At 43.6% G+C, this 122,873-nt stretch overlaps 1 protein-coding gene across 6 annotated transcripts; it reads left to right on the top strand.

Moving 5' to 3' along the window:
* The first annotated feature begins 21,465 nt into the window (after window positions 1-21,465).
* SEC16B (SEC16 homolog B, endoplasmic reticulum export factor) lies at window positions 21,466-84,507 on the top strand. 6 transcript variants are annotated; one of them, XM_061160784.1, is made up of 26 exons: window positions 21,466-21,552; window positions 41,151-41,504; window positions 43,980-44,092; window positions 45,350-45,479; window positions 46,231-46,339; window positions 47,781-47,925; window positions 51,069-51,220; window positions 51,598-51,659; window positions 53,383-53,518; window positions 54,002-54,232; window positions 59,545-59,642; window positions 62,005-62,086; window positions 66,050-66,167; window positions 67,389-67,500; window positions 69,339-69,444; window positions 71,101-71,241; window positions 72,629-72,748; window positions 73,605-73,677; window positions 74,990-75,268; window positions 76,106-76,173; window positions 79,641-79,793; window positions 79,943-80,041; window positions 80,449-80,557; window positions 80,692-80,771; window positions 82,417-82,515; window positions 83,360-84,507. In XM_061160784.1, exons 2-26 carry the CDS (start codon window positions 41,209-41,211, stop codon window positions 83,426-83,428), a joined length of 3,180 nt encoding a protein of 1,059 aa, XP_061016767.1. In that variant the 5' UTR covers window positions 21,466-21,552; window positions 41,151-41,208; the 3' UTR covers window positions 83,429-84,507. The 6 variants fall into 6 exon arrangements, with proteins under 6 accessions (XP_061016767.1, XP_061016766.1, XP_061016768.1 ...); XM_061160783.1 differs by lacking the exon at window positions 21,466-21,552 and adding an exon at window positions 37,969-38,173; XM_061160785.1 differs by lacking the exon at window positions 21,466-21,552 and adding an exon at window positions 38,117-38,273 and having other exon boundaries at window positions 45,359-45,479.
* Window positions 84,508-122,873: the final 38,366 nt, after the last annotated feature.

The following is a 122,873-nucleotide window of genomic DNA, read 5'->3' as shown; positions in this document are numbered from 1 at the left end:
GGATCGCGAGGATGAGAGGGAGGAGACTGTGGTGGGAAATGCCTGTGGAAGAAAGCCAGGCAGCCATGGAAGCAAGGTGATACTGCTGAGTCACATGCAGGGGGTGGAGCCATCACCACAGCCTCTCTCTCCCCACACACCAGCTTCCGGCAGCTGAACAATAGAGAGGCTGGCCCATCCAAGGCCTGACACGCTGAACTACAGAGTAGGGCCCCAGCCAGGGGGCCCCTCTATGTGCCTGAAGCACCGACAGACAGAGAAGGACCCCAGGCAAGGGAGCCCTCTAAGTGCCCGAACGGGTGGAGCTACAGAGAAAGACTGGCCAAAGAGGCCTTCTGATCGCCGGCTACAAGAGGCTCAAAAAGAGACTCTGACAGGGCCATAACTCCTGCGGTGGAGGGAGTCCGTGTCCCTTCACGCTTGGCACTGCCAGGGCCCCGCAAGCCAAGCAGCTGCGCCACCTTCATGCTCAGCTCTCACTGGGGCAGAGCTGCCACAGGCAAAATAATGGTGTCTGTGTGTACAGGGTCGCTTCCGTCATGTCCGGACTTTTTGTGACCCGGTAGACTGTGGTCTGCCAGACTTCTCTGTCAGGGAGTTGGGTTGGGGGGGGGGGGGGCTTTCTCCAGGCAAGAGCACTGGAGCGTATTGGCCAACACTGGTTGCCATTCCCTTCTAGAGCACCATATTTCCTGCTGCCCTAGCCGCCAACTCCCCTGAGTACCTGGTGCAGCCAGAACCCCTGCCACTCAAGCAGATGCACCACCTCCACACTGGCCCTCACAGGGGCAAACCCAAGTCCTCCAGGGCAGCCTCAAGAGCAAACCTCAGTGGATGACCCACATGCAGAGGTGGAAATAAAACCACAAGTGAAACCCAGGGGCAGTGTGGCTAAGGAAGAAGACCCAAAGCCTTCCCACCGCTGTACAAGCTGCCGATTAAATCCACACAATCAACTAGGCAGACTCTGTGTCTATGGAATATATAAAAGGTCATTGAGAGCTCCCACAAAAGAAAACACAGTAGGTCTGATAGCTGTGGACTGTGGAGGCAAGAACACACAGGAGTAGGACCAGATTAGAAGCTGAGCTGCCCCCACAGCAGGTCCAGAGATCAAAACAGTGTTGGAGGGCATCCTAGGGAGGCCAGGTGGACTGTGACTCCCAGGGGGGGAAAGGACTCTGACAGCAGTGACCCAAGAAAAACATTTATTATTCTTATGTTTTCACTTCTTCTGTGGATTCTTTTGGATCCCCCCCCCCCCATTGTAGTTGTCAATTTTATTGGCACTATGAAATCTAATTAAGATTTTGAGCTTTTTTTTCTCAGTTACATTTTTTTATTGTTGTTACAAACCTCTGCCTCTATGCTGGGCTTTTGCAGTTCTCTGGAGTTTTCCTTTTCTTCCCCTTTTTTCTTTCTTCTTCCTTTTTTTTTCTTTTTTATAATTTTAATTTTTTAAAACCTATTACTTTTTTTCTACATTTATTCCTTTTTTTGCCTTTCAGACTGTTCTTTTTCCCTTGTGGTTAATCTTTAATGTATATGAATCTTCTTCATCTCCCTCTATTTCATTTTGCATATCTATTCTTTCTTTCTTTTCTTTTTTTTTCTTTCCTCTCAACATATTTGTTAGTTTTGTTTTCATTGCTCTATTCCCCACTTGGCACCTTGCTTTAATTTTGTTTTCGAGTTTGTGCTTTAGTTTTGTTCCTAACTGGTAAGTATAAGTTTTGATTTCCTTTGTTCCCTGGGTCAATCTATTGTACTTTATTTTTGTTGGACTGTTTTGACTTTGCTCATAGGTATATATGTATATGTATATATTCCATTATTTTAATTGTTATTTGCCTGATTTTGTAACTGTCATTTGTCTGGGGTTCATCTTTGGTTTCTTGTTTTGGGGTATTTGTTTTAATCTCACTTAATGCCATAACAAACCACTTACGGAATCTTCATTCCTGACCAGAGATCAAGCCCTGAGCCTTTGGAGTGGGAACACTGACTCCAAGACCCTAGACTGCCAGAAAACTAACCCTAGGGAGTATCAACTAGTGAGAACTCACACAAAGGAAACCACTTGAATACAAGACCTGGCATCACCCAACCACCAGTAGCACCCTGTGCAGGACGCCTCAACTAAATTACAAAGAAAACAAAAATACAAACCCAGTCATCAGCAGACAGGATTACCACCTCACTCAGCCTTGACCATCAGAGGAAAAACAAATTAAAAAGTTCAGCACAAGTCTCACCCTATACCAAGCTTACACAAACCACTGGACCAAACTTAGGAGGGCAGAAACCAAAAGGAATAAAGAATTCAACCTTGAAGCCTGGGAAAAGGATACCTCAAACACAATAAATTAAAAAAAAAAAAAAAAATATATATATATATATAATGAAAAGGCAGAGAAATACAACACAAATGAAGGAACAAACTAGAAACACGGAAGTCCAAATCAATGAAGAGGAAATAGGCAAACTACCTGAAAAAGAATTCAGATAATGATAGTAAAGATAATCAAAAACCTTGAAAACAAAATGGAGAAAATGCAAGAATCAGTTAACAAAGACCTAGAAGAATTAAAGAATAAACTTACAGGGACAAACAGCATAGTTACTAAAATTAAAAATACTCCAGAAGGAATCAATAGCAGAATATCTGAAACAGAATGAATTAGTGAGCTGGAAGGTAAAATGGTAGAAATAACTTCTGAAGAGCAGAATAAAGTAAAAAGAATGAAAAGAACTGAGGATAGTCTTAGAGACCTCTGGGACAGTATCCGACACACCAACATTTAAATGATAGGGGTCCCAGAAGAAGAAGAAAAGGGGATGAGAAAATTTTTGAAGAGATTGTAGTTGAAAATGTCCCCAACATGGAAAAGGAAATAGTCAATCAAGTCCAAGAGGCACAGAGTCCCATAGTCCCATACAGAATAAACCCAAGGAGAAACATGCCAAGACATATACTAATTAAACTAACAAAGACTAAGCAGAAAGAATATTAAAAGCAGCAAGGAAGAAGCAACAAGTAACATACAAGGGAAAGCCCATATGCTTAACGGCTGGTCTTTCAGCAGAAACTCTGCAGGCCAGAAAGGAATGGCAGGATATATTTAAAGTACTGAAAGTGAAAAACTTACAACCAAGATTTCTGTACCCAGCAAGGATCTCACTCAAAATTGATGCAAGAATAAAAAGCTTTTCAGACAAGCAAAAGTTAAGAGAATTCAGTAGCATCAAACCAGCTTTACAACAAACAAAGGAACATATATAGTCAAGAGAAGAAAAAGATCTACAAATTCAACCCCAAACAATTAAGAAAATGGCAATAGGAACATATATATCAATAATTACTTTAAATGTAAATGGATTAAATGCTTCAACCAAAAGACACAGACTTGTTGAATGGATACAAAAACAAGACCCATACATATGCTCTCTACAAGAAACCCACTTCAGACCTAAAGACACATATAGAATGAAAGTGAGAGGATGGAAAAATAAATTCCATGCAAATGGGAAGCAAAAGAAAGCTGCAGTAGCAATCCTCATATCAGACAAAATAGACCTTAAAATAAAGAAGATTACAAGAAGTAAGGAAGGATACTACATAATGATCAAGGAATCAATCCAAGAGGAAAACATAACAATTGTAAATATCTGTGCACACAACATAGGAGCACCTCAATAAATAAGACAAACACTAACAGACTTAAGAGGAGAAATTGACACAATAATAGTAGGAGATTTTAACACCCCACTCACACTAATGGACAGATCACCAAAACAGAAAATAAGGAAACACAAGTCTTAAATGATACATTAGATGAGATGGATATCATTGATAGGTTTAGGACATTCCATCCAAATGCAGAAGAATACACCTTCTTCTCAGGTGCATGTGGAGCATTCTCCAGGATAGACCACATCTTGGGTCACAAATCAAACCTCAGTAAATTTAAGAAAGTTGAAATCATATCAAGCATCTTCTCTGACCACAACACCATGAGACTAGATATCAATTACAAGAAAAAAACTGTAAGAAACACAAACACATGGAGATTAAACAACACATTTCTAAATAACAAACAGGTTACTGAAGAAATCAAAAGGGAAATAAAAAAATTTCTAGAAACAAATGACTATGAAAACATGACAACTCAAAACCTATGGGATGCAGCAAAAGCAGTTCTAAGAGGGAAGTTTATAGCAATACAGTCTACCTCAAGAAACAAGAAAAACATCGAATAGACAACCTAACTTTACACCTTTTAAAACAACTGGAAAAAGAACAAACCCCGCCCCCCCCCCCCAAATTAGTAGGAGGAACGAAATCTTAAAGATCCAAGCAGAAATAAACAAAAAGAAATGAAAGAAACAATAAAAGATTAATAAAACTAAAAACTCATTCTTTGAGAAGATAAACAAAATTGACAAACCTTTAGCCAGACTTATCAAGAAAAAAGAGAGACGAATCAAATCAACAAAATTAGAAACTAAAAAGGAGAGGTTACAACAGACAATGAAGAAATACAAAGGATTATAAGAGACTATTGTGAACAACTATTTGACAATAAAATGGATAACCTGGAAGAAACAGACAGATTCGTAGAAAAGTTCAATCTTCCAAGACTGAACCAGGAAGAAATAAAAATTATGAACAACCCAATTATAAGCACTGAGATTGAAGCTGTGATCAAAAACCTCCCAAAAAACAAAAGCCTAGGGTCAGATGGCTTCACAGGAGAATTCTATCAAACATTTAGAGAAGAGCTGATGCCTATCCTTCTAAAACTCTTCCAAAAAATTGCAGAGGAAGGAACACTTCCAAACCCATTCTACAAGGCCACCCTCACCCTGATACCAAAACCAGACAAAGACAACACACAGAAAAGAAAACTACAGGCCAATATCACTGATGAACATAGATACAAAAATCCTCAACAAAATTTTGGCAAACAGAATTCAGCAACACATCAAAAAGCTCATACTCTGTGACCAAGTTGGGTTTATTCCAGGGATGCAAGGATTCTTCAATATACACAAATCAATCAATGTGATACACCATATTAACAAATTGAAAGATAAAAACTATGTGATAATCTCAATAGATACAGAAAAGCCTTTGACAAAATTCAGCACCCATTTATGATTAAAATTGTTCAAAAAATGGGTATAGAAGGAACCTACCTCCACATAGTAAAGGCCATATATGATAAGCCTACAGCAAATATTATTCTCAATGGTGAAAAAGTGAAAGCATTTCCCCTAAGATCAGGAACAAGACAAGGGTGTCAACTTTCACCACTATTATTCAACATAGTTCTGTAAGTCCTAGCTACAGCAATCAGAGAAGAAAAAGAAATAAAAGGAACCCAGATTAGAAAAGAAGTAAAGCTCTCACTGTTTGCAGATGATGTGATACTGTACATAAAAAACCCTAAAGATAGTATCAGAAAATTACTAGAGCTAATCAGTGAATTTAGCAAAGTTGCAGGATACAAAATAAATACACAGAAATCACTTGCACTTCTATATACTAACAATGAAAAATCAGAAAGAGAAATTAAGGAATCAATCCCATTTACCATTGCAACAAAAATAATTAAATATTAAGGAATAAACTTACTTAAGAAGACAAAAGAACTGTACACAGAAAATTATAAGACACTAATGAAAGAAATCAAAGATGACATAAACAGATGGGGAGATATTCCATGCTCTTGGGTAGGAAGAATCAATATTGTGAAAATGACTATAGTACCAAACGCAACTTACAAATTCAATGCAATCCCTATCAAATTACCAATAGCATTTTTTACAGAACTAGAACAAAAAATTTCACAATTCATATGGAAATACAAAAGACCCTGAATAGCCAAAGCAGTCTTGAGAAAGAAGAATGGAGGAATCAACCTTTCTGACTTCAGATTATACAAAGCTACAGTCATCAAGACAGTATGGTACTGGCACAAAAACAGAAATGTAGACCAATGGAACAAGATAGAAAGCCCATAAATAAACTTATGGGTACCTTATTTTTGACACAGGAGGCAAGAATATACAATGGGGCAAAGACAGCCTCTTCAATAAATGGTGCTGGGAAAACTGGACAACTACATGTAAAAGAATGAAATTAGAACACTTCCTAACACCATACACAAAGATAAACTCAAAATGGATTAAAGACCTAAATGTAAGACCAGAAACTATAAAACTCTTAGAGGAAAACATAGGCAGAACACCCTATGACATAAATCAAAGCAAGATCCTCTATGACCCACCTCCTACAGTAATGGAAATAAAAACAAAAGTAAACAAGTGGGACATGCTTAAACCTAAAAGCTTTTTCACAGCAAGGGAAACTACAAGCAAGGTGAGAAGACAACCTTCAGAATGGTAGAAAATAATAGCAAATGAAACAACTGACAGAGGATTAATTTCCAAAATATATAAGCAGCTCATACAACTCAATACCAGAAAAACAAACAACCCAATCAAAAGGTGGGAAAAAGACCTAAACAGACATTTCTCCTAGGAAGACATACAGATGGCTAACAAACACATGAAAAGATGCTCAACATCACTCATTATTAGAGAAATGCAAATCAGAACTACAAAGAGAGTTCACCTCATGCCGGTCAGAATGGCCATCGTCAAAAAGTCTACAAACAATAAATGCTGGAGAGGGTGCAGAGAAGAGGGAATGCTCTTGCACTGTTTGTGGGAATGTAAATTGATACAGCCACTATGGAAGACGGTTTGGAGATTCCTTAAAAACCTAGGAATAAAACCACCATATGACCCAGCAATCCCACTCCTAGGCATATACCCTGAGGAAACCAAAATTGAAAAAGGCACATGTATCCCATTGTTCATTGTAGCACTATTTACAATAGCTAGAACATGGAGGCAGCCTAGGTGTCTGTTGACAGATAAATGGATAAAGAAGTTGTGGTACATATACACAATAGAATATTACTTAGCCATGAAAAGGAATGCATTTGAATCAGTTCTAATGAGGTGGGTGAATCTAGAACCTATTATACAGAGTGAATTGAGTCAGAAAAAGAAAGATAAATATCATATTCTAATGCATATATGCAGATTCTAGAAAAATGGTACTGAAGAATTAATTTATAGAGCAGCAGTGGAGAAACAGACAGAGAATAGACTTATGGACATGGGGAAACGGGAGCAGAGGGTGAGATGTATGGAAAGCGTAACATGGAAACTTGCATTACCATATGTAAAATAGATAGCCAGAGAGAATTTGCTGTATGGCTCAGGAAACTCAAACAGGGGCTCTGGATCAACCCAGAGGGGTGGGATGGGGAGTGAGATAGGAGGGAGGTTCCAAAGAGAGGGTATATATGTATACCTATGGTTGATTCATGTTGAGGTTTGACAGAAAGCAACAAAATTCTGTAAAACAATTATCCTTCAATAAAAAAAAAAAAAAAGAGAACTGGGTTTTGGCAGTGCAGGGGAATGTGACTGGGACAGAAGATAAAGTTTTCTGCATATTGAGACAACCAAAAGATGTCAAGTATGCAGTTTTATACTTTTATAAAACTTGAAGGGTGTTCAGAGGGGAAGTGTGGCCTAGAGATAGAGATTTGGAAGTCATTTGCATGGAGGTGACCATGATGCCTGACGTGTGGCTGAGACTGTGCCTGTAGAGCATTAGAGAAAGAAGGGAAGAGTTTGTGAAAGTCGCTCAGTTGTATCTGACTCTTTGCAACTTCATGGACTATACAGTCCATGGAATTCTCCAGGGCACAATACTGGAGTGGGTAGCCTTTCCCTTCTCCAGGGGATCTTCCCAACCCAGGGATTGAACTCAGTTTTCCTGCATTGAAGGTGGATTCTTTACCAGCTGAGCCACCAGAGAAGCCCAAGAATACTGGAGTGGGTAGCCCATCCCTTCTCCAGCAGGTCTTCCCGACCCAGGAATTGAATTGGGATCTGCTGCATTGCTGGCGGATTCTTTACCAACTGAGCTACCAGGGAAGTTACCAGGGAAGAGTGACCTTAAAAATTGACCTTAGATTGACCTTAAAAATCCTTCCTTTCAATAGAATTATAGACTATTTTATGACTATGCTGTGACCACTAACATGGACTTAGAGGTAGTTTGGTGCTTTAATGTAAATCACAAGTGTTTATAAGGAAGGCTGTATTGCACAGTGGATAAAACACCATTCTCTTGATGGAGGGCTCATGTCTAGGACTCCAGTTCCAGCTGTTTGACTAGAGGCTAGACTAATCTTTTTCCTTTTCTCATGTAAAAAAATGAGGATAATGTTTGTTTGTTTTTCCTACTGTGCATGGTGCATAGTTCACGTGAGGGTCAAGTGAAATAATGTATATGAAAGTGCTTTGCAAACTGTCATTTCCATAATAGATTACAAGGTTGCCTGGTAGCAATGTGTTCAAATTCATTTCAGCCTTGAAGCAAAATTTGTATTTTTTCAGCCTGTACTGGGCTGGGGCTTCCCAGGTGGCACTAGTGGTAAAGAACCTGCCTGCCAATGCAGAAGTAAGAGACTTGGGTTTGATCCCTGGGTCGGGAAGAACCCCCGGAGGAGGGCATGGCAACCCACCCCAGTATTCTTGCCTGGAAAATCCCATGTATAGAGGAGCCTGGCAGGCCATAGTCCATAGGATTGCACAGAGTCAGACATGACTGAAGTGACTTAACACACATCTTGGACTGGCTTGAAGCAAAAGAATTGCTTGATTTTTTAAAAATTTATTTTTTATTGAGATATTTTTGAATTATAATGTGTTAATTACTGCTGTATAGCAAAGTGACTCAGTTATATATATATATATATGTGTGTGTGTGTGTGTGTGTGTATATATATATATACACATACACATATACACACATTCTTTTTCATATTCTTTTCCATTATGATTTCTCACAGGGTATTGAATATAGTTCCCCATGCTATACAGTTGGAAGAATTGCTTGATTTTAAAGAGTATCTCTCAAATATTTCAACATTTGATTTTATCTGAAGCCATTGTGCTTTTTTATACAGAACAATGGACAAAGTGATGAGGGCCCGATGATCTGATATACCTCAAAGACATACAGAGCCAGACAGGATCCAGAGGACGCCTAAATTGATCCAGAGGGTCAAGAGAGTCCTTTGTGAGGGATGATAAAAGAATTAGGGCTTTTCATTCTGGGAAGGCCCAGGCTGAGAGGGGAATATAATTGAAATTTATAAAATAATGAAAATCATAGGATAAAAATATGATCTTACAAAATCCCAGAGCACAAGAACTAGGGACAACCTTATCATTTTAAAGAAATAGTTTTAGGGCGAAGTAAAAATAGCACTTCCTTCCACAGAAATAGTGAATATATGGAACTTCATACTCTAAAGGTTGGCCAGGACCAAACCAACTAGTATAAGAGAAAGACATACTGTTGGAGGGTAGAGTCATAGGAGATTATAAAATGAAATTAAAACCATTTGTGTAAATCTTTCTAATCTTGGAGGATGATAACATGGAGTCTGACCATTAAGCTTTCCTGTCCGTATCTGGCATCTTGTCCAAATCAGGGTATCTGAGTGAATATGCCAGAGAGGACAGAGCACAGACTGAGTTCAGAAGGCATGGCTACATGTTTTACCCCCTTGACCTTAGGGACTTACTTCTTTATAATGTACCCCAGTTTCCTCAAGTGGGAAAAAAAAGGTAATGTCAGCATTAAAACCTGCCTAACTACTGTGAGAGATGCAAATGAAGGCCTGTTTCTGAAAGTGTTTGTTTGTTTGTTTATTTTAAAATATCTATCTACTTGACTATTTCAGGTCTTAGCCACAGTGTGCAGAAGCTTCATTGTGGTCCATGGACTCTCTAGTTTCGACATGTGGTCTCTCTAGTTGTGGCGTGATGGTTCTGGGACACCTTGGTTTGAGAGTGTGCAGGTTCAATGGTTGTGGTGTGTGAGTTGCTCTGCAGCATGTGGGATCTTAGTTCCTTGACCCAGGATCAAACCTGCATCTCCTGCATTGTAAGGTGGATTCTTAACCACTGGACCGCTAGGGAGGTCCCTGGAAGTGGTTATGGTGGTTATCTATATGAACTTAAGAACTTCTGTTTTTATTGTAGCATTTCTAGCTTTCTGTCCACTGGATGGGTTGACCTTCATCTTGCCTTGCCTGATCCTGGTTAGCCTCCTTGGGGAGCAGTATTTCCCAGTTCAGAGCTAAGGAAAGGACTGAGGGCTGGGAACAATCCTGCATCTTCTCGGGAGGTGGAGAGAATGCAGATATATATCTTCTCTCATCCCCCTTTCCTCCCTGGGAAGATGAAGAAGTAAAAGCTAAGGAGAAATTTGCAAGCATCTCTCTTCTCCTTTATATGTTTTGAGTGCTAAATGCCACTTAAAAAGCCAGTCTCTGGATAGCTTTGAGGGTTCTTTTGAATCTTGGGAAAACTACAAAAGACCAATATAAGGTCCAGATGAGAAAAAACATGGGAACTGGTTTCTCATGGTTTCTCGTGGGTTTAAGATTTAAGGGAGAGAGAAAAAATAGGACTCAAATTTCTTTTAAACATGGTCATTGCAGTTCACTATGGCTGGAAAACTGATGGACATCTGGAGGGAGAGAGCATGTCTTGTCTGGAGGGTGGTCTTAATTTTGGGTGTGTCCCTTGGGAATCTGACTTAGAGCAGGTAAGGCAACAGCAGAAAGACACACTGATAGCAGATAACTTATCTCCTTCATGGCAAATATGGATTGCTTCACTGGGCTTCCAAGCGCTCCACCATCCACCCTCCCCTGACCTCATTTCCCATGAGGTATAGCGGGAAGGGAATGGCCCGTGAGTCAGGCAGCCCTAGATTTGAATTTTGGCTTCACCACGAATTATCTGAGTGTGTTCAGTCTCCAATTCATAAAAAGGTGATAATAGAAACTTCTCTTATCTCTGAGCTGCAGTGAGCAGCAAGTGATACTATATTTGTGGAGCGCTTAGCATAGTGCCTGGCGCATCATAGTCCTTAAATCAATGTCAACTTTTGTCACGATCCACCAGTACCCTGGACTCTAAGGAAACTGATCGCTGGAGACTGCAGCTGTGTGAAAGCAGGGGCCAGGATGCACTTTGCTCACTGTTGTGTCTCTGGTGCACACACAGTGCCCAAAGAAACACATCTTTTCACTCCAAGAACCTGTCATTTCCTTCAGTGCAAGTTGTGCCCATTCTGAACTCAGCTGAAGTCTTGTTTGCTCAGTGAAACTAGCTTACATTGACCTTGCCTCCCATGGCACACAATTCAGCTCTCAGGTAGCCAAGGATTTGCAGTTGTCTTGTTGCCAGATGGCTCAGGGGTAAAGAATCCCCCTGCTAATGCCAGAGACACAAGAGTTGTGGATTTGATCCCTAGGTTGGGAAGATACCCTAGAGGAGGGCATGGCAACCCACTCTGGTATTCTTGCCTGGGAAATCCTATAAACAGAGGAGCCTGGTGGGCTACAGTACAAGGGATCGCAAAGAGTTGGACACAATTGGGCATGCATGCACTTGTTGTATTGTATGTGGTAGTGTTATCCTTCAGCGATGTTCAACATTTAGGGAACATTTGCTATGACTGGGGCCCTGGGTTAGAGACCCAGCCTGGGAGTAAATTCCTTAGACTCAGGACATGCTTCCGATACTCTTTCCCTTGCATGAGACCTAGGGGTGGAAAGTGACCATCGTATAGCAGACCCGAGGGAAACTGTCTGTTCTTAGGTGCTACTTTTGGCACAGGACACAGTGGGATGCTTTGCAGAAACCTCTCACTCTGAGGTCCTGGGAAACAGAGTCTGTGGCACTTACAGCTTCCTCATTCCTGGTTTCTTTGAGTTGAAGGGACAGCTGTGCAAAGGGTGTTATATTTTTGCTGATTTGTCTCAAAAAACACAAAGCAGCATTCAGAATATCTTTCTCATAAGACCAGCATTCACATATCAATTGGAGCCACTTTTGTAACATAAAGTGATATCTTAAAACATTCCTCTTCTTTTCCTTTTGTTCTGAAACTGCAAAAGCCAGTGGTAGAAACTGGGAACGAGGTCCACTGAGTTTCTCTCTCCCTTTCTTCTCTGAAGAAAGGATCAAGGGTAGTGTCTTTTTGAAGGGAGGGTAGGCATGGGGAAGTGGCACCCACACCTGGATGTCTCCTGCTGTTAGTTTCTGCTCCAGTCTCAAGCCCACTTTCTGATATAGATTCCAGGGCACCCTTCTCAGTTCTCATGGAGCCAGGAACCAGTGTGACCTGCCAGGGCCCCCTCCCTGCAAGTCAACCTCAATAACCTATTGAATAACTACTCAATAACCTGTTGAATAGTTAGTTCCCTTTTGACTTGAGCTTGTAACATTTCTGATTATTTTTTTTTCATTTTTATCCTGTCCTTTTCTTTAAAGGTTATATTTTTAAGTTAAAAATAAGCACAAGGAGACCTTGTGATCCTCTTCTCGCTGACCCAGATATTTTAAGTGCTGGAGGACTGACTGCAGCATCTCATCTGGGAATACGGGCTGGCTCTCAGGAGCCAATTAGCTAAATGTAATAATAAAATATTAATCCTATTTCCCACACATACAACCCTCTCTTTTTTCCCCTGTATCCAACCCTATTCATTCTTCAATGTGTTGTAGAAAAAGCCATGGACTTGAGGATAAAAGATTCGGATCAACTCCTGACTTGAAAGTTACAAACTGTCTGATCTTGGGTGAGTCATGATGTTGTATTGGAACCTTGGTTTTCTTGCCTGTAAAAGAGAGACATTGATCATCTCATGAAGTGAGAATCGGGGGCTTAGGGTCCAGCCTGGTGACTGGGGTACACAGAACAGCCTCCAATGAGATACTTACCAAACTCCAGAAAGCCCCATTTGAGTAATCCCCAAATCATTAATCCCTCCTGTTTTTGGGTTTCTGTGTTATTGAATCTATCTGTACCATACAAGTTAACAGTTAACTGACATTGACTTTAAAACGTGGCTCTAGTTTCTTCACATCCCTAGTTGGTGGATGGATAGGTTCTTTGCAGAGCTGTGCTGTGCATTTTTTTCCCCCTTGTGTCATTGTTACAATAATAGGCACTTAATCCTTGATCATTGACTGATGGAGTACATTACTTTTTCAACTAAATTTGCGTTCTTAGCATAACACAGGTTATTTTCCTTATCTTTATTGCTCCTTCACTGCTTGATGCTAATGGTGAGGTAGCAGGAAGTCTTTGAGGCTTTTATTATTTTGTCACTTTGTAGCTTCTCATCAAATATATGCTCTGTGTATATTCAAAGATACTGCTGACCTGCCATGAACACAAATTGAATTGTTTATCCACTAGGAGGATGGGTTTTCCCAGAATCAGCTTTGTTTTCACACTCAAGCAGGGTTAAGGAGGGTACATCGAGCTGAATGTGTACCTGGTGAGGCTGCCCATCCCCCTGTTCTGACCCCGAGGTCTATAAAGAAGGCTTGCAGCTGACCCTCTTAGGCCATGACAGGCAAGCAGTGAATTTAATAGAAGCCCCAAGAGCCTGTGCTCTTTGGATGAGAACACTATTCCGGCTGTAACATCACCTCCATGGATTGCCTCTTATGGGTTGAACTATGTTCCTCTTCTCCCCACAAAAGGCATGTTGAAACCCTAGACCTTATTTGGAGATAGAGTCTTCATCAGTTCAGTTCAGTTCAGTTCAGTTGCTCAGTTGTGCCTGACTCTTTGCGACCCCATGGACTGCAGCATGCTGGGCTTCCCTGTCCAACACCTACTCCTGGAGCCTTCTCAAACTCATGTCCATCGAGTCAGTGATGCCATTCAACCATCTCATCTTCTGTCATCCCCTTCTCCTCCCACCTTCAATCTTTCCCAGCATCAGGGTCTTTTCCAATGAGTCAGTTTTTTTGCATAAAGTGGCCAAAGTACTGGAGCTTCAGCTTTAGCATTAGTCCTTCCAATGAATATTCAGGACTGATTTCCTTTAGGACTGACTGGTTTGATCCTCTTGCAGTCCAAGGGACTCTCAAGTGTCTTCTCCAGCACCACAGTTCAAAGACATCAATTCTTTGGTGCTCAGCTTTCTTTATAGTCCAGCTCTCACATCCATGTGACAACTGGAAAAACCATAGCTTTGACTAGAGGGACCTTTGCTGGCAAAGTAATGTCTCTGCTTTTTAATATGCTGTCTAGATTTGTCAAGGCTTTTCTTCCAAGGAGCAAGCATCTTTTAATTTCATGGCTGTAGTCATCATATGCAGTGATTTGGAGTCCAAGAAAATAAAGCCTGTCATAGATATAATCTTCTAGATACAGATATAGTCTTCATAGATATAATCAAGATGAGGTCATATTGGATTAGTGCATGTGTGCTAAGTCACTTCAGTCCTGTCTGACTCTTTGTGACTCCGTGGACTATAGCCCACAAGTCTCCTATGTCCATGGAATTCTCCAGGCAAGAATACTGGAGTGGGTTGCTGTGCCCTTCTCCAGGGGATCTTCCTGACCCAGGGATCAAACCCTCATCTCTTATGTATCCTGCACTGGCAGGTGGGTTCTTTACTACTAGTGCCACCTGGGAAGCCCATACTGATTACAGTGGGCTCTAATCCAATGACTGGTTATCTTTTTATTTATTTATTTAGAAATAATTTTTTTTTTTTTTGCCCTGCTGTGCAGCTTGTGCACAGCAAGACTGGGGATTGAACCCGGGCCCTTGGCAGTGAAAACACCGAGTCCTAACCACTGAACCATCAGGGAATTCCCCAATGACTGATGTCCTTTTAAGGAAAGAGGGATTTGGACACACACAGAGGGAAAACAGCCATGTAAAGATTGAGTCAGACATTGGGGTGATGCAGCTGTAAGCCAAGGGATGCCAAGGATTGGAGTCATCAGAAGCAAGGATGAGGCAGGAAGGATTCCCCCCATGGGGCCTCCAGAGGGAACATGGCTCTGCTAACACCCTGGTTTTTGACTTCCAGCTCCCTATGGGAGAATAAGGTTCTGTTGTTTGTGGTAATTTGTTATGGCAGCCCTTGGAATTGAATCCACTGCCTGAGAGTCTAAAGAAAATGTGAAAGAGAGGTTCTAATTAGAATCGATTACCCATCTTCCTGAAAGCCGTTGGTACTAATCCATCATGCCTTCCTTTGTCATTACTTCAATGCAAGACTCCCAGGCCCCCTTCCTTACACATCTTTGTACATTTCCTTATTTGACTCCTATTGCCTGACTCCCATACCCTCTCCTATGTCCTCAGCTTCTTCTCTGAATGTCCTCCTCACCTTTTTGCTTGGATACCTGACTTACTCTCGGGGACGTGGGGACACCCCTCAGGTGTCCCAGGACCTGATGATGGGATTGGCATCTGCTTTGCCCCTCATGGCCACTCCCAGACCTGTTTGAAAGCTGCTGCTGCTAAGTCGCTTCAGTCGTGTCTGACTCTGTGTGACCCCATAGATGGCAGCCTTCCAGGCTCTGCCGTCCCTGGGATTCTCCAGGCAAGAACACTGGAGTGGGTTGCCATATTTGGAATACAGGCCCTTGAATCTCCATAAACCTCCACATTGTAGTCCTCCACCAACCTGCCGTCACCCCCTCATCCAGTGATGCTTCAACCCATGCCCCTCACTTCCACCCTCATCTGGCCATTGGTGAATGGCCCGCTTAGATCAGCCAGCCCCAGTGTCGGCTGCACTCTAAAATTATTCAATAAACTTAAAAAAAAAAAAAAAAGCATAGGCACCACTCCCCCTACTCCCAGTCAATTGAGCTGGAATCTTTGGGGGTTGGAGGTCTGTGTAGTTTTTAAGAGGTCCCAGTCATTCTAGTATGTGAAGGTTTGTAGAGGTGATCCAAGTAATATTCTGGCTTCTCGGATCCTTAAACTTCCTTACTTTCAACAGTCCTTTTTACCCTTCAGGACATCCACTCAGTAACACTGGTGTTTGTCATTACTAGAACCTCTCCCCTCTCAAAAATATTGATTTCTGGCATTTCACTGTGACTACCACTTCCTCACTTCCAGCTCACTCCCTTTAGAACCCCAATTCCAACCATCCTTTGACCTTGCCAGGTCCACCAGGCCATCATCTCTACCTCTTTCCACTGTCTGTCATGCCCCCTGGCCTTGCCTTCCACCTCACCCGTGTGAGTCCATGACCCAGCTCAACTCCTCTGCCTCTCTACCCTTCTGCTGCCTAAACCTGGCCAACCCCAGGATCTGATAACCTCTACTCACCTGTTCATGTCTGCGTCTGAACACCGGATCTCAGAATGTGACTGGATGAAAACACACAGCAGCTGACTGGTCTTAATTTTATGAACACAGGACTCAAGTGGATTTGTCAGTGGTGCCTCATTTCCTTAGTTCATTCATTTCCCTTTTCTTTGAAGGACTCTTTTACACCTTCCCTCTCCAGACCAGCTCATAGCAAGAGCCTTTTCACACCTCCAATAGGTCAATCTTGCTCCTGCCTCATGACATGTAATTACAGTTCACTCTGTTTCCAGTCTTTCTCCAGATCTTGCCTGGAGCACCCCTCACTGAATTCGTCTCTCCTCCGGGAAGTATTCTCTGACTCTTCTACCTAAAGAAGCCCATCTCAACCCTGACACTTTCTATTCTCCCTCACTTTCTTATTTTCTTTAGGGTGCTGACTGCTGTCTGTTTTATTACATGATGGATTGGTTTTTGTTTGCTTGTCTGCCTCCCTCATCAGCATATAGACTTCATGAAGACATTTTGCTTCTGGTCTGCCTAGGTCATGGCTAGATCCCCATCGCCAGGTACAGAGCCTGGCACACACCAAGCTCTCCAGTGAATGAATACATGAATGAATGAATGAACAATAACAACAAAAGAATCTATGTTGTCTGTTTTTTTATTTTGAAAATTTTTTATTGGCATGTATTTGGCTTACAATGTTGTGTTAGTTTCATGTGTACGGCAAAGTGAATCAGTTATACATATCACATGTCACTCTTTTTCTCTATTCTTTTCCCATATAGGTCATTACGGAATATTGAATAGAGTTCCCTGTGTTATACAATAGGTTCTTATTAGTTATCTATTTTATACATAGTAGTGTATACATGTCAATCCCAATCTCCCAGTTTACACCACCCCCCTCCCCGCCCCCATTGACTGGTAACCATGTTTGTTTTCTCCATCTCTGTGTTGTGTGTTTTTGAACTGCTGACTTGGGAGGCAGTATAAACAATGATGAAACATTTGTAGGCCTGGATTCAAAGTCTGGGTTATCCTTGCTGGCTGTGGGACTTTTGAGCAAACTGCTCATTCTCCGTGAGTTTTAGTTTTCTCATTTGTAAAGAAAGGAGCAGAACTTCTGCGTCAGTGACACATGGAGACATGGGTATACGGGGAGGGTGGCACGCGGGGAGAAGGCATGGGAACTCCCTGGGCCTTCCTCCACACCTCGTTCTCTGCGTCTCTCCTATCTGGCTATTACCAAGTTCACCCCCTTCCCCCCCAAAATCAAGGTGGATCATGGACCTAACTGTGAAAGCTGAAACTGTGAAGCGTCTAGAAGAAAACATTGGAGAATATATTCATAACTTTGGGGCAGGCAAAGATTTCTTTCATGAGATCCCCAAGGCACTAACTTCAAAAGAAAGAAAAATTGATAAATTGGACTTTATCAAAAGTGAAAGTTTCTGCTTATTAAAAGACAGTTAAGAGGGAGGAGGGATAAATTAGGAGCTTGGAATTATATTTGTATACATATGAATCACTTAGCTGTACACCAGAAACTAACACAACATAGTAAATCAACATAGTAAATACATAGTAAATATACAACATAGTAAATCTCAACTAACTTAACATGGTAAATCAACTATACTTTGATAAAGAAAGACCTTAAAAAAAGACAGTTAAATGAAAAGGCAAGCCATAGACTGGGAGAAAATATTCCTAATAAATCTAACAAAGGACTCAGATCCAAAATTAGAACTCCTTTGAATCAATAATAAAAAGAAAAAAATAAAGCTTAAAATGGGCCAAAAAAAAAAAGAAAGAATGAAGAGCAATAATAGGAACTACTCCTTAAGACAGCTGCATGGATTGTGTAAAATTAATCTAAATGCTTTTAGCTGTAATAATTTAATATCTATTCACAACAACCCCTGAGGGAGTTACTATTAACCCCATTTTACAGATAAGAAAACTGAGGCCCAGAGCTATTCAATGACTTACCTGATATCAATAGGGTTAGAGAGTGGCATAGCCAGGACCTTAGCTTGGTAGTGTGGCTTTAGAGCCCACACACATAACCATTGTAGTATACTGCCTCTGCTCCAAAACCCTTTGCTTGATCTATCCTGGGGAGTTGAAGATGTTTTCCCTTCTCATAACTTAGCCTTGGACATGAGTTTGAGCAAACTCCAGGAGACCGTGAAGGACAGGGAAGCCTGGCGTGCTGTAGTTCATGGCGTTCCGAAGACTCGGACATGACTTAGGACTGAACAACAGCAACTTGGCCTTATGGTGGGTAAACACTGAGCCCGGACTGTCGTTAGAAGTAATTTAATTTAAGGGATGGAGCTTAGAATTCTTTCAAGAGGAAACATTTGTGCATATTGTGTTCTGCTGTCTGTTTTGGTTCACCAACATCTGAGTTAATTTCTTGAATCTGCTAGTGAAACTGAAGTAGGTGCCTATGAGAAAGTATGTATTTGGGAACATAGCAATCATTGCATTTTCTCCTTTTTATTCAGTTGTTTAGTTACATACGCACAGGTCTATACCTTTTCAATTTACGGGAGATGTCTGAGCCAAGGAAAATGCTAGTTTGTGAAAACATGTATGTATACTTTTTGCATATTTTCCTAATGTATCTCTTTTTAAGTGAGGGAAGTGTGTGGAAAATGAGACTGCTAGATTGTCTTTAGATCAGAGTCACAAGTCCCATGTAAACTAAGGCCAGTATCGTCCATAATAGCCTGAGCAGTAGATGTGTTCTCAAACAAGAAACCTTGTATTTTGAATATTCTTTCCTATCTCTTTTTGCATTGATTCCTTTTCTTCTCATCCTTGAAATTACCTTAGGTTTATTTTCCTCTCCTGATCTCTTGTAGCTGACATCACACATTTGGCATTTATTTACATTTGTTTTTTACAGATTTCTGTTTGTAGCCTTCATTTGTCTAGGTGAGTGATTAGTAACAAGATAACGGAGCCTAAACTAATCACAAGACAAGATGGCAAATGCAGGTCGTATTTAAGTATTCTTTGCATAGATCTAAGGAGGTGTTCTTTGCATATAAAGCAAGAATATGGTAATTATGGGTGTCTTCTCTAGTTATGACAAATCAGGTTATGTATGATCTATTGTTAATATTTGCAGCATGGTGTTGTGAGATGATCTCTGAGAGCCAGAGTCCTAAGTTCTACCGTGTGACCTTGGGCAAGTTATTTAACCTCTCTCATCTCTAATTATTTCTATCTAAAATGATGAGGTTAATTCAAGATCATTTTAGGTTAAAGTTTTTTGGCCTCTACTTTGGATTATTTTTGTAATTGAAAGTAAGGAACAATATTTATTTTTAAAAAGTTATTTTCGAAATATTTCTATAATTAAAATATTTTATCTAAATCAGGTCTTTTTCTCATTTAAGTTTAAAACTGGGAGCTTCCCCCATTCCAGAGTAGTGAATATATACACACAGTATATACTTTCTGATTCATACACATACCTACTTAATACAGAGTCTTTATTGTGATGGGACATCTTGAATTTTCTATGATTGTACCAAATAAAAAAAAAAACTCTGTGGTGTTTCCATATAAATAATTTTACATCCAAGTGCATTCATATACCTCATTTCATTTTAATTCAGAAAATGTGGCCAGTGAATACTTACTGATCTTGCCTGTAGTTTAATTATATAAGATATGTTGGTTGTTTGGTCACTGATCAATAAGAGCTTATTTCTCAATTTCTGGCTTTGTTGCTGAAAGCAGGGATTGACTGGTCAATTCCAACTCCCTTTTCCTCAGTTGGCATTTTCCCAGATGATTCCTGAGTCACCCCTAGAGGAATGATCTGAGGCAGTATGGGTTATAGCTCTGTCACACCTGTGTGTGTGCACATGCCACAGAGCCCCCCTCACTCTGCACCACACATCACGGGAAGGTGTGAAGATATGAGCCCCCTCTGCTATCCATCTCAAAGGAGAGGAGGGCCAGTGAGGTCTGGGCTACAATAGTGTTTTACATTTCTCTTTGGCATGGCCTGTCTGTTCCAGATAAGCACAAGAACATCTTCAGAATTCTTGAGTGTATTTGGAACATGAAGGAAAAAACCCAAATCTATTTAAGATTCAGCAGAGGGCTTCAGAAACAGAAGAGCTCAGGCAAGTTACCACTTGTCAATAATTTCTACATAACAGAAGCAGTTTTATTGTTTGTTCTGATTATATAAAGAAAATTTTTCTTTGAAAAAGATAGATACATGTAAAATTATAGAGAATAAAATAAAAATCATCTAGAAGCCCACCACCCTAAGATATCTAATTAACACTTTTGTAAACTTCCACACACTTCTCAATACATGCCATTTATGTACAGATACTTTTATATACATGGGATGTAATAAATGCTGTTTATTGTGAAGCCTTTAAAAAAAACCACATCCATCTCTGGTCGTTGTCCATGTATCACTTCCCCCTCAAACAAAGCAAGTATTGTTAACTGCTGAGTATATATCTTTTGTATACTTTTATCTATATAGATATATAGTTATATATAACCACATATCATCATATATATGCATATATAATAGCATAGGGGATAGTATTATACTTTTCACTCATTATATGTCATAGAAACCCCAAACAAAATAACATTATACCTTTTTTATTTTGGCTCATTAATGTTTCATAGAAACCCCTTCAAATCAACTGGTATATCTCTAATTCATTATTTGTCATTAGATATCTGAATATTCCACAACTTAAATGTCTCATAATCCATTAAAAAATCTATTTGTGATCATTTACTTTTTCAGTTTTCTGCCCTTCCAAGCTCATAATTTTTTTCAGCTCAGGCTCATAATTTTTTAACTTTCTAAAATCTATGATGCTGTCAAGTCTAAATTTTATTTTTTTCACTTGAATTTTTTTGGTCAGTTATTAACTTGCTGTCATGATTGTTTAGAAAGTCATCATAATATTTAGCTTTCTTTTGGAATTCTCATTTTGGAATTCTCATTTAGATACATGAAAGGGTCCTCAATTTCTTTCTGTAATTCTGTTATAAAAGAGGTAGTGACCTCTTTTACCCAGACCTTCTCAATATGGTGGTCAGATCATGTTTCCAGCCTCAGGATCTACATGCAAATCATTCCGTCAGGAAACTGTTGCTGAAGCAGAAAGGTTCTGGGCAGCTGACGTGGCATCACAGCTTACAGTGTCTGCCAGTTGTGAGGAACTGCAGGCTGTCATGTTGGAATATAGCAGAAGCAGCAGCAGCAACTCCTGATTTAGGGGCAAAAGATGTAAGTACTTACTTTCACCATTAACCAATTAACACAAAGCAAACTCAAACTGAAGAATGCTAAGAGGGAATACAGTTCCCACTAGAGACCCCGTTAGAAGATTCATTTGAGAAACAGTTGGACTTAACCAGAGTAGAAAGTTTTCAAGCCGGCACATGGTTTTCAGCAGAAGGCGAAACTCACAGGGTCTTGTTTGAAAAAACAAGCTTTAACTGTGGCTAACGCCCCTTTCAAGTCCTAACTCCTCCAAGGACATGCATACTCTGGCAGGGGCTGTCCCCTGTGGGATAGAGTGCATTGCTAATGTGCAAAAAGGACATGTGATTTCAGCAAAGATAAAAATTTTAGGCAGGTTTGGTTATGGGAAGATCAAAGGAGGCTTAGCACTTACAGTGTTTGAGGGAGGGAGAGAGCCTGTTAAATATTTAAGGTGGATTCAAACTGGTGAAAGCTGACTTAGAGACAGCGGTGGAAACTTCTTATTCTTGAGCTATATAGTTGACCAGGGGTGTGGGGCCTGCCAACCTGATGACAAATGAAGCCCTGGCGTGGATCCTTACCTTGAGCTGCTGTTCCCGAGACTGCCACCCTGAAAATCATGTCTGGAGTTTCTGGTATTTTCAGAGTTTCTAAACCATATGTTTATGTGTTGGTGATTTTTTTTTTCCCCTGTTGAGATCTTTTACTCTGATGTTCAGTTCTTTATAAAACCTCACAAAGGATCAGCAGCGGTCCACCCTAAGTGTGGTTAACTTACTAACAAGTATTTCTGATGGGTACCTCTATGCTGGGGGGCGCCTAAGTGAACAAGATGAAAGAGGTCTCTGGTCCAATGATGTTTGCTACCCAGCAGGAAAAACAGATGTGATGAGAAGAGGGATGAACCGTGGGTGGGGAGTCAGGAGACCTGAATTCTGGGCAAACCATATGGCACTCTGGGCTGCAGTTTCTGTGCTATAAAATGAATGGGTGGGAGGGATAATTCTGTCAGTAATTGATTCCTTATCTACTGGGAGTTTTCCCCTTGCTGAACAGCTTTTTACCCGACGTTGAATTTGCTCCATGTCTTACTTGGGAATGAGTACTTTATTTATGAAATAGATTTCACATGTCATCAAATAGGCTTTATCAAATTGTGATTTTATTTTTTTAAATAATTTTATTTATTTATTTATTTATGTTTTGGCTGTACTGGGTCTTCTTTGCTGCGTGGGCTTTTCTCCAGCTGCAGCAAGCCTGGGCTCCTCTCTAGTTTGGATGTATCGGCTTCTCATGGTGCTGGCTTCTCTTGTTTCGGAGCAAGGGCTCTAGGGTGTGCCGGCTCAGTAGTTGTGGCTCCTGGGCTCTAGAGCAGAGACTCAACAGCTGAGGCACACAGGCTTAGTTGTTCTGCAGCATGTGACCTCTTCCTGGATCAGGGATCAAACCTGTGTTTCCTGCATTGGCAGGCAAATTCTTTACCACTGAACCACTAGGGAAACCCAAATTGTGATTTTCTGTGACCTAAACTTGAAGGATCCTTTTTGGATGGGTGCACATATATTATAATATTGGTAGGAGGAAAGATTGTTTCTGAGAAAGATGTCTTAAAGGTAGCGATTCCACACAGACTCATCTTAAATATCTATTTCCAAAAGGTTATCGATTGGAACTTTTCTAACTGCTGCTGACTTGAGGAGCAAAGACACAAGAGCCTGGCACTAAGGAAAATGAAATTTCTTAAAATAGGTGTGACCCACAGGCTACAGCTTGACAGAAATTAAATTGAATCAAGAACAAGTCAGGCTGTGTTTCCAATAGAATAGGGAAAAAAAAAACCTACCACGAGTGACTGTGTGTTACATCCTCAGCTTCCTGAAACCCAGCACCATCAGCTCAGTCATTTTTAGCTTTGGAAATTGCGGGCATCTCATTAACATGTTTTAATAGAATCTGAAGGATAAGATCAATTTCTTTAACATAATTAGTATGCATATGTCCCCCATCAGCCGTGTCTAGCACCCACCTGGGCATTTATACATCCCTTGCTGCCTCCTGCCCTTCTCAGTGGCAGAAGTGTACTTCCTGACCCAAGTAATCCCTTCTCCTGGGCTATGAGCTCCATCCCTCTATGGCCTCCTAAGGGACCACATCCATCGCTCATTTCCCTTGTTCCCCCATCTCTTTAGCTTCTCTTTTACACTGGCTTTCCAGTCCACCCTAGGGAAAAACATGTTCAAGTGTCCCCCACTTTATACCAACCAAGCAGCCAGCCAATAAACAACCCTCTTTAATGTTCTACCCCTTTTCTCACCATTCCACGAACCCTATGGAATCCCATGGATACTTTCAAGTTTCTATGAAACTTGATCTCTTACTGATTTTATTCTCTTTACCTCTTCCTATGTCTTGATGCCTTGGTTTCCTTGATGCTGTTCCAACTCCGCCTTCTTAGTCTTCATGAACTTCTCTTTCTTTGCCTTTTACCCTTAATTCTTCATCTTATTTTTTATTTTAAAGTCTGCGCTGTTCCTTGATAATGTTATCATGTCCATGATTTTCATTATGACTTGTGTGCTGATAACACATAAATCAAAACATATACAAATCTTCAGGAAAGAAGCAACATATAAACAAATAATACCACCCACCACACATTGAGTCCCTGCAGACTTTTCTCAGGAGCTTGTGACTCATATTCACTGTCCGAGACAAGTATATTGGTATATATACTCCCTTGAAAGGGCATTATCTTCCTGTCTAATTGAATATGGTGTGTCACCAGAGCTTGTCCAGCTGGGCCTCCCCTTCATGCCTTTGAACTTACTGATTCCTCTTCTGGAACCACCCCCATGCCTCAATTCGCCTGATTAAGTCCTAATTATCCAATAAAGTTTAATGAGTTTTTTTCTTCCTCCTAAGAAGATTTGCTTGAGTTGGTTGCCCTTCAGTGATCATATAAGAAGCTATGTGATATTTATCACTTTTATCTAAGGCGATTATTTTGTCTGCCTTTCCAGTTGATACTGAAAACCTAAAAAGCAGAATTATATCCTTATTCCTGTGTCCCTAATGTCTACAACAACATGCGGCACATACTAGTTATCCAAGAAACTGTTATAGATTGAATGAATGGTCAACCGATGGCTGCCTGCAGCTCCAGGTTGCTATTCTATCATCTCAGTCAATCCAGTGGGAAGACTTATTTCCCAGCAGTTCAAGCATAAGCTCTGGGAGCATGCTTTGTGGACATGTCCCTGGACATGTGCTAACTGCCAAATTAATCTTTTCAGGCAGGGAGCTGCAGGACTCTGTCAGGTATGAATTTTGTGTCCATTCTCAGAACAGGGATGGGATCAGTCCTATACATGCTATATAAGCTGAGAGGGGGCAGGGAAGCTTATCATAGAAAAACTAATGATTTATTAGCAGAAGCTGGAGGAAAGGAGGCAGGCAGGCAGTGGTAGCACATGTCTGCCACATTGTGTGCAAACAATCTGGATGCTAGGGACAGCTGGGGCTACGCTCTGCTCTGCATGCTGGCGGAGACAGCTAGGAGAGTCTCTTCAGTCTCAGCCCTCATCACTGCTGTCTTTATCCACTCAAGCTGCTATGATGTGATACCATAGACTGGCTAGCTTATAAACAACAGCAATTTATTTCTCATAGTTTTGGAGGCTGTCAAGCCGAAGGCTGAGGTGCTGGCAGGTTCAGGGTATGGGGAGGGCCTGCTTCCTGGTTCATAGATAGCTATCTTCTCACATCTTCTCACCTGTGTCTTCACAAAGGGCGTGGGATCTCTCTAGGGTCTTTTTTATACAGACACTAATTTCATTTATGAGGACTCTGCTCTCTTGACCTAATCACCCCTCCTCCAAAGTCTCCACAAATATTCAGTCTGGGAATTAGGTTTCAACATACGAATTTTGGAGGGATACAAAAATTCAGTCTTAGCAACTCCTTTTGTGCATTCTAGGCTCCAACCACACTGAACGTAAAACCTACTGATTATGTACTAAATGTGCAGATCCTCCTCAACTCTGAGCCCTTATCATATCCATCCTTTTGCTGGGAACACCTACTCTCCTGCTCTTCCTTCCCTTCTTCCAGGCTAACTGACTCACATCCTTCCTGAATGTGAGTCTTCCTTCATGTGGTCTTCACTGAGACTTCTTTCTTTGCTGGGAAGACTTCCCTGACTAGGTTGGGCACCTCTGCTGTGTGCTTCATCTGTTTCTTACTGCCGTCCTCTCCTAGCGCTGATCGTTGGAGTTGCCTGTTACCTTGTCTGTAGTAAACTCCAAGAGGATAAAGACCAAACTCACTTGGTCACTTCCTGTGGCCTGCACTTAACACCTAAGACAGTGTGTGGCACATAGTAAAGACAGGATAAATGAAGTACTCAGCTTCTCACCCATTTCTTGGTTATTAAATAGGAACTGGGGTTTTCTTGGGGTTTTTTCCTTCCACATAGTCCTGGGACTTAGCAGCTTTATTAGAGAAACTGTGGAAAGCCAGCTCATACAGGAGAAAATATTCTTATTACAGTGAATAATGAATCATATGTATCTAAAATATCATTTACTGAATGAAGGAAATAATTTTTAAAAATCCTCCCGGGGTGAGGCTATATACCCCAGTCAGGTTCATTCAGTGACATCGTCCATCTAGTGAATAACATTTGGATCAGCACTAGGACATGGTGTTGCAGTGTCATGATGTCATGGATCACAGAGTATTGCATCCTTAGTGAAAAAGGAAGCATTCTTAGGAGGTTTGTACGGAAGTTATGTCACAGAAGCAATGTTGAACAAGGCAGTAAGTATTTTCTCAGCATGCAGAGAATCTATAACATTCACATATGGACGGCTCCCAGAAAATAATGAACTTTGGCCATCTCCCTTTCGATGACTACAGACATTTATTCTTAGAAAAGAAACTTCTCCATCAGCTCATCGTGTCCTTCAGTGTCCTCCAGAAACTGAAGTCTGAGCTTTGTTTTTTGGCATCAAAAGCGGCTCCTATGGAAATTGTCCTGATGTGCTAAATTCAGCATTAGAACAGCACTCCTGGGGATCTTGGCTATATCTGCAGTCACTTATTCCAGGCCGAGAGAACAAGAATGTGAGAACCATGAAAATACGTGTATGCACTCATGCTGTGCACACATGGGCTATTTCTATATGTGGAACAGTGGGCAGAGGAGTAGAACCAGCAAAATGGTATGCACCTTTACTGACTGACAAATGAGACAAGGAGGAAATACAGAAGTTACTTTGAGTTTCTATTTTTATGAATATGTATTCCTATATATATGTCAAGTTCAATGAGCCTATTTACAGTGACTGATAACTTTGAAGTTTATGGAATGGGTATTTAAATAATTGCAATTTTGTATTAAATATGCTTGCATGCGTGCTAAATTGCTTCAGTCGCGTCTGACTCTTTGCCACCCCATGGACTGTAGCCCGCCAGACTCCTCTGTCCATGGGATTCTCCAGGCAAGAATACTAGAGTGGAATGCCATGTCCTCCTCCAGAGCATCTTCCCGACCCAGGAATCACACCTGTGTCTCATATCTCCTGCATTGGCAGGTGGATTCCTTACCACTAACACTGCCTGGGAAGCCCTGTATTAAATATATCACATGGTTTTTATGAACCAGTATGCTTTTCTTAACAAAGCCTTGACTAGAAGTCCTGTAATTGATTTTTCGCTACTTGATGACTGATACTGACAACTGCGTGAGTTTGGTGAAATCTCTTACCTTTCCTGGACTCACTTTCATTGCCCCTAAATGGACAAACTCTGCCAATACCACTGGGTGATATAAATAAAGAACCAAGGATGCCTGTCTTGGGGGAAGACAAGCTATGGGGATTATGATGATGAGAGAGAGATCAGGAGAAAAATTAAAAGCAATAACCCAAGATTAGATTTGAAGCCAATAATAAAGATCAGCTAAGATAAAAGCTATGAACTACTATGATAAGAGAACCTAAGAATTTACACCTGAGCAGCCCAGAAGGGAACTCTCCTGCTATGACCTTTTACACGAGAACACTGTCAACAAGAACTGGTGGACACTTCCTATGTGCAGGCACTGTGCCAAGTGCTTTTCCTAGCTCGTGCATTCATCTGGTATCAAATATTCATTGAGCACCTCCTACATGCCATGAACAGTATATTGTCTTACTCATTCTACAACAACCTTGTGAAGATATTCATTATTATACAATCACTTAACAAATAAGAACACTCAGCCTGAGTGGTTAAGTATCCTACTTGAAGTCTCACAGTTATTCAGGGGAGGCTCTGGGACTTGAATCCAATTCACACTGCAAAGCCTGAGCCCTTAACCATCATATTGTATCGTACTCATGAGCTTTGCCTACCGTTTAGATTGTTACACCTTTAACAGCAGGTAAGGAACCTGGAATACAGAGAGGCAGAGACTTATGGCAAACCTCTATTTAACAGGCACTGTTGTGTTTTGCCATATATGATTTCAGTCTATCTGCATCACAGCCCTGAGAGGTACTTTTTCAGTGCAGTTCAGTTCAGTCTCTCAGTCGTGTCTGACTCTTTGCGACCCCATTTCCTGCTGCACTCCAGGCTTCCCTGTCCATCACCAACTTCCAGAGTTTACTCAAACTCATGTCCATTGAGTCGGTGATGCCATCTAACCATCTCATCCTCTGTAGTCCCTTTCTCCTCTCGCCTTCAATCTTTCCCAGCATCAGGGTCTTTTCAAATGAGTCAGTTCTTTGCATCAGGTTGCCAAAGTATCAGAGTTTCAGCTTCAACATCAGACCTTCCAATGATTATTCAGGACTGTTGGACAGGGAGGCCTTGCATGCTGCGGTTCATGGGGTCGCTAAGAGTCAGACATGACCGAGCAACTGAACTGAACTGAACTGAACTGATTTCCTTTAGGATGGACTGGTTGTATCTCCTTGCAGTCCAAAGGACTCTCAAGAGTCTTTTCCAACACCACAGTTCAAAAGCATCAATTCTTCAGTGCTCAGCTTTCTTTATAGTCCAACTCTCACATCCAGACATGACTACTGGAAAAACCATAGCCTTGACTAGACGGACATTTGTTGGCAAAGTAATGTCTCTGCTTTTTATTATGCTGTCTAGATTGGTCATAACTTTTCTTCCAAGGAACAAGCGTCTTTTAATTTCATGGCTGTAGTCACCATCTGCAGTGATTTCGGAGCCCCCAAAAATAAAGTCTGTCACTGTTTCCACTGTTTCCCCATCCATTTACCATGAAGTGATGGGACCAGACGCCATGATCTTAGTTTTCTGAATGTTGAGTTTTAAGCCAACTTTTTCACTCTCCTGTTTCAAGAGGCTCTTTAGTTCTTTGCTTTCTGCCATAAGGGTGGTATTTATCTGCATATCTGAGGTGATTGATATATCTACTGGCAATTCCAGCTTGATTGATTCCAGCTTGTGCTTCATCCAGCCCACCGTTTCTCATGATGTACTCTGCATATAAGTTAAATAAGCAGGGTGACAATATACAGCTTTGACGTACTCCTTTCCCTATTTGGAACCAGTCTATTTTTCCATGTCCAGTTCTAACTGTTGCTTCCTGACCTGCATACAGGTTTCTCAAGAGGCAAGTCAGGTGGTCTGGTACTCCCATCTCTTTCAGAATTTTCCACAGTTTATTGTGATCCACATAGTCAAGGGCTTTGGCATAGTCAATAAAGCAGAAATAGATGTTTTTCTGGAACTCTCTTGCTTTTTTTGATGATCCAGCGGATGTTGGCAATTTGATCTCTGGTTCCTCTGCCTTTTCTAAAACCAGCTTGAACATCTGGAAGTTCACGGTTCACATACTGCTGAAGCCTGGCTTGGAGAATTTTGAACATTACTTTACTAGCATGTGAGATGAGTGCAATTGTGCGGTAGTTTGAGCATTCTTTGACATTGCCTTTCTTTGGTACTTTTTAGACTTTATTTTAAAAATGAGGAGACTGGGGCTGATAAAGTTGGAATGATGGTTTTCCAAAGGCACATGGCTGAGAAGTGGCGATGTTAAAACTAAATCCAGATTTCAACTCCTATTCCTTTCCCCTGTGCCCTTACTACTTCCCAAAGTGATTGAGGGAAGGAAATTGCACAAGGAAACATAAATGAGATTGGGGCTATGAAGCCTGGAGAGAAGAAGAAGGCTAAGTGGCATGACACTTCCCCCTATTTGAAGAGTTTAAGTGAGTTTGAGTCATGTATGTGTGTTACCATCAAGGAAGAGTATCTTTATTTTTGAAAATATTTATTTATTTGGCCGCATCAGCTCTTAGTCACACAGGCTCGGTAGTTGCAGACTGCGGCCTTAGTTGCCCTGTGGCATGTGGGATCTTAGTTCTCCACCCAGAGACTGAACCCGCGTGCCCTGCTTCTGAAGGCAGATTTTTAACCACTGAACTACCAGGGAAGCCCAAAAGGAGAATATCTTAACTCTAAAATATTGAGGTGTGTTTCTATAAGGAGTCTGAGGACTTACCAACTGGAGAACAAACACTTCCTGCCCCAGGTAGAGCAAGAGAGTCACTGGCCACCTAGGTACTCTATAGAGTCTTATGTAAGAGAGGATTTTTTATCCAGCAGTGGAAAACTTGGAGTGCTACAGGTCTGGAAATCAAAGAGCTGTATGCCTTGGCCTGAGTCTCTCTGGCTTAGACACTGCATCACCTGCACAGATGGATCCCTTCCAGAGATTCTTCCCAGCTCATCAGTTATGTGTCCAAATGTCTGCTCTTGTTCAAATGTGTCTCTCAAACATTTCCATCAAATGGCAGGCAGTGACTCCTGGGGATGCAAGGTATGTGTATGTGAACATGTGTCTCTGTGGGATGTGAGTGTACCTGTCTCGGTGCAAGTGTGAAATTTTTTTGAAGTTTTTCATGTTTTGTTGTGAAAAGTAATGCAGATTTTTGTTCCATTATATTCCATATTATAATATTTTTGTTTGTTAAAAATTAAGGTAATATTTTAATTTGCTTATAAAATAAAATTAGTGCTGATCCTGAGGCATCCTGACAGTGGCTACAAGTTGTCCAGTGTGAGAAGCATAGGACTGCATCGTCATGAAGTTTCTAATTCTGATGTTCTTACCTTAACCCATTGTTTTATGTCATATGTAGTTGTGTAACATAGTCTCTCAATTTTTCCCTATTCTCATGGTTCATTGGGGACACTGGGTTAAACGTTGGGGAGAAGCTGTGGATTTCAGAGCAGTAATGGATAACCAATTAATTCCTGACTGATGACTTGTACGGAACGCTTCCTGAGCAATTTATAGTATTTTCAGGGAAATGGTAACAGTTAACATTTATTGAGCATTTAGTATATGTCACGTTTGTAGTTTTTTAATCTAAAAATGTACCCTTAAATTATAGCTCTCTGAGAAAGGTTCTGTTATTATTGCTCCCATCTTATGGAGCAAGAAAAGGAGATATAGAATTACTTGCCTAAGTTCACACAACTAGGAGATAGTGGAGCTGAAATTCATACTCAGCTTTATCCTGCCTATTTCCAGTTGGCTTAGGGGGCTTGAAGGACTCTCCCAGCATTTATAGCCTTTGATTTCATTTAGCAGGTGCGTGAGTCATCTTTGCCTGATGGAAGCTTGATGTGGGGTTAAAAGTCAGAGCAGTGTCCTTCTGCCACCCCACTCATCCAGGTTCAGGGGGCATCGATAAAAAGGGAAGGGTGAGGAGAGGAGAGAGTGAGGCCCCTCTCCTTCACTTCTAGGGTAAGAGCAACAGTCCCAGGATTGGCATGGGTAGCTCATGGTGTCTGTGCCAGGTTAATTGTCTCTGGCCCTTATACTGGGTTTTCTTGGCACCCGTCCTTGCTGATAATGGGACTGCTGACAGGCATGTGCTGCTATGCCTCTCACCTGCCACCCAACCCTCCTGAAGAAGGAGGTTAAACCCTTGGTTGCCAGGCCCTGGCTGAGGCCATGAACTCCATATCTCCAAGGCAGGCTCCAGGGGCTGGCTTTGCTGGAGTTCAGAGGCTGCTCTGTGCTAAACCTTCCCCTCCTCGCCTTGCCCCCGACTCCTTCCTGGAGCCAGAGCGATGAGATGCTAGCTGACTAAAAAGCACTTCATTGTATCAGATGTTTTTGGAAAGTCTGGGGTAGGCATTATCCAGTCATTCCCCTTTAACTGAAGTTTTACATTTTGAATCATGATTGAATGTTTTTCTTTTGCTGTCTTATTGGAGAAGCCTCTTATGTATTTCTAGGCACCTCACTTTAACAAGGTATGCAGAGAATTTGTGTTTCTGTCTCATTTATGCCCTATATGGCACCCCTTCAACCACTCTTCAGTCAGTCCCCTTAACTCACTGCCTTAACATTCCCTTTTACTTTCCCTAGGAACTCTCTATCAGAGTTTAATTCTATACTTAGGCTGGGAAAACTACTGGATACAATCTGCAGCCAAGACTGTTGCTGCTATACATTTCAGAGGTCCGTTCATTTATAAATAAAGTCTTTATTGAGCTTTTGTCACACACCAGATGCTGTGCTAGGCCCAGTGGTCATAGCATGGACAAAACCACAGACGCTCAATATCCTCATGGAGCTTCAGATCCATCTAAGGGTCCAATAACAGCTGCATTTCCTGCCTACTGGTTCCTCTGAGGACATGTTCCTGGGTAAAGCCCACTCTTGTTTTCCACATTGGACAATCCAAACCATCACCACATTTCTCAAGTTTATCACTAAAAGCTCACTTTGATCTCTAGCAGTCTACTCTGCAGAGAAGTCTTAGTACCCAGTCCCTTTTTGAACAGACTTGCCTCCATCCAAGCCTATCTTCACCGACTTTATCTCTTTCTTGGAGGAAGAAATGCCCTTTCTCTTAGCTAGGCTTAACGTTATTTCTATACTTCAATGCAATCAGCCTCTTTTGAGATTTATTCCTTCAGTAATTGTATTTCATTTCCGTATCTCCAATCTCCATACGAATCAGCATATAACCTTTTTAATCTTGTCTATGCTAAGCCAGTTCTTCAATCCTGAGTGCTCCATAGTAGTCCTGGCTATTGTCCCCTTTTCTTCATACCCAGGCTTCTCAAAAGAGTAATTCTTACTGTCTCCTTTTCTTACTTTCCATTTGCAGCACAAGTGATTTCTGTATCTAATTCCTCGCACTGTTGACTATAGTTCCAAGGAAATTGTTTAGGTCATGATCATCAAACCTCCTTATTGGTAAAACCAGTGTAGGGAGAATACTTTCACTGTTGCCTCTTTCAACGTCTCTCCTACATTTGGCATTGTTGATGACTGTCCCATTTCTGAAGCCATCACCTCCCCTGGCTTCTGAGACACCATTCTCTCCTAGTTTTCAGCCCACCTTCATTAATGTCTTTCACAGGCTCCTCTTTCTGTGTCCAGCTTTTCAATATCTACTGCTTCAATGGACTGAAAACTTCTTTAGGGAAAGGATTATGTTATTAATTTCAGTGTCCCCCGTGCAAGTGACAATGCTGGGCATAGAGTGGGTGTTCAATAAAGATCTGTTTAGTGAATGTATGACTTCCAGAATCATCTTTTCAGAAGAGCAGACAGCACAGCCAACCAATCTTGGAAGCTTCGGGGACTTACTGCTGCATTTTAGCAACTTGGGTAAATAATTAATTACTGCTATGAGAGTACCACACTTGGATATAGAACTGATTAAAAATCATGTTAGTTGATTTTGTCTTTGAAAATAAGTTTATTGTAGAAAAGTTAGAAAATACGAATAGCTAGGAGAAAAAAATGAAATCATCCATAGACCCATTACCCAGACAAATAATTACCAGTCATCTGTTGACATAAGGCCTCTCAGTTCGTTTCCTAAATTTTTACTTTCAGTAAAGAAATGGGGTCAAGCCTGGAGAATATCTCAGCTACTGAGCTGGCCTTTGCAAAGCTCACCAGTCATTAAATCCTAGTGTTCAGGTATTCATGGCAAACCTGACCTGGATCTAGGTGGGTGTTCACGTCTAGCAGCACTATTCCGGTGGGAAGAGATTAACTGCATTATTAGCAGTGATGATGCTTTTGTTAGATAGATGTCACACTAGGGTATTTGCACCTGATTGAAGCAAGATCCTCTTAGTGATCTGGTATCTGGAGAGGAAGGCAGAGAAAGGAAATTCATAACAATTGGTAATTGACCAGGGCTCCATTTCCAGGGCTTGACTTTCCTGGTGGCTCAGACAGTAAATCGTCTGCCTACAATGCAGGAGACCCGGGTTCAATCCCTGGGTTGGGAAGATCCTCTGGAGAAGGAAATGGCAACCCACTCCAGTACTCTTGCCTGGAAAATCCCATGGACGGAGGAGCCTGGTAGGCTACAGTCCATGTGGTTGCAAAGAGTTGGACACGACTGAGTGAATTCACTTTCACTCTTCTTTCCAGTTCCAGTGGACAGTTGGCATGCAGAGTAGGAATTGGGCAAAAGGACAGGACACTTGGGGAAGGGAAAAATGTTAAGACTATAACTGTTTCAGCATATGAGAGCCTATGGGATCATGTGAGGGCACTGTGATCAGGACTTGAGGTGACAAGACCAATTTTAGCCCAACTCCTGTTGGGGATGAGCTGCTAATGTACTGTCAAACTGAGTGAATTTTGTTAGAAACCAGGAAGACTTGAGCTGCCAGGTTGAAAGACTTAGTAACTGTTGATTTACGGGGCTAGGAAAGGCAGGGACTGATAAATCCCAAACCTTTTGGAGTGCTGAAACCCCATACAATCTGTCTCATTTCATGACCCATATAACTGTGGTATGCCATATGTCGATATAAAATAATTAAAGCTAATTAAAATTAATTTTGGTTGGTGAGTATTTGAAGAGTTTCATAATAGCTCTTGAGATGACTGGAGATGCTTTGGGATGTCACAAAAGGAGCATTTGCAATAACGGGGCTAGATGTTTAACCCAGATGTGTGAGATGAAAGCTGGAAACAATGACAATTCTGTGGTTGAAAGAACACTGGAATAGGAGTTAGGAGTTGTAATCATTGTGCTGGGAAAGTGATTATCTGAAAACAACAACAACCTGGTTTTGCAGCACTTGCCAGTTTCTGTGCTGTAAATACTCCCACTGTGGTGGATTTCAAATTATCGACAGTTTTACTGTTGGCTCACATAATTCTTGAATAATTAATAATCACACTTTGGTAAGCCCAATGCAAGACAAGTCCAGTACATCTAGATCATCTTAACTGGGCTTCTAGCTAGCTTTGTGATGTTGACTAAATCACTTTATCTCTCTGGATCTGGTTTTATCACCAACCAAATGAAGTTGCTAAAATAACCTGTAAGGTCTTCCAAAGTCAACATTTTCAGTGACAGAGCTGTGTTATAGGGCAGGGCTGTGCTGTGCTGTGCTTAGCCGCTCGGTCATGTCCAATTCTTTGCGACCCCATGGACTTAGCCCTCTAGGCACCTCTGTCCTTGGGGATTCTCCAGACAAGAATACTGGAGTGGGTTGCCATGCCCTCCTCCAGGGGATCTTCCCAACCCAGGGATCTAAGCCAAGTCTCCCGCGTTGCAGGAGTATTCTTTACTGTCTGGGCCACCAGGGAAGCCCAAGAATACTGGAGTGGGTAGCCTAGACCTTCTCCAGGGGGTCTTCTTGACCCAGGAATTGAACTGGGGTCTCCTGCATTGCAGGCAGATGCTTTACCAGCTGAGCTACCAGGGAAGCCCTTGGGGGCAGAGCTAACATCATGTTATAAGCCAAAAGAGATGTTATTGTGAGATATTGGGACACATAATTTGACATCTGAGCCTGTGTTGTAATCAACCATATTCTGATTCCTGTGGTCATTGTGTGTGTCCTTTTCCAGTACCTCTTCCCTGGAGGATTAAAAATGACAGTGCGGTTATTAGTGAGCCAAGCCTCAAAGCCCACCAGTGGGGTAAGAAACCACGACCCAGAGTCAGAGAATTCTACATTCAGCTGTCATGTCCTCGGAGTCAGTTGAAGGGCTGTGGCCAAAGCTTTTTCTTAAAAAATTAATTAATGAATTAGGCTCTGTCAGGTCTTGGTTTCAGCATGTAGGATCTTCCTTGTGGTGCACGGACTCCCTAGTTGTGGCATTCGGGTCCAGAATGTGTGGGCTCAGTTGCTCCGTGACCTGTGGGATCTCACTTCCCTAACCAGCAATTGAACCCTTGTTTCCTGCCTTGCAAGATGACTTCTCAACCACTGGACCACCATGGAAATCCTCTGTGTCATAATCTTATAGCTTAGGTACCTTAGCCTATCTGATCGTGTGATCAACCATGGACCATTAGTCCAGGCCTTCCCTGGACTAATAAACAGAATGACAGGTTAATTTGCTCATAGATTTTTGAGCAAGGACAAGGACTCGTGTCCTTCATATTTATGTGTGTCAAATCCTGGCACACAATAAGCACTCAATAAGTGTTTGTTGAAAGAAAGGATAAACATCTGAGCCTTTTTAGAGCAAATTCTGAGTTTGATTTGTATTTTCTCCCAGCTCTTTTGAGATATAATTGATGTATAACATTGTACAAATTTAAGGTAGACAGCATGATGATTTGCTAAATTTTAAAATATTAGTTCAAAAGTAGACATGAGCTTCTTTGTGTTCACCTGAAGAAATTTATTTTTCAAACAAGAGAAATTATGTTCTTGTTGTAATAGAAACTTCTCAGTGCCTTCAATTCAGTATTGAGCATTTAAATTTGCCTTCCATCTAGATAACACAATTGATGCACAATCAGAATCCAATGGAGAGAAATTTGAATGAGAAAAACCTAAACCAGGCATTTACTACCCACCAGTGAATACTCTGGGGGTGCTCCAGTGGCTCAGATGGTAAAGAATTTGCCTGCAATGCAGGAGACCTGGGTTCGGTCTCTGGGTTGGGAAAATCCCATGGAGAAGGAAATGGCAACCCACTCCAGTATTCTTGCCTGGGAAATCCCATGGACAGAGGGGCTGGGTGGGCTACAGTCCATGGGGTCACAAAGAGTCGGACACGAGTGAGCAACTAACACACACAGGGTGTACTCTGCCTACCTCAGCCAGTAGACTTAGCTCATTTCCTTTGAAACGAAAAGATAATACTTATTTATAAAGCATACATAATTATATATCATTACCAACATTTAAAGGCATACCTCATTTTATATCGCTCCACTTTATTGTGTTGTTTTACAACCTGAAGTCTTGGGGCAAAACTGCATTGAGCAAGTCTCACGGCACCACCTTCCCAATAGCACTTGCTCACTTTGTGTCTCCACGCCACATTTTGGTAATTCTGGCAATATTTCTTTAGTTTTCTTTTTCATTTTGTACGCTGGCAGTAGTTCAGATTTTCCCATTGTGATCATATTTATTATGGTGATCTGTGATCAGTGATGTTTGACATTACTATTGTAATTGTTTTGGCAATATTTAGCAATAGAGTATTTTATATTCATTTATTTGTTTGTGGTTGGCTGTGTCAGCACCTAGTTGTGGCTCGAGGGCTCAGTAGTTGTGGGTTTAATTGCCCTGTGGCATGTGGGATCTTAGTTCCCCAACCAGGGATCAAATGCGTGTCCGCTGCCTTGGAAGGCAGATTCTTCACCACTGGGCCACAAGAGAAGTCCCCAAGGATTTTAAAATTAAGGTATATACATTAAAAAAAATTATTTGTTTATGTTTGGCTGCACTGGGTCTTTTTTTGTGTTTTGCTCTTTTTATGTTTTGCTGCACATGGGCTTTCTCTAGTTGCAGCGAGCAGGCTTCTCATTGCAGTGGCTTCTCTTGTTGCAGAGCATGGGATCTAGGGTGCAGGGTCAGGGGTTGTGGCACATGGGCTTAGTCATCCCATGGCCTGTAGACTCTTCCAGACCAGGGATCAAACCTGTGTTCCCTGCATTGGCAGGTGGATTACCAACCACTGGATCACCAGGGAAGTCCTACTTTTTTTTTTTTTTTTTTAGACATACAGCTATTGCACACAGTTGGCTATAGCATCATGTACAACAGAACTTTTATATGCATTGGGAAACCAACAGATTCATATGACTCATTATATTTCAGTGGTCTGGAATTGAACTCACAATATCTCTGAAGTCAGCCTGTGGTCCTCATGATGACCCTCCTGAGTTAAGTATTGTTATTCCTCTTTCAAGGGATCTACCCGACCCAGGGTTCAAGCCCACGTCTCCTGAGTCTCCTGCATTGGCAGGCGAATTCCTTACCACTAAGCCACTTGGGAAAACCCACCTTGTTATTCTTCTTTCAGAGAAGAAACAGAGGTTGAGCAATAGAGCCGCCCGTGGCCCAGAGAGGAGTTAACAAGCCATAGGTGGCGCTCTTCCCCCCAGGCCAGGCTGCCTCTGGGCTTTCTGCACTTCCTCTCCTCGGGGTCTCTGTTCTTTGCTGTGCAGGTTTGGATTCTTTCCCATGTGCAGGAACCTGGCTCAGCCCACTACCAGGCAAACGGAAGCAGCAGCCTCTGACTGGGTTCTGGGCAAACACGCCGAGCCGGGTCTGGACGAAGGAGGGAGCTGGGCTGTACTTTGCCCTCGTGAATCAGCGCATGGAGGCTGGGCAGCTGCAAAGGTAGCTGACAGGCTGTAGATCTGAGAGCCAGGTAGGTCTTGGTAGATGTGGCACCTGGACTTTGACAGTGTCTAGGAGGGGAGAAGACACTCCGGGAGCGTGCGAAGGGAAGGTGGCGGCTGTCAGAGCAGGTGTGTGGGGACGCTAGCGCCCTTGTGGGCTTTGTCTGGGCTGTGCTTGCTGTGCTGGTCAAATTAGGAAAGGCAATATTGATCTTAGTGGGGCCAGGGAAGGTCATTTATGTGGATGCGTGAGTATGACTTGTCCCTGTGCATGTAATGCCTTCATTTGAAGTATCTTAAGTGCTTTTCACTTGGGGTCCTTAATTGTAACCTGAGCCCTAGCTTGCTGGAATTGATATATTGGCAACAGTAATCAACTGTAGCTGACTTTGGCAAAGGGAGTGGGTAATGTGTCTTTGCAGTCAGAGAAGGGCTGTCTAGTGAAAATATCTGGGGATGAGGTGGAAGAGGCTTTCATCTTCTTTTTATTTAATAGATAACTTTTTTTGATGTGGACCATTTTAAAAGTTTTTATCTATAAATTTGTTTCAGTGTTGTTCCTGTTTTATGTTTTGGTTTTCTGGCCATAAGGCATGTGGGCTCTTAGCTACCTGACCAGGGATTGAACCCACACCCCCTGCATTGGAAGGCGAAGTCTTAACCACTGGACCACCAGGGAAATCCTGAGGCTTTCTTCTTGTTGAGTTTCCTTGTGTCCAAATGCTTTCAAATTCCATAGGCCTTCAGGAAAGACACAGGTAGCCTTTCACTGTGTCTGGGGCATTTGGCCTTAGCTGGGTTTTCTGGAAAAGGCTCTCGTTACATCTGACTTTTTCAAGGAAGTAAGCTGACATGGTAAGGAAGGTGCAAGTTTTCCTGAGCTGTGATTGTTCTGGAGGTAGAAGGCACTTCTACGCCTTGTTCTTCTGGTGCATTCTGCTTACAGCTCTCTGCTCATAGCTGTGGACCCTGGCTCCGCAGCATTGGAGCAGAGTGACATCTTGATTTCAACACACACACACTTTGACCTTTGCTTCTGATATTCATTCTTATATTGGGCTGGGAGTTTCAGGAGTAGGAGCAAGTTGTGGATCCGATCAGAACTTTTCAACCTAACGTAGTTCCCAAGGGAGAAGGAGCATGGGGTCTGATGGAGCCGTGTATACTCCTGACAACAGGAGACTCCTGAGCAGCTCTAAGGGGTGATGGGTACTTTTCTCTGGAGGCAGCTGGGTGCCGGTGCTGCTCTGTGATACAAGCAGAGAAGCTTGGAGGGTAACTCGTCCTTGGGAGCTATGTCCCATTTCGAAGAATAAATGGGGAAAACCAGTTTGATCCTGGGGTGACTTCCAGGTTTTAAAATCTCCAGGCAGGAAGATTACTGAGACATGGCTCTCTAGTTTGTCACTGAAGCAATCCCAAACCCTGCGTCTCCTCACCTCCCTTGGAGGAGGGGCAGGCATGGGCAAGTTATAGAGCACAGTTCTCTAAGACTTTAAGGATTTAGAAAAGATGTCTCTTGAAGTCACTTTAAGCTTCTTCTTCTTCTTTTTAAACATCTATTTATTTGGCCATGTTGGGTCGTAGCTGTGGCATGTGGGATCTTTGTTGTAGGCGCGGGTTCCAGAACAAGCAGGCTTCAGTAGTTGTGGCACATGGGCTTAGTTGCCCTGAGGCATGTGGGTTCTTTCTGGACCAGCAATCAAACCTGTGTCCCTGGCATTGGCAGAAGAATTCTTCACCACTGGACCACCAGGAAAGTCCCTAAGCTTCTTTTTATTTAGGAAATCTTTTCAGCTACTCACAATATGCTAATCTCTATCTCTGATAACACTGTTATTTATTGAACCACTAATGTATACCAGGCATAGTGTTCAGCACTTTACATAAGTATCTCTAACTCTGACAGTGACCCAGTCAGCTAATTATTATAGTCCTCATTTTATGGGTATGGACATTAAGGCTGGAAAAATTTAACTCGCTAATAAGGGGCAAAGTCAGGATTTTTTTTTAAATTAAAAAATAATGTATTTATTTATTTTTTTTGGTCGTGCTGGGTCTTTGTGGCTGCATGCCGGCTTCCTCTAGTTTTGGAGAGTGGGGACTACTCTCTAGTTACCATCCATGGGCTTCTCATTGCGGTGGCTTCCCTTGTGGAGCACAGGCTATAGGTGGACAGGCTTCAGTAGTTCCAACATGTGGGCTCTAGGGTACATGGGTTTCAGTAGTTGTGCCACAGGGGCTCATTAGTCGTGGCTCTCGGGCCCTAGAGTATAAGGGCTCCAGTGGTTGTGGTGTGCGGGCTCAGTAGTTGTGGCTCACAGGCTTTAACTACTCCTTGGCATGTGAGATCGTCCTGGTGTGCTAAGTAACTTCAGTTGTGTCCGACTCTTTGTGATCCAATGGGCTGTGGCCCGCCAGGCTCCTCTGTCCACAGGACTTCCCGGGCGAGAATACTGGCATGGGTTGCCATGCCCTTCTCCAGGGGATCTTCCCCACCCAGGGGTTGAACCCGTGTCTCTTTTGTTTCCAGCACTGGCAGGCAGATTCTTATCCACTTTACCTCCAGGGAAGTTCAGCGTTAGGATCTGAACTGTGTCTAGCTCTGTCTAAAGCCCACTTTATTTCTATGACAACATTGCGCCTCCTGAATGACTATTTGTTGGTGGAATAGGTGAGCACACATGTCTTTAATTGGAATACTTTGATTGTGTTTTGGAGTTTCATCTATTATTGTTCTCTCTCCCCGGCCTCCCACATCTATTGTTGCTCCAAATATACTTCTAAATTTTTATAACAAGCTCAGTTTAATTGTCTAGCCTGTTATTTATTTCAAGTATCTGCTTGCGATTTTTTCAGACATCTCTGTCTCAATGCCTGTGTGGTTTGTTTTAGATAGAAGATTTCTGAGGACCATCGGTGCTTCTTTCACAAAACCTAATTAAGCATCATGCTTGGATATAGGCCTAAAATGATAATTTGTTTTGTTTTTGTTTTGTCTGGCAGGAGGATAAAATAACTACACAGCTGACTCAAAACACTAGAGAAATTCAGAAGATCTAGGATGGAACCTTGGATTCCCCAGTGGCTGCCTCAGCCATCAGGGAGGCCCCCAGCACCATCAAAGGATCCAGACCGAGGGCTTCGGAGAGATAGATACTATCGGCCTATTCCTCACTCTTGGCACGATGGAGAGAGGGTCCATCAAAGGCAAGACTTGGGCAGGAGCCCCCAGCCACAGCAGGACCCCAGGGCAGACCACCAGGAGCCTCACTATGCAGTCAGTCCTGGGGAATGGCATCCACCTGTGTCTGGGGTTGACTACTATGAAGGCAGTTATCCCAGTCAATTGTATTCAAGGTATGAGTTTAGAGCTTGGACTTGACCCAGCTCTCCCAAATGCTTATGAACAGATTGTTCTTTTCCGTCTTCCTTTTCCTTTTATTTTTCTTCTTCCTTTTCCTCCTCCTCCTACACTGACTTAGCTAAACCCTTTCCTCTCCCAGGCTGGATTTTGGTGACTGAAAATATAGTTTATTTCCCTTTATTAGTCCCTAGGGGAGCTTCTTAAGAAGCCATCACAATGCGATTGGGTGTTGGGGGCAGAGGAGAGAGTAGAAAGAACGGTGAAATTCAAGATGGCAGATGAGACCCTCTTACTCTGGGATCACAAAAGGCAGGATTTGTAGACTATGGAAAAGCTTTTCCTATGGATGTCTATAAAAAGTTCCTTATCCTCTTTGATGACTCTAACCCAGGGTTAGCACCGAACCCATCAGCTACATGAGAGTCCTAGTGCCTAGAACAGCACCTACAGTGTGATGCCTACACAGAAAATATATACATTGAGTGAATGAATGGAAACTTAAAAAAATCAGAAAGTGGATAGAAGCTTGTAGTCTCCAAGTTCAGAATGAAAAGGTCTCTGTGAGGTGATTCTGGGAGAATCTGGAGTTTTTACTCCTGGCCTTCATATTTTATGGAATGTTGCAAGCCATCTATTTTTTACTTTAGCTTTTTCAGGTGAGATGATATTTTCCTGCCTCTAGGTTTAAGGTTGAAATTATGACAGTTATTATAAAGAATTCTGTCCCTATGAAATAGTAAAGAATTATTAATTGATAAAAATAGTGTTGAATTCTTGAAGGAAAGTCTGTTAAGGGTAGAGGCAATAACAGCAAGCAGATTTAAGATGGTCCAATTTGACTTTTCCATCTCATTTCCATCTATAATATGCATGGGAATTACAGTGGTGGGAATACCAGACCACCTGACCTGCCTCTTGAGAAACCTGTATGCAGGTCAGGAAGCAACAGTTAGAACTGGACATGGAACAACAGACTGGTTCCATATAGGAAAAGGCTGTATATTGTCACCCTGCTTATTTAACTTATATGCAGAGTACATCATGAGAAACACTGGGCTGGAAGAAGGACAAGCTGGAATCAAGATTGCCGGGAGAAATATCAATAACCTCAGATATGCAGATGACACCACCCTTATGGCAGAAAGTAAAGAGGAACTAAAAAGCCTCTTGATGAAAGTGAAAGAGGAGAGTGAAAAAGTTGGCTTAAAGCTCAACATTCAGAAAACTAAGATCATGGCATCTGGTCCCATCACTTCATGGGAAATAGATGGGGAGACAGTGGAAACAGTGGCTGACTTTATTTTGGGGGGCTCCAAAATCACTGCAGATGGTGATTGCAGCCATGAAATTAAAAGATGCTTACTCCTTGTAAGGAAAGTTATGACCAACCTAGATAGCATATTAAAAAGCAGAGACATTACTTTGCCAACAAAGGTCCATTTAGTCAAGGCTATGGTTTTTCTAGTGGTCATGTATGGATGTGAGAGTTGGACTGTGAGGAAAGCTGAGCGCCGAAAAATTGATGCTTTTGAACTATGGTGTTGGAGAAGACTCTTAAGCGTCCCTTGGACTGCAAGGAGATCCAACCAGTCCATCCTAAAGGAGATCAGTCCTGGGTGTTCATTGTAAGGACTGATGCTGAAGCTGAAACTCCAGTACTTTGGCCACCTGATGGGAAGAGTTGACTCATTGGAAAAGACCCTGATGCTTGGAGGGATTGGGGGCAGGAGGAGAAGGGGACGACAGAGGATGAGATGGCTGGATGGCATCAGCGACTCAATGGGCATGGGTTTGAGTAAACTCTGGGAGTTTGTGATGGACAGGGAGGCCTGGCGTGCTGCGATTCATGGGGTCGCAAAGAGTCGGACACGACTGAGCGACTGAAATGACTGACTGACTGGGTACTTTACACAGTTATCTTGGGAAGGGGTTTCCTAAGGTGATATCAGGTCAGGGTTTTCTTAGATAATATTTCGTTTTGTTGAATGTGTGTATTTGAGGAGTAAGAGGGATCATGAGGAAGGAGAAGAGACACTTGGCTGTGGTTTTACTGTAAAAATTGCAGCCTTGTTCTGACACAATGATCCTATTCCTGCTCCAATTCTAGATTTTTGGTTGTAGGATGAACCATAGCTTTAGAGCAGATTCTAGATGGGTATCACAGTTTTGTCCTCTGAAATTGTTTTGTTTGTCAAGTCCCTCCTTGTTTTTCTTAAAAAAAAATCATTTATTTATTTGGCTGTTCCGGCTCTTAGTTGTGGCACTTAGGATATTTGATCTTTGTTGCAGTATGTGTAATCTTTAGCCGGAGCATGTGGGGTCTAGTTCACTGACCCGGATCATCCCAGGTTCCCTGCATTGGGATCATGGAGTCTTAGCCACTGGACCACTGGGAAAGTTGCTCTCCATTGGTTTTTCTCTTTGCTACGCTCATCCTTCAGTGAGTGGCTTTCTTTGTTATTCTTTAGGTGGGGCATTGAGGATCTCTATCAGAACTATTACTTTCCAGCCCTAAGGGAAGAATATGCTTATGGAAGTTATTACTACCATGGACACCCACAGCAGCTTCAGGAAGAAAGAGGTATGGAATAATCTCCAAGAAGCCTTTGGGATGGTACCACTGGTATGACAAGGCAGAGGCCAAAAGGGCCATGCTCGGGGCCTCATCCTAGGCCTCCACCCCGACTCCGTCTCAGCCCCACCTGCTTCTTTCTTGGTCAGATGAGGCCACAGCAAACACACTGCTGCTAGATGTCTTGAGAAGAGATAGAAAAGAGTCATTTTTCTTGGTACATGTAGGTGTAGTTGATGGTACTGAAACTGTTATGTTATTGGTGTTATGGATAGTTTGTACTTCATCCATTTTTTTTTTCCTACTCCTCATTATAATCAAGATTATAGTCTCTCCCTGACCAAGTAACAGTGAAGTCAGTTCTTGACAGTGAAGTCATCAAGTGTGTGGCTGGGCTGTAGTGAGTCTGACCATCACAGAGTGGCAGATTTGTGAAAAAAGGAATTTATACCCTATACCAATAGTAAGGATTTAGATATGTGTTAATGGCAGCTTCTGACCTGCTAGCAAAGAGAAAAATCTGTTTCAGTAATGAAAACACAAACATACACACACACACACACACACACACACACACACACACACACACACACAGGATCCCCACGATTGCACCATCCTATACAGTCATGCTGATTGGTTCAGAGAAGACTGAGGTTCATCTTACAGACTTACACTCTTGGCTTTCACGTACCAACTTTATTCAATTTGGCAAATATAGTCAGCCCTCTGAATCTGCAGGTCTGCCTCCAACTGATGATCGAAAATATTTGAAAAAAAGAAAATTCCAAAACTTGAAACTTGAATTTGTTGTTTGTTGGCAACTATTTACATAGCACCTATGTTGTATTTACAACTATTTGCATAGCGTTTATATGGCAACCCACTCCAGTATTCTGGCCTGGAGAATCCGCTGGATGGAGGAGCCTGGTGGGCTGCTATCCATGGGGTCGCACAGAGTCGGACACAACTGAAGCGACTTAGCATGCATGCATGCATGCATATGGTATTATTAGTATTAGAAGTCATATAGAGATGATTTGAAGTTTATGGAGGACATGCATAGATTATATGCAAATATTACACCATTTTATTAACATATAAGGGAATTTAACTTTCCCAGGTCCTGAAACCAATCTCCTAAAGCATACAGAAGGATGACTGTATGTCTTTATACCTGCCATGCTCCAATAACCCAGCTTTACAACTTGCTAGTATCTCCAAACTTTTAGGAATAGGAAGTGACCTGTCTTTGTTTTGTTTTCTCTGAGGGTGCAGTGCCAAGGCAAGGGAGTCCTTATATCTGGCAGGAAGATCATCGAGATCAAAAGTACCTCAATGATCATCAACATGAAAACCACAATAGTCCCTTTGGAACAAATAGGGAGACCCAGTTCCAGTAAGTGTGAAAGGAGAGGCTGGCAACTCAGACTATATTTGGCAAACCTGATGTCATCTGGTACTGGTCCCTCATCTTCAGAAGCCTGTTTGCTTTTGTTCTGGCCGCAGGGATGGAGCTCAGGCTGGCCCGAGCCAGCTGTTCTCATGGACCCTGGAAGGAGGGATTCTTAATTCTGAGCAGCAGTTCCCCAAACCTGCCTAAGTCCCCAAACCTGTGAGGTTACTTGAGGTCCATCTTGAAGGAGGGCCTTAATTCTATGTTGGCCTTGGGACAGATGTGGCCTTGCAGAAGTTCTCATGATTGTATCCTGCCTGAGGATGGGGTGCTTCTCCTCTGCCCAGTCCTGTGCCCTAAGAATGGTCTCTCCCCCGGGATGAGAAGATCAGGGAAGAGCATTTTGTACATGTACCTGTCTGGTACCCTGAGGCCTTTCCCCTGCCTGAAACTCACCAACCCACCTGCTCTGATTTAAGTCATTCTGGGATGCCAGGCCACAGAGACCCAGCCTTCTCTGCAGAGTTTGGGGCCACTTCTAGTAACTAACTGTACTATGAACCCCGGGAGTTCCTGTTTTTCTGGTTTAATAGACTGTGGCAGCACAAGGGAGGACAAGGCTTTTCCCTGCGGCACATGGGCCAATCCGACACCTGCCCACACTTTGCGGCAGAGCAGCCTCCAGTACAGAGCAGCTCAGCCTTGCTGGCCTGCCCTGGACCCCCTCTCACATGCTCCTGTCATTTTGCTGCAGATCTAAGAGTCGGAATCCTTATAAAGACAGTCCTGCTTCTAACTCTGGACAGGAGAGGCCCGGGGACCTGTTCACGGAGAGTCCGCTGACTGGGGCCGAGAAAAACAAGGTAACCTGAAGTGACACAGGGCTGGTGGTCTGTGACAGGGCATCTCCGCTGACATCATCAGCAGTGGCAGGGCAGGGCCCTGGGGGTGGGGGTCCCTGGTGCCAGCAGTCTAAGGGGTACCATTCCTCCCCTCTTGGCAGAGCCTCCATGCCCACGTCCTCCTTTCCCTGTATCCTGTTCCAATCTTCTGGGTCTGGGGACCTTATCGAGCTCTTTTGCATTTTTCTTTTTTCTTTTGCCAAGTTAGCTGTCAGAAAATATCACCCAAGTCACTCCAAGGTGGGGAAGAAAAGAAATGTTACTGGTACCCCAGTGGACTAGCAATTTGGTTTACTCAGGAAGTGGGAAGTTGCTAGCATCTTTTAATTTGGGTATGAAAAGCAGAATGTGAAACCTTTCTTGACTCTTCCATTTCTCTCTTCTGAAATCTTACTGTGTGTACCAGTTGGGCTATGAAATGGAACTCCTGAAGTTTTTAAACTTTCAATTTTGGAATAACTTTAGACTTATGGAAAAGTTACAAGAGACAAGGTCTTAATTTTTGACAGTCTTGTATTAATCTTCTATCCCTGATTAGATTTGTATGATTTGGGGGAACAGTTTCTTCTGTATACCTAATACTTAACAGGGCTGGGCACCTATTAGGACTAACAGTAACAACAACACAATAACAGCAGTCATATATGAGTACAGTACTTTACAATGTGGACAAAGAGCTTTGTATCCATTGTTTGCATCTGTTTTACAATCCTCCCAGAGTATAAGTTCTGTGAATTTCTTTTTTAAAAAATATTTATTTATTTGGCTCTACTGGGTCTTAGTTGCGGCATGCATCTTCATTGCAACATGCAGGATTTTTTTTTAGTTGCAGCATGTGGAATTTTTTAGTTGTGGTGTGCAAATTTTTAGCTGCATCATGGGGGATCTAGTTCCCTGACCAGGGATTGAACCTGGGCCCCTTGTATTGGGAGCACAGAATCTTAGCCCCTGAACCACCAGGGAAGTTCTTTTATACCTGTATCCTAAGGGAAAGCATTGCACCTGGAGCATAGTAAGCGCTCATTAAACAGTTGGTGAATGAATGCAAGCGGTAAGTACTTGAACTATATAAGATAGGTATGATTATCTACATTACAAATGAAGGTACTGAACTTAGAGAGTCTGCGTCACTTGTTCAAGGTCACAGAGCCTGGTATTAACAAAGCTGGGATTTGAATTAAAACCCCCTGACCTCAGGACATGCACTCTACCCATGGGGCCAAAATGAATCCCTTGTTAGAACTGTCAGTTGAATGATCCCTTCTTTTCCTTTCAATATGTCCACATTCATTAGATTTATTTGAAAGTTTGAATTTTGTTGCTTTGAAGAAACACTGGAGGACTGTCTCTCTGAAAGTGCCTCTGATTCTTCCCATGTGTTCTTGTTGTTTTTAACTTCCAGCCATCACTGATGGAGGAGTCCAACCTTCTCTGGCAGCATGAGTCTGGTCTCACCTCCAGCAGCTACGAGCTCAGTCAGTACATGGCAGATGCTTCTGAGCTCCATGACCCCATGACTTCAGCAGTCTGGAGCCCAGTTCAGGCTGGTGGGTACTGACGTGATTAAAGGAGTTGGCTGAGTCTGATGAGAAGAGGGCTGAGTGGCACATCTCTTGGAAGGTCAACTTTACCTGGTATTTCCAAGAGTAGAGCCTTTGTCTGCCTCATTTGCATATGTAGGTCCCCTGGGCAGAGTGGCCAGCTTTGGCTCCATTCCCCATCTTTTCTTTTGTCCTGAAGAATGCATCATAGCTGATTCTTGGAAAGGAACACTGCCCATGGCCATCGTCAGGTTGGGAGAGGAGGCCCTCAGAGGTATTGTAGGTAACAAGGGCAGAAAGTAAAGACCAGAGTCAGTTTGGGAAAGTGAAGGCAGGTCACAAAGGTCTGGATGTAGGAGATTTGCCCTGAGTATCGGGGCTCTGAGAGCCAGTCCCCAACCTGTCACCCTCTTGAGAGTGTAGGCTTGGTACATTATCATTTGGACCAAACCATCAATTCCTTGCATTATATTCTTCTTTTTTAAAATTAATTTTTTATTGGAGTATAGTTGATTTACAATGTTGCTATTTTCTGCTGTACAGAAAAGTGAATCAGCCATATATACACACATATCCCCTCTTTTTTGGATTTCCTTCCCATTTAGGTCACCATAGAGCATTGAGTTGAGTTTCCTGTGCTATACAGTAGGTTCTCTTAGTTTTCTATTTTATACCTGATAGTGTATATATGTAAATCCCAACCCATCAATTTATCCCATGCTCCCTTCCCCCCTTGATGTCCCTACTATGTCTGTGTCTCTCTTTCTTCTTTGCAAATAGGTTCATCTGTACCATTTTTCTAGATTCTACATATATGCCTTAATATATGATGTTTGTTTTTCTCTTTCTGACTTGCTTCACTCAGCAAGAAAGTCTCTAGGTCCATCCACATCTCTGCAAATAGCACAATTTTGTTCCTCTTTATGGCTGAGTAATATTCCATTGTGTATATGTGCCATGTCTTCTTTATCCATTTCTCTGTCAATGAACATTTAGGTTGCTTCCATGTCTGGGCTATTATAAATAGTGCTGCAATAAACATCAGGGTGTATGTATCTTTTGGAATTATGGTTTTCTCTGGGTATATGCCCATGAGTGGGCTTGCTCGGTCATATGGTAGTTCTGTTTTTAGTTTTTTAAGGAACCTCCACACTGTTCTCCATAGTGACTGAACCAATCCACTTTCCTACAAACATTATAAGAGGGTTCCCATTTCTCCACACTGTCCCCAGCATTTTTTGTTTGTAGCTTTTCTGATGATGGGCATTCAGACCAGTGTGAGGTGATATCTCACTATAATTTTGATTTGCATTTCTCTAGTAATTAGTGATGTTGAACATCTTTTCATGTGTCTCTTGGCCATCTGTTTGTTTTCTTTGGAGAAATGTCTATTTAGGTCTTTTGTTCATTTTTTGATTGGATTGTTTGTTATTTTGATATTGAGCTACATGAGCTGTTTATATATTTTGGAGATTAGTCCCTTGTGTGTTGCTTCATTAGCAAATATTTTCTCCCATTCTAAGTGTTATTTTTTTTTGGCCTTGTTTATGGTTTCCTTTGCTGTGCAAAAACTTTTAAGTTTAATTAGGTCCCACTTGTTTACTTTTGTTTTTATTTTCATTACTCTAGGAGATGGGTCAAAAGAAGCTCTTGCTGTGATTTATGTCAGAGTGTTCTGCCTGTTTTCATCTAAGAGTTTTATAGTGTTGGCCTTACATTTAGGTCTTTAACCAATTTTCTGTTTATTTTTGTGTATATAGTGTTATGGAGTGTTTTAATTTCATTCTTTTACATGGGTTGTTCAGTTTTCCCAGCATCACTATTGAAGAGATTATCTTTTCCCCATTATCAAATATTAGGTAACCGTAGGTGTGTGGGTTTATTGCTGGGCTTTCTAGCCTGTTCCATTGATCTATATTTCTATTTTTGTGCCAGTACCATACTGTCTTATTACTATAGCTTTGTAGTATAGTCTAAAGTTAGGAAGCCTGATTCTTCCAGCTCTGCTTTTCTTTCTCAAGACTGTTTTGGCTATTCCGGGTCTTTTGTGCTTCCACACAAATTATAAAATCTTCTGTTCTAATTTTGTGAAAAAATTCCATTGGTTATTTGATAGGGATTGCATTGAATCTGTAGATTGCTTTGGGTAGTACAGTCATTTTTACAGTATTGATTCTTCTAGCCCAAGAACATGGTATATCTCTCCGTCTCTTTGTGTTGTCTTTGATATCTTTCATCAGTATCTTATAGTTTTCTGAGTACAGGTTTTTTACCTCTTTAGGAAGGTTTATTCCTAGGTATTTATTCTTTTTGTTGCAATGGTAAATAGAATTGCTTCCTTAATTTCTCTTTCTGATCTTCCATTGTTATTGTACAGGAATGCAAGAGATTTCTGTGCATTAATTTTGTATACTGAAACTTTACCAAATTCATTGATTAGCACCAGTAGTTTTCTGGTGGCCTCTTTAAGATTGTCTATGTTTAGTATCATGTCATTTGCAAACAGTGATATTTTTACTTTTTTTCCAATTTGGATTCCTTTTATTTCTTTTTCTTTTCTTATTGCCATGACTAGGATTTCTAAAACTATGTGGAATGATAATGATGAGCACAGGCATCCTAGTCTTGTCCCTGATCTTAGAGGAAATGCTTTCAGTTTTTCATCATTGAGAATGATGTTTGCTGTGGGTTTGTCATGTATGGCCTTTATTATGTTGAAGTAGGTTCCCTCTATGCCCACTTTCTGGAGAATTTTTTTTTATCATAAATGGGTGTTGAATTTTGTCAAAAGTTTTTCCTGCATCTATTGAGATGATTATATGGTTTTTATTCTTTAATTTGTTAATATGATATATCACATTGATTGATTTGCATATACTGAAGAATCCTTGCATCCCTGGGATAAATCCCACTTGATCATGGTGTATAATCCTTGTAATATGTTGTTGGATTTGGCATTATAGTCTGACATATTATTAAAGGCCTGAATCTGACTTAGAGCATGTATTTCTTCTAATTATGTAACCCACCCAGAATCTTATCTTGGTCCCAGGTGAAATTTGGAAAGAAATATGTCTGTGGAATATTTCTTACATAAAGCAAAGCAGTGGTAGTAACGCTAACCCTGTCTGCCTGTATTGGTTGGTCAGAGGACATCTCAGCAGCTGGTCCCAAGGAACCCATGAAGTTCTATGTCCCTCACATGCCTGTGAGTTTTGGGCCAGGAGGTCAGCTGGTGTGTGTGAGTCCCAGCTCTCCCAGTGATGGACAGACAGCCCTTGTTGAACTGCACAGCATGGAGGTAAACAAAATTCTGTGTCCCCTGAATGTCAGCACGTTACTCCCGGCTCCCCTTTGCCCGAGCCCTTGCATCTCCATGAATCTCTTGGAGGGGCCTGAGCCATGTACTCTGTGGATTGGTGTGTGTGCATGTGTGTGTGTGTGAAGGAATGTGTGGGCTCTCCTCTGAAAGAAGTAATGCTAGACTGATGTTTTACCTGTGATGCTGTTGGCTCATATCCAGCAACTAGAGAGCTCATTTTGTCTTTCTGCTTTCTCCATGACGCATTGAGCCTCATCCTAGGACCACAGCTGTGGGTTCTGATATTGGACTCAACCGAGGAATGGGGCACTAGGGGGACATAGTCTTGAAGACCAAACCTGAGTTTTTTGTTCCAGGTTATTCTTAATGATTCTGAGGAACAAGAAGAGATGAGGACTTTCTCAGGACCGCTGATCAGGTAAATCACCATAAAAGTTGCCAAATAAGGGCTTTTGAAACCTATAAAATCTTCCTACCCAAATCAGCATTTTGGGGATTTGGGCTTGGCTTCCTTTGAAAGGAAATATCTGTCCCCATTGGAATGGAATCTTTGTGCTACAAGTTGGAGACAGATGTGGCCTGAGCCATTTTGACAAGCAGTTTGAGTGTTGAAAGACAGAAAAAGGTTTAAAAATCTGAAATCAGTTCTATTTTACAAAGGCTATGAGATAGGAGGTTTTAATGTTCTGGGTACCTAATAATAATACGATTTCCTATGGGAAATCACAGGCAAGTTGCTCACATGGAAAACATTTTTCTGGAGAGATGTATAACCCAGTCAGCATGAGTTACTAGACAGTGTGCAAGTCTGCCCTCTGCAGGATTGAGCTAGAACTGCTTTTAAGTTCCTAGTCATGTTTCTGATAAATATTGAGGATGTTCTTTGTTGTGGAGAGGAGTTCACGCTGGTATCAGAGGTGAGATAATGCATTCTGAAGCATTTATATTTATATCATCACAACTATACAGATGTGTCCTTATCCTGAAGCTTCCCCCTCCAAGAAAATCCCCAGGGTATTTTGACAATTCCTTCAAGTAAAAATGAATTGCTGTCTCCATTTTTTACACACAGGTGTAGTGATGTGGCCCAGAGTACTGAGTTGGGTGTTTGGACACCTAGGGTACTGATCCCCATTTGATTGACTTCATTAAATAATCTCAAGTAAATAATAATTCCTGTTTATTGAGCACTTTATATGTACTACACAGTTGGCTAATTCCTTTTTGTATGAGGTAGGCTTTAAAACAGTGTTTTAATAGAAGTATAGTTGATTTCCAATGCTGTGTTAGTTTCACATATGCAGCAAAGTGATTCAGTTATATATAAATCTGTTCCTTTTCAGATTATTTTCTACTGTAGGTTATTATAAGACATTGAGTTGGAGGTAGACTTTTAAAGACATTTTACTTTGTTTATTAGCTTTAGCTGCACTAGGTCCTCGTTGCTCCGCACGGGCTTTCTCTCGTGGTGGGGAGCGGGGGTACTTTTGTTGCAGTGGACTGGCTTCTCCCTGTGGTGGCTTCTCTTCTTGTGGAGCACAGGCTCTAGGCGTGTAGGCTTCAGTAGTTGTGGCACACAGGCTCAATAGTTGCAGCGCCAAGGCCAGTAGTTAGGGCACATGGGGTAGTTGCTCCACAGCATGTGGAATCTTACCAGACCAGGGATTGAACCTGTGTCCCTTGTATGGGCAGGTAGATTCTTATCCATTGTACCCCCAGGGAAGCCTTGGAGGTAGACATTTTCATCACCCCTGTTTTATCAGAAAGAGCAGAGGCTCAGAGGAGATCAGCAACTTGTGTAGGCTGAGAAGTTTAGGCTAGATTTAAATCCAGGGTTGTCTGATCTCAAAGTCTGTATTCTAACCTGCCACCCAAATAGTCATTTCAGGTCTCTGGGCCTCAGTTTCTTCCTCTGTAAAATGGAGACAGTGGATGAGAGAATCTCTGCGGTCCCTTCCTGTTCTATACGGGAACAACTGCCCTGTAACTTCAGACTCACTGTTCCCATCCTAGGAGGTCCTGTTTCTGTTACTATCTCGGTCCCAGCCCAGGCAGCGCCCTCGCGCTGTAGGAGGGGCTGGTGGTCCTGCCCGGGGTTGGAGTCTGTCCATCACTCTTTGCTCCTTGAAATCTCTCCCTAGGGAAGATGTGCACAAGGTGGACATCATGACGTTTTGCCAGCAGAAGGCAGCACAGAGCCGCAAATCTGAGACACCGGGGGGCAGAGACTCGGCCCTACTCTGGCAGCTGTTGGTTCTCCTTTGTCGGCAGAATGGGGTCAGTATCACCGCGGCCGGAGGATGGGCAGGTGCAGGCTGGACTGAAATTTAAATTTTCCTGGGAGACAGAAGATTCGTCTTGGGGCATAATTATAAAAGGTAACATTAAAGAAGCAACAAATGGCCTCAAGAAAAGAAACTGCTGAGGTCAATGTCACAGTGCAAACGCTAACTTTTCCCTGCCTTTCTCCACTAGCCTCTGGTTATTGCTCAGTTCTTGGGTTACTGCAAGCAGATAATACACCTATGAGAGTGTGCATATTGCTGGTCGTCTTTGTGGCTCCTGACAGGCAGAATATAGCCATGAGAATGAAGGTGGAGTTTCAACTACCACAATGCAAAAAGGACTGTCTTGTGTTTACATGTGGGTCTCCTCCTGAAGAAGGCGGGTGCTCCGGTGCCCCCCTTCTGCAGCCTGGGGTACCAGCATGGCGACAAATGGGATTCTAGCTCAGGGAATGGGATTCTCTTTGCCTTGCAGTCCATGGTGGGGTCTGACATCGCCGAGCTGCTGATGCAGGACTGTAAGAAGCTGGAGAAGTACAAGAGGCAGCCGCCTGTGGCCAACCTCATCAGCCTGACGGACGAGGACTGGCCAGTGCTGAGCTCCGGGACCCGGGACCTGCTCACCGGGGAGATTCCTCCCAGCGTGGAGACGCCTGCGCAGATCGTGGAGAAATTCACTAAGCTGCTCTACTATGGAAGGAAGAAGGCAAGTGCCGCGCCCGCTCCTGCTTAAAATAGTCCCGGCAGCCCTATAGCTCACCCCTTCCCCAATGATATGAGTGACATATACTCATTTCATAACAGTTACGTTCAGAAAGGTACAAAGGAGAAAAAAAAACCAAAGTCCTACCATTAAAAGATAATACCTGTTAACATTTTGATATATTCACTTCTAGTATTTTCTATGCATATGTATCAATATTAAAAGTTAAATTAAATTACATAAACAATTTTTTTCTTTTTTTTCCCCTTAAGACCATATGGTGAAACCCTGTCATAGCATTAAACTATGCCACTAAAAACTAGATATATTCCATTATATGAATGAATCATATTTTATGCACAATTCACTGTTGTTGACTCTATAGGCCATGTACAATTTTGCCAGTCTCTGGTAACTCAGTGGGTAAAGAATCCACCTGCAATGCAGGAGACCAGGGTTCCACCCCTGGGTGGGGAAGATCCTCTGAAGAAGGAAACAGCAACCCACCCTAGTATTCTTGCCTGGAAAATCCCATGGACAGAGGAGCCTGGTGGGCTACAGTCCATGGGGCTGCAAGAGCCAGACACGACTTATCCACTAAACCACCACCACCATAATTACACAATTCGAAAATCTTGTTATATAAATCTTTGGATGATCTTTTTATTATTTTTTAAGATAGATTCCTAGAAGTGGAACTACTGGGTTAAAGAGTATGTACTTTTAAAGGGCTCTTCACATATACACTTAATTAGTTTCCAGGAAGTTTGTTTACAAATGATACCTCCATCAACTCTATCTAAAATATACATGTCAATACTGAATAATTCCATTGATGAAGTGATGTCTTCTGTATTTTTTGATGTGTAAGTTAGACTTTGACATTTTTATATTATTTATTAAATTTTAAATAGAAGTATATTTGACAAATAAAATGGTAAGATAAAGTGTACAATGTGATTTGATATATGTTGTGAAAGAATTCCCCTCACTGAGTTATTAACATATACATCACCTCACATATGTCCCTATTATTTCATACCCTAATTTTGAAGTTGAGCTCACAGTTTACAGAAGTCTTAAGTGAAGTGAAGTGAAAGTCACTCAGTTGTGTCTGACTCTTTGCAACCCTCCATGGGCTGTAGCCCACCAGGTTCCTCTATCCATGGGATTTCCCAGGCAAGAATACTGGATTGAGTTGCATTTCAGTAACCTTAAATATTTGCATAAATGGTTGAAATAAATTCAAATCAATTAAAAACCAAAAGATAAAAGGGATATAACGGGAGAAATGATGCTGTTCCCTGCTCCTTCCCAGCCATAAGATTCTTCCTCTCTGAAATATATGGAGGTATTTCTTCCATATATAATTATTTCCTCCCTCCTTGCCCTTATAGCATATTACATATCATGTCTTCACCTTCCTTTTGTCATTTAACAAAATCTTATAGGAAACACTCTATATTGGCACTGGTAAATTTTTTTTGTAAAGGAACAGATAGTAAATATTTTAGGCTTTGCTCTACTTAGTTCTGCTGTTATTGTCTGAAGACAGCCATGGATAATCTGTAAATAAATGGGTGTGGCTGTGTTTCAATAAAACTTTATTTATGGACATAGAAATTTGAATATATCACTTTCACGTGTAAGGAAGCATTATTCTTTTTTTGATCTTTTCCCCAATCATTTAAAAGTGTAAAATCTTTTCGTAGCTTGTAGGCTGTACCAAAACAGGCAGTGGGCTGAACTGGGTCTTCGGGCCGCATTTTGGTGACTCTTGTTTCTTATTATATACAAATACCTTCCTCATTATTAGTTACAGCTACATAGGTTTCTCTAGGTGAATTATAATCAATTCAATTGAACTTCTGTAGATTGACACTTAGATCATTTCTAGTCTTTTGCAATTACAAATAATGCTGCAGTGAATAACACTGTCATTTTGCCCTGTGGAGAGAATATACGTAAGGAAAGTTTGTAGAAGTGGAAGCTTTGGATCAAAGGGTATATGGTTTGTAATTTTGATAGATATTTACAAACTGACTTTTTAGAGGTTGTACTGATTACTCTACCAATATACAAGAGTGCCTGCTTCCCCCAACTTTCACCAACCCAGGGTGTTTGTTTTTGATATGTGCCAGTGTGAGAGGTGAAAAAAATGTATAGCAGTTATTTGCATTTTTCTTATTATAAATGAAGCTGAATATCCTTTAATCTGTGAATATTTTTGTCACTGATTTCCCACATTTTTCTGTGGATTTTTGATACCCATATATTGATTTGTAGGAGCTCTTTACTTTTTTAGGATTTTCTGTCTGAAATCACTTTTTTGGGATGATATATAGAAAGGCTTTTCCTGCTTCAAAATTAATTTATGAAAATAAAGTTGAAATACTTTTGTGACTTCACCTTTACCTTTAAATGTTTAATTGTGTGTGTGTCTTTGTATGTGACGTTATCTTTTAAATGAGAGATAGACATGATACTCAGTGAAAATGGGATCAACATGTAGCATATATGTGTGTGTATATAGTCATTATATATTTAATATATATATTCACTATATAGTAGGGACTACTATTTCACCAGTGATTCACTTACTCAATAAACATCTATGTAGCAGCCACTTCTTCTAAGGCATCAAACCCAGTAGGGGGATAGAGATAAATCGGTGATAATCTCTTTCTTAAGAATAAGTAATGATCATAACAACAACAATAATAAAAGAAAATGTTTGAAAAATACTTTCTATGTGTCAGATACTCACCTATCACCTTTTATGCATTATCTCATTTATCTTCATAGAAACCCTCTAGTTTAGGTTCTATTCTTATTCTATGTATTTTTAAATGAGGAAAGTTAGTAATAAAGCCCAGGTTTAGATTTAGGCAGCCTGGTACCTGAGCTTGGGCTTGTAACCACCCACCACATCATCTGTCATACTATGACCCAAAGGTAGCAAGGGTAGATAGAGCACTGTGGGAGTTCAGGGTGATCTGTGAGGAGCTGGACTCCACAATATTTTTAAAATCTTATATTAACACTTGACTAGGGTCTTAATTTAGGAGAAAGCAATGGCAACCGACTCCAGTACTCTTGCCTGAAAAATCCCATCGATGGAGGAGCCTGGTAGGCTGCAGTCCATGGGGTCACTAAGAGTCAGACACGACTGAGCGACTTCACTCTCACTTTTCACTTTCGTGCATTGGAGAAGGAAATGGCAACCAGTGTTTTTGCCTGGAGAATCCCAGGGATGGGGGAGCCTGGTGGGCTGCCGTCTATGGGTTTGCACAGAGTCGGACTTAGCAGCGACTTAGCAACTTAGCAGCAGCAGCAGGATCTTAATTCTGGCATTGGGCAAGATTGATATCCTCCATAAAAGTTCTCAATTCATCAATTATTCTTAATTATATTTTTGGGGATGCAGATTTTTGACTAATGTAGTAAATCCCCACCAATCAAAATGGTTGTCTGAGGAGGCCTTACAAAGAGCTTAGAAAAGAAGAGAAGCAAAAGGCAAAGGAGAAAGGGAAAGATACACCCAACTGAATACAGACTTCCAAACAATAGCAAGGAGAGATAAGAAAGCTTACCAGTCTTTAGTAAATCCTTCTAAAAAATACTACTATGAAATAGTTTAACGTACAAAAATATCAATCTTCTTTTCCCCAAAAAGAACATTTTCTTTTTTTTTAAGATTTCACCTGGGTTTCTTGTTTTTTGTAAATTGAAGTATAGTTGATATATAATGTTGTGTTAATTTCTGTTATACAGCAGAGTGATTCAGTTATACATATAGATACACTTTTTCTAAATATTGTTTTATATTATGTTTTATTACAGGATTTTGAATATAGTTGCTGGTGCTATACAGTAGGAACTTGTTTCAAAAAGAGCAATCTTAATGTCATTTTTACTTCTACTGACTATGAGGCTGAATTTCCTAACTGTAATTGTTTAAATTTATTGTCTCTTCAAATACAGTAACGTGGGAGATGTTGGGATAATCAAATGCATTTTCATTTGGAGGTGAAAATACCTCATTAGTAACCTCCTGTCCAAAAATCAAATTATTTTGGGGACAGTAAGAAAATTGCGTGGTCAGTTACAAAGTTGTGTCTGACTCTTTTGTGACCTCATGGACTACAGTAGCCCACCAGGCTCCCCTGTCCATTGGATTTTTCCAGGCAAGAATATTAGAGTGGGTTGCCATTTCATCCTCCAGGGGATCTTTCTGACTCAGGGATCAAACCTGCATCTCCTGTGTCTCCTACATTGGCAAGTGGCTTCTTTACCACTCAACCTCACATATAAATTAAACTCTTACTAGATAGTTTTGAAAATTAAATGAAAAGATAAATATATGTATGTGTATGTTTTTAAGTTTGCAGCTTTTGACCCATGTCACCAAATTAATGGTGTGATTACTTTGACATATGAAGTTGACTAGTTAACTAATAAGCACTTGATAGTAAGCAGTTAGTTATAGTATTAGGTGGGGTAGGATAATGGCTATGTATACTGGCTTAAACATAATAGCAGCCTTTTTCTCTTCATGTGAGAGTACTGAGCAGGTGAACAGAAGATGGGGCAGCCCTCCTCCATAAGTAACCCAAGGACTCAGCTGTATGAGGCTCTACCATCTTCAACATAGAGTCTCTAAGGCTCCTGGGTGTCATCTGCATTCCAACCAGATGGGAAAAAGGCCATGGAGGATTGAGCATGGGGAGTTCTATGGGCCAGACCCAGAGGCTGCATGCATTGCTTCCATTCCCATCTGATAACCTAGAACTCAGCCACACCTCAGGGCCAGGGAGGTGGGAAATACAGTCCAGCTCTTGGCCCAGGAAGGAGAGCATGGATTTGGGTGAGGAACTAGGTGTCTCTGCCACAGTTGTTAATAAACAGTTCCTCTATATGGCCTGTGAACACCATCTTACAACTCATCTTTAGAGACTCCGTCTTGGTGTGAAATGCCTCTCTCATTCTTGGTGCTTAGGCTCATGAAAGTATCATGTGACATTTTCTCAAGAGATAAAGGTAACTAGTAACCATGTTTGTGGAGAGCTAATGAAATCATGTAATAGGTTCTGATAACATGAAGGTTGGAGAAAGGGACAGTGGAGAGAGAAATACCCGCCAGCTGAAGCTGGTTCCCTACTCTTTCTTTCTCAGATTCACATGGGAGGCTCTGCGAGTCTTCCTGGAAGCCTGGCCTCTAGTTGCTCAGGGGGCAGCGGTACCCAAGCGCAATTGTTGGTTGTGTTAGAGGAAGGTGAGCACGGAGGTCCTGAAGGCGATGTCTGTGTTTTCAGGAAGCCTTGGAGTGGGCCATGAAGAACCACTTGTGGGGCCACGCTCTGTTCCTCTCCAGCAAGATGGACCCGAGGACCTACAGCTGGGTCATGAGTGGGTGAGTTGGGGACTTGCACAGGGAGAGACCAGTGGAGTGGAGAGACCTCCCCTCCAAACGTGGGGATGAGGGTAGGGAGACGTACAAGATGCACTGAGGAGCCCCACCCTCCAAGCGTCTTTCCAATTCTAAGTCAGGCGTAGTGTTTCTCTTCTCCAGATCCTTATAACCTAGGCATGGATACATTCTTTTTAGCTGCTAAGTTGAACAAAACATTTTACTAACATTTTCTCAGGGTCAGAGCTTCCAAAGATTAAACAGGATTCTGCATTGCAGTAGCCTTCTCTCATTGGAAGAGAGAAGTTCCTAGAACTCTAGAGAGTTGAATCAGTGAGGGGGTGGATCCCTTAAGGGTGAATGACAGAACCTTAGGACTGAGAGTGAGTAACTCACTGCCAAGTCCTGCAGTGGGGGTGTGGGTGCTGAGAGGTAGGGAGGGGTACACAGTAGCAGGACTGTGAGCTGTGGGAGAAAGGGGTTTATAGGGCTGGAGATGAGATACGGAAGACTTCATCTAAAGGGAGATGTCAAGACTGAAGGGATGCCCTCGGTCACAGGTTGCCCTGGTTTATCAGGACCTGGGTGCCAGGGGGCACTGGGAAGAAGGCTCAAACCAGAATGGGATAGGAATGCAGGTGTGACTACCTAGCCAGGAATTTAGAACAGGGGCGATGAAACAGTTAAGGAGACTCAGGATCAGACGGAGGTGGTGGGTGTAGCGGGTGCTGGGGTCAGCCCTTCAGGCTGCAGTTAGCATCTGTGGGTGGCTGGGGACAGATGTGTGACAGGGATGGGGTGGGGTGGGGGACCCTCCCATAAGAAGCAGGCTTGGGTCAGACAGTGAGAAGGATGCTAACTCAACATTTATCTTCTCGTGTTGCTTAAAGCCTTGAAGCAACCTTCTCAGCTTGTTGTTGTTTAGTTGCTCAGTCATGTCTGACTCTTTGCAACCCCGTGGACTGTGGCCCACCAGGCTCCTCTGTCCCTGGTATTTCTCCAGCAAGAATACTGGAGTGGGTTGCCATTTCCTTCTCCAGGGGATCTTTTGACACAGGGATTGAACCCGAGTCCCTTGCATTTGGCAGGCAGATTCTTTACTGCTGAGCCACCAGGGAAGCCTTATCTTATATTTAAGTGAAGTGAAGTTGCTCAGTTGTGTCCGACTCTTTATGACCCCATGGACTGTAACCTACCAGGCTCCTTCATCCATGGGACTTTTCAGGCAAGAATACTGGAGTGGGTTGCCATTTCCTTCTCCAGGGGATCTTCCCAACCCAGGGATTGAACCTGGGTCTCCCGCGCTGCAGGCAGACTCTTTCCCATCTGAGCCACCAGGGAAGCCATCTTATATTTAAATTGGCTGTAAATCCTGCTGGGCAGAGTTGGATAAGGAGATGGACACCCCAACTTTAAGTTTGGTCTGTGGGGCTCACATCTATCCCACTGCCGGGGAGTCTGTTCTTCACCATGGTCCCTGCTGAGTCTCTTTATTACTCTGACCCTCAGTCTTGCCAGTAAATAGTGACCACCATGTACTTCATTATGTTCAGAGGCCAGAACAGTGAGGAGCACTGAACTTCTATGAGGAGAAGCACTCCCAGCTCTGGAGGAAGGATGCTGTTAGAGACAGCATTATGAGGGATAAATTTCCTTTAGGTTTTGGAAGCGAGCATCCGACAACCCTCTGCTGTAGCATACATCTCTGCTACGGATCTCCGCCTTGGGCCATTGATGTTTGATGGGGCCCAGTGAATCGTGAAATATCTCTCTTACTGAGTATGCTTAAATCTCAAATCAGCCATAGAGCTTATTATATACTTGTTAAGCAGATCCCACGGTTTGTCATCAGCAGGATCATTTCTGGTCCCTGCTCTACGCCTCTTCAGTTACTGAAAATGACTATTTAGTACTTGTGAGCAAAGGCATGAGAGACCCGGGTTCGCGATAAGCCCAAAAAACCCAGCACTGAGAACTGTAGGCTTGGCCTGGAAGGGGACTGCCTTGGGGCAGTGGGTCTCGAGGGTGGCTGGGGAGGAGGGGTCTGGAAAGAAGAGGTTCAGGTTTACTGTTGGGCTCTCAGCGTTCATTGACTTATGTGTGGTTCATCTCTGTGATGGACGAAGGTCTATAAAAATGGTTTGCTCAAGAGTTAGGGTGTCAGTGCTGAAGTGCAGAAGGTCTCCCTGGGTGGTAAGGTCTGCTTGGGGTGTGTGGTGGGATGGGTGTCCAAAAGTGGGATGGAGCTGAGCCATAACCGAAAAGCAGAGAGAAACTCAAGTTTCAACAGAAGCAACTGCAAGGCAATGGGTTAGAGATGCTCTGGATTGGGTCCCCACTGATGGTTGGTCCCCTCTCTCTGCAGCTTCACCAGCACGCTGGCGTTCAACGATCCACTGCAGACTCTCTTCCAGCTCATGTCGGGGAGGATCCCACAGGCAGCCACGGTACCCTTCGTAACAGGAGCCCAGCATCCTAAGGGTTTAGTGGGTGGGGACTGCTCAGAAACGAAGTGATGGCTTTAGAGATGACAAATAAAACAACAACTGTCCCTTAATCACCTGCCATGTGCCTGGTCCTGTGCTAAGTATTGTGATGCATATTATTTCATTTAATGCGTGGAGGTAGGAATTATTATCCCTGTCTTGCAATCATGAAAACTGAGATGCAAAAGTGTAAAATGACCCAAGATCACAGAGCTAGGGGCAGAGGAGTCAAGGTTGGCCCACATCTATCTGATTCCGGAGATCTTGCTCTTTCCACAAATCCACAGCTACCTGCTGAGTGAAGAATAGCGAGTGAAGCTGAGGCTGCTCTCCCCGCTTCCCACAACCAGGCTTCCTTCCTTCCCCACCACTGCACGGGACCCTTCAAAGAGGGACACTTTAGATTCTACAGGTCGTCAGTGTGAGATGTGGTTCAAGAGAACCCTGAGGCCACCTTGATAGTTTTCCCATGATAAGAGACTTGATCTTTTTGTCCCAAGGCATTCCTTCCTTGTCCTCGAAGTCCAGTAATTTTAGTAAGATATATCTTGTTGTTGACTGTTTATGTCGATTTTTGGGGGATAGAGCACGCTGTTTTAATATGTGCATCCATCTCTTAACAGTTCAGGAAAAATTTCTTGAATTATGTCCTTCAGTATTTGTTTTGTTCTCTTATTTTGGTTTTCTTTTCAGGAACTCCCTCTATATACAAAATATAATAGTATATACATATGATTAATTCTTTCTTTTCTTCTTTTTTGCTGTGTCCCTCCTGTGTGTCCCTTACTATCTTTTCATCAGTGTCTCTTGCTTGCTGTGCTCTTTGAAATTTTGTCATTAAAAAAAATATATGTATTTATTTATTCGACTATTTCTGGTCTTAGTTGTGGTGCCCGGGTTCTTTGCTGTGGGAGCGTGGCTTCTCCCTGGTTATGGTGTGTGGGCTCCAGAGCACGGAGTCTCAGTCGTTGTGTTGTGTGGGCTTATTTGCCCCATGGCATGTGGGATCTTGGTCCCCTGGCCAGGTATAGAACCCACATTCCCTGCACTGGAAGGCAGATTCTTAACCACTGGACCACCAGGGAAGTCCCCTCCATTTTTGTCTTTATTTCTTTGACTTTCCTCCCACTTCCCTCCTGAGCTTTGCAGGTCACATCTACCTCCTCCTGTTCTCCACCATCTCTTTCCTCTGCTTCTATAACTTAGCTTTAGGCTCTTGCTTCATAAAAGAAATTGTTTCATTATTTTACTTACATTCATGATGAAATATTTGATGACCATTCTTTGTTTGGTGGTATCATTTTTTTTTTCTGGTGAATGTTCTCTCTACCTTCTTCCCTACTTTTATCTTGATGGTATATTTGTACAAATTCTGTATTTGTTCCTTCACAGGCTTCAACCCTTCCTTGGACCAGTTATTTCTGGGAGGTTTGAGCTGGGGAGATGCCAGGGCCATGTTCCAGGCCAGCTGGCATTTCCACATAACCTGGTGTTTTCTGTGAGCGTCTTTGCTTCTCCACAGCCAATGGAGATGGCTGTGGGATCCCCTGTCTCTGGTGTTCTCTCTCTCTGCCTCCCGAACCCACCTCTGCTCAATCTCTTTTGGAAGCCTTTTCTTGTATTTAGAGGCTTGGGTTTTTGCTGACTTTTAGTTTTAGTGAAAACACACTCACACTTTTGCTTTTTTGTCCTTCTTATTGCTTGTGGACAATTTCAAGAAAAGAAAAGACTTTCATGCCCCTTTGTCAAATGAACTGGCTATATCAGAACGTGGGATGCACCTCACAGTTCTGCCGAGTGCATGTGCTCTGCAATGAAATCCTACCATGTCACAAAATGCTAAATGCAGGGAGTGATGTAATCATACAGGGAGTGATGTAATCAACAAACAACATTGGGTCTCAGTGCACTGGTAGAGTTTGCTAACTGATCCCTGCTTTTGGGTGAGAAAACCAAGGAGCCAGAGGTGATATGCCAGTGTGGTATTTGACACCCGTGTTGGAGTCTCCTAGCATCATAGCAGCCAGTAAAGGCTAGACTCTGGTACTTACAATAAGAGGTGTAGTGGACGAAGCATGGCGACTGGAAAACAGATGTGGGCTTCTGTCACAGGCTTAACCTAGACTCTGCTCCTCACTGTTGTGTGAACTGGGTCTTGTTACTTAGTCTAGGGTCTCGGCTTTTCATCTTTGTGGGCATTTTGATGCCTAACAGAGTTATTGTAAAAATTGAAAGGAGAGAGAATACCTGAATGTATTAATGGCCATGCTTGGCCCATTGAAGTTAGGTGATAAGTGTTCTCTGTCTCTCCCCACCTCTATAAACCTCCCTTACAGTGATCCCCACCCCCCCAATCACCTGGGGAGGAGACAGGAGAATTGCTTCTAAGTTTTTGTCTTTTAGCAAGAGCTTTTCTGTTGCTGGCTCCCTTAGTTCCAGCCAGAAAGAGCCTGGCTCACACGTTAAAATGGGGATAATAATGGTACTTAATGCATGTGATTGTTCATAGGAGAAATGCTTAGCACAGGCTGTGGCCCAGGGTCAGAGTGCAGTAAGTGAGAACTGCTGTTATTTTTGTGATTTATTATTATCATTCCTCTCATTCACACTGCTTTGCCCAGATAAACAAAGAGTATCTATAAAATGGAGCTGGATAGAGCATCTTTTGTTCTGTGGGATAATTACAAATACAATACCAAATAATTGTGAATTGTTTTGACCTCCAGATCTTAGCTATTACTGTCAATCTCCTGTTCTGTCCATTCTGTGTAACAAATTCGAGGACAGACTGGCCTGCAAATCACCTCTTTTCCTCTGCTGTGCTTCTGTGTGTGTGTATTTACACCTACGTGTAATTTATAAAGTGCAAACCAAGTGCAAGGCACTATGCTATGGGCTTTACCGATCTCATTTCACTACCAACAGTAATCCAGTCAGGTAGACATTATGATCTCGATTTAGGAGATGAAGAAACAAAGCTTCAAAGGCATTAAGAAACTTGCTCAAGAGGCAGGACTCCTGTTGAATCCAGAGCCTGTGACATTGCTTTCTTTATTGCTATTTCCTCTGCCCCGAAATTCCCCGGCATTCAGGAGGACGGCCCATCCGTTCCTATGGGGCTTCCACCCGCGTCCACTTCTCTGACTACCCTCTACCGCCCCCTCGTGGAGCTCTGCTGCCCCTGCACCGTCACTAGCGACTAACGCTGGCTGGGCCCCTTGGCCTGTTTTCTCTCCAGAGGCGATAGGAATTAGATTTCACAGAGTTGTTAGAAGATTAAAGAAGGTGATGTTTAGAAGAGGACTCTGTAAAAACAGAGAACATTAGCCATTTGGTAAAATATTAAGGATCCCAGTGTTCCCTGTTTTCTTACAGGTTAATATGAACTCTTCTCATGAACCAAGGGTTTGCGATCCTCCAAGAAGGAAATGTATCAATATCAATATCAATGTGTGTTTTTTTAAAATTTTGTCCCCAGCTATTGAGATTAGGGGCACCAGGATGAAATTTGAAAATTAGTGACTAGTAGTGTGATTTTATTTATTTATCTACCTCCCAATATTGGAGAAGGAAATGGCAACCCACTCCAGTATTCTTGCCAGGAAAATCCCATGGACAGAGGAGCCTGGCAGGCTACAGTCCATGGGGTCACAAGACTCGGACACAACTTAGTAACTAAACCACCACCCACCACCTCCCAATACTCCTGTGTGTGTATGTACATATATGTGTCTGCCTACCCATCCTTCTAAGAGTTTTGCTTTTTTTTAAAAAAGAAAACTCAGAATCAATGAGTGGCCGCACTGCAGGCAGCCTAATAGGCATTCCTGGCAAATCAGAAAATAGACAACAGCCTTCCTTAACCTATGTTCTGGCCGGGGCTGTATTACTCAGCCAGTGTTCAATTTTTCTGCTGCTTTTCAGTGTTGTGGGGACAAGCAGTGGGGAGACTGGAGGCCACACTTGGCAGTGATTCTGTCGAACCAGGGTGGAGACCCGGAGCTGTACCAGCGCACGATTGTCACCATGGGGGACACCCTGGGTAAGCAGACACCAGCTCCGTCCCCTCCTCGCCTCTGTCTCCAGGCCAGCTTTAAACACCCTGTGCTTACACTTCGGTTCTGTGTTGGGCCCAAGTCTGCGCCTCAGCCATTCCTTTGACCCAGGAGCCTCAGTGTTTTGGGGACAGAAAATCCAGGGAAAGGAGTGTCCTTCTTGCCTTTCCGTTTCCCGGATTTCTGCTGTGAGTGAGTGCAGGCCAGGCCCCTGAGACTCCGGTGTCCTGCCGCTGCAGGAGGCTGCCCTGAGTGGTTGATTCTTGTGCCGGGGTCAGAGTCCCCAGCAGATGGAGTTAACACCTGGAGCATCTCCCCTACTGTTGTTGTTAGTCCCCCAGTGACCCAGCTCAACCAGAGAGGAAATTCTATTTTTGCCTGAGCTACCCTGGGTAACTGTGTAGTCTTTATTTCTATCATCTCTTTGTGAATGTGGCCTTTTAAACACTTAGGGGCTGTTGGATGTTGCAGATCAGTGGTTCTCAGATTGGGTCAAGGGACAGAATATTTAGAAAATCATTGCTTTGTGGCACTTCGTGAAGTACTGCTCTGCTAAACTTAAAATAGCTACGGGTAAAGTTGTGCCCAGTCAAATGACAGGTTATTCAGCACCTGGGTAGAAAGAACTTAACTTTTGTTGAACCTTCTTGGGTGCCAGGCTAATTACTTTGCCTACTTGAATTAACTCAATGTGGAAGTAATGAAAAAGGTATGGGAGAACATTTAAAAACCGGGAACAATTTGGTACTGAATGTGATTTTTATGAGTACTGGGAAAAAGTCTTCTATTGTTTGATTTTTAGCGGGGGAGGCATCAATGTCCCAAGAAGCCTAGTTTAAAAACTGCTGCTTCCAAGGGTCTGCTTCTCTGCTCAGGTGTAGGCATTTCTTACCTATTTGTTCACTTCCAGAAGGACTAAAATGCTTAGAAACGTCCTCATTAAAAGTCCATTAGGGGGAATGTGAAATAGTTCCTTTTTCTGGCTGAAGAGAAGTGAAATATAATGTCCGGAGGGCAAGAATGGGGTGGGAGAGGGAGTGGGGTTTGGGGTCTGTGACTCGTGTCATGGAGAGCTTGTTCTTTTATTCCCCTGAAGCTCCCTGCTCTGACCGCAGAGCCGCTCTCTAACCCTCTCCCCTGCCACCCGGATGGTGGGTCCCTCCCTTTGCGGGTGTGTTCCCTGACCCGGGCTTGTTCTCCGCCTACAGCTGGGAAGGGGCTCGTGGAGGCTGCTCACTTCTGCTACCTCATGGCTCACGTGCCCTTCGGCTACTACACCGTGAAGACGGACTACTTGGCCTTGCTGGGCAGTAGCCACAGGTATGCCCATCTTCTGGGGGACAGAGAGTGGGGAGGACGTCTTCCAGGGGATTGGTTTCGCCCTAGCTGGGTTTCATGGCTCCATTTTACCATTGTCATTTGTGAATTTTCAGCTACTGCTGATGGCTTTTCAGCACAGGTAGGCTCTGGGCTGAGAGGTGCCGGGAAGAGTGCAACATCACACCGCCAGGGGTCCTCAGGCCCGGGCCTTGCTCCCGGAAGCTGCGAGCTGGTGCCCGTGGGTTGGATTATGCCCCTCTGGCCACTCGGTGGCGCCCTGGCTCCATGACCGGAGACCGACTCTTGGAGCATGCTAATACGAGCGCGGTGGCTTGAGGCTCTGCGTCCGGCCGCCCTGGACCTGTTCTCAGAACCGGCCTTGGGCAAAACCTGCAAGTGGAAGAAGTTCGTGTTTCGCCCCCACACCTTACACTGACTTGACACACGAGCTACTCAAAGTCAGGCCTGTCACTCATTCCCTGCTGGCCATAATATTAGACTTCTCACATAGAAGGACCTTGATAAGCCTCTAGACAGTGAATAAATGGATGAAAAGACCGGATTGCTCTCTAGCCACCCTCCACATTCTGGATCTTTCTTTCTCTCTCTCTCTCTCTGTGATAGTGAAGATTTCCCAAGCTCTTACCTTGTACCAGCTGTTTTATTTTGCACCGTTTCCTTTAATCATTACACATTTACCCTGTGAAGAAAGCCTATTTTTAAGCTTCACTTTATAGAGGAGGGAAACTGAGGCACAGAGAGGTGGAGTAACGGGTCTAAGATTGTACAGCTAAAGTGGAGTCAGGTTGGACTTGGAATCCAGACTGTTAGGGCTTTTCTTCGTAGAAATGCATCGTCTCATAACCTGTCTGTCAAGGTCACGGTCTTTGATAGCACATAGTTACCTTGTCAAAGAAGCCTGTCTGGGCCAGATGTGACAAATAAGTGAAGTGGGTTATGCAGCATCCCCAACCCTTTTGGCACCAGGGACTGGTTTTGTGGAAGACAATTTTTCCACGGATTGGAGTTGGTGGGGGCGGGGGGTGGGGAACCCTGTATGGTTTTGGTATGATTCAAGTGCATTACATTTAGTGTGCACTTTATTTCTGTTATTACATCAGCTCCACCTCATATCACCAGGCGTTGGATTCCGGAGGTTGGAGACTCCTGGGTTAAGGTGTCTCCCTCCTGTGTATTGTATGAGGTTGTTTCTGGAGATCCAGCCCTGACCCCAGGGGAAGCCCCAGTGATTATGGTTTCAGCCCCCACAGCAGCTGTTCTGGGGCCCGTGGGGACTCTGAGGGCCCCCTGATCACGTTCACTCAGTCTGCTTTCTCACTGGAATGAGCGTCCAATGTACGGACCGTCATTTGATTTTTGGCTCTGCGGTGCTACCCTCTCTCTGCCGGGCCTTCTTTCTTCAGTGCTCCCGGAACATCACATGGCTCCCTCTTTCCTGCTCTTCTGCTCAGGCTGGGGTGACCTCTCCCAGACACCCACTCTGGGCTCTCCGGGCACTAAGGCTGGCGCTCAGCATGCTTACAGGGGGGACGCAGTGCCCCTCTGAGCTGGGCATGAGAGCATCTTGCCTTAAGTGACCCTCCAGGAAAGATGGCAGGAACCGCCCCCACTCCCTGAAGTTCCCCTGCTTGGCCCCGCCTTCCCCCAGAGCCTTTGGGGGCACAGATTCTCCTTCTTCTCTTGGAGCTGCCCCAGGGATCAGCCCAGGACAGAAACTCTGCCGTGAATGGATGCAGCTGGTGTTTGGCTATCTATGAGTGAAATACGTCTCCTACCCGCCTCGACCTCAAACTCTTATTGTTATTCCCTGGTTTTAGTCAAGAGTTTTTGAAATTTGCAACAACTGAGGCTATCCAGAGGACGGAAATCTTCGAGTACTGTCAGATGCTGGGCCGTCCCCGATCCTTCATCCCTTCTTTCCAGGTAACTGAACGCTCTCGAGGCCTTATCTGCATCTGACGGCTGTGGGCGCCTCAGCCTTGCTCTCTGGCATGTAGCGGCTGGGCTAAGTCATCCACTGAACTTTTCCTCATGAGCTTGAGTGTGGGAAGGGTTAGGATTTCTTTCGAGGTCCCCTGAAGGTCTGCATTTTAAGATAGGAAAGCAAAACATGGCAGCAGCCTCTGTGCTGCGGGCTCCCGCCTCCCTCCTGACAAAGGAGAAGCAGGCAGACTCCCTGGGGCCCCGCCCCAGCTCCTTCCGCTCTTCTGTCTCCACAAACGGCTCCATCTTCTTGGCTCCACGGTCATCCTGCCAGGGGCGGCCCCTGGCTGCTCACCGTTCCTACTCTCCTCTGACCTGCTGCTCCCATCTCTCTCGGCTGCCTCCCTCTTTAACTCTGGAATTCCTCCCTGCTCTGACTTTGGCCCCTGTCCTTCCTCTTCCTCTCATGGCTGCAGGTGTGTAGGCAGCATCCTTGTCCAGGTTCTAACCTGTCAACCTCTACTGGATGCCCTGGTGTCCCCTTTGATCCCCAAAGACTTCGTCAGTGATTGTAGTGAGAGTGTCTCTGGTGGCAACAACACACACACACACACACACACACACACACACACACACACCATCACCACCAAACACAAAACAAAGCCTTGGAAACGGATGGATTACTGTCTGTAGGGCAGTGACCCAGTTAGTATCTTCTGTAAGGGTTTTACCAAAGACCCATCTTCTCCAGCGCAGCCCTGCCCAGTGAGCTGCTTTGGGTCCATGCAGGTCTTCAGTCTCTGTCTTTGTCTTCTGTAGTCATCCCACCTCTCAGCTGGCTTTGGACTGATAGCAGTGAGATTAACTGTTTTTAGGGAATGAGTTTTACACACCAGGCACTGTGCTGTGATCCTCTGACTGTGTGATTTCTAATTCTGTGAGGCAGGCATGATTACCCTCTTTTCGCAAAAGAGGTTCCATGGAGTTACATGCTATTGGCTAACATCTCTTGGGTACCATTCGCTCTAGGGACTTTATATGGATTATCTCATTGAATCTTTACAACAACCAAGGGGTAGATTGTAGTATCATCCCCATATTAGAGTGAGGAAACCAAGGTGCAGAGAGGAGGTGGGTGAACTAGCTTCATGTTCCATATCCAGCATAGATTTGGGGTTTGAACTTGGGTCTGTCTGATTCCCAGCCCCTTTGTGCTCCATCTGGCCCTGTCCCTCATGCTTCTCTGAACCCTTACCTGTATCTTTCTTCCTCTTCCTCTTAGGCTTGAAGCCCCTTCCACTGGAGGCATTTTTTCTTCTTTTACCTCTGTCCCTGCTGCCTGGTCCTCTGCCCACCCCCCACCCCCACTAGGCTTCCCAGAGATACAGGCTGCCTGATAAGAAGTGGAGAGGCTGGTGCATTTCCATGGTGACCAGCGCCTAGGGAGACTCAGCTGATGTGCCTTCCACCCCGTTCTCTGCAATGACAGAACTGCGGGCTGGGTTTGGAACTGTGCCTATACACAGATAGAATGCCCTAAATGTTGCAAGGCCCTCTTTAATATTTGGACCCAGAGTTAGAGGAAGTTGGCCGTCCATGGACTTCCAAGAAGACTTATCTCCACGTCTCTCTTTCTGGCCCCGCTCCTCTTCGCAGATGTATAAGCTCCTTTATGCTTCCCGTCTGGCAGATTACGGCCTCACGTCCCAGGCCTTGCATTACTGCGAAGCCATTGGCACAGCCCTCCTGAGCCACGGAGAGAGCAGTCACCCTGTGCTATTAGTGGAGCTCATCAAGGTGAGCGTCTCAAAGGGTCCTCTGCAGGTGTGTTATCTTCAGTGTTCAGAGAAAGCTATTGTAAAGCGGCTCAGAGCCCCGTTTCATCTTCTTTGAACATGCTATAAAATTGGAGCCCCTGGCTGTCTTTGACCACATATGCATGCCCAGATGTGATAAGCAGAGGCCTGACACTGCATAAAGAAGGATGCTATGGGTGGGAGGGGCGGGGGGCGGGAGTGGGTTTGAAATAGGGGGACTGGAAACCAGGCGTGTGCTGTGCAAGGAAGTCATTCTTGCATCTGCCTTTTTGGTACAGTAAAAATGCATGTATGGCAAACCATTCTAATTATAAGAGCTGGGCTTGGAAAATATATTTTAGTGATTAAAATGGGAAATGATCCTTATTAAAATGCTTTTAAATGCATGGAATATTTTATCACATGTGAGATACATTAAAAAAAAAGAAAACAAAAACATCAACTTTTAGTTCCTGGGAAAGAAAACAATCAGGCAAATAGTTGTTCCAATTAATTGAAGAAAAATCCATTAGCTGAGAGTAAAAAGGCAGCTTACCGTCAATTTTTGCTTTGCTTTAAATGAGGCCCAAGTGTTGGATTCTGTAGCCAGTAAGATCTGTGCTAGTGAGATTTGCCCTAATGGCAAATTTCTGCCAATAGGATGATGGTTGTAGGCTGCTCAGGAGCCAGAAGGGAGGAGTAGGAAAGTTTGGGGCCTTAATGATGGGATGTTGTTGTTGTTGTTTAGTCATTAAGTTGTGTCCTACTCTGCGAGCCCATGGACTGTAGCCCATCAGGCTCCTCTGTCCATGCAATTTCCCAGGCAAGAATACTGCAGTGGGTTGCCATTCTCTCCTCCAGGGGATCTTCCTGACCCAGGGATCAAACCTGCGTCTCCTGCATTGGCAGGCAGATTCTTTACCGCTGAGCCACCAAAAAAGCAACGATTGAATAGTCTTGCAACATAAGCAGTCCTTCGACCGGCAACATGGGCATCACCTCATGGGGGGCTTGTTAGCAATGCCGGATCTCAGGCCCAAAGACTTCTGGGATCGGAATTAGCATTTTAACAAAATCCCAGGTGGTTCCTACCAGCTCTGAAGTTTGAGAAGCACTGCTCCTGAGAACAGCTTTGCAGAGACATAGAGCAGAGTAGCAGTTTCTCCTCATATTTTATTTAGTATCTAACACCAGGATGGTTTAACTGTTTATGTTGCGATTTGAGGAAGGTATCTGCTGATGTTGCTATTCGGCAGTTCTTTGTAATCTGATTTACAAGTGAGCAAAGGCTTCCTTTCTTCTTTTCTCTTACTGCTTCTCCCCATGGTCCATTTCTCCTACTTCTCTCCCTCCTTTGCCCTCTCTTACCATCTGGAAACCGGGCGCAGTTGGCAGAGAGACTGAAGCTGTCAGACCCTCTGGTTTTAGAACGCCGCCGCCGCCGAGGAGACAGGGACCTGGAGCCGGACTGGCTGGTGCACCTCCGGGGGCATCATAGGGAGCTGCAGGTGAGGGGGCACGGTCAGCGGGGTGGGCCTCTGCGCCCCTCTCGGCTCCTCTGGACCCAGGGTAGGCAGGCGCTGACCTCGGCAAGTCCCCAACACTGTGGAGGGCCTCGGGGTCCTCTGTCCCCAAGGAAGCACAGCCTAATGGGGGAAGGGGTAGCACTCAGCTACCCACCCCACCACACCCCCGCCTCCGCTAACGCGCTCCCCTCCCGGGTGGAGACATTTTCCTGTGTTCCCCTGGGAGACAGTGGGACCCTCTCCTGAGTCACCCAGCCACCCTTCTCTGCGGTCCTAGAAAATACATTGTTTGACCATCAGAGCTTCCGTCTCTCTCTGTGAGGAACAGTCGCTCACAGCGGCCCGGTGTCACTTTCATGTAATGTAGGGCAATTGCTTAAAAGACTTCCGGACCTTTCCTTCTTTTTTTTTTTTTTTTTGTTCTGACAATTGCAAAAGCGGCTGGTAGTAATTGTCACAGTAATTGGAACAAGGCCTCCTCCATTTCCTTTCTTCCTCTGTCTCTGAGAAAGGGGCAGGTGGATTTTTTTTTTTTAGACACACGTGGCCATTGCTTCCCCCGTGTGCTGTGGGCTCTGGGGCCCGTGGTTTAGTCCCTTCTTCTTGTCCCTTCCTCTGGGAGAGGAGGCGGCCCTGGCCTCTGCCTGCTGTCTCCGAGCAGAGTTGCGAGGTAGGAAGAGCCGCGGGCCCCCCACCCCCAACCCCTCACAGCCCCCACACTCAGCTGAGGATCCCTTACCTCATCACTGCTGAAGTTGCTTGACTTCATTTCAAATCATGCTTCCTTGTTTTTGTTTTCCTTTGTGTCACCTAAGAGGATTTTACTTTATCTTAATAGCAAAAGGAAGCGGGAGACGTTGGGGGTCCTCACTCTGCTCAAGCGGTTATTTCAGAAGCCAGAAAAACTCCAGGTACCTAAACTAATGAACTGAGAGTGTAAATAGCCGACTCTTGGGATCTGATTATAGGAGATAACCTAACAAAAAACTCTCCCCCTTCCTTGCCTGGAGTGTCTTCCTCACACATATTGGTCTGACCCGTGGTGCAGGCTTCTCTCTACACAGCCCCGCCGGCCACAGCCTTCCCTGACACTCCTGTTTCCGCACCGTTAGAGTTTTTGTTTCACGTTCAGGCTTTAATCTTGTTGCTGTGTTGTTATATAGTTGCTTCACTAGTGTCAGTACCATCTCCCCATGTGGATGCATTTCTTGATGCCCAAGGTGGTGGATCGTCTGTATTTCATGTTAGTGGTGGGTACATTGGAAGTGCCTATGGTGTTTGAGCATCAGTTGCCACACACGTGAAATAGGCTTCAAAGTGTTTTCAACAGATCCCTCCTTTTCCCTTAGGATGCTTCAAGTGCTGGGCTGGGCAGACATTATTATCCCAGTTAACTCCATGCTGTTTCCCCAAATAGCACTCACTGGTGGGGGGAGGATGGGGTCTCACGGCTTTGCTTCTGGCTGATGCCCAGCCTTTTGTACCTCCTTTAGGGATGATTAAGGAGATAGCAAGGATGGGCAGGCCTTGGTCTCTGTTTCCCAGCTTTGCTGCTGTGCCCCAGAATTGGTGAGGGGAGAGGGATGCGGGAGAGCAGGCCGGGTGCTCCTGAGTGGTCACTTCCCCTGGGAAACAGCTGTGTCTCCTGTCACCCTATCAAGCGGGTAGGTCAGCCAACCTCACTAGTCCCATTATTTGGGCCAACAGTTGTCCATGTCCACAGTCCACACCTTGGTCTGTCTCGTCAGCGACACAGTGAAGCCAGAAAGAATGTCACCAAGTCCCTTTCCTGGGCCAAAGCTCTTATCTTTCAAAACAAAGCCATCATTTCTGTAGTCTGATTTGGGTTTTAAGTTGAAACTTTCCAAGTTCCAAGTACCCCAGTCCATTAGGAAATCCATTAAAAAAAAAAAAAAACAGTTTATGCAAAAGCTAAAAGGTGTAGAGTTAAACGAGATGGTCATTTCTGCCATCCCAACCCCCTGGTTTAAAAGGCTGAGAGATCATACAGGCTGTGAGGGATACAGTTTTGAAAACTCTAAGTCCTAAGTGGTGGGAGGTGTTACAATTGCTGCTGTGTTATACTTGTCACATTGATGGTGGCCACGTCAACTGGCCTGTCCTCGTCACTGCTTTCCAAAGAGCAGGCTTGTTCCTGGTGTTTAGTCCACACAAAGGCCACATTACAGGTCTCACCTCTTCTTCTTTTTCCTGTGTCCTTAGAAAACACTTTCTATCAGGATCTTTCTGGACCTCAAGGCAACTCAGGAGCCTATGGCGACGGCTCAGCTCTGCGGCCAGCTCCGGAGCAGTCGGGCCCCGCCCAGCCCAGCCCACAGCAGCCCGGCTCCTACCCAACAGGCGGAGGTTCCGGGCAGATGGGGGTCCCGGTGCCTCTCTACTCCGTTCCCGAGACCCATCTGCTGGGGACTGGTGGCAGCGTGGCGGTGACAGGGGCTCCCGGAGCCTGGGAGGGAGCCCAGCAGATACACCTGCCCCCTGGTAAGAGCTGCCAGCAAGACAGCGAGCCTCGGGTGGGGAGGTGTGGAGGGGAGCGAGCAGAGGAGGGCGGTGCGGGGGCCAGTGTGGGATACGGGGTGGGAGCGAGTGAAGCCCTGGGTGGTGGGTGTGCACGTGATTGAGGGCCTCCGGGTGTCAGACCTGGGCTGGTGGCTTCGCGTTCATCCGAGGGAGACGGCTGTCTCCCATTCCAGCCCCGCTCTCTGCTGGGACAAACACACCGCAGCCTCCAGCAGCTGCTCCGGCCCCCGTTTGGATTCCGTAGTTTCCAGGAGAGAGGCAGTGGAAGGCAAGACCATCCACTTGTGCCTGCGGCTGCAGTTTAGGCCAAGTCCTCTTTCTGAAGTCATCCGTGTCGGGGGCTGCGGGCAGAGGCTTGTGCTTCTGTCCTGTCCCATCAGGTCTTGGACAACAGGGGCCGAGTGTGGGTGAGCACTGCTGAGTGAGGCCAGGGAAGTGCTAGAAGCCAAAGAGAAGAGTCAGATCTTAGGCCTTCTAACACAAGGTCCCATCCAAGATGGGAGGCTCACACGGAGGGGAAGCCTGGGAGGATCCCTGTGATCCAGCCTGACGTGGCTCTCATTTCCAGGGTTCCCGTGGAATGATCTTGGTTTGGGGTGGAGGTTGGGTGAGTTGCATGTTCTGGGGTGGTCTGAATTGAGAGGCTTGTGCAAATGGACCTCATATTTATTCTGAGGCACTTGGGGCTACGTGCTCAGAGCTCCAGCCACTTGGCAATTAGGAAAGCTTACTGTGTTCCCTTCTTCAGGAGAGAAGGGAAAGACGCAACATGCTAATTTCTGTTGTTTTGTGCCATAGGAGAGAACACAGTGTCTTCAGAAACCCTCCAGCATCCTGATGGGCAGAAGACTGTTTCCAGACCCCAGGTGAGAGGACAGAGTCCCCAGATGACAGCACCCACTCTGAGCTGTGGATTTCCTCCAATTGCCCCAGTTTCTCAGCCACATGCAGGCACCTTCCTGTGCCTTGCATCAGCCCTTTCTTCCACATTGCTCCTTGTTTCTGTCTACATCGGATCCTGAGAGGTGGAGAGGAGGCTCGTTCTTGTTCATGTGCAATCCTGCCAACCTGTGTCTGTGGGGGCAGGACTGGGTTTCCCTCTGGTCTCATACATCAGCCCCGTCCGATGCCCTCTTCTTACTGATGCACTGAACACTTGCTGTGTTCTGTGCCATCATGGAAGACTCTTGATATTCCTATCTTTAACATTTTTACCTTGCTTTATTTCTGAGAAGGACCTATGGCAGCTGTGTCTCTTCTCTTCAGGTCTTGGAGGTAACCATGTCTAGTTAATCATCTATTCAGCTGTTGAATGAATGAATCCCTCCACTAGTAACAGGCATTGCTGGTCCAAATTTAAGATACTCTCTAGCTTTGCCTGCTTGGACGTGATGTCATAGAACTATCTTGAGTAGTAACCAAGCTACAGACCTTAAAACATGTTTTTCCCCCTAAATTAGTGCTTTATTGTTATACATAATCTGAGAAACAGAGAGAAAATGTCATATAAAGTGTCAAACAGCCATCACTCAGAATCTCATAGCCAAATAGTTTATTTTCTTCCAATATTTTTTCTATGTACACATTTCTCATGCTATCTGAAAGCAGAGCCTTCCTATGAAACCTTCTGTAAGTCTAAATGATGTGAAGGGAAGAAGCAATTACCTCAGTACACATCTTGCTAACAATGCACAAAATGAATTGAGATGAAGCCCAGATGCTCACAGATACGGTTCAAAGCCACGTGAGACGCTGAGTGTAGTTTCCAGCAAAGGAGCTTAGTGGGGCCAGTCTCACTGCTTGGGATACGAGCTGCCTCTGTAATGGCTCCTACAAAACAAACGCTGAATGCTTTTTTTGCTTTCTGACTTTTTTGGTAAAAGTGAAAGTCCTCTTTGGATTTTTCTTTTTTTTTGTTAGTGAAAATAGGTACTAATGTCAGCCTTTGGTAAAAGCAAAGTTGTATGATACAAACTTTCAGAAAGTGAAGGAGACCCGTCTATATGGGTGTATATATAGATGTATATATGGGCTTCCCAGGTGGTGCTAGTGCTAAAGAACGTGCTTGCCAATGCAGGAGACATAAGAAATGCGTGTTTGATCACTGGGTTGGGAAGATCCCCTGGAGGAGGGCATAGCAACCCACTCCAGTATTCTTGCCTGGAAAATTCAATGGACAGAGGAGCTTGGCAGGCTACAGTCCATAGGGTCGCAAAAAGTCGGACATGACTGAAGCGACTTAGCACACATGCATAAATGTGTATATATATACATATAGATGTGTTTTTAAATGGTTGAGAACATATGTAGATGAAGCTTTATTTTCTATTTCTAACACTATAAAATGAGATTTTCCATGTCATTCTTAAATATGATTTTTAGTATTGGTGTAATAAATTCACTGTATGGAAACATCATTGCTCATGTGTTTATTCATTCTCAAATACTGAGGTCCTGCAGTGTATCTGGTCCTGTTATTGAGGCTGGGGATACATAGGGAACTAGACAAAGCCTATCTTCATGGGGCTTCTGTTCAGTAGAGGTGACTGCAAATAAACCACTGTATGCTTGAGGGATGCTCCTTTAGATGGTGTGGGAGGGAGTGCGTCTCTGAGCTCAGCATGGAGGGTGGACATGAGCCAGGTGAGTGTTCAGGGAACAAGTGTTCAAGGCAGAGGGCATAGCAAGAGCAAAGGCCCTGTAATAAGATGACCTGGTACAACTGAGGGAGGGTATGGGCTGTATCTAGAGAGAGGGACGAGGGAACTCCGTGGTGGGCCAGTGGTTAGGACTTTGCGCTTTCATTACTGAGGGCTTGGGGTCAGTCCTGGTTGGGGAACTAAGATCCTGCAAGCTGTTCAGTGTGGTCAAAAAAAAAAAAGGGGAAGAGAGGGCTAAGAAGCAAGACCAGAGAGAAAGAGAAAGGCAGGATCATAGAGGGCCTGGTAGGCCCTGGAAGGAGCTTGGATTTTAATTCGTCTTTACTACTTTGTTAAACACGCCAAGTGTCTCTCTTTTCCTTTTCTTTTCTACTCTTTCTCCTTACTCCTCCCTTCCCTTCCCCTCGTAGGTAAACCACAGTGATGGACATTCTAATATATAAGCCCTTGTGTATTTCTTGAATCACTCAATTAGGAGAAATTCCTAGAAGGAAAGCCAGACTGCTTGGGTTTGAATCCTTGCTCTGCCCTTAACTAGCTGTGTGACCTTACCCAGGTTGCTTAACTTTTCTGTATCTTAGTTTTCTCATATGTTAAATGGGACGACAATAACAGTACCTACCTAACAGGATAGTTGTAAGGATTAAATGACTCACCGTATATAAAATGCTCAGAGTACTACTTGGTACACAGTAAGTTCTATACTCATTAGAATAAAAAATGAAACTTTTTCTATATTTGCCAAAGTGTTTTTTCTAAAGGTTATACCAATTATCTTTTTCTGAGAGTGAAAATTGTAAATACAACACAAAAGGACAAATACTGTATGATTCCACTTACACAAGGCATCTAGAATAGGCAAACTCATAGAGACAGAAAGCGTAGAGGTTCTCAGGGGCCAGAGGGAAAGAAAAATGGGGAGTTAGTTTTAATGGGAACAGAGTTTCTGTTGAGGTTAATGAAAATTTCTGAAAATGGAAAGTGGTGATGGTTATGCAACATCATGAATATTCTAATACACTGAACTGTATGCTTTAAGTGGTTAAATGGGTAAACTTTATGCAATGTATTGGGTTGGCCAAAAAATTCATTTGGATTTTTCCCTAAGATGTTACAGACAAACCTGAGCAAACCTTTTGGGCAACTAGATACATTCTACCACACACACAAAATTAATACTAAGGGATGTGGGTGTATTTTACTCCCCCCCTGGTACAGTTGCTCACGGTTCATCTTGAGCAAGTCAGCTAGGAAGTGAGGTCTGGGATGAGTTAGATTCAGTGGCTGTCACTTTCCCTGATCTTTGCGTTTAGGGGTTCCCTGAAGGGTGTTTCCTGGCTTTCTTCATCTCCAGTGGAAGCATTCCATACCACTGCTCCAGGCCTTGGAATAGTTCAGGAAACCTGGTGCTCCTGGGAACTAGTAGCACAATGGCCAAAACCCTGTAGGATCAAGGATAATCTGAAGATTGAGACTGGGCTCTGGCCTTGTCCTGAGACCTTCAGCAAGTTATTCCTCGTGGCTGAATCGTGGTTCCCCATCAGTGATATTAAATCCTGTAAAGCTATCCCCGCTGATTTATCGAGCAGGTCAGGTGAGGGAGTACATGTAAATGTGCCTTTGTAACCTGTCAAATGCTATAAAGATGTTACTTCTCTTTTCTCTAATTCCAGGTGCCACTGATTCCCAGAGCTCGAAGTATTTCCGAGAGTTCCACCATATCAGTCAAGGAGGACAAGGAGGAGTCCTCTGATGAGGCAGATAAAAAATCTTCACAAAATACCATCCAGAGAGAAAAGCTTGGAAACGTGAAGGAGAATGCAAAGGTGGAGGGATCTTTTTCTTCCCAGATGGTGGTGCAGAGCTGAGGATCTGGGCTCTTGTGGGGTCCCCTCCTTTCCTGTCTCACCACCGTCACAGTGAGGGGGGTTAATCTCCACACTACAGACCACAGAACTCCCCCCCTCTCTTCCAGAGCTCAGGGTTTGGCTGGTTCAGCTGGTTCCGCTCAAAGCCCACCCACAACGCGTCCCCCTCTGGAGATGAAGACTCGTCTGACAGCCCGGACTCTGAGGTAACCTTGGGCAGAAGGTTGTGGGGGTCTGGGCAGGGAAACTCCCTCTTGTGTGGTGCCTTCTGAGGAAGTTTCCTCAACTCCAGGAGGGCTCGGAGCTGGCATCTCCACCCTGGTCTGGATGAAACTGGTTTTGTGATGGGAGGTTGTGGGAGACAGATTGGTTCAGTGAGGGGAGAGGCAGATGACGAAAGGCCTTAAAAGTTAGGATGTAGAATTTTAACTTTCTAGAGCCGGCAGTGATTTGGATTATTGAGCGGAGGAGTGGTATGAAGAGAATGGAGTTTGGTGGAGAGGAGGCCAGCCCGGGTTGAGGGCGGAGGCCGCCATGTGGGTCCTGCAGGAATACAAGCAGGTGGCATGGATGTGTTGACCATCAGTTCCACCCTTCTTTCTCCACTAAGCAGGAGATGCCCAGGGCAGCATCTCCACCTCAGCCCAGCCCAGGCCTCTCACTGACACCTTCCCCAGATCCCCAGTCTCTGCTGGGTGCCAGTGCCTTCTCCAGGGACACAGGTATGCCAACCTCATGTCCTCTGGGCCCTCTCTGGTCCTCTCTGCGCTCCCCAGGGGTGGGTGGAGGAGCCTTCTGGGAGTGGGGACTCCTCTGTCCTGAGTAGTTGGAACACCCCCGACTCGTTGCTTCCTAGGTGGAGATGAAGTCCGAGGGTCAGCATCTGGTGCAGGGACAGCTGAGGGCCCAGGGAGTGGAGGCCTGTTGGGACCTGAGGTGAGCAGCCCACCTGTGTGTGAACTGAACTTTCATGGGGGCTGGAGGTGCTGCCCCGTGAGGGCCTGACTCGTGGAGAGTATGGAGGAAGTTTCTGTAGTAGTTGGCTAGAGCTGCCAGAACAAGGTGTCATAGACTGTGCCATTTAAACACCAGACAAGTATCTCCTCACAGTTCTGGAGGCTGGAGAGTGTCCGCAGAGTGGGTTTCTCCTTGGCTTGTAGATGGCCATGTTCTTCCTGCGTCTTTATGTGGTCTTTCCCTGGTGTGTGTCTATGTCAGACTTTCCCCTTCTTACGAGAACACCGGTCATAATGGGTTAGGGCCCACTCTAATCACCTTCTTTTTTTTTTTTTAATTAATTTCTATTGAGTATGGGGCTTCCATGGTGGCTCAGATGGTGAAGAATCTGCCTGCAATGCAGAAGATGAGGGTTCGGTCCCTGGGTCAGGAAGGTCCCCTGGAGAAGGGAATGGCCACCCATTCCATTATTCTTGCTTGGATCGCTTTACAATGTTGTGTTGGTTTCTGTTGCACAGCAATGTGAATCAGCCATAAGTATACGTATATCTGCTCCTTTTTGGATTTCCTTCTCATTTAGGTCACCATGGAGCACCAAATACAGTTCCCTGAGCTGTGCAGTAGTTAATCACCTCTTTAAAGACCCTGTCTCTGAATACATTCTGAGGTCTCCGGGTTAGGACTTCAGGACAGGAAGTCGGGGGCAGGAACATGAGTTAGCCCCTCACTGCTTCCTTACATGATGTCTAGAGAGTGGCCTCGGGACTTCCCTGGGAGTCCAGTGGTTAAGACTGTGCTTCCAGTGCAGGGGGCACAGGTTCAATCCCTGGTTGAGGAACCAAGATCCCACATGTCACAAGGCACAGCCAAAAAAAAAAAAAAATGAAAAAAGGGAATGTCCTCTTTCCCTGTCCCCAGTAGGAGCTAGAGTTCACCAGTATCCCTTGCAAGGATTGTGATAAAGCCTTGACGAATTGTCCAGTGTGGATTTGTGCCAATTGCTAGGAAAACAATTTTATTTCTTGGGGCCTGGTTACGGCACTCTTGTAGTATTTTAGGCTTTTCAAGGAATATGAGGTTACTTTTTATGATGCTATTAGTACCATTTTTGTGGCCTTTTCTTCTCAGACAGCAGCACCTGAGCCTCTGCAAAGCTCCCCCAGGCCCCGGGGGTGGCTGTGCCCACTGGGACTGTTGGTTTGCTCAGGATTCCCTGAGCTCTATCACATTTGCCTCTTTCTTTTACAGATTTTTAAAATTTATTTATTGTTTATTTTGACTACGCCGGGTCTTTGCTACTATGTGGGCTTTTCTCTGGTTGCAGTGAGTGGGGGCTGCTCTCGGGCTGCAGTTACGGGCTCCTCATCGCAGCGGCGTCTCTTCTTGCAGAGCTCGGGCTCTAGGCTCGTGGGCTCAGTAGATGTGGTGCACAGGCTTAGTTGCACGTGAAATCTTCCTGGAGCAGGGATGGAACCTGTGTCCCCTGCCTTGGCAGCTGGGTTCCCATCCCCTGCATCACCAGGGACTGCATCTCTTGACCAAAGTTGATTCTCAGGGAAGCCCCTGACATTCTAGAATCCAGGAACTGGTGACTAAGAGAATTTTCTATTATGTTCCATCACAGGGTGTTTCCAATGAGCTCTACTTCAACGCTGGTGTTCTGCTTCCCCCACCCCCGGTGACGGGGAGTGTTCCTCTCTACAACCCATCTCAGGTTCCCCAGGTAAGGAGGTCCTGAGGGAGAGGGGTTGGGTTTGGAGCATGGGTTCTGAGTGAAGGAGACCCTGGTTTATAACTTACTGATAACAACTTACTCTGCCTGAGTTCTTCAGCAATGACTAACTTTTGTAAGTCTCGGTTTCTGCATCTGTAAAATGGGGTTAGTAGTAACTACCTCCCTGGATAGTTGTGAGGATTAAATCAGAGCATGTATGTGAAGGTCCTGGCACTCTGAAAATGCTCAGTCAGTGTCACTATTATTAATGTTGCTCTTGACCTTTCATAAGTCTTAAGACTCAAGAGAGACAATTTGTGTCGGTGTTAATCGTATGGTTGCACCAGCACAGGGTCCTGAGGGTGAGGGGATCATTGCAAACTTTGGCTGAAACTAAACTCCCTGCTTCTGCATGATCTGAGGCAGACTGCTTGCTTGGATGTGTCATTGGCTTCTCTTCTTTATAAAGTCAAATTTCTTTCTCCTTATTTAAGAGGTAAAGGTGTTGTGTGAAAGTGGATAATGAGAATACCACATGGGAAGCCAAATGTTCCTGAAGGGTTCTAGATTGGTAGCTCAGGCGGTAAAGCGTCTGCCTGCAATGCAGGAGACCTGGGTTCGATCCCTGGGTCGGGAAGATCCCCTGGAGAAGGAAATGGCAACCCACTCCAGTATTCTTGCCTGGAGAACCCCATGGACAGAGGAGCCTGGTGGGCTACAGTCCACGGGGTCACAAAGAGTCGGACACGACTGAGAGACTTCACTTCACTTCAAGCTCAATCCAGCCAGTTGTGCTGGATTGGCAGAGTCATGCTTGGGGTTATAACCTAGCGCTGTGCTTGTCTTTTTCCAGCTCTCCACCGTTACCAGCCTGAACCGGCCAAATCGCCTAGCTCAGCGCCGTTATCCAACCCAGTCGTGATGAGAAGGACCACCCATCCCAGGCTGGTCTCCCTGAAGCACAACTGTTATGTTGTTCTTGTTTCTTCATTTCCCAGCCCCTCTGCCATGTTTGGGCCCCCAAGAGGGTTGTGCTAGCCAGTTGCTTTCACTGGGTATGGAGAAGGCAAGGGGACAGGGTCTCCCAGGACACAGCTCAGTTCAATCTCTTAAGATTAGCTTCACAGTGATGGTGGAAATGACTTCTTCAGGTGGAAAAGCTGGGTATAACATCAGACTGGAGGGGAGCGGAATGCCATGATGGCAGCATTGAGCACGTGGCTGTAGATCCTTGGGAAAATCAGGGCTTAAGAATTCCTCTGCAGGAATCAAAGATGACACCACTGGACTCCGCAGCAGCAGTTACTTGGGGAGAGGCACTCAGAGCAATATTCTAGATTAACTATGACTCCTTCCATAGCCTTAGTTACAGACCAATTCATGGCTCAAGTTAGCAAAGGATTTTTGAATCTTGGAAACTTGATCATTGTTTCCTGTCATCATTCTCTCTTGGGTGACATTTCGGCAGTTTCCTTCTTGGTTTTGGTTTGTGCACATTTTTTTTTTTTTTTTATGTGGTTCAGATTAATTATATTTCTCTCACTTTCTTAGCTGGTCCTATTTTTTCACATTCTGGCATCTGGCTATCAAGTTAGATTGCTGTAGGCATCATATTGTCATGGTAACTACTGAACCTAATGATGCAAATGGATGGAACATCAGTGTAATAAAGGATGGAAAATGTTCCCTAAAAATTCACCCCTTCCATAAGAGGAGGATTGAGTGTCTGAGATTGTTAATGCTTCCCTTCCTCCCTCAGGCCTCTGCAAATTGATGTTCAGAGGGTCAGAGGAGACCGAGGGAGAAGGGGGCCATCTTGGAAATTTCCATTTCTCCTTTCATACCCCCAATAGGAATGAGTCATGCTGTTTGTCAGATTTGTTGAAAATTGCTCCTCACAAAAAACATTTCTTTGTATGTGTAATTGTACATACAGGTTTTGTACTTTAATGTACTATGGTTCTGATGTTGATCGTGATTAAACCAGATAATTTTATAGCAGATGCTTGTCTCTGGCTGATTTTTGCAGAGGGAGAGTACACACAGCGTGGTCTCTTCCCTGAGGTCTTTCTAATAATGGTTTCACTGGATGATAAGGTGCAGACAGCTGGAAAAAGCCCTTAATTAATGAAGAATCTAGGGACTGATCCTCTTAAATTGTCTACCATTATTTTTACAATTAAAAAAAATGAACAACCCTCTTCTCATGAAAACTAGTTACTCCGTTAACTAAATGTGGCACATTCTGTCCTCTAAGAAGTTTATTCATCTCTCAGATTAAATTAGGAAATGTACGTATAAGTGTTTTGCATCTAGAAGGCCCTCAGTGAGTTCTGTTCCTTTTCTTCCTGAAAAGACTGCAGCCCCTTCAGTTTGGTATGCTGACACCCAGTGGCGGAACAATGTCAGTAGTTTCTGAGTTTCAGAGGCACCAAATTGTTTAGACTTGAATCCTGGCTCATCCACAGTTCACCTTGGAATCTTGGACAGGGTTATCTAATTGTTCTTGTCTTCAATTCCCTCTTCTATTAAATGAGGATAATAATTACTATTGCAATGATTATAATTACAATAGTAATTATAATAGTACTGCCACACAGGACCCTGGAGGAGGGCATGGCAACCCACTCCAGTATTCTTGCTTGGAGAATCTCCAAGGACTCCAGGCTCCAGGAGAGGAGCCTGGCAGGACCTGGCAGGGTCACAAAGAGCCGGACATGACTAAGCACATGAGGCATCACATATGGCAGTGCAAGAACTGAGTCAATCTCTTAAAGAAGTACCCAGTACATGCTGCACATTATATGTGTGTGTTTCTAAAAAATTGCTAGTGTACAATCTAATAAGTAAAATTGCCTTAAGCTTGTTGCCTACCAGATTAAACTGGATTTTTATTCACTTAAAACTTTTATTGAAGTATAATTGATTTACAATGTTGTGTTAATTTCTACTGTGTAGCAAAGTGATTCAGTTGTATATATATGTGCGTGTTTACACACACACATTCTTTTTCATATTCTTTTCTGTATAGTTTATCACAGGATATTGAATATAGTTCCCTGTGCTGTACAGTAGGAGCTTGTTGTTTGTCTATTCTCTGGATAATAGTTTGCGTCTGCTAATCCCAAACATCTAATCCATTTCTCCCCTACCCTCTTGGCAATCACAAATCTGTCCTCTATGTTTGTGAGTCTGTTTCTGTTTCATAGGTAAGTTCATTTGTGTTATATTTTAAATTCCACATATAAGTGATATGATATGGTATTTGTCTTTTTCTGATTTACTTCACTTAATATGATAATCTCTAGGTCCATTCACATTGTTCCAAGTTCCATTATTTTGTTCTTTTTTAATGGCTGAATAATGTCCCATTGTATATATGTACCACATCTTCCTTATTCATTCATTTAGGTTGTTTCTACATCTTGGCTATTGTAAATAGTGAACACTGGGGTGCAAGAATCTTTTTGAATTATAGTTTTCTTTGGATATAGGCCCAGGATTGCAGGATCATATGGCAACTCTATTTTTAATTTTTTGGGGAACCTCTATACTGTTTTCCGTAGTGGTTGCATCAACTTACATTCCCACCAACAGTGTAGGAGGGTTCCCTTTTCTCCACACCCTCTCTAGTTTTGGTTGTTTGTAGGATTTTTAATGGTGGCCATGCTGACCCATAAGAGGGTGATACCTCATTGTAGTTTTGATTTGCATTTCTTTAATAATTAGTGATGTTGAGAATCTTTTCATGTGCCTGTAGGCCATCTGTATGAGATTTTTCCTTCTTGATGCAGGTATGTAATGGAAAGAATAAATTAAAATTACTTTTCAATAGGTGTTCTTATGACTAAGCTGGTTTGTCTCCGTGCATCCTGGCTGCCACCAGTGTTAAGCCATGTGGTCTAGTGCCCCCAGGAACAATGACGAAGGGGAAGTCCTATCTCATAAAAAGAAGCACTTTAGAGGAAGACAGTGAGGACCTGAGAGGAAAGCAAAGATGCCTGTGTTTTTTCCCTTCTGCCTCCTGTTGGGATTATTCATGGAAAACCAGTGACTAGTGTCAACAAAGTAGGCCTTGAGCTTAGTTACTTTCCAGGCAAAGGAGGTAGTGCGTGCAGCCGTGGACACATTTTCTGAGGGGAAGATCAGAGGGGTTTATGCAGTAGTAAGGGAGGAGGCCGCGGCACTTACGCTAAATCATGTTTGGAAGCTTGTACTCCAGCAAAGTCAGAATGCACCCATTCATTGGTGTGCGGTTGGTTAAAACCAGTCCTGCTGTTCATTGGTCAGGAAGGAACCCTCAGTTGAGCGCAGTAAGGGTCTGATGAACTGGGGTCACTCAGAGGTCTTAGTAGTTGATCAGCTTTTTTTAGTGGTGGTGATGGTGGTGAGGTTGCTAAAGGTCATGATTGTTTTAGAGCTCTAGCGGTTAAAACCAGCTGTGGTGAAACAAAGCAAATGCAACTGTAAGAACAAGATATTTTTTCCCTCCTATATAGGTAAAAGCTTGGGGATATTGTGCTAGAAATATGCTGAACAGGAACAGGGAGTCTGAGAACACTGGGGCTTGTGGACTGTTTCCTCATCTACAGCTCCTGGGAGGCTGCAGGCCTCTGCAGGCCAAGGAGAAGCTGTCTTTGGCTTGGGAGCTGTAGCATCCTGGCCTTCGGGATGACAATGGTCTGAGGCAGAGCCTCTGGGTCCCTGCAAGCTGGTGCACATGGGACTCTTGGAGGCAATGATTGTGCACCAGAGGTCACAAGGGACCCGTTGTGCCCCAGCAGATGCCAAGTCAGGGCTGGATCAGACCAGCCACCTGCAAGGAGAGGGGCTGGCTGTGTCAGCCACAGACCTTCTTTCTCATTTTGGGGAGAAGAAAGAAACAGATCTTTCTCTCTTTTAAAAAAAGACTTACCCAAAGACACTCTTTAAAAGGGAAGAGACCGAGATATTATTAATTGGCAAGTTTGTTTTTGCCCCACACTCCTCAATGGGGTGTGAACTTGGAGGAAGAATAGTTATAGGAAATAAAGAAGCTACATTTTCCTTGAAAAACAGAGTGGTAATGTGCAAATTTGCAATCCTGCTATATACATATAATTTAATATTTATATGGAAACATTTAAACCTAATGTTCAGTAATTTGGAAGAGAATAAACCGTTAAATTCCATTTAAGTGTCTTTATCACATATCACCATTCCTGCCTTCTGTCTAATCCACTTATGTGGCTATAAAACTGCAAACAAGCCTTGCTTCCTTAGTCACCTATGCAGCCTCCTCTTTCGGCCCTAACTCAAACTTCAGGTTGTTCAGGATCAAAGACTCCGCTAGCTTTTTTTTTTTTTTAAACCCTAGAAATTGCCTTTCTCTTTGGTTTCTTCCTCTGAGCCACCAAGAATAGCAAGAGACTGCCTCCATCTCTTTACTAAAATCAGAATATTTTCTTCCCAAGAGGAAATATGCAAAACACTCCTGAGCTTGGAAAGAATAATAGGTGTGTAATTTGGGTCTCTCCACTCACAGGGGTTTTTCTGACACTTTCTCTGCCAAGAGAGTACAATGGAAGTGCATTTTCCCCTCTTGTTTTTACCATCTTAAGCTGGAAATTGCATATGGTGTGGTCTGCATATAATAGAATGTTAGGTACTTTCCTGAGTTTGCCTCAAACATGACCCCCAAGACTGCCTTCTCTCATGAAGTACTTATACCAGGTACCATTCATTCAGATCCTTCAGAAATGATTTCTTAATGAGATTTAAAGTTATTTTGAATGAGGATTTAGAGCATGTTCAACAATTTTCATTGTGGTCTCACTTAGTAAAGGAATCTGCTTCCCATACTCTTTCTTTTTATATGTGTCTCCAGGTAACGGTACTTCAAGGGAACTAGGTCAATAGCAGTGTAACTCAAACTTGACTGACCCATGCAAACTGCTTGTTATTTTAATGTGAGATGCTTTTCTGGTCTTTATCCAACTTAGAGCCGATTCAGTGTCCCATTTTTAAAGAATCTCTAGAGAGGAGGATTCCATGGCTTCTCTTGAGGTTTCAGTGTAGAGTTTCACACTTTCAAACATTAGGAAGGTATTCCTAGTACTTTATACCCAAATCGCTCATGTGGCTCTTTAAGACTCTCAGCTTGTCCTCAGCAGAGATGGAAAACAGCTGCTCACCACCACCTGTGCCTGGAACTCTTCCACATTTTGGAAACCCATTAAATCATGTCTCAGCTTGTGAAATGAAGGTTTACAAAAAGGGGCTTTCTTGACCAGAGTTGGGGATTAAATCAGCTAAATGTTTGGAATCTTTTGGTAGCTATGATGACCAGACAGTCTGCATTGCAATAATAATAGATATATATTTATTGAGTACTTATGTAACAGGAGTGGAGCGAGCATGCAGCCGTTAGTCTGTAATTGTTATCAGGAGACCTTGAGCGTGGCCAACCGTCAGCCTCCCAGTGGTCCTTGCGGCAGAGACTGCAGATTAAGGCCTTCTCCCCAGGGTCCTCTAGGCCCTCCAGCCTTCAGGCCTGTGGATGAGCTGGGCGGCCTGGGGCAGGCTGAGGACTGGTACCTGAAGAGCTCCAGAGTCCTCACCATGGCCGGGCTTAGGCTGGAAGCAGCAGCGAACCTTTCCCACAAACCCACAGTCCATGGAGGCCTCAGCAACTGGAGTGTATGGACACGGCCTTTAAGGTAACAGCTTTAACCGGTTACTCTCCAAGTTTCAAAAGTTGGTCCAGCTTAAATCAGTTGTCACCTAGGAAGTGGCCAGAGATCAGGGTTAAGTTGCAAGGACATTGTACTTCAGAGTATCTCTGTGGTTGGGGCTGTTCTCAAAGAGGGGCCATTGTTGTGAGCTGGGGATTAACCTGAGTGGTATTTGCTACAACGTGTGTTCCTATTGGTTCTATACAAAGGATTCTCTTCAGTTCAGATGAAAAGCCTGAGGTGCCGGCTGGGCCCTGGGCATCTGGCTCCCGCAGTGATGGCGGCTGGGCAGGGTCTCAGGGCCTGGCCCTGAGGGTGCTGCCGTTCACCACCCTTCTTCAGCCAGGCCTGCGTGCCGGTGGGAGGACCAAGACTGGTGCTGGACGAATTCTCCTGGGTAGGATGACTGGCCCGTGCCGGGACCCCTCCTTGTAGCCAGGGCCTGGACTTCAAACCCTGCCATTTTGATATTGTTTGGCCTCACTGTGGGTTGGGCACAAGGATTTGCATTTGAGAACACTCACTTGTGTCAGACACTTGTATACACACACTCTGTGTATATACATACACACAGAGTGTGTATGTATGTGCTCAGTCGTGTCCTATATAGTAGTATTGCAACACATTATTAATGGGGAATCTGAAAACTCAAGAGAGAGTTTAAGCGGTTTGTCCAAGGTCACTTGGCTCGTAAGGATGTAGCTGGGATTAGACTCCAGGTAGTCTGGCCTAAGAATCTGGGCTTTGAGCTACATTGTCCCTGGACATATGTATATTTATTTGTTCACTTATTCATCAAATATTAACTGAATGATGTGTCGGGCATTGCACTGCTTTCTCATCAAGAGGGTCTTCTCTCTAAAAATACTCATAGTCTAGTGAGGGAGATAGACACATGAACACAGAAATTATTGCTTAATTTCAGAACAGTTGTACTTAAAAATATATTCAAAGGACTTAATTACCTTGATATCTTTAACAATAAGGAGTTTCATCTATTTATATAATTTAAGAGCTAATATAATGTGTAACTTGTTCAAATGGTACCATTTATTGTTGGTTAAGAGCAGGGTGAAGTTTATTGCTAGTAGGTAGAATAGCAAATTCAAACTTTTGGGCTCAAGTGTAAAGTGGCATTAAGCCACAGGGGGCGAGCATGAAGCCTGAAGGAACAAGGGTTGTGGTGCACTGTGATGACAAGGACAAGGAACAGTGGCATCGGCAAGGAGGATGGTCTGATTTAGATGTGCCAGGCTGCCATCACAGAATACCCGCTTGCTCCTTCCTGCTTTTTCCAGGATCCTGAGGCCAAAAAAGACCAACTATTGCAGTAGAACTCTCTTAGGGAAGGGTCCAAGGTGAGGAGTACATGTGATTTATGTGTGTGTCTCTTTTTACCTTTTTTTCTAGACTTTTATTTCCTTTTCACAATTACTGCCTATCTGGAAGACAGCCCCTCCTTTAAGCATCTTCCAAGTGACTGATAGTATGTAGCTATTCATGGAGTCCTATTTATCAGAATAGGATATGACAGATCCTAGGTCAATAAATCCAGACTTAGGGCTAGAAAACTGTAGCTAGGATGCTATGTTCCCCCAGTGTGGCATCTTAGAAATCTGGACTTTTAAAAAACTTGTCTCTGAGTTCTAAAAGTCCATTTTGGAACATAGAGGATGATGATCACTGTTTTTTTTCCCTGTCCTTGTGTTCTACAGTCATCATTTGAGATCACAAGGAGATCTCATTGTCCTGGAGTAGACATAATCTGAGTTGGGGGCTGTAAGAATTTATTTCTAATACGTCTCTGAATATTTGGATGAATACTCATGAATTGAGAACAAATCAGAGACTTATACTCGTGACTTCTTTAAGTAATTTTTAGCTGCTTCTCCTCGAAGACAACAACAAACCAGCCCCAACCTCACAGATGGTGTTAGTCATCCTGATAATGCACCTCAGTTAATATCTCAAGTCGAGATCCAGCTACACTTACTTGCTTTGTGCAACAGGTACTTGAACAACAAGCTGTAGATACATTGACGTTTGCTAAATCAAATTAGTTTTTAAATGTACTGGAGTGGCTTGCTATTTGAAGGTAATTGATGTTAAAACCCTAAAATAAAAAAAAATGGTTTGCAAAGAAAATGTTCACTTTAAATGAATCACTCAGTTTATAGAGGCTGATTTTGTGGTCTTAGAGGAAGATACCACAGTAAGAGAAGACTTCCAGTTCTAGGCTCACATCTCCCACTAGCTAAACTGGTGATTTTAAGTAAACTAATTGAATTTCTCAGTGCCCCCAAATTTCTCAGCTAAAAACTTGGATTTGCTCATTCAACAAATAAATTAGGACCTCTCATGGAATGGATGGGCTTCCCTTGTAGCTCAGTAGGTAAATAATCTGCCTGCAGTGCAGGAGACCCGGGTTCGATCCCTGGGTCAGGAAGATCCCCTGGAGAAGGAAATGGCAACCCACTCCAGTATCCTTGCCTGGAAAATCTCATGGACAGAAGAGCCTGGTGGGCTGCAGTCCATCGGGTTGCAAAGAGTCGGGCATGACTGGGCGACTAACACTTACACTTATGGAATGGATAGGTGAAAAAAATGACTAGCTCAAAGAGCTGATGGGCGAGATGGGAAACCAAGTGAACAAGTATATTGCAAGATAGCGATTGCTTCAGGAACTAGCAATGTGCTGCAGAGGGCTCTGATACTGCCCGCTGGGGAAGGAGGTGACTGGAAGGTTCTCGAGGAGGTAACAATCGATGGAAAGACCATGGATTGGAGAGGTTAGTCAATTTTCCTGTGTGTAGTATTCAGTCACTCAGTCATGTTTGACTCTTTGCAACCCCATGGACTGTAGCCCATCAGGCTCCTCTGTCCATGGGATTTTCCAGGCAAGAATACTGGAGTAGGTTGCCACTTTCTCCTCCAGTGATTGAACTTGCAACTACTGCATCACCTGCATTGGCAGGCGATGCTTTACCACTAGCATCACCTCGGAAGCCCTTAATTAAAGTTTTGATTTTCAGGCTGATGGTCTTTTCCTTTGACTATGAGAACATAATTTAAAATATAAAGCTGTAATAAAAATGTCAATAATAATAACTAAGATTTTGTGCTTGGTGTTGTTACTTGAGTTCACATGTTTACATTCATTAAATTCTCTTAATGTACATGAAGCAGGTATTTGGAAGAAATTAAACATGGAGTTCAAATAATTTGGACAGCACTGCATAGCTAACGATAGAGCTCAGAAAACATTGTGCTAGGTGCTTCATGTATGTTGTCTTATTTAATCATTAAGATAACTCAAACTAGGGACCTTTATTTAGCCTCACTTCACAATTGAGAAAATGAAGGCACAGAGAGTTGAGGTAACTTTCCCAAGATCACACAGTATTTTGGGGTGGGGGGCTGGGATTTGAACCTATGCTGTCTGGCCCCAGAGCCTAGACCCTTACCTTCTGTTCACTTAGTTTAAAGTGGTTGAATCTGTCCTGCAAACTTGAGCAGGACCACTGAACGTTATCCCGTCTGACACTTCTGTCTCATCTAGTGTGAATTTCTATGCCTCTGTTTTCCATCTGTAACTGAGCAGCATTACTCATGATCTTAAGTGTTTAGGCATGTGTCTTTTATCTATTAGACTTGTGACTTCACAGGGACAGGGCTGATACAACTTAACTTTATATTTCTAGAACCTTTCACAGTGCCTATGTCTAATAAGGGCTCAGTATTCAAAGTAGACCTGAATGAATAATCTCCCATTATAAGTACTTGAAAACTGTAAGAAAATATTTGCAAATTATTTCTGGCCTAGAGGTTGCTATGCAGGATCATCCTATTGTTAGAATTTTATCCATCTCCAGGAAGATCCCCTGGAGAAGAGAAAGGCTACCCACACCAGTGTTCTTGCCTGGAGAATCCCACGAACAGAGAAGCCTGGCAGGCTACAGTCTCTGAGGTCCAAAGAGTTGGACACGACTGAGTGACTAATACTCACTGCCTCTTTAGGAGGTGACAGGTCTCAGTACATAGAAAACACTCAAAAAAATCCATAAATGATAGCTTAATAAAGGAGGCAAGGGGTGCAAATGGGAATTATCACAACATTTGGGAAGCTGTCCGTGGGAGAGGTGATAGAGATTGCTGGGATGGGGAGCCCAGGCTCCTTGCAGAGACCCCCAGCATACAGCCTTCATGGCAGTTGATGGAAGGGAGGTACCTACTTGAGGTCAAGGCGAGTGGTATTCTGCACTGACAGCTCCTCATTTGACCTTCAGAGGTGCTTATTTCTGGCAGAAGCATTTTTTGGTTTTAGAAGGCACTTCACCCCCTTTGCAACCTGTGTAATTGCTATTGAAATGCTTTGCTCTGGTAGTGTCTTAATTAGATCAAATTTTATACCAAGGGCTTTAACTTAGTGCTACATTTGTAATTCTAAGACCCCACCCCTACTCTTGGCACTGCCAGGAAACACTCACATTTTCTAGAGGAGGCAACATCCTGACCCAGAGCTTGTTTTTGCATTCTTGCATGCAAATGCAGCGTGAGGTGGGGACAGGGAGCCAGGCGAAAGGAGATGTGTATGTCAGGAGAATCATCTAAATGCTTCTAGAAAGGAAAGCCCATTTCTAAGTTGCCCTGTTCCAAGTGCTGCCTGGATGGAGATTGTTTGGATAATTGCAGGATCTGAGGCTGTTCATGTTTAGTTAAATTATATAGTCTTGCTCTCTGTGGGTTTTACAAAACGCCACCTTTTTATTATCTGCCTTTCATCAAGCAGAACACACCCCTAGAGTTACACCCTTCCTCTCCCTCCACACCACCCCAATAATGAGAAGGAAGCCATCTGCCAAGAAAACAAACACAATATAAAAATTACACAAATACATAATCCCCAACCCAGAAGGGAAGGAGCAGCTGCCACCTGGTCCAAACAGAAAACAGCTTAATATTTACCCAGAAGAGAAGGTCCCCCAACCGGGCCGTAATTCTTCTCTGGGGTGGGGGCGGGTGAGGGGAGGTCAGGGCTGGGAATCACCTCCAAGGTCTGGGTCTAAGTAGGGACACACTGGGAATCAGTTCGTTAGGCTCAATGTTGCTGTCCCCTGTCAAAAGATGCATTCAGGCGGCACCTGGGGAGGCCGTCAATCTGTCACCCTAAAGGAATTGGAGGGGGGAGAAAGGAGGCATTGGAAATGAGGATCGCTGGGGACTTTTCTTCCAGTGGGAAGTGTTGCTAGAGAAATATGGAGCCGGGCCATCCCCAAGGTAAGGTAAACGGAGGGCTTTTGCTCTTGGCCTTGGGGAACGGTGCCTGGGAGAGATGAAAATCTCTGCCATCACATTTCAGACAAGCCTCTTTCCTTACTCCCGATCTGCTCCTGGGTCAACTCAGGGCTTGCACTGATTTATATATAACTTGTATCTAATTCCTTAATCAAATGCTCTCCGACTGAATAGAAATGCAGTTATTAGAAATTGTGCAGTGCATGGAAGCAAGGCAATCTTCCATTTTATTGATAAATCAGAATGTTGAAACAATGCTGCCAAATGACATGACAGTTCTTTCTAAGGAAGAGGCAGTTTACAGAGCTGTGTAAATCAGAAGTGCCCTTAAACTGTGGTTGGGGAGACATGATATGGCAAAATATCTACCAATAAAGTGGAAGATTACAGCAAATTACCCAGTTTATACATGCAGGCGAAGCTTCGTTTCTCATGCCATGTTCGAGAGCCAGCTAGTAAAGCTTGCAAATGTGATGGGAGCCACTATTTCTGCCTCTGTGCAGCTGTTTATCAGCAGCTTTTTAACACATTTTCACATATTAATGAGGTGGCATAACAGTTCCAGAATTAGAACAGTGGGATGTATCATTGTCTGCCTTATCTGAAGATATGCCTGCTGTCAGCATCATTGCCAGGGTGTGTACCACGGAAGATGGAAATTTCGGTGGCTGAAGCAGATGCATGTGACCTCTGCTTCCCTGTGCCTCCAGCCCCCTCTTCTCTGATTGTACCTGCATTGGCCCTGGCACTGCTATTTGCAGGTCTTGCTGCACTTTGCAGTTTTATTTTTTGTTTCATTTTTTTCAATTTAATTGAAGTATAATGGTCTTATTATATTAGTTTCAGGTAGAAAGCAGAGATTCAATATTTTTATAATTATAAAATGATCACCATGATCAGTCTAGTTACCACCTGTCACCACACAAAGCTATTTTAATATTATTGAGTATATTCCCCGTGTGGTATATTACATCCCTGTGACTTATTTATTTTATAACTGGAAGTCCGTACCTCTTAATTTCCTTCACCTGTTTCATTCATCTTCACCCCCGCCCCCAACCATGGCAGTCACCGGTTTGTGCTCTGTAAGTCTGTCCCTGTTATGTTTTGTTTTCTTTTTTAGGTTCCACATACAAGTGAAATCAGGTGGTATCAATATTCATCTTTTTCTGTGTGACTTAATTCACTTAGCAAAATGCCATCTAGGTCCATCCAGACTCTTTCAGATGGCAAGACTTCATTCTTTTTTATGGTGAGTAATATTCCATTGCATAACTACATCTATATCCTATGTGCTTTATCCATTCTATTGATGATACTTAGGTTGCTTTCAAATATTGGCTATTATAAATAACGCTGCAATGGATATTGTTTCATGATTTATGTGTCAACATGGCTTGAAAATTCTTCTTTGCTTCTCCATTTTCTAAAATAATCCCTAATGTTTAGTAAGTGGTGGTGGTGGTGGTTTAGTCTCTAAGGCGTGTCTGACTTTTGCAACCCTGTGGACTGTAGCCCACCAGGTTTCTCTGTCCATGGGATTTCCCAGGCACGAATACTGGAGTGGGTAGCCACTTCTTTCTCCAGGGGATCTTCCCAACCCAGGGATCAAACCTACATTTCCAGCATTGCATTGCCAGCAGATTCTTTACCATTGAGCCACCAGGGAAGCCCTGTTTAATAGGTACTCCGTAAATAATGAACAAATGAATGAGTGGGTTGGTGGATGGATGAAAGTCTTTGTTTCTTCAGAGACTAATCTCTGCAGGCAGCCTACCTGTCATTATGGTTTCAAGGAGCAAAATAGGTATGAGGCATGGTTTCCCTTGAATTTGCTTACAAATGGTAAAGTGGCAAATGAGATCTCTGAACTAAGAGCCGTCAGAGAATTTATAGAGCATTTAACCTGGACAAACACAGCTGGGGCCAGAACATTGCAAACTTTTCACCAGTTTTGTTAGCCCATACCTGGCAAAACACAAAGATCCTAAGCCCCCTGCATTTTGGGAGGATGAAGAGGGGAAGTTTAATTAGTCTGTGAAATCCCAAAATCTGGACCCATGGTTTAACTCATCTCTGTCTTTTGAAAAAAAAGTTCACTGAAACCACCCTATTGTTTTTCTTATATTATTTTTTTTTAATTGAAGGATAATTGCTTTACAGAATTTTGTTGTTTTCTGTCAAACATCAACATGAATCAGCCATAGGTGTACATATGTCCCCTCTCTCTTAAACCTCCCTCCCATCTCCCTCTCCATCCTAACCCTCTAGGTAGATACAGAGCCCCTGTTTGAGTTCCCTGAGACATACAGAAAATTCCCATTGGCTGTCTATTTTACGTATGGTAGTGTAAGTTTCCATGTTAATTCTCTCCATACCTCTCACCTTCTCCTCCCCTCTCCCCATGTCCATAAATCTGTTCTGTATGTCTATTTCTCCATTGCTGCCTTGCAAATAAATTCATCAGTACCATCTTTGTAGACCATGTATATATGCTTTAGTATATGATATTTACCTTTCTTCCTGCTTACTTCACTCTGTATAATAGGCTCCAGTTTTATCCTCCTCATTAGAACTGACTCAGTTGTGTTCCTTTTTATGGCTGAGTAATATTACATTGTGTATATGTACCACAACTTATTCATCCATTCATTTGTTAGTGGACATCTAGGCTGCTTCTGTGTTCTAGCTAATGTAAATAGTGCTACAATAAACATTGGAATACATATGTCATTTTCAATTTTGGTTTCCTCAGGGTATATGCCTAGGAGTGGGATTGCTGGGTCATATGGTAGTGAACCCACCCTATTGGTTTTAAATGAGACACTGGGCTGCTTAAAAGAATTAGCTCATCTCAGCAAATGATAAGACGCCTGAAGCCCTGCAGGCTCATCTCTGTCTTTGACTCTTCAGAGCAGGGGTCCAGGCTGGGCCACATGAGTCATGCAGGGATGCCATCACTAGGCTATAGGAGAATTTACATCCCTGTCAGTCCCTGTAACAGGGGCACAGAAGCCAACACACTGATGTCTAATACATTTTCTTCTGCTCCAGATGTAGTTGCTCTGTCTTTAGGTGGAACATATATGTGCTCCAATCATGTAAATACAAAGCTCCTCTCTGAACTACAAGAATTCTAGTTGGTGTGAAAAAAAAAGACTCTGCACAGACACATCTGCTCAATCACATCTCCTTTCTCCAAATCCCTGAAGCTCATATTGTATATGCCACAGAGCACAACAGCCCTTCGTTTTTACATTGTCTTCTGTGCTGTTGATTATTCACAAGTCTTATCTCTCCTAAAGAATGAGAATACTCTATTTGAATCCTGTTATTCATTGATAAACTTTTTTTTGTCAACAGTCTTTTTTTTTTTGTCAACAGTCTTTTTTTTTGGAGGCTGTTGGCTGCTCACAATTCTACATATGTTGGAGAGATCAGAGATTCTGTTGACCTGGTTTCCAGACCTGTCCCTGTGACTGATGGATGACAAGTGTACGAGTGAGAACTGAAACTTGTAGCACCTGGATCCCTGTTGCTAAGAGGGAAGAACAGTACTGATCTAACTTATGCAATGAAGTGTCATATGCATTAACTGCCTAATGATGCTAAAGCTCTTTGAGCATGTAAACGTGAAACATTATCATTATGGTTAATACTAGTCTCCAGGTTGTTAAGTTTTTTCTTTCCTCAAAGAGGAGAGGCAGAAAGATTATTTAAAGAAATACTGAATAGAAGGCTACAGTTTGTTCTTAAGTCATGGCTGACTTTGATCAGAACGGTGTAAACAGTGAGTATGCGGTCTTGAAGTCCTCAAGAGAATTATTTCTACTTTAGGGCATGAAGACTTCTCTTTCTGCTCCTCCCATCAAGGGAAAAAGAGAAAGCTTGGAAAGCTAATGCTCTTAAAAAATAAGACAATTTTTCAGGTCTGGAAATAGTGTTTCTTAAAACTCTTGCTACAGAAGAGGCCACACTGAATAGAAAGAGCTGGACTCAGTCTTAAACATCTTGCTATGGAAGGACCCAGAAGCAGAAGAGGCTGCAATGAGTTTTAAAAGCCCCTCCAATTATCTTTTTATTCTAGAATTTTGAGAGAGAAAGGACTCTTGGAGATCCAGTATCCTTGTCCAGTGCCCTTTCCACTTGTGACAGGCACTGGTGAATCCCCAGTGGTATGTCTCCTTCTGCTGTTGTAACAAGTTGCCACAAACTTAATGGCTTAGACCAACATGAATTTATTACCTTGCAGTTCTGGAGCCCATAAGTCTGAAAAGAGTCTTAGGGACTAAACTTAAGGCGTTAGCTGGGCTGGTTCCTTCTGGAGGTTCCGGGGGAGACTCTTCCTTGCCTCTCTCAGCTCTGGTGGCTGCTCACATTTCTTGCCTTGTGGCCACATCATGACAATGTACACTTCCATCATCACATGGCCTTCTCCTCTTCTCTAGCAGTAATCTCCCTCTCCCTCCCTCTTATAATGGGCCTTTTGGTTACACTGGACCCACTTGGATAATCCAGGATAATCTCTCCATCTCGAGATCCAGGCCAAGGGAACAGCGAGTGTCAAGACTCGAGGTACAGCATGCTTGATGTGTAATAACAGCCACGACGCCAGCACGCTGTGGGTGATGGAAGGGGAGGGAGTGGAAGGAGAAGAGCTCCCTGAAGCGGGGAGGCAGGTCTCATAGGCTGTAGGGGTCAAGGTAAGGACTTTGGTCTTTAAGTGAGAGGGAGACTGCTGTTGGGTTTTCAGCAGAGGAGTGACTGACATGGTCTTTACATTTTTCAGGGATCATTCTGGCTTCTGGAAGGAGACGAGACTGGGTGAGAGACAGGAGGATCTTGGAATAATCTAGGCAATAGGTCACAATGGTTGGATCAGGTGGTGGGAAGTGCTGAAATTCTGGATATATTCTCAAGGTTGAGCTGTTAGAATTTTCTGGTGGATTGGCTGTGGGGTGTGAGTGAAATACAGGAGTAAAAGTTGACTCATAGGTTTTTGGTTTTAGCAGCAGAAAAATGGGGAAAACTGCAGGAAGAGAGGGATGTGGGGAGAAGATGGAGAGCGTGGTTTGGACATGTTAGGATCTGAGAATTACAAGTGGAGACGTGCCAAGCCATGCAGCTGGATTTGCTAGTCTAGAGTTCAGGGGAGAGGCAGAGGAAGTCTTCAGGAAATAAATATCAAAACCTATAACATCTGCTTACTTGTTAAAGGACAAAGGCCAAGCCCTTTAATATGACATTTAAGGTTCTTTATGGGTTGATTTCAGCCTCATCTCTCACTGAGCTCCTATACCCAATGCTTCAGTGATTGATATTTTTCAAAACTCCTTGCCCTTTCTAGCTTCATAGTTTCTGGCTCGTGTTGTTCCCTTGACCTGGAAAAAGCACCCTCCCTTGCTATCAGAAGCCTGTTCATCCTTCAAGTCCTGTGATTCTCTTCTGTTTTAGTTGAAATCCATCACGCTCTCCTCTGTGCTCCCAAGTAGACAGACGATGCATTCTCCCTCTGCCTGATATCTGACTACTTGTGTTTATCTGTATCCCCACTAGACTGTGAGTTCCTTGAGGGTAGGGCAGGACCATGGTTCATTGGTCCTTATATCTCTAAGATGTCTCCAAGATGGAGACAGGCAGGGGTGAGATCCTGAAAACTGGAACCCTCAGTTTACCAGTGCTGGTTTTGGGGTAGACATGCATGGAGAACATGGCCAGACAAGAGTAGACTATTGATGACCACTCGGTGTTGGATGGAACCCATAGACCAGGGAGCTAGCTTCACCATGTGTGAGTCACACTTTCTTCTTGGTCTCCTGAAGAGCTCAAGGACAAGGCTAAAAACTGGCTTCCTTGGTGCCTTTCTTATACCCAAGCCTCTACCACTGTGTGAAAGCAGGAGGGCATGGACAGCTGAATCTAACAGGGAGATGGTCCAGGGGATACAGCCTAGAGCAGAGCTGGCCTAAGTTAACCCCTGAGGCATTGGGAGATGGCAACGGGCAGGGGGCGGGGGGCGGGGGTAGGAAGCCAAAGGCTTAACTTCTCGAACTAACTGAATACAGGAACACAATCTGGAAATTAAATGAGGGACTAGATAGGAGAGCAGAGAGCAGGTCAGGGATGTAAGAGCCTTTGACTTTTTAAAAAAATAATTAATATTTTATTTATGGCTCTGCTGGGTCTTTGTTGCCGTGTTGGCTTTTCTCCAGTTGGCTGCCCGGGCTTCTCATTGTGGTGGCTTCTCTTGCTGTGGAACATGGGCTCTAGGGTGCTTGGGCTTCAGTGGTTGTGGCTCCTGGGCTCTAGCGCACAGGTTCTGTAGTTGTGGTACACAGGCTTAGTTGTTCCTCACTATGTGGAATCTTCTCGGATCAGGAATCGAACCTGTGTCTCCTGAATTGGCAGGTGGATTCTTCACCACTGAGCCACCAGGGAAGCCATGCCTCGTTGTTCATCGCACAGACTATCCCACCCTGCATCATGGCCCAGTAGCGCTCATTGTGGTGGCTTCTCTTGTCGTGGATCATGGGCTCTAGGTTGCTCAAGCTTCAGTAGTTGTGGCTCGCACACTAGCACACCTCCTCCTGGGCAGTGAGCTGCAAGGAGGTAAGCCAGATGCCCACCTGCAGATGGAGCCCACCCCCACCTCTGGCCCTGATTTTCACCAAGAAGGTATTGAATAAGGTTTCATTGAACTTGCTGAATTGGATAAATCCTCAGGAATGCACATGTATTCCCAATGGAAAGACTTAAGTGTTACTTTGTGTCAGTGATAGCAAGTGACATAAACATCTAAGATTTTCCTGGAATCCTAGCATAAGACATAGTATAGTGTAGTGGGTGAGAGTGAGGGCTCTGGAACTGTGTGATTGTGGGCAAGTTAATCTTCCAGGGTCTCAATTTCCTCATCCATAAAATGGGAGTAATGATATTTCTCACCTCATAGATTTTTTTTTTTTTTGCATTGGTTACACAAGCTAATACTTAGAGATGGGCACATAGTGAATGTTGGGTATGTTTTAGCTATTTTATGTGTCAGTTAATTGTAAAATGTCAGGAGTTGTATGTCAGAGGATATGTCTAGGTTTGTGTTTTAAGAAGGTTTAAAATTTCTGAGGAAGATTTAGATTTTATCACATTGTCAGTCTTTACCTGAATAGGCAGTTCATATCCTGGCAGCAAAAATGACTCTTCTTGTCCAGAGGGACAATCTTATGGGAGTTGGTTATGGGGCTGTTATTTAGGCAGCTGCATTTTGGCATGATCCCAAGTGAAATGTTTGAGCTGGCTCTTCCCTCAGGCTCAGAAGTCACCTGGCTAATGTGAACTTCAATGGTCCTGGGATGCTCTGCTGGAATCTCTGGCTTGTGTCACTCCAAACAGGTGTTCTGAGACCAAAGGGACAGTAATTGGCAACAATGGTTGTTGGAAGGTTACCAAGGACTGGCTGGGAATATTCTCATCAGGGTGTGTGTGTGTGTGTGTGTGTTCTCTCTAGATAGGTAAAAAGGGTCATGCTGCATGCATGCTCAGTTGTGTCTGACTCTTTGTGACCTTACAGATTGTAGCCAGTCAGGCTCCTCTATCCATGGAGTTTTCCAGGCAAGAACATTGGAAGGGGTTGCCATTTCCTATTCCAGGGGATCTCCCTGACTCAGGGCTTGAACCTGTGTCTCTTGCATCTCCTACATGGAAAAGTCCAAAAAGGGTCTCACTAGGAATCTTTGAAGCCATATTTTCTTCTGAGCTTTCCTGGCTTTCATTGTTCAGAATTTCACTTCTGTCTTTGTAGTCTGAGGATCTTTTCAATACAGCCTTCTGCTCTTTTTCTCCCTCCTATTAATATTGCCCGACCAGTTAGAACTGTGACCTGAGAATCCTCAGAAGTCTTTCTGGTGGTGTTATTTTAATGCTGTTACTTACCTTTTTAAACTGCACCCCCCCACCCCCCCCCACCCCCCCCCTGCTCCATGAGGATCATCCTTGAGCAGTGAAAACTCTTCATGGTAAGAGGTACCTGGCAATGGCAGAGGGAACTCTTAGGTAAACAAAGACTTTAGTTTTGCTGTCTGGTTAATTAAACCTCCCCTTTCCTCATATTCCAGTGTCAATAACGCTGGTCGTTTTCTGAATTCCAAGAGGAGGATTTACTTTTGAAATCAGAAAAAAAATCAATGCTTAAAGTCTTCTCTTTTTTTGGAACCCTATTTATTTAGTTGGATCACTTATAATCTTTTATTTCCTGTGATAGATTTTACACACGAATATTCATTCAACAAATATTAACTAAGAGTCTGTTGGGGCAAGACTCAGTTCTAGCATTGAAGGGGAATATAAATATGATACATTTCTATCTCTCTATCTATACATATGACATAGATTATATTCTAATGACGGGACATGACAGATGTCAAAGTGGGGGATTGCGTGAAGAAAAAGTTGAGAAATAGTGTTATAGGACCTCATGACTTTAGCTCAGTCTGTTACAAAGAAACATTTTATTTTTTTCTTCTTACAGGGAGGGAATAATTCTAATGTCATGGAAATGTGTGCAGATTCATCCTTCCCTTGAGGATATGTACATTCAAAGGGAGTGGTCCACACTTAAACTCTTCCCCAGGCATTGTTGCTCATGGCCCACAAACCCTTTGGGTTGTACTTTGTGGCTGCCTGGTAGGGTCCTATGCTCTCTTCTGAGAGGAGGCAGTTTAGTGTGAGGCAAATCCAGGTTCTACTCTCTGCTTCTCCACCTGCTGTGTGCCTTTGGGTGAGTTACTCAACTTCTCTGAACCTCAGTTTGATTGCCTGACTAACAGAGAGAGTAACACCTACTTCATGATGTAAAAATTGAAATGAGTTCATATATGTACCATACATGGTAACTAGAAAGTGGGCAGTTCATGTAAATTCCCTCTATTCTTATACCAAGATTTACATTTCCTTTTTTCCTTCTCTTTTTAATTTCCTTTTCTCTTGTAGTAGAGGTGAATGCCCAAATCACTTCAATTATTCTCTCTGGGTTCCAGGCACATCTGAGATTAATATCAGCTAGAACTTGAGCATCATTGCCAAAATATGAGCTCCTTAAGCTGACATGTGGACCACATGAAGGGACTTTTTTCTCAGTGCTAGGTAATGCTAATTGCCAGCTGATCTGAAGCCAGAGTTGCTTTCCTTTGTTTAATAATTTATATCTTCTCTGAGAACACCAAGCTAAAGTTTAAAACTACAGAAAGTAATGATTTATCTAAATGCCAACAAAGCTAAGTGCAGTAAAATCACCCAGACTCCCTTTGTGGGTTGCTACTCATGCACCACCCCGAACACCAGGCGGCATTTGAGCGAGTGTTCGTGTGGACAGCAAGAGATAAGCTCCTGAGGTGTTAGGTCGAAGTGCAGCCTCGCGCTGTAGGTGTCACCAGCTCAGGCTGGCTAAGACGCCAGTAGGACTCATGGAAATGAGTGTATTACAGTCCCGAGGTCCACCACGTAGGGCTGCACTTTATTTCCATTTATTCTGTCATCAAGCATTTATTGAGTACCTACCATGTGGCAGGTCATCTGCTGGGTATCGTGCAGAGTTACAGAGCTGGAGATTGCCTCTCTCAAGCCGCTCACTCACAGTCTGGTGCAGAAAATGCCCATCAGTGGTCAGTTATCCTGTTCTTCCCCCTCTCTACCCGTGCTTCCCAAGTAGCAACAGAGCAACAACCGCCTCCAGTATTTTTCCTTGTTTGTGGCATTTTGGAAGGTTGGGACTTGGGGAGGGTGAGGGAATGACTGGAATAATAGGAATAACCATTTAACCAATTGCAATGTGCCCAGTATAGCACTTATTGTTGTTCAGTTTCTCGGTCATGTCCAACTCTTTTTGACCCCTTGGACTGCAGCATGCCAGGCTTCCCTGTCTTTCACCACTCCCAGAGCTTGCTCAAACTCATGTCAATTGAGTCAGTGATGCCATCAAACAATCTCATCCTCTGTCATCCCCTTCTCCTCCTGCCTTCAGTCTTTCCCAGCATCAGGGTCTTTTCCAATGAGTTGGCTCTTCACATCAGGTGGCCAAAGTATTGGAGCTTTAGCTTCAGCACCAGTGCTTCCAATGAATATTTAGGATTGATTTCCTTTAGGATTGACTGGTTTGAACTCCTTGCTGTCCAAAGGACTTTCAAGAGTCTTATCCAGCACCTCAGTTTTAAAGCATCAATTCGTTGGCACTCAGCCTTCTTTATGGTCCAACTCTCACATCCGTACATGACTACTGGAAAAACCATAGCTTTGACCATAGGGGCCTTTGTGGGAAAAACTATGTCTCTGCTTTTTAATATGCTGTTTAGGTTCATCATAGCTTTTCTTCCAAGGATCAAGTGTCTTTTAGGCATTTTATATCTGATATCTCATTTAACAGATCTATCCAGAAGGAAATGAGATTTATGAACTAAAGATGGGGACAGATTTGGAATTGTCAGAAGTGTTCCTTCCTGATCACACTGAGAGATCCAGTTTCACTTCACAATCACACAGTTAACAAAGAGCTGTCACTGCTTGATTGTGGTTTGACTTTGTGGAAAACTCGGTACCCTGAGCTGACCTTGACGGCTCAGGTATCTAAGGAAACCCTCTCCATTATAAGAAGGCTATGAAATCTGTCACTAAGGTGTGGCCAGAAGATGTAAACCTGTCTTTGCACCTTTGTTTTCCTCTAACCAGAAGTCTCTTCCCCTACACGCACGTGGTTGGCTCCCCCGCCTCCTTGGCTCCCTTCTCCAGCAGACTTCCCTTAGCACTGTTGTTACACAGAACACCCCTGCTCCCTGGCATTCCTTTTTAAAATTTAATTTTTTAATTATTTTTAGGCCATGCTGAGTCTTCGTTGTGTCACGCATACTTTCTCCAGTTGCAGGGCAGCGGCACTTCTAATTATGGGGCCTGGGCTTAGTTGCCCTGTGGCATGTGAGATCTTAGTTTCCTGACCACAGATTGAACCTGCCTCTCCTGCGTTGGAAGGCAGATTCTTAACCACTGGACCACCAGGGAAATTCCTTGCTCCCTGGCATCTTTTCTTTTAAAAAAGTTTAATTGGAGGATAATTGCTTTACCATGCTGTGTTGGTTTCTGCCATATAACAGCACAAATCAGTCATAATTATATATATGTCCCCACCCTCTTGAGCCTTCCTCCAAACCCTGGTCACATCTTTAGGTCATCACAGATGCCATACTGACCTCCCTGTCTTATATAGCAGTTTCCCACTTCTTGTTGTTCAACTTTTTTTCATAGCACAGATAGTCATCAAACAGAACACATTTTACTTCTTTTTTCATTTGCCTTCTCTTTCCCCTAATGAAAGGCAAGTTCCATGAGGCCTGACAGTCTCTCCATTTGTTTCCCTGCTACAGTCTCAGCACCCAGAATAGCACCTGGCCCAGAGAAAGTGATCAACAAATATTTGTTGAATGAATCAGTGACCTGATGCTGTTAATATTAGGAAGAAATGACTTCATGTAGCCTAAGTGTAGAGTGAGGCCTTTCCTACAATGACAGGATCAGGAAATGTATCATTTGTTCATTGATTCATTCAGTAGGTATTTACTATGCAATTAAGTTGTGCCTGGCACAGTGCTGGGCTTTGGGGTAACGAATGTAAATGAGACATGGTTTCTGCTTCCAGAGAACTCAGTCTATTGAGGGAAATGGACCCATAAATAATATTAATAGTGATAATGATGATGGCTTGCATTTAATGGAGTGTACTACAGGCCAGATGCTGTTCTATGTTTAGGTGTATTAACTCTTCTTACAACAAAAAGAGGTCAGTATGACTCTTATGCACAATTTGCAGATGAGGAAACAGAGACACAGAATCCACACATTCTGAAATGTGGATGGCGTGTGTGATAACAGCTTGCATTATAACTGGGCACTTCCTTAGAATGGAGAGGGGCAGGTGGGCAGCTCTGGGAGGCTTATGGGTAATAATCACTCTCTTGCCCCATTGACTGGTTCTTAGAGTTGCTGGACACGTCTCATTCCCTCACTTCAGTCCTCGCTGACCCTCATGACCCCCTGTTCTTTGGCTCCTGAGTCTGTAGGCCTCTCCAGCGCTCGAGAACAGGCAGGATGGCTCAGCCCAGACCCCCCAATTCCGCATTCTGTGCTCTCAAATCTGTGCCCTCAGACACCCAACATTGGGTCCTGCTGTCCTCTGGGGGAGGGGAGACACTGTGACCATTCCCCAGATTCCAGTCCCAGATTCTGCTCGCTCTGTGGGAGGGGGGTCCGCGAAGGCCCGCCTTCACCAAAAGGGTCTTTTGGGAGTCTCTGAAAGGAGAGTGCAACACCGTCACCCCTCTCACCTGTCTGCTCTTCCCTCAGCCCCTTCTGAGCCTTGGGTGACCACCCTTTGCACATCAAAACTCTAGGAGGTCACTTATCTTCCTTGCCTAATGATGTGTTACAGAAAACAAGCTTCCATTACTTGCAAAAGTGTGATGGGAACATGAATATTAATAACTCCCATGGGTTTCCTGCAAACATCCATCACTGCGGCTTAGAAAGGTTGTTCAGGGTTGCTTGGCATGGGGGTAACTGCTCAGCAGAACAATAATAAAGCATTCATGAACCCTGCTCAGGCGGAGCGCTTCCTGGGGCTTTGAGCTGCCGTGTTCCTGCAGGGCTGAGGTGGGGAAAGAGCTCCCTTCCACCTGGGTTTCGGCAGGAAGATGCTTGGCTTTGGTTAGGGACAGGACTTGGCAGCTGCTCTGGGACCCAGTGGTGCTGCATCGGGGCCTTCTTTTGATCAAAAGGAAAGTTCTCTTTGGTGACAGCATCTTGGAGAGCGGGTGCATTAGATTTAAGCTAAGTCAGGTTGGAGTGATGCTAGAATCCAGAGCTGGTCCAGCACAGATTATTAGAAATTCCAGGCTCAGTGGCATCTCTTTGGATACATGGAAGCCACAAAAGGCAGGAGGAAAATCAGCAGCAGGGCCAACAGCAGAGAATCTGGAGAGGATCATTCCTTTGGAGAAGCCTTGAGCAAGGGCCATCTGGATAATGTTGCTCTTGTCCTACCTTCAGGGTTCCTTAATAAAGTCTGCTGATGTAGTTTTCTCCACAAAAGTCCTTTTCTCCAGGGAGTCTTCAGGTATATACTATTTTCTGCTCCCTGGGTCTCTGGATGCCTATTAGGATCTCAGAGTTGACTCAGGCTGTGGTAGAGCTCCTAGGTTTTCCATCTCAGGCAGCACTGTTCTAGTAATGAGTGCTCCCAAGGTCTGAAGGGACTTCCTGGTAGAGCTGGAGAATGGTTAGATTAAAGGGAGATGGAGTTGAGAAACATCTGTTTCTTGGGTTCTGTTGCCCCAGGAACCCCATGTGATCTTTAGGGTTTGAGCTCCTGGTTTGATGGCTATTCAAGAACACCATAGCCTGTGTCCCCTAGTTGAAAATTACTGTTGAAAATTATTTTAATGTATACCGTGTGTGCTATATTTAAACATTTGTTACTGTTGTTCAATTGATAAGTCATACCTGACTCTTTGTGACCTCATGGACTATAGCACCTCAGGCTTCCCTGTCCTTCACTATCTCTGAGTTTGCCCAAATTCATGTCCGTTGAGTCTGTGATGCTATCCAACCATCTCATCCTCTTCCACCCCCTTCTCCTTTTGCCTTCAGTCTTTCCCAGCATAAGGGTCTTTTCCAATGAGTCAGCTCTTCGTATCAAGTGGCCAAAGTATTGGAGCTTCAGTTTCAGCATCAGTCCTTCCAGTGAATACTCAGGGTTGATTTCCTTGCATCCAAGGGACTCTCAAGAGTCTTTTCCAGTACCACAATCCAAAAGCATCAATTCAAAATCATTCATATTTCTAGCAAAAATAAAACAAAAAATCATTTGGGTTTTCTAGAGAAAAATATCTTCTTAGGTGGCTTCAATGTGATTAGGGTAGCATCTCTTTTGCTGAACTTTAGGTCAATAATTAAATCTACAGTGCTAATGAAAATGTTCATTTTCTTGGGTAGCAGCATGCAAAATCTCTCTGCTGCACAATTAACAGTGGTAGGGAAATTTCTGCCATTTCTTCTAGCTGTCAGATTCTCTTGTAGGTGGAATCCCACTGTCTCGCACCAGAACAGGTCATGCGGGTGAAAGTTGTGGAGACAGCCATGGCTTTCTTCCCAATATGCTTTTATTGTAGGAGGTCATTGCCCCACTGAGTTCTGACACTGGGTGTGTTGAATCACAGTGGCCTCTGCTTGGAGATGTTTATCTGGGAGAAAGCTTGGTATCATCATGGAAGGAATAAAAAGCTGAGGCCAGAAGATCTACAAAGTGAATGCTCACCCTAAAATTTGCTAGCTGTGTGATTCTGTCCTTCCTGAACTTCAGTTTTCCCACCTGTAAAATGAAAATAAAAATAACAACTGCTCTTTCTACTTTATAAAATTATCCTGAGGATAATATGAAACCCTTTTAAGGGTAATAGTTTTGAAGACTGTGTTGCTAAAGGGTTGTTGTTTTTGTTGAATATTGTATAGAAGTAGAGTTAAACTTTTTCTAAGAATACTCCCAAAACACTCTTTGAACTATTGTAAAGTGGTTGCCAGGCATGTGCAATAAAAGTGTATAACATAGGAAGGCTTCTTTTCCAGTCAGAAAAGGAAAAAAATTGACTTGGTGATTATGGCATGTAATGTTGGCTATTTAACCAACCTCTATTCAACCTCTATTCTTACATCACTCCTTTCTCCTTTGTAAAATAACCCTAATTTTGTTATATGTCTGCCCTTATCATGATGGCATGTTTCAAGGGAGGCAGGCTTTAGCCCAGAAGCAAGCCTAGATTGGTCTGTCAGTGGTTCCTAAACTTTAATGGGCATCAGAATCATGCAGAAGGCTTGTTAAAACACCAGCTGCTGAGCACCAGCCCTGATTTAGTAGGTCTGGGTGATGTCAGAGAATTTGCATCAAGTGATGCTGATACTATTGGTCTGAAGACCAGGCTTTGACAGCCACTGTCTGAGCCAGTCCTGGTGATCCCCTCCTCCTTACCAGTTGTTGTTCAGTTGCTAAGTTGCATCTGACTCTTTGCAACCCCATGGACTTCAGCATGCCAGGCTCCCTTATCCTTCACCATCTCTCGGAGTTTGCTCAAACTCATGTCCATTGAGTCAGTGATGCCATCCAACCATCTCATCCTCTTTTGTCCCTTCTCCTCCTTGATGTTTAGTGGTTAGGTATAGATACATGAAGCAACTCTTCCCAGTGAGATATGATAAGTCTGCAGGGGGCTTATGGGAAAGGGGTTCTCACTTTTCCAAATGAGACACAGAGAAGAGATGGCTCCTTTTCCAGCTCTGAACAAAGTCTTTGGAGCACCTGGGACTGCTGCAGATAATCTGGGACTATTAAGGGAGCAACACTAAGGACAAAGTGGATGCTCTGAGAATGTCCAATCTTTTTTGGCACCAGGGGCCGGTTTTGTAGAAGACAATTTTTCCACACTCTGGAGTCGGGGGTAGGGATGGTTTTGGTTTTGCCTGACCCTCACCTCCTACTGTGTGACCCAGTTCCTAATAGGCCATGGACCAGTGCCATCAGGGACCCTTGATGCAAAGCACCTGGGTCCTTAGTGATGGCCTTCGGCTACCCAATTAAATATGGAGTTGCCTACCTTATTTGTTAAGTTATTTTGAGTTGGAGTTCTCTGTTACTTTCAGTGAAAGACAACTTAATTGATAAAACAATAATGTTAAAATTTCTTTTCTGTCATGAGGACAGTGGGGTAGGTTATGGGACAGGATCCCTGAACCTTACTGCAGGCAATGTGAGATGCCTGGCATTAGAGAATACACTCAGCCATGAAACATGTACCTTCCTTAAGGCCTAAGTATTAGAAGAATGTCCAGGAAGAACCAGTTTAGAAAGAGCTGGAGGTGGTGAGCAAGTCAGGGTATGAGTAAAGAGTTCCCACCCAACCTGGGAGATGTGACCATATGAGAACAGGTTGGGAGCACATGGTGGAGGAAAGGTATGCTCGGTGCCTTAAGAACAGCAAACTTATGAGGATTTTGTGGTCTGATAGGTGGGGAGGTGAACCCAGGATTGGAAAGAACAGCTGAGGAAAGGCAGACTAAGAGGATCAGAATTAGAAAGTAGAATATAAGCAAATGTCAGAGGGACTTGGGAGCTTGTATGCTGATTGAGATATTATGTCCCCAAATGATATATTATTTTTTACTATTTTGACACTGGTGAGGCTATTCTTGGGCATCCCAGGTGGCGCTAGTGGTAAAGAACCCTCCTGCTAATGCAGGAGATATAAGAGATGCGGCTTCAATCCCTTGGTCTGAAAGATCCCCTGGAGAAGGGCATGGCAACCCATTCCAGTATTCATGGACAGTGGAGGCTGGCAGGCTACCGTCCACAGGGTTGCAAAGAGTCGGACACAAATAAAGCGACTTAGCATGCACACATGCAAAGCTATTTTTGGTTAGAAGACAACATGGGTTCCTGAGGTGGACTTTATCCAATGGTTAATATGCCATCAGGTCCAGCCTGTGATTTCACGATAATTACTAGAACTCTCTTCCCCTCAAACTCTAGGATTGTTGCAACTGGGTTCTTCCGGCACCGGTGGGCCTGATCTGTGACCTTTCAGTGTTTTTCCCATTTCCTTCCTATTACTTACCTGAATGTCTTCAGTGGGCGGCTGCCTACCAACCCCACCTGCAAACATTACAGGCTGTGGTTCTGCTCCTGCTCCTCTGTTCCATGCCAGGCCCAAGGGTCCTTGCCCTCAGCTCTGGTGATGCAACAAAGAAAAGAAAGAACCTTGATCTCAGGATGCTCAGTCTAGGGCAGCACTGTCCAGCATAAATACAATAAAAGCCACAAGTGTAGTTTTAAGTTCTCTAGTGACCACATTAAAAAAAGTAAAATGAATAGTGATATTAATTTTAATAGTGTATTTTATTTATCCCAATGGTTCTCAACCAGGGGAGATTTTGCACCCTGAGGGCATTTGGCAATGTTTAGCAATGTCATTAGGCAAGTTTTAGTTGTCACAACTTGGAGTGTGCTGGTGGCACTTAATAGGAAGAAGCCAGAGATGCAGCTGAACATCCTACAATGCACAGGGGACAGCCTCCCATGGCAAAAAGCCATGTAGCCCCAAATGTCTATGCTACTGAGGATGAAAAACCCGGATTTAACTCAATACATCTAGAACATTTCATTTCAACCTGTAATTGAATGTAGAAAACTCATTAATTTGATATTTTACATTTTAAAAAATTCTAAGTTTTAAAGTCTGGTGTGTATTTTACACTTACATCTCAATTCAGGACAGCCATGTTCCAACTGCTCGATTGCCGCAGGTGACTAGCAGCTACCGGACAGGCATAGGGGGTGTGTAGTCAGAGTCCAGGAAGCTCTGAATGACCCCAGTTTCCTGGGCATAGCAAATATATGGTGGAAGGCAAAGTCCTGGTACCTTTGTGAGATGGACTTGATAAGGAATTGGGATAAAAGGATTGCATGGGGTCTCTCTGATCATTAAACTAGGTAAGAATGCAAACACATTCAAAACAATGGCTGTCCAGCCTCTTGCATTATTTCCCTGCAAAAATGTCATCAAGAGGTTGTAATTTCTTATTCCCTTAAGGCAAAGGTCAGCATACCCCGTTGGGAAGATTATGAAGGTGGTAGCTTCAATGCAGCTCTGAGGATTTAGATATTGATCACCGAGGCTTTCATGCAGTCAAAACAAACAACCAAGCAACACGCTTTACCTCTTCCAAAATACCCTATAGTTATTCCCTTTTGAAAAATGAGAAATGAAAGGGTTTCAGGTTAAAAAGAAGGTGATCATGTAGTAATCAGAGCTTTAGAACCATCCAAACCGACCTTAGTATAACATGCTGTACTTGGTAATCCCCAATTTGAAGGCTTCGCAGTATCTCATTAGTCTGGAGTTGCAGTACAGATAACTCTGTATTGAGTGAGTAATTAAATGTGACACAGAAGCAGGGGAATGGATTAGTGACACATCCAGAGGTTCCTCTGAGGGGGCCTTTCCTGCCTCTGCCTGTGAGGGAAGGTGTAGAGAGGCTTAGCAGAACTCCTGCAAGGAGGATCCTGGTGCAAAGGCAGAATGAGATTTCTCGTGTTATCTGCAGGCCAGGGCAACGTGCCAGTCAGTGTGGGGTTAGGACCTTTTGGAAGCAAGGCCTCGTCTCTGAAGTGACAGGGTCACTTCTGTGGTGCTGCTGGTCTTTTCTGGGCTAATTCTGGGAATCCATCCTCAGCTTTTCTGAGCAAGCTGCTCATTCTGTCTTTAGTAGGACAAGGATCTGCTGTGTTTACTTGAAGTCAGAGTGAAGAAAGCTTCCCATTCTTCCAGGACCCCCAAAATCAAAGCATACCCGACACAGGCAGGCTTTGTCTAAAATGAATAAAGACAAAAAGAGCACTTTCTCATCTTTTACAGTGTCAACATGCTGCTTAATTTCATAGAATTGAAGGTTTGGAGAGAGACTCATGTAGTTTACTTTTCTGCTTCCAGAAAAGCTGTCATTCAACTTTCTCACACACCTGAAAATCCACCCTAATTTTTCAAAGTCCACCAGTGAAGGAGGTTTAAAAAATCTTTTTGGAAACATTCAGGTTCTCTTCAGCCCTCAATGAACATATATAGAGCACTGGCTCTGAACAAGAAATTATTTAGGAACCAAGAAATTAAAAGAAAGAGAAGACAGCTTCTCTTTTGAAGGAGCTCATGAGAGAGACATGAAAAAGCAGGGTGTGACAAGTGCCAAAGAAATGGCACAGCCATGAAGGCCTGTAGGAGCTGAGAAGAGGAAACTGATGTGGGACTGGGTGAGGTGAAATTCCAACCCCATTGGTCTTCTGGGGTTGGATGCAAGAGAAGAGGCTGGTGTGAGGAAATGCCATCTCATGCTCTCCTATCCACTGCCCCCCCCCTTAAAATCCAGTCCCTGCAATGTGACATCAGCAATGCAAGGCAGCATAGGTGTAAGACAACTTAGGCTCGGTCCCAGCCTCTAGGAACTCACAATGGACTAATGCAGATTTTCAGATCTTCCATAGACACGTGACTCTTGCTCACTCATTTAACAAATCTTTACTGGTCTGTTCTGTGCCTGGTCCTGTTCTTGATGCTGAGGATACAGTGGGAAACAAGACTGATTTAAGTCCTGCTTTATAAAGTTCATGGTGGAGAGGGGTGGGAAACAACAAGCACATAATTACAAGTGTGATAGGAATTATGAAAAGGGGGTAATAGGTGCTATGGGAGTATATATCAGGTATTCATCTGCTCTAGGAGAGAAGGCTTCCCTTGGGAAGTGTTGTTTAAGTTGTAATAGGAAAGAACAAATATGACTCCATGTTGGATGTTTCTTTTACTTTAACCTTTGTGTTCTATTGCTGGGCTTCCCGGGTGGCACTTGTGTTAAAGAACACACCTGCCAATGCAAGAGACATAAGAGATGAGGGTTCCATTTCTAGGTCGGGAAGATCCCCTGAAGGAGGGCATGGCAACCCACTCCAGTATTCTTGCCTGGAGAATTTCATGGTCAGAGGAGACTGGTGGGCTACAGTCTGTAGGGTTGCAAAGAGTCAGACATGACTGAAGTGACTTAGCACACACATACACCTTCTATTGCTCTAAGTTAAGAATGTTGCCTGTAGCTTAAAATATACAGGATAGCCCATTCTCAAGGCTCTGATCTTTAAAGGGATAATGCTTTTCCATTCTTATAGAGGTAAAAAGTTGCAGAATGGGGAATGGCATTTGTCTTGTAGGAAGTTAACAGGGACATCATGAAATGATCTACATGAACAGCTACAAGAACAAAGGATTCTGACACTAAGAAGTTTAGAATAACCAACTACATCCCCTCCTTTTTAGTATAAAAGAAGCCTGCATTCTAACTTGGGGAAGATGGTTCTTTGGGACACTAGTCCGCTATCTTTCTATTTGCTGACTTTCCAAATAAAGTTACTATTCCTTGGCTCATCAACTCGTCTTTTGATTTATTGACCTGTCGTGCAGTGAGCGGTATGAGCTTGGACTCTGTAACAAAGCCAACAGATGAGTGAAGAATTGAGTAAACAGGTGAAGGAGGAGAGAGGAGCAAGGGGAGAAGAATGTGCCTGTCATAAGGAAAAGACTCCAAAATATCCAAGGTGGAGAGAGTGAAGAACAGAAAAGCGTCCAAGATGGGGGCAGCAAGGATGGAGATGAAGCCCAAGAGTTAGGGCAGGCCCATCCTGGGCTGGAACATGACCACACGTGCTCTGGGCACAATGGCCAAAACAAATCAAAGCTAAAACAACCATCCTGTCTTGTCTCCCAATGACATGCATGCAGGGGAGACTGCCAAGTCACACAGTTTCAGAAAACTGGTGAAGATCCTTTGCATCTTGTCTAGGAGGGTCTCTGCCCAGGCTCCTTCACTTGCCTCTGGACTCAGGACTCGTGGATACCCTCCACTTCCAAGCTCCACTCCATCAGTCCCTGGGTTTCTTGTGACTCTGGAGGAATTGCTGGGAGACTGAATTCTCAAGTATCTGGCACCTGGTCCACTCAATGAGTGTGTATTTCTGCTGTGCCAGGAGGGGTACCTGGTATTTGGTTCTTTCTTCTGCTGAGCTAAGCCCCAAGCCCTGAGGAGGCTCCAAGCAGCAGTCTCTACATGCCACTGAGTTAGTTCATGATTGGGCTCCTGCCTCAGTTTCCCTGTTTCGTACTTCCAGGTACCTGCTGAGGCTGGAAGTTTGCTCAGAAACTCTAGTCCCCAATGTTTACTGAGTACCTGAGACAGTGATGGAGTGCTGGGGATGGTGTTAAAACAAAACAAAACAAAACAAAACAAAACAACACACCAGAAGAACTGGCCCATGATCACATACATTCAAGTGTCGGTAATAATTTCATGTGTTGAATTATCATTAGTATTTTGAAAATGTGAAAATCATCTTTTTCATTACTTCAAAGGAGAAGATGATTCTTATTATAAATATGACACTTAAGTAATTTCATCGTTTTTCAAAAATTTTGATCTTGTAGGTGCCAACAATTGCTTCTTTCTTTTTTCAGTTGACAGATAGCAGTTTTAATATTCATTACATTTTTATGTTACAAAATCTGCATGAGGTAAAAACTGGCACTGGTTCCAGGGATGGAACTGAGTCCAAAGTTGTTAATTTGACACTGAAGGCATCTTGCCATTCAGCTCCAGCCTCCTGCCACTGCTCCTTTCCACGTTCTCCACCCTTAGGCTCTCTCCTCTATGTTTGCACTCAAACTGTCCCCTCTGCCTGGAATGTCCGTCCCCTTTGCCTTCACATGCCATCATCCTTGTCCATGAAGACCTCTTCCCTTCCATTTCCATTGGCTTGCCTGTTTCCTCCCCCAGCTCTGAATTCTTCCTCTATCCCTGGTTCCTCATTTTCCATCTTCTTTATTGTCTTTCACTTGGACCCCTGCTCAGACTTGGGTTCATATGAATCAGCTGTGTATAGCTAACACTGATTTTTGAGGTCTAGCCTAGAAAGCTAATGACAAAATATCTTCCTGATTGTATAATACAATTAAAATAGTTTCTTTTTAAATTGAGGAAATATGGAAAGTATGAAGATCACAGGGCTTCCCAGGTGGCGCTAGTGTTAAAGAACCCACCTGCCAATGCAGGAGACATAAGAGATGAGGGTTTGATCCCTTGGTCAGGAAGAACCCTTGTAGAAGGGCATGGCAACCCACTCCAGTGTTCTTGCCTGGAGAACCCTGTGGACAGAGGAGGCTGGAGGGCTATAGTCCATAGGGTCACAGATAGTCGGACGCTACTGAAGCAACTTAGCATGCACTCATGAATGAAGATCACAAGGGTTTCCATCAACAGTGGAGGGGTAGTCAAGAGTGCAGACAAGCTACTTAGCCTCTCTGTGCCTTAGTTTTCTCCTCTGTGAAATGGAAATGACAAGCCATGCCTCGTTGGCTTACTGTATCAGTTGACTCTTATACGTAAAACGCTCAGGAGAGTTTCCGGTAAGCAATAAGCCCTCCATACTTGGTAACTATTGTTATTAGAATAACCATGGTAACATTTTCAAACTCTTATTTATACTGTTATTTCTATTAAAAGTACTTAGCAAATTCCAACCAACAGTCTTTCAGGCAATATTCAGATCCATTCCGTTTTCAAGCTGCGGGCAGAGAAGTGACCTGCCTCCCATCCCAGAAGCATTCACAGATGTCACCAGGAAGTGGAACAAGCGTACTTGAGTCTCTCGTCTGGGCCTTCAGATCGTGTGCAGCCGCTGAACAGTCACTTTGGGGTGAAACCAACAGAAGGTGAGGCTTCAGTCACTTGACTCAGTAACAGGTGCTGTTTATAGCACTCAGGCTCTTTCCTGGAATCATTTCATGTTTGTGACACGCACCGTGTGTTAAGACTGCACACGTTCCTCATTTGGTCATAACATGAGAACCAACGGTTGGCATAGCCTTTGGTTTAGACAACCAGACGGAACCCCCTGGGTTGAGGGTGAACTCCTTATCTCACCCAGCCTTCCCCCTTATACGACGAAGGCTGTCAGGATGACTGCTCACATCCTGTTAGAAAGAATTACCATAATCGCTAACGGGTAGTTATGGACAACGTTCCAGTTTAAAGACTTTCATGGGCCGTGAAAACTAGCAAGTAAATAATCGTTTATCAGCCAGTCACATAGACGATGCCACATGGAATGACATTTCCAGCACTTCAAAACACACAGAAGCCATATATCATAATGCGACATAGAAGTTACGTGCGAACTGGCTGTAAATCTGAACAACTGTTTACCTCAGTGAAGGTTTTATTTACATGCCCTCCGGCAGACACTTAAATGTGCTTCATATGGGGCTGAGGATCACAGCTTCCAGCAGAGCCTGGGTTAAGCAGAGATGCTTTGGGTACACACACCGATTGCAGTGTGATTTCAGAGGCTCCGATAAAGGCCTCTCTAGCTTCCTCCAAAACTCACTTTGTCTGCTTGATGCTTAAAAAAGTCTCTTGGAATCAAAGCTTTATAATCACAGAAAATTTAATTTGACAAGTTCAACATTGGATTCAATATGAAATACCATGGAATACACAAATAGCCAACATTTATAGCACTCTGTTCTTTATTGAGCACTTCCACATGTGGAACCTTCTTTATGCTCCAACACTCCAGTAGGTTGAATCATTGCCCCCAGTTATGAGGCGGGACCTGTAATTAGAGAAGTTCAATGATTTGTCCAAGGACACATGCGAGTCCCGTCAGGGCTGGGACTTGAATCTGGTGTTTCTGAAGTTGTCTCCTTAGTGCACTTTCCACAAGAGCAGGCGCTCATATGAAACACCCTACAGAGGAAGTCCTTGACTTAAATTTACACCACCCTGAGAGCCAGTTTTTAAAGGTGGAGATGCAGATGAGAGAGTTGGGTCAGTGGTCTTCCTGGGCCCTGCTCAGCTGGGGCAGGCCTGGAGGTTCCCTCCTCTGTGATGCCCCCTGCCCACTTGCCCTGCCCAAGCTGATGGGTGAGTGTACACACACTTCCTTTAAGCTCCGCCAAGTTGATCCCATTCCACACTTGGATTCCCTGCTGGGATTGGAGCTCTGTTCTGATTCCTAGTCTCCTTGGCCAAAGTCCTGGAAGCTTGCTGCCTCCTTGCTGGTTCTCTGTCCCTCTGCTCCCATCCTCGGCTGAGGTTTTGTTCTTCTGCACAGACTTGTCAGGACGGCTGCTGATTGTAGTTTTCTCTGACTGTTGTAGGAACTGCCAGTTGTTCATTATTCCTTCGTTCATTGAACACATTTTTATAGAGCACCCAGGACAGAGAAGATACAGTTCAGAGTCAATTCTTCTCAGTTCTCAAGGTAACCCTAATGAAGCAGGAACTTGCCACATACCTTTAGAGACTGTGTGTGTGTTAGGTTGCCTCAGTCGTGTCTGACTCCCTGTGACCCCATGGACTGTGTAGCCTGCCAGACTCCTCTGTCCATGGGATTCTCCAGGCAAGAATCCTGGAGTGGGTTGCCAGGCCCTCCTCCAGACCTTTAGAGACTGCTGCTGCTGCTAAGTCGCTTCAGTCGTGTCCGACTCTGTGCGACCCCATAGACGGCAGCCCACCAGGCTCCCCCGTCCCTGGGATTCTCCAGGCAAGAACACTGGAGTGGGTTGCCATTTCCTTCTCCAGTGCATGAAAGTGAAAAGTGAAAGTGAAGTTGCTCAGTCGCGTCCGACTCTTAGCGACCCCATGAACCGCAGCCTACCAGGTTCCTCCACCCATGGGATTTTCCAGGCAAGATACTGGAGTGGGGTCTATGTAAGTGCTATTGTTGACTAGCTCATCAGATGCCTTAAAGCTGGGTCTTTTTCCTCTAAATCTCTGATCATCTACTGTCAGCCATGAGAACTGATGGCTTAGTGGGGGCACTGAAGGGGCAGGAGGTGAGTCTGGATCATGGCTGGGGTGAGGACATGGGAAATGGGTTCCAGGAGACCTTTAAGACACCATGGGAATTAAAAAAAAATTTTTATCAGAGTACAGTTGCTTTAACCCACTATAGTATTCTTGCCTGGGAAATCCCATGGACAGAGGAGCCTGGCAGGCTACAGCCCATGGGGTTGCAAAGAGTCAGACATGACCGAGTGGGCACAGCACAGCACACAGAGTTGCTTGAAAATGTTAGCTTTTGCTGTACAATGAAGTGAGTCAACTGTGTGTATACATATATCCCCTCTCTCTTGGGCCTCCCTCCCATTTCCCCTCCCACCCCCCATCCCTTTAGATCATCACAGAGCAATGAGCTGGGCTTCCTGTGCTAAATAGCAAGACAGCCAGCATAGGAATTTCCTAGTATCAACAAGGTCTGGCTGGCCCTGGCTCCAGGTGAGTCTGTGAGTGCTCTGCTGAGTGACAGCCGATGAGCCACAGAGGAAGTGGGATAATTTATAGAAAAGGGTGACAAGGAACGACCTTCAGCATCTTTGTTTAATAACATTACCTTCATAAGCTGCAATCCTTTAGTTTCACAGATATCAGTGGCAAGACTTGAATGAATTTTATCTGAATTTCTGCTTTATTTATTTCCCCGCTAGCTTCATTTCTAAAATCACCTTTGCTGAATGACAACTCAATCAATTCAATAACATGCAATTTTACACAGTAGGAACCTATTCCCATACCCCGCTTCATATTTAAAATTGTCGGCTGCTTCCTTGAATAGCCTATGTGTGTTTCAAAGCCAAGTTATTTTCATCTCCAGACCCCCGAGGTGGAATGACACTGTGAGATGGACAGAGTCCTGACTTGAGGTTGAAGACGCTCCCCTCTTTCTTTTTTCACATGCATGTCTCGTTCATCACAGCCTGAGCTGCCAGCTCACGTTCAATTTCCCATCAGTTCAGTTGTGTTAAGGAATCATCGGCTTGATGGGCTTCATTTTAGAAGCTTTCTGAGATGCTTGGCTTTTTCTTACTTTGTTTCCCATGCTTTTTGGAATCTTGCCAGAGTAAATGAAGGTAAAATGAACATGTATATTTTGGCTTTGTTTTCCAGGGCTGCGTAAAGTGATGGACAGGATTATATTACTAGAGGAATTAAGGAGGAGATGGGCTGCACACATTAGTTGATCCACAGAGTCTGTAAGTAATGAACTGGAAAAAAAAGCTGCTGATTGAACATTTGAATCATTAAAAGCTTTGAAATCAACAGCTTCTCTTAGAATTTCAATCTTCTGTGATTTGCTTAGAGTCAGTGCGGCAGTGGTCTGAGTCATAGGCCACATTGTCAATCACAGTGAGCAGGGTTTGCTCCGGGCCTCTGTTGTTTCAGAGATTAAACACTTAAAAAAGCTACAGTAACTCTTCTAGGGCACTGGCGTGGCCATCATGGTATAGTACTCCCTGGACTTTCATTGATTTAGAATTTACATTTTCCATTATTTGTAAATGACCCTCCAGGTTCAAAATATATTATAAATTTGTATTCTTATTGAAGCATGAATCAGAATTGCACTTGCTGGCTGGGATGCTGGGGTGCAGTGGTGGATTGCATGGCTGGCCTAATGCTTTACCCCTCGCCGCTCAAGGAAAAAAACGTTTTTTCACTTTTTGTATATACATATCATGGGGGAAATGATGTGATATAGTGGTTCTTTGTGAGTTGAGGGGATTCATAGTGATATTGGAAAGAATTACTCATGAGTGTCAGGCTATACTTTCGATGTGTCTTATTGTAATGAGATCAAGTACAGCAATGCGTTTCTCATCTGTGGATGACTTATCTGGACATTAAGAAATAACTTATTTTGTAATCAGCCTCTAAAGAAAAGGGCTGCTGAGAAGACAATATAGATGTTCCCACATCCATCCACACTAAAACTCATGCTCTTAGCTCAAAGGTGATCTCCTCAAGCCCTCATCCGGAACTGCCCTCTGCCCTTTTTGATTTAGATTTGTCTTCAGGTACAAACAGTTGAACATAAGAAGCTCATGGCATCTGTGTCTTCTTTGTGGCTCACATGGGCTAGTTTATTTCAGTATTTTCCATCTTCATACCTACGCCTTATCTCCTTCATATCTAGTAAACATGCCACATGCATACTCATATGTTTAGAGTATGTTATGAAATGTATGACATTTAGATTTATATAATAGTATTTCAGTATATATATTTTTCTTTTTACTGTGTTATTTACAGCATAATTTTTCAGGATTTATCCATGTTGGTGAATGTGTATGTGGTTAATTCTTCCGCTGCATTGTCTTCCAGAGCATGTGTCCACTATATTTTGCTCACAGTACCAGTTATAGATGCCATTGCTGGCTCAATGCTTTGCTGCCACAGTGCTGTGAAGAGCATCCTTTTCTATGCCTGTGTATGGTCCTGGGTAAGTGTTCCTGGGGTGGTAGCACTAGAGTCGGATTATAGGTTATAATATAGGGGTAATTGAACACTTCATCTCACATGGTGTTTTCCAGATGACTGTTCTACTTTTTTCTTCTATAGAAGTGAACTAGGCTTCCTGTATCTCCACACTCTCATCCATATAAATTAGCATATTTCTGGGTATTAGTGATACAGAGCATCTCTTCATATATTTATTAGTCATTTGGATTTCTCCTTCTGGGAATTGTGTAATCATATCCTTGTCCATTTTACTATTGGGATTCCTGTCTTATCAATTTGTTGGAATTCTGTGTGTGTTTTAGACATTAATTTTTGTCAGTTTTAGCTGATGCAATTTTCTTCTGGTATCTTTTGTTGAAGGAAATTACTTTTTATATGACAAATGTTTTATTTTGGAAGAATTTGAGATTTACAGGAAAGTTGTAAAGAAACTGCAGAGTGTTCCCGTATTACCTTCTCCCTAATGTTAGCATGTTATTTATTTATTTAAAAAATATTTATTTATTTGGCTGCCCCAGGTCTTAGTTGCAGCATTCGAGATCTTATTTGCGGCATACAGGTTCTTTCAGTTGTGACAGCAGTTTGTGTCTAGTTCTCTGACCTGGGATTGAACCCAGGCCCCCTGCATTGGGAGCATGGAGTCTTAGCCACTGGACCACCAGGGGAGTCCCCCTAATGTTAACATAATTTTTGGCATATTTACCAAAACTAAGAAATAACACTGGCTTAAGAACACTAACTAAATCACAGATTTTTTCAGATGTCACCATTCTTTTCTTTGATGTCCTTTTACTGTTCCAGGATCCAATCCAGGATACTGCATTGCTTTTAGTTTCCATGTCCTTAGTCTCTTTCGATCTGTGCTAGGTTCTCAGTCTTTCGTTGCTTTTTATGACCTTCGATGTTCTGAAGAGTACTGGTCAAGTATTTTGTAGACAGTCTCTCAATTTGGGTTTGACTGCTGTTTTCTTATGATTAGCCTGGGCTTATACATTTTTTTGGAAGAAGACCACAGAAGTAAAGTACATTTCTTATCACGTCACATCAAGGGGTACATAATATCAACATGACTTATTACTGGTGATGTTAATCTTGAACACTTGGTTAAGGTGATATTAGCCACTTTTCTCCACTGTCAAGTTGAATTTTTTCCTTTCCGCACTCTGTTCTTGGAAATGTGTCAGTGGGTTCAGCCCACACTCAAGGGGAGGGGAGTCAAACTTCACCTTCTGGACAAGGAAGTAACTACATATGTTATTTACAATTCTATAAGGAAGAAGAAATGCTTAATTGTAATATAATCAAAAATTTCCAAATTTTCACCATATGGCTTGTGCTTTTGAGGTCTTGTTTCTTATCTGAAATACTACAAAGATATTCTTCTAT

This window comes from Dama dama, chromosome 14 (genome assembly GCF_033118175.1).
Source record: "Dama dama isolate Ldn47 chromosome 14, ASM3311817v1, whole genome shotgun sequence".
NCBI lineage: Eukaryota > Metazoa > Chordata > Mammalia > Artiodactyla > Cervidae > Dama > Dama dama.
This window is presented reverse-complemented; position numbering and strand designations above follow the sequence as displayed.

Coding starts and splice junctions, on each gene's coding strand:
- SEC16B (XM_061160784.1), top strand. CDS start 41,209: ATGGAACCTTGGATTCCCCAGTGGCTGCCTCAGCCATCAGGGAGGCCC. Junction 59,643..62,004: donor TACAGCTGGGTCATGAGTGG/GTGAGTTGGGGA, acceptor CTCTCTCTGCAG/CTTCACCAGCACGCTGGCGT. Junction 62,087..66,049: donor GGATCCCACAGGCAGCCACG/GTACCCTTCGTA, acceptor GCTGCTTTTCAG/TGTTGTGGGGACAAGCAGTG.